The sequence below is a fragment of the Electrona antarctica genome (genome assembly GCF_951216825.1).
Source record: "Electrona antarctica genome assembly, chromosome: 15".
In the NCBI taxonomy this organism is placed as follows: domain Eukaryota; kingdom Metazoa; phylum Chordata; class Actinopteri; order Myctophiformes; family Myctophidae; genus Electrona; species Electrona antarctica.
In genome coordinates this window covers 17,664,401-17,789,588 of record NC_136796.1, presented here as the reverse complement: position 1 = coordinate 17,789,588, position 125,188 = coordinate 17,664,401, and the positions used below count along the sequence as shown (strand labels likewise).

The window sequence follows — 125,188 nt, the reverse complement described above, 5'->3', positions numbered from 1 at the left end:
CGCTCGGAGTGGGTGCATGGGGTGGGGTGGGCGAATGAGGGTATGTGGGCGAATGCGTTGGGGGGGGGGGGGGGGTGGGGGGGGGGGGTCAGGTCTGCAAACACACACTGCCCCGCCAGCGCACTGACAAGCTCCTCTTCAGACTTGGCTTGTTTTTGGCAACCCCCCCCCCCCCCCATCACCTCTCCCCCATCATCAATCACCCACCTAGAAGACATTGCTCTATGACTCATCGTCATAATCGTGATGTTTGCTCTGGTCGCTTGCTTCAAACCCCCCCCCCCCCCCCCACTCCCCCCCCCACTCCCCTCTCTCTCTCCTCTCTCTCCTGTTCCTAGAAACGGGGAGAATATATGGTACAGACGGTACGTCCAGATCGCACGCTGGAACGTGGTGTATCTTCATTCCATTTGATTTGGTTGGAACTGCTTAACCACTGGGGGGGTGGGTGGGTGGGTGGGGGGCAGTGGCATTGCATGGCAATAGGTGGTAAGGCGGCCGCTTGGGAATCGGGATGAGCATCTTCGTGCCTTGCATGGTTCCGTCCGCTGTGTGTGAATGGGTGTGTGAATGGGTGAATGTAACGCACATTGTAAAGCACTTTGGACAAAGGTGCTACATAAATGCACCATTTACTTAAACCCTAAAGGTAGTTGACTGCAGTCCCCCTGGGCTCTATAGGCCCCCTGGTGTATTCACTCTATACAATAAATATCATCACTTGCAGGTTGGCTATTTTCACAGAATGTTCCCCCCTTGAATAGGTACTCTCACACTGGGCAAGATAGACGCTGTAGAGTGCATTTGTACACGTAGTGTGGTTTTGGCGGAAGTACTACTCAAGGAAATTACGTTGACACATTACAAATCTGTTTACATTCTCCATGTATGAAACAAGTGAAAAATATTGTATCCGGGCTAAATACATCTGACGGATGTTCCGGCCAAACATTTCCGCACTCTCTGCCTTATATTGTGACCAGGCGTTTCTCTTCGCAGATGAGTGAGGCTGGGAACGAGGCTAAGGTACTCTAGGATTCATATTTTGTAAGCTCCACGAAGCAGCCATATCTCCTAATATGGGGGCTAAATGGGGAGAAATGTACACATGCTCCAAACAAGCTCATACTTACAACTTTCTCAAAGATGCAGCGTCACTATACAGATAACAGCTGTCAACAGGAAGTCAGTAACGACGATCAGGAAATGGAGCATCATCTGTGTTGTGATTGGCCACATATGTCTCCATGTTGAGCCAACCAAACGTTATCTCTGCACTTCTTGTTTGGAGTGCTTCGAAACCCGCCCTCCACACCTGGGTGCCGGACACACTCTGCGTATACGTGCATCTGGAACGAACACACACATGCGCACACACGCGTGCGCACACACACACACACACACACACACACACACACACACACACACACACACACACACACACACACACACACACACACACACACACACACACACACACACACACACACACACACACACACACACACACACACACACACACACACACACACACACACACACACCTGACACACACTTCCAGGGGAGGAGAAAGGGGGTTTGGCGCGCAAAGCCAGTCTCTCCACATGTCAATTAATGGGGATCAACAGTGGCTGCATGTCAAGGTGTGCGGATGGGCTCAGTGCTCCGGAGGGACAAAGGCTTCAGTCACACAGTGTCCACACAGCACGGGGGCCTCCCAGCCAGGGGTCCCACAGGGCCCGTCACTGAGACCTCCCTCCTCTCCCAGCAGGAGCCCCGTTTACCAGCCACCAGACTGAGCAAAGATCCTCAGCAAACATCCTCCCTGCTAAAGCCTGTGCTGTGCAATGCCCATAAACACTGTCACACACATGCCCATGTGCATATACACAACACACATGCACGCACGCATGCACGCACGCACGCACGCACACACGCACGCACGCACGCACGCACGCACGCACGCACGCACTCACACACACCACATTTTTCTCCTGGTATATCAACAGACACATGCAGTGAACAATCTCCTTCATGATGAAAATCCATCCTCTCTTATAATCATATTCACGCATTCCTATCTTTGGGCATGTTGTTAAAATAGCATATAAGCTCACTCCTGCAACATGTTGTGAGCTTGTCATTTTATATTATCTTTTGTTTGTTTGAGATTTTAGATTCCCATTTTAAGTTCTTATTTTTTCTTGTAAGATTTCAAAAAGAAATTGGTATAACATCCGCAGTTCAGCTGAAGGAAGCCATTTTGTTGTGGCCGTGTTGAGAAACATTTCTAAAGGGCTGCTCTCTCACTCTAATAACGTGGAGTTATTCTCAGCAGAGGAAAGCTCTGCTGGGCAAAGCGTTGCTCATCTTCCCTGCCAGGTGCGTGTCACATAGCTGCTTCATTACTGTTTGCCCGTGGCCCCTGGTGGCCCCATGGTGGCCCCGTGGCCCCGGAGCATTAATTTGCACCTGGGTGTGGACCACTCCATCACTGCACTGGGACCACCGCTCTGACATCACCCAAAGACCCCGGCAAACACACAGTCAGTCAATCTCTGCTCTGCCCCCGGCTGTTAAGACAGGTCCAGATTATTATTATAAACTGAATAGTTGAATTGATTTTGTTATTTAGAATTTAAAGCACTTAAAGCACTTAAACCCAAAGAAAAGTATTATGAAACAACATCCAGACAATATAGCACTTTAAACGGTAAGATCTCTATAGAGTAGAGAGGTTGCATGGCATGATGTAACTCCAAATGTGGACAAGAAATCAAACATAATTGCTCCAGTGATTCAAAATTGATAATTCAAAATATGCTCCTCCTCAATTTACAATGTATGCTGAAACAGTTCTCAAACTCACTATTGTAGTACACATAAAGTTGAAAACCCAGTAGGCCTGCAGGGTTTCTGTTGATTTTGCCAATTTTATTAGGCAGAAAACCCGGACTGGATCCGTGGATCCCGGATCTAGATTTTCAAATAGTAAAATCAACAGGAAGTTAAAAAAAAAAAAAAACAGTAGGCCTATTGGGTTTTGGTGATGCTCTATTCAGTCTATTGTCTAATGGTTTGTGTTCATGTGCTAAAAGAGTGACTTTGAGAGCTATTTCAGCGTAATGTAAGTCAATGAGGAGCATATTTTGAATGATCAATTTCTGGTCAATAGAGCAATTATTTTGTATTTCTTGTCCACCTTTGGAGTTACATCATGGCAAGGTATACATACACAACCCAAACCTCTACCAAAGTGGTCTTGCCCTTTAAAGAATGACAACCCTAATTTACAAGGTGAAGGTGGTCCTCGGTGGAATCGAACAATCGATATTGAAATATTTAATTCTGCACAGATTGGCCTCTGTTATGATTAAACAGTGAGACTACTCTAGTACTGTACTGATTCTGTAGGGAAATGTAGTTTATTTAACGTTTGTCGATCTCCTGGAATTATTAATGAATGGAATCTGACGTTATCACATGCATTTCTAAACATAGATTAGAATATTTTTGTTTTACCAAGATAATTTCTTGAAATTTCATCATTTTCATCAATGTCAATAAGTGCTTGGTTCCAAGGAAAATAAAAGTTTACATATTCAGTGTAGCATCTCTTCAAAACCAAATTTCGGTTAATTATTAAAACAATATTTAATCATTAAACAACACTTAAAACCTAGGCTCTCAGCACTGTTTTGTTTAAACAGTTTCACCATTTTCATGCATTTAATTTAATATTCGTTGGTTGTTTATGTTCTTTAATTAATTAATTAGTGTTTTCTCTTTTCGTGTGAGTCTTTAATGCAAAGCGCTTTCTTTTTCTAGTTTGCTTCCCTCTGTGCTTTTTCTACATGTCTAGTCTACTGTATATCTACATATTTAATGTAAAGCACTTTGACAATATACTGTACGAAAGGTGACAGACAGACCCACAGACAGATAGACAGACGCTTGTCTGCAGGCAGGCAGGCAGGCAGGCAGGCAGGCAGGCAGGCAGACAGACAGACAGACAGACAGACAGATCAGCATATGGAATGAATTCTGTACTGGCCATATATGGAGCGTCTTGAGTGTACAGGGTTTGATGAGGTCAGATCAACATATGGAATGTCAGAGCAGGTCAGCTCCATATATGGAGATCTAAGGATGGAAGCGGTGGCAGTGTCTTGAGTGAACAAGGTTTTATGAGGGCCCAGTGGGGCCGGGCCTTAATTTTTCGGGCCTGTTTTTGCCGGCTGCCGGGCACGGATGCACTAATAACTTTTGGGCGGGCCCGTCTAGAGTTTAAATGGACAGGTATCAGTCAAAAGGGAGACATCGATGAGGAAGTACGGGTGGAGAAGTATCATCATATGGAATGCTCCATATATGGAGATCTAAGGGTTTGAGGTTTGAGGTCAGATGTAGAGTTGCTGGCCGGCTCCATGATGATCCAGTCTTATCCATATATGGCAATCCAGGGTTTGATGAGGTCAGTGTTGTGATCTTCATATATGGAGATGGCCATATATGGAGCGTCAACCATATATGGTGGCGTGACACATCACGAGGCGTAACGGACTGACGACCATATATGGTGGCGTGACGAGTGACGAGGCGTGAGGGACTGACGGCCATATATGGTGGCGTGACATGTCACGAGGCATGAGGGACTGACGGCCATATATGGTGGTGTGACATGTCACGAGGCATGAGGGACTGACGGCCATATGGTGGCGTGACATGTCACGAGGCATGAGGGACTGACGGCCATATGGTGGCGTGACGGACGGGGCGACGGACGGAACGACGGACTGACAGGTTTTGAAGGTTTTCATAGTAATCTGCGACATACGGTCGCAACAAAACAGAATGTAACATTCAGACCAACACCGAAAAAAAGAAAAGAAAAAGAAACAGAATAAAGATTATTATTATTGTTACTATTATCGTCATATTATTTTGGGTTCCTTAAGCCACAGTGCATTGTGAAGGTGTTAGCCGTGTGTCACACTAGACCGTAGATTGTAGCGGCGGGGTGTCATGGATGGAGAGGGCCTCGTCTGGCTCCCTCCAACGGTTGCACCTCTCCCTCCGGCTCGTCATTTCAATTACATGTCAAAGAAGCCTCATTCACTTAGCACAGGTGTGCTGACGGTGGTGTCTTAACCACTTGAACCCCAGCGTCCAAATTCTGGGGTAGGAACGTTAGCCAAAAATAGCTCGATCTACAAGTTCACAATGTGTCACCTTCGCGACGCATTGTGAGCTTGTAGATCGAGCATTTTATGGGGCTATGAGATTCGCTGTGGACGGAAAAAGTGGTCAAAGTAACTCACGTCCAGTATTCTAAGACTACAGGAGTTCAAAACAAACAGTACCTACTGGTTTTTGCAATGTTCTATATTGTCCGAATCAGCTTTGTTTGTGTATGTTCACGTGCTAAAAGAGTGACAATGTAAGTGTATCGTTGTAATGTCAACAAGAAGCATGTTTAGAATTATCAATTTCTAATTAATGGAGGTTTTTTTTCGATGTCTTGTCCACCTTTGGAGTTACATCATAGTTAGCAAGGTAACTACACAACCCAAACCTCTACCAAAGTGTTCTGTTAAGAACGCTCATATCATTGAAGGCCAAAGGATCAAGGTTATTAAACTAAACACCTACTATATAATAGTGAACATTTGGCCAAAATAGTTCACGTTGCACACAATATAGGGCATATTGTCCCTGGAGTACTATATTGTAAAGTATATTGGTTGATTTAAAACAAGCATACATGCCAAAATATCTGCTGTTGTCCAAATATTATATACTTTTATAATGATATATACTATTCAGGAAATTAAAAGATGTTTTTAAACCACACAATACTGCCTCATTTGACATTGTGATACTTGCATGTGTCCTTACAGGTATATTATCATCACTTTACCCAAATCCAGTAGCTTAAGTGGAGGTTTTTGACCAGTGAATGTGGAGATAGTTACATCCATCATTGATTAGAATGACGAAGTCAGACGAGAATACAATTAAAACCTGAATGTAGTTGTTTAGTCAGAAGCGCTTTTAAATACTTTTCATTGGTTCAATATTTGTAAAACACACACACACAGATGTAAAGGGTGTTCAATAGTAGGCCTACTGATTTATAAATAAAAATGTTGAAAAAAAGAGATAGGAGGTTTGCACCCGACAGTGACGACATATTTGTACATTGGCCTAATGTGGCAAAAGGATACAGAAAAGAGATTATTTCCATTCCATTTATACACGTTGCCGTCAGGTGGAAAGTGCAGTTTATTTTATTATTTTTAGAAGGTTTGTTTAAATAGTGCAAATAGCAATATGTACAATCTAGTCTGCTATTTTCACTCCAAAATTGGTGCTGTATAAATGTTTAACTGTATTGTCATTTTCGGTAGTAAACTCTTGTATTTAATTCATTTTCTGTTTGTTGATCTCCTAAATTGAAAAGGCTTATAGTTTGCATTGACATGCTTCAAGTACAGTTTGATGATGAAATGTTCAGCGTGTCTTATGATCAGGTTAGTGTGAACAGAAACTGAAACAGAGAGCAAAACTTTTGTGATATCTTTTTTAATTTATTATTAAATGACATAAATAAACCTCACATTGAGTTCAAATACAAATAGATATGTACATGTGTTCAGCGACCGGAGAGATTCTGTGAATACACTTTGTCTTCCATTAAGACCATAGGAGGCATTCGTTTGTTCATTCATTCATATATTGCAAGCGAAAAGGCACATTTGAATGGAACAACAATGAACGTGAACATTAATTTATTCTATATACACACATAATATACAAGTTTATATGTTAGCACGTCCAATTACTTCATATTATATATTTTGAATAACAACAAAAAATAATCATAATAGTCAAACATAATGATTGGCCACTTGCCCACTTTACTGACTGGGAAGGGGTATTTACTAAATGTGTATCTGGTATAACAGTTGGTGAATATTTAGAGCAAGCAGTGTAGCAAAAACATGATGATCAGTTATTCATTGCAACTTTATCAGAATACATGTCCTTCATTATTAACCACTTAAACCCTATATATACTTGACCGGTGTCGCCCAGGTTTCTGTACTGGGTCCACTAGTATGTCCCTCTATCTCTTTGCTGACAATAGCCGAGCTACAATGGCCATTTTCATGTTAGCTTAATTGCACTTGCTCAGCAGCAGATTTCAACTGGAAACACCTGAGAGTGTTGTTTCCAGTTGCTGAGCCAATCAAAAGAAAACCCCGGACCCGGATCACCTTCTGGACAACTACAGTCATGCACAGAGACGATAGGGTGGCTAGGGTTCAAGTGGTTAACTTTACGGTTAATAGAATTTAAGAGTCTTGATTCTAATAATGGAACTGTCTCGTTCGCACATGAAGCCCGGAACTGATCTTCTAGACGTTGGTTCCAGTCCACCAACTGTGTCATCCGGGGCCAGGCTTTGTGTCCGTGCGGCTGTGTTGTCCTTCACACAGCCAAAGAGGAGTCGAGACTTGAGAAAAAAATCCACGGAGCGGAGGCTTCTTCCCAGCCATAGCTCAGTAGCTCTGAGCCACTGGTGCCCAGGACGCTGTCAGCCTGGCGATGGAGCTCTCGAACTGGGTCTCGGGGACGCCCACCTCAGCCAGGCTCGGGTCGTACATGGACGGCGAGGAGACGGGCAGCGAGGAGGTCAGGCCTGTGTAGGAGGAGCCTCGCAGGAACTGGGAGGTCAGACCGCCGGAAGCGGAGCCGGATGGGGTCAGGGTGGTACCGGCTACTGACCACAGGCTGGGGTACTGGCTGGAGTTGGATGTAGCGTTGGTGGTGTGCGACAGGGTCCCCATGCCCGTAGAGTTTTGGATTTGAAGAGCGGACCAGCTGTCGTGAGTGGGCAGAGATGCTGATGTGTTGTCCATGTAGTTATCTGAAAAAATCACAATGAAGAGCCATCGTTAATAATGTCACTTTCCCAATGCTTTATCAACCAATTTTCCCCAATGATTTGTCCTACTATTATTCTTCCTACTTCCGGGCCCCTTCCCTACTTTCTTCACAGGTGTTACCGATGATACAAATTAAGGCTCTGTTCTATTCTGTTCAAACAGAGTCAGGGTGCTGCTATTGTGCATGTTGGCTCACTGGAAACACTCTGCTACACCAGTGGCACTCAAAGTGTCCTTGAGTGGGTTCCAAATGGCCCTGAACGGGTGTGTAAAAATAAATTAAAAAAGTTTGAGAACCACGGTACACTAAATAGAACAGAGCCTTAATTAGTATCACCGGTAACACCTGTGACGGAAGTATAGGGAAGGGGCCCGGAAGTAGGAAGAGTTATTCTGTGTGCATAGAGCCCATTTAACACTGAGGCTGTGACTTACTGGTGCTGGCGGCACGGTGTGGGTAGTGACTGGGGTACGGCGAGGCTCTGTGGTTCCTCAGGCTGGAGTAGCGCTCGCAGTACGAGCCCGATGAGTGTCCCCCCGTCCCGTTGAACTGTGGGGGGCTGGTGCTGGGGCAGATGGGACTTTGACCTGGCAGGAACCATCCTCCCACTGATGAAGAAGAACAAGGGTAAACAGAGATAATGTTAATTTGTGAACCCTGTGAAAGCAGGTGGAGTGAAAATGCCACCGTATAGTTAGGTTTTGTTGTTGTCGTTTTGACAACTCACGTTGTGAATATCCAGACTGTTGGCTGTCTGTGCTGTGATGATCAGGAATGTCTTTATGGTCGCTTCTTTCTTTGGCGTCCAGGAATGCCTTAGCGAACGGGTTGTGTTTGATCTTCAGAGCCGTAATCTGTGGAAAAGAAAGGACGTCATTTCAAACACTCAAAGTGAAGAAAGTAAGTGTGTTTGTGTTTGTTTGTTTGTGTGTTTGTGTGTTTGTGTGTTTGTGTGTGTACGTACCTCTTCATTCTGGTAGGCTGTAACAGCGATGAACTGTGTCTCTGGGAAGGACTGGCTGCTGATCATTTTCTGGACGCCTCCCACCTTCACAATGTGTATCCTTGGCTCATATTTGTGCAAAGAGTTCAACATGATCTGTAAATGAAAATTAATTACCGTTAGTTCATTATACTAGACAAACCATTGCATCCTCTATAAATGACCTTGGTTTCTAATTAAAACAAAGTATATCCACCCTTTTAAACTGCCAATAAAATGTTGTCTCTGTCGGTTGGAACCCTCATATGTCCATAACTGACATTTTTCAGGATTCAAATTCAAATCTACAAGCTTGTGTACATGCTACTTTTGATGCTAAGTAGGGCATTAATTTACGAAAAAGCACAAAAAGTATGAGATAAGAGGTTTCTGCCCGACAGCAACAATATTCTATATTCAATCAATACAAATAAATGGCTTGTAGTTTACCTGTCCTCCTCCGTTGAGTTTGTTGGACAGTTTGACCTTGCTGAAGGACACGGGCGCCTTCATCCAGTGGGCTCCGAAGTTGGGCGAGTCGGGGTGGATGTACACACAGCTGGGGCTCTGGGGCTCGGGCTTGCCGCCAGGAACCCACTCCCCGTTCACGTACTTCCAGCGGTTGTTGTCGGCCGCCACAAAGTCCAGCAGCACCGAGTACATGGCGTTGGGGTCCAGGCCCGATACATTGGCCCTGAGCACTGGAAACATCCTCCTATTGAGCAGGACAGCAGATGGTTAAGTTACAATACTCCCCCAAGTATTCAAGTTACCATTTTCTCTAATTGTCAAAGCATCGATGTAGTGATATTTATGTTCTGTTAGGTTATATGTTCTAAAAAACATTGCAGAGACAAATAAATCAATTCAGAAGTAGAAATGATTAGAAATGTTCAAAAAATAATGAAACTAAGCAGATCTACAAGATCTGCTATGTAGATCTGCTATTTTCATTATACTTGAAATATGGCCTACATGGTTATCCTATATTCAATACAATTTAATTTGATTTATTGAATTGCTAGCAGTCATCACACAATAGAGGGTTTAAAAGACAATCAAGAATAGAAACACATAAGCCTTATTTCCACTGTGGTCCATCTTTTCACATAAAACAGAAAAGTAAAGGCTAGCAAATAATACATAGCCTAGTATAATAATCAACAGCAGGCCTAGCAATTTTTTACATGTACAAATATTGACGGCTTGCTTTAAAATATCAAAATATATAATTCTAAATATAGGCTACTCGTTTTTACACAACGAAATAGAATCTAAATTATAAAACATACATTTGGTGTGTTTGTTAGCCAAACTATAGCCAGTTATCAGTATGCTAGATATTTAATAGGCAGGCCCGCAGGTGTGCCAACGCAAACTACTGTTAGAAAATATCGCGATCATAATGTTTGTAACTCTGAGAGTGCATAATAATGTAATGTAGGCCGTTAACCGAACGCTCCGTGGGCATTCTTAATTAGCGAGAGAACGAAATTACAAAACTATTCAACAGAAAATAGTATCACGGACCATCTGGCAAGAAAACAGCCCAAATATCGTCATGTGCGTAATCACCGATAGCAACCAACAGCCTCGTTGTAAAACAGGCCTGTATGTAGGCCATAATAACGAGCGGGCCTCGCCGGGCGGGACCTTACCTTCCAGTCTTGGTGACAATCATCTCGTTGGTCAACTCTTTGAACTTGGTCCACAGCTCGGCGTCCTCCAGACCCAGTTTAATATCCCGCTCCGAGGCGTCGCCCTTCTCGCTGCCCTTCTGGAACTCGCTCTCTACGGCGCTGAGCAGATGATCCAACCGCTGGTCTGAGTTTGAAATTGAAGAAGACATGTTTTGTTGTGTTGTTGTGTTGTATTTCCAAGAGGGTATTTTCTGAACACAGACGGAGGCTGCTGGTGGATTCACGCAGGCTGGCTATTAGCTGCAGTAGTGCTGCTGCTGACAGTGGAAGGTAGGTAGGTAATGCCTGGAGGTTAGTCTACTGTGTTCTGTGTTTGAGACCTGCGGGCCCTTATCATTTAAGGGCCCCCAGGGACCTCATGGGGATCGTGGGCGTGGACTTCTGCGCGCAAACCACGCCCCCTCTCTCTTTCTCATCTCCGGGACCGGGACCTGTTTCCAATCCTACACACTGTGAAACAACTTAACAAGTGTTATTTTCTAACTCTGAGTGTACAAAATGGAACCAATTAATCTAGCCTACATTTAACTCTCTGTCTCTGTGTTACATAATTAGGATATCAATGTGTAGAGTAAACAGCCAAGCCCAATACAACACAACGAATCGGTCTCTCTCTTAAAATTATAACATTGTTTATAGGCTATGAATTCTAAAGAATTGTTTTCTTAAAACATAGGATGTAATAATCTATCATTGAACTGCATTGGACACACACACACACACACACACACACACACACACACACACACACACACACACACACACACACACACACACACACACACACACACACACACACACACGCACAAGTACACGCACACACACACACACACACACACACGCACACGCCCGCACACACACACACGCACACGCCCGCACACACACACACACACTCACACACACTCACACACACACACACACACACACACACACACACAAAGGCCAATGGGTTCCCGTTTGAAGTCTTGTTTGCTTGTTTGTGCAGTCATTAGAGAGATGCGCATGAATTCAACTTATATAACTTAAGGAGGAGATATTATAAAAGTGTATAACTTCAAGAGGGCATATCCTAATATTAAACTTGAGCTCTAATAAAGTTTATTGGCTGGCTAAAACGTTTACATACAGGGACAAAGTGGGCCTTCTGTATTGAAACTGTGCGTCTTGCGCGTAAAACCAGATGAGAGAGGAAGAGAGCGCACCCGGCGCGCTGCCTTTGAACTCAGTTGTATATTTGCAAATAATGTGGATCCATTGTTGTCTCAAATACACATGTGAGAAGCGGTGTGTTTACTGGGGGACGAAGGCCATTAGGCCGCGGCTATTGACGGCTCCATTTTCGTGTCCTGCCAAAGTGTGGATGGAGCTCAAGTGATGTTTGAATTTGCGTAATAGGGGACTGCATGTAGGCGGCAGGCCTACTCGCCGCGTTGAAACACTGCGCTCCACTTTGTCTCATCATTATTATTCACCCTGCATTCATTCACATTGTTAAATGTCTGCAAGGTTATTTGTTCCCTATATTCTATTAGGGATATCCACTTCATCATTGACAATGATGGACAATATAATGAAGGTACTGCACTTAAAGGGATAGTTCAGATTTTTTTTAACTTAAGCTGTATGAAATACTTGCCATTAATATTGTGGTTGCAACTGTATCAATTGCCTGAGTCCCGTGGGCCGTGGTGGGAGTTCTGCTCTAGTTTTGGTGAAATATGAAGTAGTTCCGGTCATTTTTGGGGGGCACTGGGGGCCACCCATTAAAAGTAAATTAATCCATTTGTATTGTTGACCTATAAATATGAGTGCAACTTTCGTTCATTTTTGACCCCTCTATGATCTATCACACAGAACTATGTTTTTTGTGTCCATATCACTACGCCCAAAAAATAGTTCCATGTGATAGGGGTCAAAGTTGAACGAAAGTTGTGCTAATATTTAGAAATAGGTAAACAATACAATTGACGTTAGTTTTGTGAATTAATTTACTTTTACTGCGTGGCCCCAGTGCCCCCCACAAAACTACTTCAATGACCAAAACCAGAGCAGAACTCCCACCACGGGTCTCGGGCAATCAATTAATACAGTTGCAACCACTATATTAATGGCACGTATTTCATACAGCTTAAGTTAAAAAAAATATGAACTATCCCTTTAAGTAAATAGCCTATAGGCCTACTTTACTTGAGTAATTGTATTTGTATTTCTGGAGTTTTACTTCCAATCCAAGACAAATATTGCACTCCACTATACATTTCTAGGAAGCTGAAAAGTACATTATGCCTAACGATGGTACTATTTCAAATATAAAAAAAATAAAAATAGCCGATCTACAATGCACACAAGGCATCACATTGCCATGCGTTGTGAGCTTGGCTCAGCTATTAAATGTCTGGATTTTATAAATGTATTTATTATTATTATTATTATTCTTTGGGGGCGGGGGGGGGGGGGGGGGGGGGTCTAAATGTTAATATACAGCATTGCTATATAAAATGTAGCCTAACTTTATAAATTGTGAATACTTACGTACGGTATGTCTAAAAGCATTTCTAATATTCAAGTATTTGTAATACACAAGCATACTGTCAAGTACAAATTTGACAGAGCAAACACTCACTTGTATCTGAGTAACATTCAGGAGTATATCTATATACTTTGACTTAAATACTGAAGTTTTCAGTTAGAGTATCTCTTGTCTTCTATCTACACCATGCTATGCCCAGTGTTGCCAACTCTTGGCGAGAGAAATTAGCCAACCCACCTCCAAAAACAAGCCCAAAACAAGCCAACTCTTGGCGAGAGAAATAAGCCAAATCTTCCCTCGGAAAACAAGCCCAATAATATCGCCATATAATACTAATAATACATATTTGATGTATGTCTTTGATGTATCCACGCCATGCTATAGGCCTACTGTATTTAATTATGACTTAAGCACCATTTGTACTCCATAAAGGCGTTGCTTGAGAAAGAGAACAGATGTAGGTTACTGTTGTAGATCTGTGCTTTTTGGAGGGGCAATCAACGCTCTCGCGAGATGGAGTCGATAAGATAAGCGTATACCCTATCCCTCACGATGTTATGCTTTTTTAGATGTGTGTGTGCGTGTGTCTGTAGTTTCATCCTGTCTGTCTGTCTGTCTGTCTGTCTGTCTGTCTGTCTGTCTGTCTGTCTGTCTGTCTGTCTGTCTGTCTGTCTGTCTGTCTGTCTGTCTGTCTGTCTGTCTGTCTGTCTGTCTGTCTGTCTGTCTGTCTGTGCGTGCGTGCGACATGTGTGTGTGTGTGTGTGTGTGTGTGTGTGTGTGTGTGTGTGTGTGTGTGTGTGTGTGTGTGTGTGTGTGTGTGTGTGTGTGTGTGTGTGTGTGTGTGTGTGATGTACTTGGAATTGAGTGAGGGGTATGTGGAGCGTGACTCTGGCTTGTTTACTGCATGGGGGCTACTTCCTCCATTTCCACTGGGGGTCATAAATGTAAAGAGTCCTCCTGACACCTATGCATCCCATCATAGCATTCAGACTCACTCTGCGTCTTATTTTTATTATTATTTTGGAGCCTGGGAGAAAGAGAGAGAGACAGAGACAGATAGAGTGTTATACTGCTACACCCCCCCCCCCCCACACACACACACACACACACACAGGAAGCTGAATCATACATATTCCATATCTAAATAGATACTCATGTTTATTAAGTGAGTCATGGCACAATATAGCATCGATAACAACACGGTTGCTAGGTCTCCTTCTGACCACCAATAATAACCAACACAAACAACCTTCAAGCACCTACAGCTCCGCTTATGAAATACAAGCAAGCTATACACTGTCAAATGTGTTAATGATAATGTAACTCTGAGAGCGCAGACATGTAACCAAATGGAACGATACAGGTCCATTTGGTTACATGTAACACTGATCATTTTGCTTGTGTACTGAATAATGGGATGGAGTCTTATTGAATGTGTGTCTGAAACATGCATGCTGGAATCTTTTCCAGGATTATTAGATTTGAACTAATATATTGTGGCTCATGAGCAGGTTGGTGGTGTGTTGCATGGTTTCCTCTGCTGTTGCTTATGGGTGAATGCGTGCTTGGATAAAGGGCCTATATAAATGAAGTGATGCTACGTGTTGTGAGTTTGTCTAGATCTGTTATTCTTTGAGGGGCGCTAGCCCTTCCTATGTCCAGCTTTGAGGGTTTGTGTAAACACAAGCGTTGAAGACAAAAGTTGCGTAAACACAAACAAAGACAAACAAACAAAGCTAAAAGTCAGGACGCAAGTTGTGATTGGCCGGAATGAGATGATGTATGATGATAAGAGCGCCCCTCACATCACACGGGTGTGATTTCTAATAAGTGTGAATAACAGATCTCTTTATGGTGGTGGTGGGGGGGGGGGGGGGGAGTCCCTGGTACAAAACATGTTCATATGGCGGGGGGAGGAGGGGGGGGGGGGGGCATGACCCACCTACAAGTTACAGCTGAGGATGTAGCAGTGTGTATGAAGATATGGTTGACATGCTTGATCTTAACCACTCGAACCCCCAAAGACAACTGGACTTGAGTTGCAAACCTTGACTACTTTTTCACGTCTACACAAAATCTCTTTGCAAAACTATAGCAGATCTACAGGCTATTTGGCTAATATTCCCCCCGGAACAACTGTCCTATATCTTTCTTGGATAAAGATGTATCTGACCTAACAACACTTTTAGGGTATATGGTTATTGTACTGATTGCACTGTGGACACTGTCACGTTTCTTTCCCATTGCACTGGTTGTTGCACGGTTGGTCACAGACAGGGAGCGGGATGCGGTGAGGACACAGTGATGTTGTTTTTCAGCATAGTGCAGAGAATAGTTGTGTACTTTGGTATACTGTTATTGATGGAGCTTCTTATTGTTATTTCCTGCCTTTGTATTGCTGTATAACCGACAATAATTCCCTACTCTGTATCTGTAACTTTCTAGCTATAACTGCTGTGCTGCCTCTGGGCGACCCCCAACGGGATCAATAAAGTTATCTATCGCGATTCTAGAAGATAAAATATGGACGATAAGTTACAACCGAGGATGCAGCAGTGTGTGCAGGCGCTCCCTGCACTGGGTGGGGACGCGGGGGTTAAGTGACTCTGTCTTCCACTGGCATCAGCACACACTCACCTAGGTGAGAAATATAACAGAGGCCTGGTGCTTGACAAAGAGGACACTTATAAGCAGAGCATATTTTCCAGAGGACTTTGCTGGCCTAAATAAGTAAACACGGAGAGGCGGATGAGTCGACCATGGGAAGAAAAAACACTCATACGCACTCACTCACGTATACCGTCCACTGGAGTACCTTTTGCACGCGTGCATGTGCGTGCACACACACAGGGTTCTTCACGTTCTTTTTCAGTGGTGCTCAAACCTTTTTTATGTCAAGGTCCGCCAAATAAATATGTATTTGTCTGTGGATCCCCATATCTGAACACATTTTGTGCCAGAGACACCCATAACACAAGACTATTTCAAGAATAACAGATCTACAAGCTCACAGCACGCACAGCGCACACGTTTGTAGACCTGCTATTTTTCAATAGCTGCGGTGGGGATGGAGGCGCGACAAATACCTTGACTGAACTTTCATTTCTGTGAACAGTGGTGTAAAGTAACTAAGTACATTCACTCAAGTACTACAATACCTATACAATTTTGAGGTACTCTTATTACTTGAGTATTTCAATTGTTTATAATCCACAACATATATCAGAGACAAATATTGTACTTTTTACTCCACGATAATGATTTGACAGTTTTTTAGGTCACTTTGCAGATTTAGATTATTATTAAGGGGCGGCGGTGGTTCAGGGGTAGAGTGGCTGGATGGCAACCACAAGGTTGCCAGTTCGAACCCGGGCTCCCCCAGAGTTGGTGTCGAAGTGTGCCTGAGCAAGACACTGAACCCCTAATTGCTCCTGATGTGCTGGTTGCATGGTTTCCGCCACCATCTGTGTTTGAGTGTGTGTGTGAATGTAATGCACAATCTCTAAAGCGCCTTGGATAAAGGCGCTATATAAATGCACCATTTACCATTTATTACATAACATACATTGACCACTTAAACCCTACGTCATACTTTAGGATATTCAAAGATAGCCGATCTACCGAGATTGTGGATCAACGATTCTGACACATCTAGGAAAAATGCAGTTTGGTAGCACATTTGTACTTTAACTCTACTTTGAATGCATGCCTTTTACTTGTACTTGTAACCACACTGTCTGTGAGTACAGACTCTTCTTTCCAGTCATACAGTCTCACCTAGGTGTTGTTGGCTCAGATCACTATACTCAATATAAAGAAATGTGTTTTCTTATGACAATCAGTACACTCACTGACTGACTGACTGACTGACTGACTGAACGTGAAGCAGAGAGCACACTGCATACAACAGCAGTTCTCAAACCTTTTCATGTCTAGGTCCCCCAAAAAGATATGTATTAGGCTGCGGACTCCCGAAATGATATGTATTAAGCCCAAACCACACCAAAGGGTCGGGTCAGGACGAGACGGTTTTAAGGTCAACCATCCACACCAATGCAACTCATTGAGTTGCAATGAGTTGCATTGGTGTGGTTCCCCCATCGGTTGCGGACACCCATCTCAAAACATATTTTGCGCTGGGGACTTCTAAACGAAGCAAAGGTATGAGTTAAAGCCCAGGCGGTGGCGTAACCGTCTGGGCACCCGACTGGTAATCCAGTCGCAGTGTGCCGCGGGTTCGACTCCCGAGCCCGACACGGCCTTTACTGCATGTCTTCCCCCATCTCTCTCCCGTTTCCTGTCAGCCTACTGAGTTAAAAAAAATAAGTTCGCTTTAAAAATGTGCATTATATTTTCGGAAGATTTGCACATATTTTTTTACCATCTTTGAATAGCCATGTATGCCAAAGTATGAAATATGGTGGTTCAAATGATTGCGACGCTATATTAACTACTTTTGCTGGGGACCCCCTGGACCCCCCCAAGGACCCTTGGGGGTCAAACTTTGAGAACCACTGGTGTACAACGTGTATATCTTTTCTACATCCGAGCATAGACATGGTAACGCCCCTGATTGGCCTACCGACACTGCCGGCCTTACCAGAGCTTCCTCCGAGGTGGAAGATACATGCTGGATAGTCTGCTGCGAGGTTACTCCATGGTGGGAAATAAATAAATAATACAGTACAATATAATACAAGAGAATGACAGCTTGGCACGCGTGACAGTAACTTTTATTTTTGTAGAAGAGCAAACTAATATTGTTTATGTTGTTGGCCTGTTTATTTGTATACATGTGTAAACTTGAAACATTATTGTACTGTAAAAAGGTCTCTTTTCCCTTGATCTTTATCTTTTTTAGTATAATAGTATTACTTTACTATAATTAGATTAATACACGATAATCAACACTAACACTTTAATTTAGAACACAGCCAAATGAAATCATAGTACATATGTGTTCAATCAATGATTCAATGTACCTGTGTGTGTGCGTGCGTGCGTGTTCTCAATTTGACGACTCATCAGGCTTGGATTGAAGAGTCAAAATAAAACACAGTCAGTGGATTGTATTTTAATGTGGGTTTACTGCTTGTAACTGCAGCACCACACTAAAACATGTCCAGGTGTTTCTGATGACACAGGACAACAAGTGAAGCAGCCCCACTTCCCTAACCCCCCCCCCCCACACACACACACACACACACACAACACACACACAACACACACACACTCTCTCGGATGTGGATTGAGAGCCCTATAGCATGGCGTTTTCGTCTGTCACGTTTGCATTTTTCCACTTCAAGTTCAGGAAATCTAAACTTTCCTCTCGCTAATCACCCGTCACTTTGAAAGGGATAAAAGGAATTAGTGCTGGAAGGTAATTGCCCCCCCGCCCCCTACCCCCCCCACACCCCTCATCTAGTGGCCCTAGAAGTGGACCTTGAGACCTTTGGCATGCTAATGAGAGAGGAGGCAGAGGCTTTGACACCGACGGCTGATCAACCTTTAAACCTGGCTGTGTGCAGAGATTGCTTTCAGTCTGCCTGCATTTATTTAATACAGTGGTTCTCGAAACGTTTCAAAATCCATAATTATTGCCGTATTTGACCTTTATTCATATACATGCACTCTCTTCTCACAGAATGGTACAAAGCAAGGAGTAAAGGGACAGATAGACAGATAGAGAACAGCTTAAATAGAACACATAAAGATGCATGTCCATATAAAGATCAGATCAGAACACAGTTATAGGCCTACATGATATTTAGAACATTAGCATCATATGCAGTCATATGCAGGTATTATGCAGGAGTGTACGTTATTATCATCATATGCAGAAACATTAGTATCATACACAGATGTGTGTCTTCTCTTATGTGGGCCCTTTGCGGACAAAATATTTTCAGATGGGGGGCCAAATACATAATTAATTTGGGGGATCTTGAGTATAGTAAAAATATTGTTGTTTTGTTCTGTTACTAATCTGTAAAGAACATGCCAAGTGAAGATACACTCCTTTCATAATGTGTCACTCATTGCGTACTGGTGTGAAGTGAATAGGTAATATATCAGTTCATAGTTTAATTAGTTTCCAAAGAACCAGACGATTACGGGAATATGTTTCTATTTGCAGGCTGGTATGTGATGGTTGTGGTCTCCTGTGTTGGCCTGGCAACGGATGGCAGACTAGGGTGGTCTCTCTCGCTCTGTGTGTGTGTGTGTGTGTGTGTGTGTGTGTGTGTGTGTGTGTGCGCGTGCACGCGCGTGCACATGGGTATGAGTTACAACTTGTTTCTATCTGAAAATGTCACATTTGGGGGTGAATTTGTTACATTTCCAAACTTTTTGAGCGCCTTTTGAGCACTAAAATCCTTCCCCAAATACTGTAGAGGAGAAAATCATGTCATGTTCTTTGACCTAAGGGAAAAAAAGAAACCCAGCAATGAGAGCATCGAGACAAATGTTGCCTTGGTGTACGTATATGTAATCAGATATAGGCTATCTTCAATAATATTCAGTTATGGCTTTCCTTGCTCTGAACGGTAACCAGAAAGGCTCACCCCAAAACACACTCGCCCCTATTTTTTTTCCCGCCGAATGGTTCAATATTTATAAAACTCAAAGCCAAATCCAGATTTATTCAAAAATAGTGTGGGAATAAACAATTTCCTTTTTTGTGACACTGTCATACGACAACGTATAGGACACTGTCATGGATTTACCCCCCAAAAAACATGGAAGTTGCGATGGAAGGTTTCTGTGGGATAGAAATGAAACAACTAAAACTAAAAACATTATTTTCTACTCCAGCAGGTCTTCACAATTCAGATCACTTCACATATCCGTTTAGAATATCGTCTCTGACGGGTGGGAATCAAAACTGTTACTTTTCAGGATTCAAATTCAGAAGCATCAAGAGTATAGCAGACCTACAAGCTCCAAAAGTGGTGCGAAGCGAGTTTGTGTGATGCTGTGTATAGTGTGAACAAGTATAGGGCATTCATTTACGATAAAACACAAAACGTTGATGTGGAGATAAAAGGTTTCTGCCTTTGGTTTCCTCACAGAATTACTATTTCTCCCTACAGTATGTATTCCTCTGATACTGTGGCTTCCAAATATGTGCAGCTGAGGTCAGCAGACACAGTGGTGTGAGAAAACACTGTTAAATTACCTCACTGCATGGGCTCCAGCTGAGTGCACGCACGTGCACGAACGTACACACACACACACACACACACACACACACACACACACACACACACACACACACACACACACACACACAGCTGAGTGCACACACTTTCACATATTGTACACACACAGGGTTGGATTAGCTGGGGAGGGGTTGGGGGATTCTTCTGCTTTTGATTTCCCCCTCCTCTCTGGTCATTCATTTTTCATTCGGTAGGGGAATATATTTTATGCCTAATTCTGGCCGTTCTCAATGAAATATTGGAAAATTACTGTCCGGGATGTTTGATAATATCACAATTTAAGTATTTATTTTCATAGGCAACTCCTCGCACGCACACCTAGTACTGATCCTGGCTATACCATTGCCACACTGATATAACAATATTTGCTTATTTATCTTTCTTTCTTTCTTTCTTTAAAATGATAAAATACTGTTTTACACCTGTAAATTTGAGATGATTTAAATAAAGCTGATTCTGAATAACATAGATATAAGATGCTACGCTATTTGTTTAACTGCTATCCTATTGTTTCAATGTACAGATTATAATTTTGTTAGCTATAGTTTAGCATAGACTGATGCTATAGGTTCTTGGTTTGCCTGCGCTTCTTAAGGCAGCACTGACTGTCTCTGTCCATTCTCATGTGTGTGGTTTCCTTACTTTATATTGTAAGTCGCTCTGCATAAAAGCATCTGCCAAAAGCCTATATTTTAAATTGTAATAATACATCACTATAATACAAATAATATTAATTATTCATGTGGTTGCATATTGTCGCTGTTGGGCGCAATATGTCGGGCATGATATCCTATCTCCGTAATTCAACCTTTAGATAATATTTTAATAAATCAGTGCTATTGAACACCCTTTACGTATGTGAAAAGGAATGTCCAACTCCATTGGACCCTCAAACTGTCGGTCAAACCACCTAAATCCAACTATTTTCCTGTCTGACTTTGTCATGTGTCGTTGTAATCAATGATGGACATAACAACGATCTCCACATTCAATGGTCAAAAACATCCCAACTCCACTTCACTAAAGTTGGTTTTGGGTAAAGTGATGATAATATAAGAAAGTTCATATTTTGGTTTCTGCCCGACATCAGAGTTATAGCTTGGCTTAAGTTTAGCTGTGTCGTGTGTGGGAGGGTTTGAATGGCCAGGCCAGAGATCAAAAGGAGAACAGAGAGAGGAACCATTTTCACTGACAAACAGTAAGTGTCAAAGTGATAGAGGATTAATGATGGCTGGAAGCTCCAGGAACGTTATTTACCCAGTCAGAGAGTCACGCAAAACGTGTGACAACGTCATTCTCTTCCTGTATCGTCACCTCCGGTCCCTCTATAAATATAAATGCATAATTAAAATGAGACGCAGAGTGTGACATCCTCCAAGCATGCTCTCTGAGCTTAATAAGCAGTGGTCGAAAAAGTGCTTTTTATTTTTTTTACTTAAGTAAAAACTAAAATTATCAATACCACAATGTTGAAATACTCGGTTAAAAGTAAAAGTCCTCCAATCCAAATCTGACTTGAGTAAAAGCATAAAAGTACAGTATATATCAAAATAGACTTTAAGTACCAAAGTAAAAGTACTAAAATATTTCAAAATATATCTCTAAATTATATATGCATGTATTTATATATAGTGCATGCTTGTGCCTTATTGAATATTCTATAAGCCACCTTCCTCCGTCATATATCATTGTTATTATGTTGCTTGAATCTCACATTACCACAGTTGCATTTCACTGCAGCTTCTACCTCTATGAATAGTGACACATACACCTTGTTTTTCTGTTACAGTGTAAAGAAACCTAAAGAAATTGTACTCTAGTGCGCTCATATACAAATACAGAATCTTGAATGTAAGGCGACTTGATAAAGGAGACTGGTATATTCTATATGTGTTTCTCTATAATATCCTTATTTGTTTCTGGTTATTTGTTGCCGCTACAATGTTGAGGAACCTAACCCAAATAATTATACTCTTGTGTATACTCATATTCGTATATGAGGTGCATCTTGAATCTTGAGTGCATGGTGACTTGATAATGGAGGCATATTATTCTCCAGTAGATATCACCTCCGTCGGTGGGAAACCTTGTGTCAAAAACTGTTAATTTTCAGGATGTCAAACGTGTCAAAAGTAGCAGATCAAGCTTTGTTTCGAGCTTGCAGATCTGCTACTGTTAATGCTTTTGTGGGGGGGGGGGGGGTAACACATGAAAATCTGGAGATAAGAGGGTTCTGCCCAAAGCACCAGTCATTTCCTGCCAGTCAGGCCCTCGGTGCATGTGGGTTTCCGGGGCCCTCAGAGAGAGGAACAGGGGACCCTAGCCAGCCAGCCAGCTAGCCAGCACCGTAAACGGGGGGCAAATAAAGGAGGCTGGTCTCTTTCTTTTACAGCCTTCCCACGCCAGGCCAGCCAGCCAGATGACTGGAAGTGTTATACCTGGATTACGCTGCTGCTGTAACACTGCCAATGTGAGGCTCTTACAGGAGCCCTCACAGGGGCCCAGGTGTACAAACAGTAAACAGTGGCTGGGGCCCACATCAAAGGCTCTCATTAAAAGACAATAGATACAGTCGTCCCCCCCCCACCTTCCCCCCTCCTCTAATCCAAGCAGGGCTTTTTTGTTGTTGTTGTTTTACCTAAGTTGCTCTCTCGCCGGTAGAGCGCCTCCTACTGTCCATTCTCCCTCATGGTTGTGACTGATAGGGATGATAAGGTGGACATGGGATTGATTTGATTTGGTTTGCGCTCTCCTCATGCTCCAATTTAAGGTTCCCAGCCTGTAGGAGCTTTAGCATTCGGTTCAGTAAAATTCTCAATGGCAATCATGCACCAGAATTATATAGCATTAAATCAATATGACGTCAACAATGTCATGTTGTCATTATAAGAATGTACAATTCCACAATTATTTCAGTCACTGGAAAACAAGCACCATCCATCCATCCATCCATCCCCCTCTCTCTCTCTCTCTCTCTCTCCCTCCCTCCCTGTAAAACACAAAACAATGTTTATAAAGGTGCGTGTTGTGTATTAGTGCATAGTGTAGTGAGGGTTGTTGTGAGTGTGGGCAGCCTGGGAAAGCAGTGAGCCTCTCTCTCAGACATAGCCTCGGCGTAGCTTTGATGGGGGGGTGGGTTGTGTGTCTCTTTGTAGTTGACGGTGGAGATGGCCTGTTAGCCTGTTAGTCAGTAAAAGTGAGGGCATAAATGGCTCCCTAACAGGAAGTGGTTTACACGCTGACGTCCACCATGCCTGTGGCCCTCCATTGTCCCTGTCCCCGCGTGCCACTTCATTACCATCTCCATAACAAAGGACAGTAATTGCCTCTTTTCTTTAGCTAGCCCTTCATCTTGGAGAGCTCTCTCCCTCTCCCTCTCCCTCTCTCCTCTATCTGCTCTCCCCCACCTCCCCTTGCCTCCCTCGCTCACTCCTTCCTATCTGTCCTCCCGCTCCTTCTATCCCAATCCTTCTCTCTCCCTCTCTCTTTCTCCCTCTCCCCACTCTCAATTCAATTCAATTTTATGATAGTGCCAAATCACAACAAGTTGTCTCAAGACTATTTACATATAGAGCACAGATTGAGACCCAACACATTCTCCACTTCAGACTCTCTCTCTCTCAATTCAAAGGGCTTCATTGGCATGAGAAAACATACGTTCAAATAAAAACAAAATTATTAAAAGGGAATAGAAATTTTGTGATACACAGCGCTGTTACCTCTCTCTCTCTCTCTCTGTCTCTCTCTGTCTCGCTTGAATTCAATTCAATTCAATTTAATTCAGTTCAAAGACGGTTTTATATTGGCATGGGAAATTTACATTTACTTGTGCAAGTGTGAATAAAAGGAAAGCAGACGTGTAGTGTATAGTTAAGGATGTAGCTCTACTGTAAGGAAATGTGTTAAACAGGGCTGTGCAACAATGCAACTCTCTAACTCTGTTTATGCAGTGTCAGCTGCACTCTGCTCCCTCATGGAAGGAATAATCACCACTGTACATCAGTCCAGGTCAGATGCAATATACAGTAGAACGTCATACTGTTGTCTCTTCTACTCCCCTTAGCAACACAGTGTATGTGTGGTGGTCCTGTGTGTGCGAGACCCCCTGACCTTTGACATGACCTTTGGCAGACAGGGCATTTACACACCAGTGCTTTGAAAAACACTGTTTTTATTTAGTTCAGAAAGTATAGCTGAAACAAATGTGCCTCGGTTCCTGAGCGGATCCTTACACACAAATGTTTGAATATTTTCAACTATATACTCTTGTCTCTCAGGGTTAAATGTGATGCATTGTAAAGAATGTACGAATGGAACCAAGACATTTTTTCACTACTCTTTCCTGTGACACTGAAGGCTTTAGGTCAAACGTTTTTTTTTTTAATACCATAGGACCCCATTTAATGGGGACATGTTTTGGAGACCCCCCACACACACGTTTATTAGTGCAACTCTAAAGTTGACCTATCTTGAGGTCCCGGCCCATAGTTTGAGAAACCTCTACTTTTGAGTTGTCAGTGTTTGTTTGCACAGTGTGTGCACTAACTTTAGTGTAGTCACTCTAGCCTAGGACCATTAACTTCAACTTGTCATGCAGTAAGAAAGACCAGGAAAATACAAGTGTACAACATAACTTAAAAGGAGTATTTCACCCCCAAAATAGAATTGGTTTTCTATCAATCACTCACCTCGTGAAGCCTTGAATTCATGGAGAATTGATTTGGTTCAGTTTCTAGGATTTGCACGTTTGGTTCAGCTTCATGAGCATTCACTGCACTGGTCAGTTTTGCGTTTCTTTGATTGATTGATTGATTGAATACTTTATTAACAGTTTGCAGAAAAAAATCACAGGAAATACAGTTCAATACAAGGTCTGCTAAGAGGATTAAAAACCCAATAAAGCGGGCCTGGGCCGTGGCTCAGTGGTCCAGGCACCTTGGCTGGGAATCCAGCATTGACATTTCCTGTCAGTCTCTCCCTCCATAGCGCAATCACATAAATCAGGCATAATTACAACCCCACACACACACACACACACACACACACACACACACACACACACACACACACACACACACACACACACACACACACACACACACACACACACACACACACACACACACACACACACACACACACACACACACACACACACACACACACACACACACGGGCCCACCGTCCAGCTCCCATTCCGCGTCCTCCCACTTTGAACTTCCGGAGGTGAGAACGGTCAATCCACAACCTCTGCCTGTGTGTGTACTGTATCTATATATCTGTGGGCCCATCAGGATCCCGGCATGAGGCCTCGCAAACACCTAAGCTTATACCTCAAACATATCAAACATATCCACTCTGTAGGACGTCCCACTGCATGCAGTCTGTCTGGATAAACACCCTTTCTCTTTGCTGTTGCACCTAATTAATGTAAACACCTTGAGACACACACACACAACCTGACCACACACAACCTGTGGTCAGGTTTTAGCTGTGAACGATCGCACCGCCGAGCAAAACGAACTATAGTCCTCAGTGTGGTAATACTTCAGCAGAGATGAAGTGGTGTAAGAAGTATATAAAAAAAAAAGAAGAAGAAAAGCTATACGACAAGGTAGAAATCAAATACTCCGTTACAAGTGAAAGTCTGTATAAAAAGTACAAAAATGATTGCCATCAAAATGTACTTTGGTACTAGCAAAGTTATTTCTGAATAGCTGAATTAGGCCTATAAAATAGTGCTTAGGTGGTTAATGTATATTTTACAATAAAAATCTAAATCTGCAATGTAACTTAACTAACTAAAGCTGTTAAAAATAAAACATTGCAGTGGAGTGGAAGTATAAAGATTAAACAATACGTAAACACCCCTTCTCTTTGCTATAGCACCCATTTAATATAAACACCTTTCTCTTTACCATAGCACCTTTTTAATGTAAGCGCCGTTCTCATTTATATAGAACCAATTTCATGTAAACACCTTTCTCTTTGCTGTAGCACCTTTTTAATGTTGGCACATGTAAGCGTTTTGATGTGAATGTTAATTCACCTGCATGGGGGCGGCGTGAGGATATTGAGAGTTACGTGCATTTGACATGTCAGACGCAATGATGTGCGCTAAAACGCAGTTTGGCCAGGAATATTGAGGCTTTTTTCACACTGAGGTTCCTCAAATCTGATGTTTAGGACTGACTGACCGTCCACACCGTTATCTGACTGTCCACACTAGGACTGACTGACTGACAGCGTTCATTTTGACAGCACATTTTCCATTAGTTTTAGTCATACTTTAGTCATCTGAAATGTTTTAGTGTAGTTTTGGTTGACCAAATACCACAAGACTTTTGTTGACTAAATTACATTTTGACAGGCTGTGATATGGCGTCGTAATGCCTCATTATAACTGCTGAAAGTAGATCAGCTATTTTCCGAGTGCACCCACACAAACAATGACGTGTATTAGTTCTACTGGATGTCTTCTCCACCAGTCCCTCAGAAACATTTAAGTGTAGTTTTTGATTTGTCGATACAATTGTCAACATATTTGGTAATAGTTTGAGTCATTATAGCGTAGTTTTTATTTCGTTTTTGTCAGGTAGTCGACGAACATTTTTCATAGTTTTAGTTGACTGCTGACTGTCCACACAATTTAATCTAGTGCCTGAGGGTCCCCGGTTGACTTCCCTAGCCCCAGTGTATGTGTCAAAGTGCCCTTGAGCAAGACTCTTTTAACCCCTAACTGCTCCCCAGGTGCTGTATTTATGACTCCCTCTGCTCCTAATAGACGTGGACGTGTGTGTCTCAGACATCAGCAACCTGCTTTGGTTGCTGTTGTAACAATGTAACGCCATAGACGTGAATTATGCTTACCGTACGCACAACACAACATGGCGACCCATTGTGAGCTCGTACATCTGCTATTTTCGGCAGCTAACACTGTCATTATGTAAAAATATAAATCAGCTTTGTGTTCAGACTGAAGCAAATCTTTATAAATCAGATTTGAATCTTCTTCAAACCCCCTAGGAAAATGGTTGAAATCTGCATTTGTTTGTTTGTTTCAGACTTGATAAAACCAATCTGATTCCAGTGTACATATGTAAAAAAATAAATAATACAAAACATACACACACACACACACAAAAAGCTATACGACAAGGTAGAAATCAAATACTCCGTTACAAGTGAAAGTACAATAAACACATTCAAAGTACAAAAACGATTGCCATCAAAATGTACTTTGGTACTAGCAAAGTACATTTTGACATTTCTGAATAGCTGAATTAGGCCTATAAAATAGTGCTTAGGTGGTTAATGTATATTTTACAATAAAAATCTAAATCTGCAATGTAACTTAACTAACTAAAGCTGTTAAAAATAAAACATTGCAGTGGAGTGGAAGTATAAAGATTAAACAATACGTAAACACCCTTTCTCTTTGCTATAGCACCCATTTAATATAAACACCTTTCTCTTTACCATAGCACCTTTTTAATGTAAGCGCCGTTCTCATTTATAAAGCACCCATTTAATATAAACACCTTTCTCTTTGCTGTAGCACCTTTTTAATGTTGGCACATGTAAGCGATTTGATGTGAATGTTAATTCACCTGCATGGGGGCGGCGTGAGGATATTGAGAGTTACGTGCATTTGACATGTCAGACGCAATGATGTGCGCTAAAACGCAGGTTGGCCGGGAATATTGAGGCATTTTCACACCGAGGTTCCTCAAATCTGATGTTTAGGACTGACTGACCGTCCACACCGTTATCTGACTGTCCACACTAGGACTGACTGACTAACAGCGTTCATTTTGACAGCACATTTTCCAGTTAGTTTTAGTCATACTTTAGTCATCTGAAATGTTTTAGTCTAGTTTTGGTTGACCAAATACCACAAGACTTTTGTTGACTAAATCTACATTTGATTTCGTCAACAGAAATACATTTTGACTTTGAGGCTGTGACATGGCGTCGTAAGTAGATCAGCTATTTTCCGAGTGCACCCACACAAACAATGACGTGTATTAGTTCTACTGGATGTCTTCTCCACCAGTCCCTCAGAAACATTTAAGTGTAGTTTTTGATTTGTCGATACAATTGTCAACATATTTGGTAATAGTTTGAGTCATTATAGCGTAGTTTTTATTTAGTTTTTTGTCAGTGAAGAAAGGTAGTCGACGAACATTTTTCATAGTTTTAGTTGATTGCTGACTGTCCACACAATTTAATCTAGTGTCTGAGGGTTCCCGGTTGACTTCCCTAGCCTATGTGTCAAAGTGCCCTTGAGCAAGACTCTTTTAACCCCTAACTGCTCCCCAGGTGCTGTATTTATGACTCCCTCTGCTCCTAATAGACGTGGACGTGTGTGTCTCAGACATCAGCAACCTGCTTTGGTTGCTGTTGTAACAATGTAACGCCATAGACGTGAATTATGCTTAGCGTACGCACAACACAACATGGCGACCCATTGTGAGCTCGTACATCTGCTATTTTCGGCAGCTAACACTGTCATTATGTAAAAATATAAATCAGCTTTGTGTTCAGACTGAAGCAAATCTTTCTAAATCAGATTTGAATCTTCTTCAAACCCCCTAGGAAAATGGTTGAAATCTGCATTTGTTTGTTTGTTTCAGACTTGATAAAACCAATCTGATTCCAGTGTACATATATGTAAAAAATAAATAAATACAAAACATAAAGATTTAGGCTGCCAGTCTAGGCTGCCCCATGGGCGTGTGTTTTTCCCGGGCAGGTTGCATGGAGGTTGTGCTCCTGTCAAGGAAAGGGGAAAGGGGAGGGGCCCACCCACAGACCCCCTGAGTGAGCTGAGCTGTTTTAACTGGTGGGCCCCATGTGGCCCCTGACAAAAGAGCTTGGTTGGAATCAGCGTCTGAGCTATTGTTGCCCTGGGAGCCACAGAGGCTGCTCTTTGGCTGGAGGTACGGTCCCTGGATCAATTAAATTCAATAAAGTTCAATTCAAAGGAGCTTTTTATTGGCATGAGAAAACATACGTTTACCTTGGCCAAAGCAAAGTGTCAAACGGAAACAATTAAAAGGAATACATGTATGTACAATTAAAGGGGAATACAGAAATGTGTAGAGAGAGCGGTGTCACATTTGGGATAAAACTGGCTTACAAAACCCACAAAAAAATGTTCATTTGCTGTTATATCATCTCTTCCCCGTTTTTTTACAGTGACTTGGTATAAAAAGCTTTTATTTTATGGGTCCCCGGGATCATCAGAACAGTAGGGAGGCAAGAGAGGGGCTGTGGTTTGGTTCAAGGTACAGTGACGGTCCCCAAGACTCCCCATGGGACCCTGGGAACGTCACCACAGCAGGTGACAGCGGCTCCTCAGGCTGATAAACTGTGCTGTTAACTCTTCATGCTATAGACCAGTGGTTCCCAAACGTTTTGGCCCGTGACCCAAAAGAGAAATTATATGTTTTCCCAGGACCCAAACTATTGAAAATAGCAGATTGGAAATTTTCACTACTTTTAAACATTTGTTTTCAGATGGAATTTCTTAGGTTTTTATTTTATTCATTCATGAAATTACTTTCATTCATTTTGAATTAATGACATTCTTTGCTTTTTTGGAATATATATTTTTTTTAACAAAATATAGGAAACGTATTTGTCCGACCCACTGTTTGGGAACCAGTGGCCTTTAGGGCTGTATGCAATCAATGCTGCGGTGTCACATTAAGCTATATAGTTGTTGTTGTTTTTTGGGGGGGACCCTGATCTATGTTGTAAAAACTGCAGTATTAATTGAACTCTGAGATACTCAAGATGCATGGGGGTCCTGATCTAGTAAAGGTTGAGAAAAACGGTTCTATAGCAATGATTACTATCACAATAGTTACTTTTTGTCTTAAAAAAACATAAAAACAAAAAACACGTACAATGACAAAAACTGTTCTATAGCAATGATTACTATATCACAATAGTTTAAACCTTTTGTATTAAAAAAACAAAAACCACGTACAATATCTTTAATAATATCACCCTGCACATGGAAATGTGTGGATAGGCTACACTTTCTGTATCAGAGGCAGTCACTATCTAGAGTCTAGACCCAGATATATACGTAAACTTCCGAAGTTGTTTTTTAAGCTACACATGAGCAATTTCACACACCAGGAGGACTCATGCTAGCCGGCATCAGCTAATGCATGTCACCTTACAGCCACCAAGGCAGTGACAGGCCTCTCACCAGCCTGACAGACCGAGTCAAGTCGAGCTGTGGACGATCGCACCGTGGAGCCAAACAAACTGAGTCCTCAGTGTAGTAACACACTTAGCAGAGACGCATGATGTGCAGTGTGCTGTATGCGTGTGAGAAACCCTGTCTTTCCCCTCATTGGTAAAAGCATGATGATGATTCCTAGTGCGTTCCCAATGAGCTGTCAATAGACGTCCGACGCTTGCACCTTAGTTTTAGGTGGCGTTTTTTTGTCACTATTCTGGTGGCAGTGGTTCTCAAAAAGTTTTTTGGGGCTCAGGTCACCTCTGTAAGTAACGTTTTAAACCACAGCACCCCTGAATTACACTACTGTGCCATGTGCTGTATACATTTCTGACTAATATTCAATCAAAACTTACATGTATGTGATACTACCATACGTTACGTACATGTGGAAATCTTCCTCCCTGAGATACAGTAAGCGGTCAGCGGTGGCCGAACGGTTTGCGGAGCGGTCTTGTTATCGGAAGGTCGCCAGTTCGAATCCCCAGACCGGCACGTTAAAATTACCACCACTGAAGTGCCCTTGAGCAAGGCATTGAACCCCTACCATGAAATGTTCTATGAGCAGGGTCTGGCTGTAAACAAGCATCTCGAGCTTAGTCCATTCACCCTGGGTAAACAAAGAACTTTGCTTTGCTTTGCCCCGTTCCACCAAAATAACTTTGGTTCTATAGAACTGGTTCTGTTCTACATTCTCGGAACACTGAACTGGTTCAATATTAGGCTGGGAAAATGAACTGAAACGGTTCAGCCCCAGTGGAAAAAGGGGCCTATATGTGATGAGAAGAACTTGAGAAGAGCTTCCATTAGGACAGATAGAAATTAACTTTATACTTGACATTTAATCACCCAAACCCCGACATCCCTAGTCTGGGGGATTCTGAGCTAGTAGATCTGCTATTTACGGTGAAGAGATTTGGTGTAGTAGATTAAAACAAAATGCACCAAGTACAGTGGCACTCAGTCTGTTTTAAGTATAGGGTCTAAGTTGTTAAACCGAGGTGATATAAATTAGATGAATTCCAAATAATAACAAAATACTATGCGGCACCCCTGGACTTCTGCACCCTGAGAAACCCATACTTATATACAGTGTTAATTGTGGCGACTAAAAAAAGTATAAATAAGGCATTAAGACACTATTAAGGCCTGCCAGAACACATTTTAGTCAACTAAATCAACTGTAGATTTAGTTGAGTAAAACTAGACTAAAACCTAAACATTTCAGATGACTAAAATGTGACTAAGTAGAATTTTATTCAAAAGACTGACTGCCTTTTCTGTCAAAATGAACACTGCAGTAGTGTGAAAATAAAAAAGCAGATACTATAATATTTATTTTCATTTCATTATGCACATTACTTATTTGAGGTGATCATGAAGAGAACTAATAACATAGTGTATTTTTCTTTTTCTATCTACAATGAAAATATATCCATTAAACAATAGGTCAGATATTACATGCCATGAGAATGGCAATGGTATTAGGCAGTTATAAAAAATAAAAATAATTAAGCAACGTATAATGACATATGTAACAGACCAATGAATGAAAGAATGGACCAACTATAAACCCCTGGGGACTCAGGTCAACTAAGTATTTAAGTGGTTAAATCAATTTAAAAACATGTTAACATTGCAGTAGAAAGATTCTGGACCTAAGCTGAATGTGGTTTACTTTAATGGTTGTTTCAATGGTTAATACAGAAGAGGCAAATTCATTGGAGATTTGAAAATAAATACTACAATGGAAACAAGTCCCCAGGACGTTTTCTGTGTTGTACTTTTAGCCTAAAAGTTTAACTGTACCTTGTGCTATCTATATTTCTCACTAATAAAGTATCCAGTCAACCAAAAAGAAGGGGATTTGGCCATTAACAAAATGGTCTGCATGTAATAGTGATGATAATAATAGTAGTAGCAATATAGCATGGTAACAAACAATAATATCTTTTAGATGAATCTCAGAACTGTGTCATTTTTCTCCTAATAACTCCAGTTAGGATATGAGATCCTATGATTACATAATAGGCAGGGTAGCCTAGTACTACAGTAAGTGACTTTCAAAGGGAGCGCTTGCTCAACTGACAACATTCTAAGTAGAACACTGCCCCCTTGAGGATTGAAATAAAACTACATTACAACTTTTGTTTTAGTCATTCAGGGATGTTTGAAAAGAACCTCCTTTAAAATGTCAAACAAGGCAGAACCTTTTTGAAGTGAAAATACCTAAAATAATTGTATTCAATACAGTACAACATGAGCAAAAATGTACACACTGTACACCACTGCCAAAAATGATGCTTGGCTGAGGTCACTAAGTCCTCGTAACTGTTGACTAGACTGCACTCTCACATTGCAGTGAATGTAATAGAGAACACCTTGATACCAGGGCCAAATTAGCCATTGGGCCAATGGGGCCGTGGCCCAGGGGCCCTTGGCTCTCAGGGGCCCTTCTGGGAAAATGTAAAGCCCTGTAATGGGTTTGAGGCCCTGAAAAAAGCTCCTGGGGATCTTCATTGGCCATTGATTTTGTTAAATTTAGGTAAAAAAAATGATAAAAACACAAAAAACCTCGAAAATTCTGCGCGCACGCGCACTAGGGGGGCCCCACAAAATGTACCGGCCCAGGGGCCCTTGTGGGGTTAATCCGTCCCTGCTTGATACTCTGCCCTCACATTTACAGTATTCCATGTATGACATTTCTTCTGTCGGGCGGAAATTTTGCACCTCCAAATCTCACCTTTTGTTTTTGTTTTGCAGAAATGAATGTCCTACTATAGAAGAACTAAAGCAGCAGCAGATGTACAAGCTCACAACAAGCCTCATCGCCATGCGTTAAGAGTGTGTAGCTCGGCAAATCTTTTTTAGATTTGTGAAAAACGTGTTCAAATGAAAATTAAAGTGGTTAACTGTGTCTGTGGGTTATATAAATTGGTTCTATACCAATGCAAAGTATTAACAAGAGCTTGTGGCCAAATAACTACATTGGAACACAGACTTTTCTGACAACAGCTTTGGACATGAAATGTTTCTACCCACCCGCAACAATTTGACAATTTAACATCTGCAGGTCCAATACTGTGGAACCCGGAATCGGTCCCATCACATTTGGAACCGTTTCCGGAACCGGTTTAATCACATTGTCAGAGCTGATATGTGTACTCTGCTTAGCTATACAATTACAATAACGGTGGTTCTCAAACTTTGTAATTACAAGGACCATATCAGACCTGTAAGGGTCTATTTGGAAGCCCCTGAAGGAATCATTAAAGGGAAATGTTAAAGGACCACTTCACCACTTTTCAACATCTCTTCATATAATTGGTCCTAACTAATGTTCATGATAAAATACCACAATTTTTTCCTACTCAGTCTGTGTCTCATAGGAGGGCTGTGGGCAGTTCAGAAACCCGTCCACCAGTGACATCATCGATGGTGAATCCAAGCTAATAGAAACGGCAGGCTTTCTTTTCCTGAAAAGTTGCAATGCAAAAGTTGAAGCCATCGTTCTCACGATAATAAAAATCTAAATATATTTTAAAACAAATCTTGTTTAAAAAAAGATCTGCCTAATGATGATGTCACTGGTGGACGGGTGTCCGAACTGCCCAAAGCCCTCCTATGAGACAGACTGAGTAGGAAAAAATGGTGGTGTTTTATCATGAACATTAGTGAGGACCAATTATATGAAAAGATATTGAAAAGTGGTGAAGTGGTCCTTTAAGACTGTTGAGAGGAAATCATTAAGGAACCAGAATTGTTAAAATCCTAAAGGATCTCAATCCATATACCGTCAGTAGAACAGAACAATACCCTCCAGAAAGTGACGCAAAACACATTACCAGCTTCCATATTCCATTTATTTTTACAAAACAAAAATGACACGCAAAGGTCCAACATGGCAAACACAGTAATAAAATATGTTAAAATGAGAGAAAAACAAAACAAAAAAAAACACAAGAACATGGATTCCAAACCTTGAGGTTACAAACAGAATTTCTAAAAGATATGAGAGAGATTCACACATTTTTCATTTCAAGGACACCTTAGTTCGATATACATACCCGAGCACAACAAAACCAAACTCCAAATCAACAGTAAGTTTTGGCAATAGATGATTGAATATTATATGAATATGCTTTGTTCAATGTTGTTCAGGACTGAATATTATATGAATATGCTTTGTTCAATGTTGTTCAGGACAAGGACCCCTTAGCTGAGAGCTGAAGCAAGGGTCCTCTACTACATATTGTATAAAATCGTGTTGGATACATTTTTACTTTTTCCACTGTCAGTAGATGCTTTATATCCATCCCGAGTAAAATCGCAGGGCTGATGTGTTTATTTTTGGAACAGTTCTTATATGATGCGATGAAAAGATGACTATGGGAGAGTCAATAACATTACTCAGTGATCCAGGGGGATAGCAGCCTCTAGTGGCAGTGATGTCAGACTTTGGTTCTCTATTGAGGGTCTGTGACTGGGGGTCCTTGAAATAATAAAAAAGAAAGAAAAAGGTTGAGAATGGCTGATGGCTAGGATGAGATGGAGGGAGGGAGGAAGGGCAAGTAGGGAGTTCTCAGCTGAATTTGGCTTTAGAGAAATCCATCTCTGGATGCTGAGACATGAACCTACAGAAACACAAAAGAGAGAAACAAATATTTACCATTACGAATTTGTCATTGAGAACTGGAACATAACATATCAATAGAAACTAAATACATTTGTTTTGATTTTAGGATTTGAAGTTGCACAGGGCAGATATGTCATTGCTCATTATCATACAGATTGGTTAAAATAAGCATTGTGAGCTTGTAGATCTGCCATTTTTGGCATTCCATGCATTTAGACTAGAGACAAATGGCAGCAGTCTGAATTTCCCTCAGAAAGCAAAGATGGGAACGTACTTTTTCAGAATGTCTTGTTTCTTCTGCTCTTCGGAGGTGGGCAGGCCCATGGACTTCTGCCTCTGGTCGTACATCATCTTCTCCACCATGCCTCGCGTTTCTCCGTCCAGGTCTGACAGCTGTAGGAAGCACAACACAGAAAACACCCAGGTTCATTTCGGCGACTAAAACTATGATGGAAAATGTTCGTCGACTAGGGCTGTCAGGATTACAAATTTAAGTTGACGATTAATTGTCACACTAATAATTACGATTAACTTGTGTTAACTTGTGTTTTTTTGTTCGTTTGTTTTTGGAACATGAATAAATACATTTACGTTTGCATCGTAAAAAAAGTTCTGACAAATGAAATATACAAAGAAATTTACCGACATTGATTAATGTTGTACTTTTAATTAAAAAAGCAACATCATCTTTTCTACCTTGGAGTTCTCAGGGCATATCTTCTTGGTGTTCAGCTCTGGATCTGTGGTCACCAGCTTGTTCCACCACTCCATCTGATTGATCTAGAATGGATCAAAAACAATGACTGTTTAGAACAAAACACCCCTGACTGCCAGTCCATACATACTTACTCATCTGCGAAGAGAAAAGCCTGGTCACAACCTAGGGCTATCGGCGGAAGTATCTGCGGAAGTTCGGACCGGAACATCCGTCAGATGTATTTAATTAAGATATGTTTTCGACCAATCGCAACACTTGTTTCATTCACGGATAATGTAAACAGATTTGTAAAGCGTCAACGTTATTTCCTTGAGCGGTAGTTCCACCTAAATCCTCCAACTTCCGCCCCCCAAAAATGATACCGTCTACAGCGTAGGACCGTAGGTCTTGCCCAGCGTGGAGAGCTATTGATTTAGAAGGAGTTTGTAGAATCGGCCTCAGATCTTAACTCATTAGGCGCAACAGCGCCATCTGGTGGACGGCTCTCGCCGCCACAAGTGCATTTTCAACAGTGAGCACCTTTAGATTGAAAGACAGTTTGGCCCGGATACCGCGAATCAGGAAGGAAACATCTGCTATTTAATGTCCCGCGATTGTTATTTAATCCACCCAAAACATACTTTTTGTAAGCGAGGATCATATTCTCATGTTTTGAGAAATGAGGCGCAAATCTAGCTTGTTTTTACACAAAAAGAATCCGAGAGATTAGTGTTCAAAAAGCTGCGTCTCCATAGACAGCATAAGCCTGCGAAATTTCCATTTTAGTTTTTTTTCTTCTTTTTTTCCCAACGGACCGCTACCGGAGTGTTATGAGGGCATACTGGACGCAGTTGATCACCGTATCAATTGATATTAAAAAAGGCATCAAAAGGCGCAATTGTCGACGGGTGAGTTAATGGGTTTAATATGTCAATTAGTTCCGCCTACCTTCTCCAGGTGAACGGTGACCATCTTGCCATCCTCGATGAGCCAGGAGCTCTCCTCCACCTTCACCTCGCTGTAGAGCTCCGTGTCGATGACGGGAGGATGGCCCTTCAGGCCCACCTTCAGCACCTTCCGCTGGATGTCCACCACCACGTCCTTCCCTTTGATGCGGAACTTCACGTCAAACGGCACCACCAGCTGTGTGGGGAGACGGAGCACTGTTCATTTTGTCCACCAAAACTCAGACACATTTTTGTTAGACTAGTGGAGACTAGCTTATAAAGTAGTAATGGTTTGATGTGGGGGGCTGGGCGATATGACTTCATTATATCACGATTTGCCAAAAATAGCCGATCGACAAGCTCACAACGCAGCACAGCGTCTCAAAAATAGCATTTTTATTTCAATCTATTTTGTTCCGTGTGGATCAATGAAACTCTTAAAGAGGGAGTGCCACAATTTTTGTATTTTTTCATGTGTCTATGAGGTGACAGTACTTCATTAGACACCCTGGAGTCGTTTTTATGTGCAATGTTGTATTAACTTTGTATTTAGGGTTTCTTCCTGGAGGCTGAACCCTTGACAGTCAAACGGGCCAATGAAAAAACAGTAATATAGTGGTGACATCACACTATGAGCCCCTCCCCTTTTATCATACAACTACAGCTGTGGGTGCGGCTTCAGTTCAGGTGGATCACCACCAATCACCACCCACCAGGCAAACCAGGCATACTTAATGAACTGGTGGGCATGCCCACATAAAAACAAAATTTTAACAAATACTAAACACTTTTTGGAAAAGATTATACCTCCTTATATAACAATAAGACCTGATGATCATGTTTTAGGGTAGAAAACAAATCACGACACTCCATCTTTAACATAGTATACTTTGTTCCCATTTATCGGTAGCACAATGGAACTCTTTTCCCCAAAGTTTTAAAGACAATTTTTTTTAAATGTTATGACACAATCTTGGCATTTAGCCAATTATTGGGGGCCCATTTGTAATATCCTCACAGCCCAGGTTGAGAATGGGTCAGGTGATAATTATATATATTTCTTTATAATTGGATCTTTAATTTATTTATTTTTAATGCACTTACATCAACTTCAGATAGGCTCTGTGTCCACTTATAGTTGGGCAGGTCAGCTCCGTTCCCAGCGTTAGGCTTCATCTTGTCTTTGTCCTTCTCATCTTCCTCTCCCTCCGACTCAGACTGGACCAAGTCAACAAATAGAAAAGACGTCAAAACGAGTCACGGTCTACAAAGGCTGGGAAATTAACCGGAAATATTTCGAAACTGATATTTAGAACCAATTAAACGACTTATAGCTGAATGATCGAGAAGCTTTCTTTTACCCTTACAGGTCCGTCTGGTTCCTTTTGTACACTTTCAGAGTTATACACCGTAAGGGTAATATGGAACCCACTCAAGGAAGCACGAGGGACCCTGGACCCCATTTTGAGACCCACTGGTGTAGCAGAGTGTGTCCAGTGAGCCAACATGCACGATATCAGCACACTGACTGTTTGACCAGAATGGAACAGAGTATATTTGGTAAGACCCGTGAAGAAAGTAAGTTTGTTTATAATATGGTACCACGTAATTCATCACAATGACGACATTTCATTTACAGCAATGTTTTGAATGCGTCAGATGATGTTTTCGTTTTAACTGTTTTATACTTGTGTACTGTACAATTCACATTACTAGGCTACAAACTTGTAGCTGCACTCAACAACTATATTGACATTTTTATTTATTCCTAGATTAGTGATTGCATTTTTTACATTTTTATTTCAAGATCCCCCATAACTCTAACAGTGTACAAATTGAACCAATGGTAAGGGTCTATTTGGTTCCATTTGTACACTCTCAAGAGTTACAGACACATAAGCCTAGATTATTTTAAATTACACACTGGGTAAATGGGTATTGGGAAGGAAAGAATGGTACGGGTACATCTCTACATTTCACGCCATCCTTAACACCCTGAGCGCACAGGTCGAAGTTCTCCGCCTTTTCAATTAGTAGCGCCCAGCGCCCAGGAAGAAGATTGATCAAAAGGACTGAGATTATTGATATCAAAACCGATCACATCGCCCCACAGGCTGGGAGCCGGCATCGAAAATGTTCCCCCCGTTTAGCCGACGAGACCGAAAATCTTAAAACGTGAATAACTGCGGTCCCGTCACTAGTCGCGCTAGAATTAATCATACCTCCCGTTGTTGGCGATCACATCTAGAGTGTTTTGGCTACATCTAGCTGCTTCAGCCACATCCGGGATAACATCGAGTCCGTCTGTAAAAGTTCTCCGCTGCTATAAATCGCTGGGCGCTATGATTTAATGGATTAAATAACCCCAGGTGTTCGGGGTGTTAATGATCTCACCCCCTTCTCTGCCTTCTCTGCCTTGTCCTCCTTCTCAGGCGTGCTGTCATTCGTCTTCACCTCCTCTTTTTTCGCCTTTTGTTGATTTTTCTGAAATGTTCAGTTAACAAAGTACAGACCAAAGTTATTATACGTTTGTGTTTTTACTTTAATTTGTTTATTTGGACGGGACATTGCATATTAATGGACATGACATATGAATGCAACATAAATACAACATTTGTTTTCAATTTCATTCTGTTTTTAAAGTGGGAACTCGAATGCTACACGAGTCTTGCTCAAATGTGAATCTCGATTGAGATCAAGATCCTCACACTTTCCATGAAAATATTTAAGAAAACAAAAGATTAACTAAAAGGAATTTAGACAGCCAACTAGTGCTGCACGATTCTTCACAAAAGAACTCTAGACTCTGTGGTGGTAAACACCTGTCCACGCACCACTGCAGAGTCTCGGGCATTGGGGTTCCCAAACTTTTTCATCTCGACACCCAAAATGTGGTGTCTCCCAGGGACCCAAAGTTACAAACACACATGAATGAACTACTTAAGCCAAAAATAGCCGATCTGCAAGTTCACAATGCTTTGCAATGCAATAGATATTTTAGAATGACAAATAGATTGCCAGATATAATGTATTATTCTGTATTTGTCCATTTCATTCAATGATAGTCTGCCACGTTTCACAGCATCAATATACCGGTACTAATTCTAACTCAAAGCATCTGTCAATCTAACAGCTGACCTGACTTCTCCATACTTACTATCACTATGCCAGCGAATGTGTACTTGTGAAACTATTTGTGTGTCGCCCTTATCATTAGAATATATCTGTATATGACCATTTAGTATAGCATGTCTGTTAAGAGTGCATTATAAGGACAGTCTAAGAATGGGGTTGGGGAAGCCTGAGCTCAGGGTGGCCATTTGGCTCCTGTGAGGGCTTGGAAAGAAGACTGGTCTGCTGTTAGATTGACAACAGCAGAGTGGTGAGTCTGGCGATGTGTCGTGAGCTTGAAGATCTGCTGCTTTTTTAAATAATTTTTTAGGTACATTTCTGAAATTCTTCAGAAAAATGTTAGATTTTTTTTTAACATTTCTGAAAACAAAAATAAAGAATTTCAATGTAACAATGGGGTATTTTGTTGTAGCGATTAGTGGGTTCAAGTGTTTACTTCCACTCACTCTTGTGACACCTGAGCGCCTCTGAAACACACTCATTTACCTGGTCGATTTCAGACTGGAGTTTCTCCGCCTCCTCATCGGTCAGCTCTAGGATCTGGGGGCCATCTTCGTTTTTCTTCTTCTTCTTCTCCTCTTCCTCTGCGATCTTAGCGGCTCTCTCTGCCTTCTCCTTCTTCTCCCTCTCCTGTCTGTCCTAAGATGAGAAAAGATAATTTGTCAGCAAAGTTTGATTTGGTTGTAGTCATAGTCTTTTGAATAAAATTCCATTTAGTTTTAGTCACCTGGAATGTTTTAGTTTCGTTCATCTAGTTTTAGTCAACTAAATCTACAGTTGATTTAGTCGACAAAAATGTATTTTGGCTGACCATTTGTTGACAAAATTATCAGTGTATTTAGTCATAGTTTCAGTCATCATAGCTTAGATTTTATTTTGTTTTTGTCAGTGAAAAAAAAATGTAGTCGACGAATATGTTTCGCCATAGTTTTAGTCGACAAAATTAACACTGGACTGAAGATGTCACAAAAGAATCACCATCAATAATGAATCAAATATATACAATATACCTGTTTGGCTTTGCGGTCTTTCAGTGCCAGTTTGCTGTGGTGGGCGAAGGATTCTTTCACCAGCTGAGAGAGAGAGAGAGAAGAGGAAACAGGGAAATGTTGAGCAGATCCGTTTGTCCATGTACAAAATTAAATATATATAATTTTATAATACCAAAGACTATAAAAATGGCCCCAATGCCTCCCTGCTTGGTATTCTCAGCATCAAAGGTTAGATTGGGGCTAAAACCCTGCGACATAGTAGCGTCATGTCCAGGGAGTCTACTTGTACATCAAGCTGCCTCACGCTATAGAAACAGATATTTGATGACGAGCGAAAGCAGAATTGACACTGTTTAAGGGACTCCACTTAACCATATATGGTATAAGAGGTTATGTGATTGAAACCAGGGAAAGAGAACACCTTTGCCATATGATATCACAATATGCTAAATCCCAGACATCATCTGGGGCGACTGTGGCTCAAGAGGTAGAGCAGGTCGTCCAATGATCCATGGGTCGGCGGTTCGAATCCCGGCTCCTCCTGTCTACATGTCGAAGTGTCCTTGGGCAAGACACTGAACCCCAAATTGCTCCCGATGTGCTGGTTGGTACCTTGCATGGCTTCCACCGCAATCGGTGTATGAATGTGTGTGTGAATGGGTCAATGTAAAGCGCCTTGGATAAAGGCGCTATATAAATGCACCATTTACCATTTTATCTGGCCTCATATCACAATCGCAGAAGGTCCAGATAATACGACCGGCATCAGACCCTCTGACTCACCTTCTCAGGGGCGCCGCTATCCCCACCCGTGAAGAAGTCAGTCTTGCGCCGGAGGAAGCTGAAAAATGTGTTGACTAGCTGTTGGGATAGGAAAACAGGTTGTAGGTGAGTCAGACGACAGAGACACTCACCCACTACTGACAAGGCAGGCATACAGTATCATTGCATACTTGTCACTACTACTGGGTCACCTGCCAGTGAGGAGACCCCCCAAATGTGTTCATATAGAGTAGACAGTCGGCCAAGCTGAATGTAACGCGGTGAATTAGAAGCCCTAGACTCTGGTGGACAGGTACTCTAGTCCCGAACACTTTGAATATACTGTGCACTGGGAATATATGTATATCTGTTAATACTAGAGCATACAAAACACTAATGTTAAGCGGTCTAAGTGCAGAGCAGTTTACCTAAATCTCCTTTGGTTAGTTCTGGTAGTTTATTCCCAATCCCTGTGTGTTACTACTGGCTTACTATTTTACTCCTAGCTGTGTTTAGTAGCTGTGGTATTGCCATGACAACTGACTGAGTTCCCCCAGAATGAAGGCCTATCTGCCTCTTACTCTCTTGTCTGATTTACATTTTTATTTCACAGTATGCAGAATGGGTACAAGTCAATACAAAACTGTTACTGTGGACGACCCCATGATTAAGCATTACACTTGTTTACAACAGGGTCTGTCTGCAATCAATCTATTCAGATATCAGGGTACTCGAGTCTAGTCTGTCTGTCTGTCTGTAGTATCCATCTATTCTATCCCATTCATTGAGATGCTCCCATAAGCTTCTATTTCATGTATTTTTTTTATTTTTCTTGTCATGAACAAAAACGACTAAGCTGCAAGTTTTACATCTCAGCAAATATCTCATTACATTACATCATATAATTTATATTACATGACATCTCAGCAATATTATTTATGTCTAAGGTCAGTTTCACATTGATATTCCATCTGTAGCTTGAAGGCTATAAATATGCACAGTGAAAACAGTAAACACACATACACGTCTTAATATAAAAGTCACCGTGACATTTTGTAAACTCAAGGTGCTCTAGTCTGGTGGTCAATATGGAATATTATATTACGTACTTTTATATTGATCATGAGGTAGATTTGAACCCTAATGTTAGCATTAAAGCTAGCATCGTGGCTACTATCAACTCATCCACATATTTACCTCCTGGACGCCTCCTTCGTGTTGCTGTGCCATAACCAGCAACATGCCGTCATACTTCTCGTCTTCTTCAGCCATGATGGTGTGAAATAAATTCACTGGTTAAAGAAAGCGGCAAAGGACGAGCAACAGTGTGAATGATCAGGCACAAATTGAAGTTAGCTACAAGGGAAGCAGCCAACAAACAACGTGAAAAGCAGTCACACTGCACTTGCACTGCACTTCCAAACTAGCACTTCCTGGTAACAAGCCCCGCCTACGCTTAGTTCGCCCAATCGGATCATAATGTGTTTTGAGTGACAGTCGATTGAGCCTTTGAGAGAAAACCCTACAGTCTCCGGAGGAAACGATTGGTAAGCCGCTGAAGAGACGAGACAGCAGTCACTGGCCTCAAGGAATGGAATATTCTAGATACTTGATTTAACTATTATCTTGGAATTTTAAAGCACAAACTTTACTGTCTATTCTATTGGATTCGGTTGTAAGAGAAACGTGTTTTTCTGTCTGTCTGTCTGTCTGTCTGTCTGTCTGTCTGTCTGTCCAGGGACGGATTAACCCCACAAGGGCCCCTGGGCCGGTACATTCTGGGACGTATCCTCAGTGACCTTAGGAAACATCACTGAGGATACGTCCCAGGTGCATCCATGTATGTATGTATTTATAGTGACTCATAGGAATAGACTACGTGACAACCAGGAATAGTCTGGTGACCACCGGAGAGACGGGTGGCAGCCGGAAATTAGACGGCACCCGGGAGCAGTATGGGTTGGCGCCCCAGCCTGTGTCTTCCGTGAGGAAGAAGCCCAACAAACCCATGGTGAGGCCTTTAGGAGGGCCATTCAAGCCTCAAGCAGAGCCTGCGGCACCACCAAGGGCAAGGTGGAGCCTGCGGAACTGTTGCGGCTCGAGAATCCACCATTCCTGAATAAAGTGCCTGGTGCTGGGAGTCTGGTGCAACGCACAGGGCCTGACCTGGTGAGAGCAGGAGTGGACCTGGTGAGACGTAGGAGGGGCCCGGACAGGAGTCAACCCACAGAGCCTAGTCCTTCCACGCGCCAGAATGGTACCTCCCAGTCCCGGCAGAGTAGTTCAGGAAGAACGGATTGTGTGGCCCTGGTTTTTCCCTAATGGGACTGATCGAGGGTAGCTACTGGGACGTAAGTCGGGACTTGATCACCCCGGCTGGGTCACCTGAGTGAGGGGTATGATGTTGCGAGACCCGAAACCCCGATGACCTTAGGAAACATCACTGAGGATACGTCCCAGGTGCATCCATGTATGTATGTATTTTGTTTAGTTTAGGGGCCCCCCTATCGCGCGTGCAAATTTTTGAGGTTTTTTGTGTTTCTATAAAAAAATGTACCTAAATTTAACAAAATCAATGGCCAATGAAGGTCCCCAGGAGCTTTTTTCAGGGCCTCAAACCCATTACAGGGCTTTACATTTTCCCAGAAGGGCCCCTGAGAGCCAAGGGCCCCTGGGCCACGGCCCCATTGGCCCAATGGCTAATTTGTCCCTGTGTCTGTCTGTCTGTCTGGTTGAACAAACTGCAGGTTGAAAAGGCCCTCAGCTCTGAACTCGGTAGAATTTGCACCTGGCTCGCTGATAACAAACTATCTTTACACCTGGGAAAAACTGAATCCATTCTCTTTGGATCTAATAGTAATCTCAGCAAGGCAAATGGCTTCTTGGTTAGAGTGGGTGACAATGTTATCACACGTAAAGATGAAATTACCTACCTAGGTTCCATCCTGGAGGCTAATCTTTCCGGTGATAAAATGGCCACCAACGTAATCAAAAAAGTCAACCAAAGAACAATATTCCTTTACAGGATCTCCTCACTGGTCAACAAAAACACCTTGAAGACCTTAACAGGAGCCCTCGTACAAGGTTTATTTGACTATGCATGCACTGGTACCTCAAAGGCCCTTAAAACTAGGCTCCAGACTTCCCAAAACAAACTGGTCAGGCTCCTACTTGGCCTCACCCCCCGAACCCACCTCACCCCTGCCCACTTTGACAGGCTGGAATGGCTTAGGGTCGACGACAGAGTACAGCATCTTGCAATGGGTCTGGTCCACAAGATTCGATACACCACCAAGATACCCATGTACCTGTCTAGATACTTCCTTAATGTTAACGAAGTCCACACCCACAACACCAGAAGAAGTGCAACGAACCATGTACAACCCAGATTCGGCACAAACAAGGGACTACATTATTTTCGCTCCTATGCCACCAAAATGTGGAACGCCCTACCAACAGTCATTAAGACATGCAAATCCCTTGACTCCTTCAAAACCGCTCTAAAAGGGCACCTACGGACGGCTGCAATTCGAAACTGGCCTCCCTAAAATCTGAATCCCCCTCCACCGCCCAGCCCCTTTTCCCCTCACTGTATATTTTTATTTTCCCTTTTTACCTCCATTATGATGAATTCCTGTTCTGTTCTTTGACTATATAGAAGTGTCTATTTGTACGTCTCTAAATGTTTTGATGAATTGAACAAGGTGGACCCTCTTGTAAACAAGTGTAATGCTTAATTGGGTCGTCCACTCACAGTTAACAGTCTTTGTATTGAGTTTGTGCTTCAAATGTACTGTAATTCTGCAAACTGTTAATAAATATATCAATGTCTGTCTGTCTGTCTGTCTGTCTGTCTGTCTGTCTGTCTGCCTGCCTGCCTGCCTGCCTGCCTGCCTGTCTGCCTGTCTGTCTGTCTGTTCGTCCATCCATCCATCCATCCATCCATCCATCTGCACCAGAACTTGTCAGGCCATATGGGGCCATTTATAAAACAAAGGGTGAACCAATTCCAGAGCCTGAACCTACGTGGAGGTCAGGGCAGGTCCGAGGATTAAACAGCTTCAAACTTTTACTTGCAAATAACATTTTCAACCTTTCAAAACTATTTTTTTCTCCAGATAAATATTGACATGAATCAGATAGTCACTGTCAGAAATTCATATAGACAATCCTACAATGTAGGCTACATACACATAACACACCAAACCATTATTTGTAGGGTTACTTTAAATAATGATGACAATAAAAGTTTATAAAATATAACATATTTCTCCCCACCATGAAGCCTCAGACCGTGGGACTCAAGCCCCTCTGGGCTCAATGGACAATCCAACTGTAGTTCACTACTTTTTTTTGTTTTAGTGAGTTAACCTGAAAAAGTCATCCTCTAACTGTCTTGTTCTGAGATTCTAGTAACTCTTTACAATCAGTCTGTTCCACTGTATTATCATGTGGAGAAGCGTTAGATGTACACAACATATGCACATGTATGTATACAATATATTTACAAGTTGTTAAAACAATGTAAGAACAAAGTGAGCTCACACCATTCAGAAAAAGCAGTGGCTGTGTTGTGTGTTCTTCAACATCCTGTTTAATTAATAATGACATCCTCCTCTATCTTCAGCAGCAACTCTGTGACCTGAGTGTCATCACCCCTGTTCTCATTGTTGAAGACATGCTACCTGTTCCCACATTTATCAACAAGCCTCTCTTGAGGGCCTCTCCTTCACTCTCATGTACTGCTCCTTTCAGGGACCTATTGTCCCCGAAAGTGAACAGTACTGTATTATAGTGTGACTCCACACTCTGACTGAGAAGCTGCATGTGATCCTCTATAGTATAGAGTCTATACCAGTGGTTCGCAAACTGTGGTGTCTGTTGTGTACTGTGTACCGTGTGTGTACCCCTTGTGTGTGTACCCCTTATGAGTGCCTATAGGGGGTGCGTGACATGAAAAGGCTAATGGTGGTGCTATGGTTTTATTTTAGACCCTGTACCAACCTTAGATCATTCAAGAGTCAATCACTGCAACTTTTACTATCAAACCTAAGTAATACATCTTAGCCACCCTGCTGTTCACAATTCATACAGCCTATTATTTTTTTAATTATTATTGCTGTTATTATATTATTATTATTATTATTAACATCATAATTGTTTGTTGTTATTATCACTAATAGTATTACTTACGTTGTTACTGCTATTACTATTATTAGTAGTAGTAGTAGTATCATTATTAATATCATCATTACTGTTTGATATATTTTGCTACTTTGTTGTGGTAGATATAGTCCCCATATACCTATATATTGACAGCTTAATTCATGCTTGATTGTAGCACTTACATTTGTATTAGTTTTTTGAACAAACTCCAATAGAAACAATAGCAAAAAAGAGAAAGAAAGCTAAACACATACAGTACAAACAAACGTGAAAAATAAAAAATAAAATAAAATCGACATTGCATATCAAAACTTGCATGTTACCTCACATATTCCTAGGCATTTTCTGTTGTTCCTCATTCCCCCAAACCCTTATTCTTTATATTCGGTCTTAAATATTGTCCATTTGAACCATTTGTCCTCCATTTGTTCTTCCTGCAGTGGGTATGGGCACCTCTAAGATTCCATGCGCGGACAGAAGAAGCTGGAGGAAGGCATTTACATCATCGGCAAAAAGCCCTATCTTGTGTTCGCTACCATTTACTGTCACACCTTGTATGCCAGAGAATACGCAGTGGCAGAATACCTGAGCACCGTGACCGACCCAAAACAAAGACAAATCCTAACTAGGTACAGACTCAGTGAGCACAGTCTTGCGATCGAGAAAGGCCGTCATAGGCAGACCTGTATCCCGAGAGAAGACAGACTATGCACCCACTGCACACAAAATGAAGTGGAAACCGAGCACTTCCTAACCATCTGTCCATTGTACCAAGACATCAGAGACACATACTTCCCACAGATTACAACCACACACGGAGATTTTGAAAACATGACCAATGACAAAAAACTCCCATATCTGCTGGGCGAAGTACAACAATGTGCAAACACAGCAGCAAGATTTGTGAGTTGCTGTGATAGGAGAAGGATATCAAACGGAACACAACCACCCTAAAGACTAATCATTGTGTATATTCCTGCACTATACCTGCATCCAGTGACCTTGGTACAATATAGAAATTGATCTATTGAAGATTCTGACGTTCAAATGTACATATTTTTTGTTTTGATTGTATTGCTGTATTGTTGTATTGTGCTTTCTGCTTTGGCAATGTAAACGTATGTTTTCTCATGCCAATAAAGCCCTTTGAATTGAATTGAATTGTATGTCTTCATTATCTCTCACCGCTTGTGCTAAAGGTTCAATAAAAAATGCAAATAACGTAGGTGAAAGACAGCATCGTTGTCTAGTCGACCGTTGTAGGTTGAATTTCTCAGACAGCTCCCATTTATTTTAATTCTAGCCGTAGGTTGTTCACACTGAGCTGATGGAGGTCATCACCTGAAATAAAAGAAAGAACAAATTCAGCATCACATCTGTCTGTGTACTAAATTATGCAATTAATAGTTTGTCTGATTCCTTTAATATCACTCACATGTTCATGAATGTATTTGCTGTGCTCCACCATTTTTCAATTTAGAAGCACATGTGGTCATTAGAAGAAAAATAAGTTATAGTACAGACCTGTCAGTGGCTTCTCCTGACCTCTGTAGGTTTAATGCAAATAACATTTGACTGAGTACAGACAGGCCTCTCAAACCTCAGGGCACTTATATTGAATTTAAAAACCTGGGCCTTAATTATTTTTAGATAATTTGGGACCACAAGTAAAGGGGTGTGTGTAAAATTGATTGTAATTGGTCCATGTGGTCTCTTGTTTTGCTCTTTTTTATTTCTTCTGCTTTTTTTTCTTTACACAGGAGAATGTTATTGACAACACTGCTTCATAACATTCATTATGAGGAATATTATTTTCAGACATAATATAAGCCTGTTACTGTATTTGGACGAAAGGCCAAACTAATGGATCAATTTAAAAAATATATTTTTTACACTCACAATTTGTTTGTTGTCCAAAAGGGTAAAATGGGCTGTTTTGGTAAGAGAGATGATATAAGTAAAAGAGGAAATTGCATTGAAAGCCAGGGGAGAAATGAGGCTGAGGATGATTCTTTATTGTCTGCTACTGTACATGTGTAATCAGTATCACCTTCAGGTGTTCAGACTTCAGGTGATATTGCACCAGTTTTCTGAGGTTACCTTTCTCCTGTAGAGCTGTGGATACATTCTTCAGGTCAGTCAGAGTGCTCCAGGTCCAGCTTGCTGATATATTGCATTACATATTCCTTTTCAGCATCCATCCATGCAACCTCCTGATGCTCTTCAGACTCATTAGCCACAAACGATTCCTTTAAGAATTATGATCACAGGCAGTTATGCATTTGATCTAAATTTGACAGAAAAAAAAAAATTGGTTCCTAAATGGTTCTTTAAAATATATGTGGTTCCACGAAGAACCGTCACCTCCTAAAGAAACATTTTATTTTGTGAATGGTTGGCATCGGACTAACGTGTGCCGGGGTGCATACGTTAGTAATAGTTAGACATACTAACAGTCGGACAGCCATTAGTCCGACAACACCGTCGTTCCCGACATACGTGGCCGGTTACAACTAACTCGTGGCAAGTTAAGTTAGGGTTAGGTTGGCATCGTCTGTAAGTTGCTTTTAGTATATTAGTGTGCATGAGTTTCATAGTTCATAGGTGCATCATTCTTATATGTGAGAAATGTTTATTTAATATGTTAACTGCTATAATGCAGCCATGTTAACAGAGCATGCTAATTCATGTTATAGCCTAGTTTGTTTTTATTTACATGCTTAAGATCTTTATGTGAAGTTGTAGACTTACATTCACTATCTGGAGTAGCAGCAAATTAGGATGTTTGTGTTGGTGAAATGTTAGGCCTTACTGCCTATACAATGCTTGTTAAGTGTTAACAGTGTAGTGATGCAACATGCATAGTATCATTTTATCATTTGTCATTTTCATATGTTGAATATTATTCTCATTTCTGTGTTCCTGTCATTTTGTCATTCTGCAGTTTCACACTTACTCCAGTGAAGCAGCAATGACAAGGTTTTCTCAACCAAGGTTCATTTTTTAGGTTGTTATTAGAGAAAGATGAGTGTTAGCTTTCTCATTTGCTGCTTTATTTTGGGCTAAATATCTTCTTATCGTCTTTTTTTAATCTAATTTTAATCTCTAATAACAACCAGAACATGAACCTTGGTTGAAAAAAAAACAAAGTTGTCCATTAACTCAACACGTCGGCCTATTCTTTGGAGCTTGATTAGGAGAGTGTTTAGCTGTCTGTCTAACTGAATATACGTTCACGGGGACAATGTTTAGCAAGGACAGTACTATGCCTGGTCCCTTGTTGCCTTCTCCCCCCCCCCCCCCCCCAACCCCACAGCCTGTGCCTGCTTTTGGGTCCTATTCTGTTTGGTGCAGAAGAATCATTCTCAGTTCCAGTTAGCACTTTAATTTTCTGTGTAGCTCTACTTTCTAACCATACTGTAGTTTCATAGGGTTCAAAGCAAAATAAAAGCTTTTTCCACAGTAGACATTAAAGCCATAATAACCACAGGTGTGTACAAACATTACTTTCACCTCTTTGATGTCCTCCATTCTCCCAGCGTTCTCCACCCACTGTGAGAGTCTTGTGTCTTCATTGACCTGGACCAGGTTGTGTTTCTGCAGTGCTGGGACGGTGTAGTGTTGCCTGACATGATTTTCACAGTAGGAGGCGCTACACGTCACACAGGTCTTGACAGCTCTGAGCTTGAGGCTGGAACAGATATCACAAGCTACATCTCCAGGTCCAGCATGTGGCAGAGTGGGACAGGCTGGACTAAAGCTGGTCTTCTGGAGAGCCTGCAGTGTCCAGTTCAAGGCTACGTTAACGGAGAGCACAGGACGGGTTGGGAAACCTTTCTTACACTGGGGACACACATAGTCTCCTGTTGGGTCTGGATGGGACCAGTAAATGGTGATGCAATGTTCACAGTAACTGTGTCCACAGTGAATGGAGACAGGATTCTTCAGAAAGAAAGAACACAAACTGCACCTGACGTAGACTGAGGTCAGTGGACTGGAGCTGAACTCTCTGAGAGAGGGGAGAGAAAGGGAGATAAGATACAAAATTCTTTGACTGCATGTTTTTTTGTAAAACATCTTTGTATGACTTTCTACCCAGAGTAACACCGTCCTCTAGTTGTCTATAATATTCATGTGCAAGAGGGGAATTGTAAATTGTAGAAAAGGTAAACAGGTGATGAGAATGGGCACATCTGACCGCCTGACCCTCAACACTGGAGCGTCCCAGGGATGCGTGCTGAGCCTCTCCTCTAATCTCTGTACACGTATGACTGCACAGCCACACATGACTCCAAAACCATCATAAAGTACGCAGACGACACGAGAGTGATAGGCCGTATCATCCACAATGACGAGTCCGACTACAGAGACGAGATCACACTGGCGAGAGTTTTCTTTGATAACAGCTTTAAGCTCATTTGTATTGTTGAATCTTCCCACACCTGAGATAGGATTTAAACATTTCACTTTATGCACAATGAATCTAGAATATATAAAAGTTTCACTTTTTGAATTATATTACGGAGGGTCATGTTTTCAGAAGGAGCTGTATTGCACAGTACACAGCGGCTGCACCTTATATTTATAGATATTTACTATCTCAGGTACAACGTGTAATTTTCTTTGTGGAAACAGAGACCCCCTTGGTTGTACGGCCGTACAGCCTGTAATAAATAAGATAAGAGAGACCCTACAGTTGTGACGTTTGTGAAACAAGCTTGTAAATATCTGGTATTGTAAATAACAGAAGAGAGACCTTATACGGCTGTGCCGTTCGTAAATAAGCTAAGAGAGAGCCTGCGAGTGTGCTGTTTGTTGAACAAGCTTCTAAATGTTCTATCCTGCCTTGATCTCCTTACCCACCCCCCTCTCTTCTTCTCTTTCTTTGTCTCTGGGAAAAATAATAATAATAAATAATCGGAACTATGCACAAAAACAAATTTCACCCACTTTTTATGTAAAACTACGATGTGACAATAAAGATGATTCTGATATTGAACAAACATGACATCTAAAATTAAGCCATCAATGTGAAAGTTTGATGTACAATATACACCCTGTGAATAGAAAATGACATGTAGTCCTTTAACAGAAACACAGTAATGGTGTCTTACTTTAGGTATTCTCTAAAGTTAATAGGTTGACCCATGGACGACGTGTCACTTTTCATAGATAGACTGCTAGGTACAGGGGACACTCTCACGCTGAAACAAAGCAGAAATGTATGCTGGTAACCAAAACATCAACAATAACAATAACAATGCTTATTATTATTATTATTATGTGATAAACATGTATATATAGTTGTGTAGGCAACCATCTAGTTTCTATAACTGAAAAGCATGTCGTTCATTCTCACCCTGAGTCTGAAGTAGTGGGTTCTCTTTTAAAAGTTAAAGGGTGTTCCATGGACCAGTCACTTTTCATGGACACAGCAGGAGACACCCCTTTACCCAGCTTCATCCTGATGCGCGCGCACACACACACACACACACACACACACACACACACACACACACACACACACACACACACACACACACACACACACACACACACACACACACACACACACACAGTGCTGTAGATTCAATATCTATAGAGTATAGAAAACCATAACACATAACATATCCCCAGTGAGCCGGATCTGTCCGATATTTCATATTCCATCCTAATTGGCTAACATTGGCTTTCAAAGTTTGCAGGATTGGCCCGTTTTCAACCTCAAATTATGAACGCAGCGTGCAATTTATGTGAAATATTTCACAGACTTTCCTACTAGGTTTAGGAATAATCCCACCCTTTTCACATTGGCCTGTTATAGCGCCACCAACAGGTGGATTTGTGCAACAAAAAAAGATTGAAACAAAATGCCTCAAATCATGAACGCAATGTGCAATGTACGTGAAATCTTTCACAGACTTTCCTACTAGGCTGAGGAATATATCCCAAACTTTTCACATTGGCCTGTTATAGCACCATCAACAGGTGGATCTTTGCAACACACATTTTTGGAACAAAATGCCTCAAATCATGAATGCAGCGTGCAATTTACGTGCAATCTTTCACTGACTTTCCTACTAGGCTGAAGAATATATCCCACCCTTTTCACATTGGCCTGTTATAGTGCCACCAACAGGTGGATTTTTGCACATCTTTTTGGAACAAAACGCCTCAAATCATCCAATTAGCTCTTCGCTAAGTCCCACCCAAGCCCGTTGTTGGCCAATACCACCTTAGCGACGGTTACTAAGGTAGGATACTGGTCACGCTTGCAATGCTGGTCAAAATGTTTAAGCAGTGTCAATAAATATATTTGCTGTACAGCATGTGTGGACCTCAGAAAGAGGGTTTGTTTTCTTACCTTGTTATGAGCAAACTAGTCCGTTCCATGAATTATTTTGCTCCGTTGTGCAGTTTAATAGTACATATTAGAAATAAAAATAGGCTCTCATTGACTTCCATTGTAACGGGGGAACAGCTCTCAAAGTCACTCTTTTAGAACACTAAGCTGATTCTGACCGTTTATGACATCAGGAAAACTCATGCGGGTTTATTTTTAATAAAAAATGTCAACGTTGTCGTGTTTTTGTTTTGACTTCAGTGTTGCCACATTGTGTGAGAGAAATAAGCCAACCCACCTCCAAAAACAAGCCAACTCTTAAAGCCAAATCAAGAAAAACAAGCCAAAACAAACACAATAATATGACCATATATAATCATAATAAAAAGATTGTATGCATTTATCATTATAAATACTATGTAGGCCTATGTATATGATAATTCATGTTTTGGGAATGTATTACATACACTAATTATTAGCCTTAAGCCAAAAGTAGCGGGAAATAAGCAGACCTGGCAACCCTGACAAGTTTGTGTGGAAAGAAGTTCCGGTTTGCCTACAAAACTATCTGATTGGTCCAAATCTGTACACACACTTCTGAAGTAGCCTCGGTCTCAGCCTTCCATCCAGGCCGTTGGATGTAAACAAATGTATTTGATCTCGTCCACACCATACACAATTTTGGACGCGTTTGAGGGAGACACTTTAGGAGAAATGTCTGGGACTGCAGCTGGGTGCATCTCAAACAGCATGGCGACTTGTTTACAAACGAGAGTTGGGAACACCAGAACCGCTTCACTGTATATCTCCAACCAAAATAGTTACTTTATAAATCTAGTTTTCCTGATGTCATAAACTTTTGTTGTGTTCTGTAACTGACTGACTTTGAGAGCTGTTTCCCCGTTACAATGGAAGTCTATGAGAGCCAGGTATTTGACCAGCATGCAAGCGTGACCAGTATCCTACCTTAGTAACCGTCGCTAACGTGGTATTGGCCAACAACGGGCTTGGGTGGGACTTAGCGAAGAGCTAATTGCCATCCAAGGCATAAGAAGAAATGGCACCCTTTTCACATTGGCCTATTATAGCGCCACCAGGAGGCCACAACCTGACCTGCCCTGGTGGAGACCTGTGCCCCGAGGGGCACTTTATCTAGTTATCTGTTATTTTTTTTATTTTTTGTATGATTTCTGTAACTGTCATTGCAACTAAAATGTCCTTGTAGGATCAATAAAGTAGTCTGTCTGTCTTGTTTTCTTTGGGCTGTACGATAGTCTGAACATGTTGTGGTCCAACCTGTTGTCTGGGATCCTGGCAACTGTATTGAAGTTATCATTTGGAGCCATAATTGGTTCACTCTTCACTCTTCTTCTTCCTCTCTGCCCTTCAGTCTCCTGGATGATGCTGTGAATACCATTGTTTATGTTTTCATTATCATTGTTTTATTATTATTCAACATTAAACTCAAAGACAATTATGATGCTGATGCCAGTGTTTATTAAAAATCACACCCGTGTGAACTGAGTGGTGTAAGGTTTTATATAGCATGATCAGCTGTGGTCTGACGTAATGTCTGACGTAATGAAATCACACAAAATATGTTAAGTAAAAAAAGCTATCATTTTTGAGTGGTGTAAACCACTCCTACAACTGGCTTTTGTGTGCAGAAAAAAATGAGCATGGTTGCTATGTTCAAAATAATTTCTGACGTAATTAAATCACACCCGGGTGAACTGGATGACCGTAGCAACCATGGTCATTTTTTCTGCACAAAAAAAGCCAGTTGTGAAATCACATCCGGGTGTGATTTCATTACGTCAGACATTACGTCAGACCACAGCTGATCATGCTATATAAAACCTTACACCACTCAGTTCACACAGGTGTGATTTTTGATAAATGTATGTATCACACCTGGATGTGATTTCACAACTGGCTTTTTTTGCGCAGAGAAAATGACCACGGTTGCTACGGTCATCCAGTTCACCCGGGTGTGATTTAATTACGTCAGAAATTATTTTGAACATAGCAACCACGGTCATTTTTTTATGCACACAAAAGCCAGTTGTAGGAGTGGTTTACACCACTCAACAAAAGCCAGTTGTAGGAGTGGTTTACACCACTCAAAAAATAGATTGTGACCAACCTGCCACTCTTGTCACCAGAATGGTCATGATCCATGACTTACTTCCAATAGACTTCAACAACTGAACCGTTCATATGACCTAAACACGCACACACACACACACACACACACACACACACACAGTCACACACACACACACACACACACACACACACACACACACACACACACACACACACAAACACACACACACACACACACACACACACACACACACACACACACACACACACACCTGTTCATTAAACATGTAACAATACAGTAACTGCATCAATGCATTAATTTTAATTTCAACGATCCAACTACAGTCAAGCTCTCCTGGACGACAGTTCCAGAGAGGCTGACATCACCACTCCTCGTCTTCTTGAGAAATTAATGTGATGAAATATGTGAAATGTCATGTTTTTATTTTCTATATGTGGACAGTGGACCCCAGGAAGACTAGCTGCTGTTATGGAGATCCTAATAAACTCTAAAGTCAGCAGATTATCATATTGTTTGACTTTGAATCATATCAAATCGTTTTGCAATGCAAATAATCGATTTCATCAAATCAATATAAGTACTTGTGCGTTGTATTTAGCAATTTAAAAAAGAAACGTGTCCATATCTGTTCCAGCTGCACTTGACACGCTGAACTCATTCAGTTTTATTTCAGGATACAAACTTAACCCTGGTAAAATCAAACTTTTCCCTCTGGATACAACAGCCCAAAGCTATCCTTTACATAAGGAATCAAGGATAGCTTTGGGCTACTTTAAAAAGAATCACACTTGTGTGAAGTGAGGGGCACTCTTATCATCACATTCCGTGCTCAGCCAATCAGCTGAGCACATTCCGTGCTCAAACGGACAGACAGACACACACACACACAAAGCTGTGCATAAGAGGAGCTAGCCCCTCAAAAACTATATACGTAATACTTCCTATACGGTAAATATGAGCATCAAAGCAACATTTTGAATACTTGTTATGTATACATTGTATTAGCACATTCCATAGGGCTGGACACACATGGACAAATGAAATCATCAACTTGCAACATGAGTTGTCCCTATTGAGTGAAAGATTAACTATAAAAGATTAGCGTGCAATCCAAAGTACAAGGCACGGGTATTACACGGACGCGTTTTGGCACCTAGCCTTCCTCAGCCCACCATCTCTTCTTGGCTGTGAACGTCATGTGGATGAAAGTGTTTGTTGTATGTCACATGTTGTTACCAGATCTTGAGAGGGTGTTGCTGGGACTGAGAAAGTTCGTTTTAGGCCAAGGCCACTTGGCCGATGGTTTATATATATCTATGGCTATTACAACCAACTTCTGGTATAGGCCTACATCACACAGATACCGCGCGCCCCCCCCCCCCCCCCCCCCCCACCCCTAATACTCTATGGCGGGGTACCCGGCTGCCGGCGCGTTCGGAAATAGCGCACTGACTGAGCGCACTCGCCGGAGTCGCCGCATGGTGCAAATTATAGGCGAGTGCGCTCCACAAGCTCTCCTTGGGGACTCACCACCTACGGAAACAATCAAACCGGTATTTCCGAACGATGATGTTGATAGCCTGCCTGTCTGTCTAGTAGTCACTATGCTTAGTATGCTATGACTGAGTCACGTGATTTCACGTTACTACAGTTTGGTTTAACACATTTTCTGTCGTCAATGTAACATCTGCGTTGGGGTTCTGCAGTCAAAAAGTTACAGAAATGAACTGTCTGTTCCATAACGCCAGCTAACTCGACGCATCGTATCGTGGGAGAAGAGGGAGGAGGAAGTATAGTCTTACATTATTAAAACATAGGCTAGCAAGTTGCCTCTAAACAATAAAGTCATGTTATACTGTAAGCTATAACTTACCAGAAAAAAGATGTCTTGTAAGTTATAACTTCTGCTGCGCAACAGTTTTATTTTTTGTCTTCAAAGGGAGAGGTTGACAGCCGTTTTACGCGCAACTACCCGTAGGCCTAGTAGTCCCGGAAATCAAAGCAACTTTATGATGCAATGTGATTTTATTCAAGGGGGAGTGGTTAAACCTGGCTACAGTTTATAACTCAATTGCTTTAAATAGGCTTTGTGCCCATAGGCTCTGGTTCAATTTCAATGTAAAGGGCATGAGAAAACGTTTACATTTCCAAAGCAAAAAGTGGAACAATACAATCTAAACAAAATGTAGGCCTATGTACAATTGAAAATCAGAATCTCCCATAGTGGGCTTTCCACCTCGGAGGAATGGAACACCTGTGCATTGCACAGTGTGCAATGAAACCCAGACAGTCTTTCCCTTTTGTTACATCACCGCTAGATGGCAGCCCTGCGCTTTTATCACTCAGAACAGCACACAAACTGAACTTGCATATCAGACAAAATGAATTATCCAGGTTGAAAACAGACTTGTGTAAGTGTAAGCTGTGTTCATACTGGCAAATACAAAGGATACAAAAGGCATATTTGTAGATTTGTATCTTTGCAGCTGAAGTTGAAACCAGCTCAACTTTCTTTTTGTAGCTGTTGTAACAGCATACAAACATTGGATGCACCTTGTATCTTCATGTCCCTGGCTTCCATTGAAAAGGACCCAAATGCATAAATCATCAAGTTCAGTTAATTAAACATCTACCGATGCATGAACTTGGACACATCATCAGTGTTGTAAACCTGGGATCATTGGGTGTTTCTGGGTTTTACACCCTATAGTCCCTACTAGGCAGCTCCTCCAGGCGACCCAAGGCTGATCAGAGATCAGACCCCGGCCTGTGTCCAAGTGGCATAGTGGCAAAAAAAAGGTAAAGATATATTATTGTTCAATTCTAACTTTATAGTATACTGATTTATACTCATTTATATTTTTCATTTCATTGTTTATGCTTTGTAATGAACAGTTTTGCAACATTACATGATTCTTATTGACATGACTCACATGCTGATTGGCAATTAGTATGTGGTTGCCCAAGGCAGAACTGACAAACACCAGCGACAAACACCGCCACTGGCGGCAAACTCCCTCAGTTTATAAAGACAGGGAATTCATGTCTTTATAAATGATTGTAAAACATAGATTGGTTACGTAACCAACAACAGCCAATTAGCTACTACAAACGTTAGGCAAAGCTCGGCCAATCACAGCAGAAGTTAGATTACTCCAGAATAGTCTGTTTGCCCAAAGGGCAACCAGACTATAAACGTTTGTAAAACATAAATTGGTTACATAACCAACAACACCAATTAGCTGCTACAAATGTTATGCAAAGCTCGGCCAATCACAGCGGAAGTTCGATTTGATTATCCGATTACTCCGGAGGGAAAGAAAGTGTCACAATAACAATAGTCTGGTTGCCACACTAATAATAAAATTGCAAAGTGTGGTTGCCGCAGTCTCTTACATAGGCCCCTCCCACTAATATTGTCAGCCAATTACAATGTCACGTTTTGTTATGGACAAAAGGGCCATTAAAATAAAAATTTGGACAGGTGTATTTAATACCTTTTCATACAAGGTTATTGATCCTAAGCCACCGATTGCATTGTATGGTGTAGGCCATTCACAAGATATCTCGTGTTTAGAGCTTTACCACAGTGTGCCAAACACAGGAAACACGAGATTCTATTATTTATTTTTATTTGTATGTCTTTATTGTAAAACATAGATTGGTTATGTAACCAACAACAGCCAATTAGCTGCTACAAACAAAGCTCGGCCAATCACAGCGGAAGTTTGATTACTCGATTACTCCGGAAGAAAAAAAAAGTGCCACAATAACAATAGTCTGGTTGCCCTCCAAAAATCGTCTAGTACAGTGAGTCCCCACTGTCTCCTGCAAGACTACGAGCAGCCTCTCGAGCTGCACCGAGGCTGATTTTAAACCCTCCTTGCAGGTTTTACTGCAGTCAGTCAATCAAGATTAGATAAATGTATTGTCACTGCACACTGCACAGAGTATACATGAAATACTTTGACAATTAAATGATGTGTGGCATCTATAGCCATAAGTGCAATAGGCTACAGGATTGAGAGATTTCTTTTAATGTACAGTATGTACAGTAATATATATTTATATAAAGACTCAGGAAACGATGAATAAACTAAAATTGTTCTTACTTGCTAAATGTAAGTCAAGGATTCTCCACTGCCGCAGGGATGCCCTCCAAACGCACAACTCTGTGTAATATGACTAGTGAGCTGTCGGACTTTTCGTTTCACAGCGGTCATGGGTCAACTCTTTTTCTAGTTTAATGATTGTTTCGTGGGTCGTTTGGATGTTATCCTCGTTAGTACTGACTCGTTGCTGCAATTCCTCCACCTGCTCAGAAAGTGACATCATGTGGAAAAGCCCTTCTCCCGTGTGGAAATGCTGGTGCTTCTGAAAACTCTTGCCACAGTCTTGGAAAACCTGTGAGACCTTGGTTTGTCCGTGTCCCCTTGTTTCTGACTGCTTATTTGCTGGTCTCGGCACTGGTCGGCACACTTGGTAGTATTCGTAGGTATTTTAGCGCTGGATGATTTGGCCTTATATTCTTTATTCATTATTTGGACCCCATTAGCTTCCGTGGTCACTATAGTCTCCCTGGGGTCCACCTAAAACATCACAACATAAAACATACAATATTAATACCAGTAAGACGCCCTGAGGGCGAGAAGCGACTGAAACAACAGAGCTTCTTAATGTGGCACAGTTAAGAAGCAGGAGTTCAACTATTAATCAGATGTAGAGTCCTGTGCTGTGAAGAGTTTTGAAGGTATAGTTGGAGATCTATCATTCTTGAGATCAATCGTTCTGTTGAGCTGGCCGAGTCATCATTGTGATGTCAGAACATCATTGTGATGTCAGAACACACCAGCTCCGTTTATGGAGATCTAGGGGTTTGATGAGGTCAGATCAACATATGGAATTAATTCTGTACTGGCCATATGTACATGTTTGATGAGGTCAGATCAACATATGGCATGTCAGAACAGGTCAGTTCCATATGTGGATATCTAAGGGTTTGATGAGGTCAGATCAACATATGGAATTAATTCCGTACTGGCTATATATGCGGAGTGTGTCTTGAGTGTACAGGGTTTGATGAGATCAGATCAACATATGGAATGAATTCTGTATTGGCCATATATGGAGCGTGTCACGAGGCGTGACTGATGGACTGACTGACAGGAGATCCAGGTTTTCATAGTAAACTGTGAACTACGGCCGCAACAAACAAGAACTGAATGTAAAACAAATTAATGTATCTAGTTGTCTAAAAGGCATCTTCTTAACACCTTTATAGTCTGACCTGGATCTCTGGTCTGATGTCACACAGCACACAAGCCGTTGCAATGCATGCTTAACAACGGCGAACTGCGCAGGCCAGGCACCACTGACGTTTGTCCATGCTGTCCATGGCCACGCCAACTGCTCAGTTACATCATGGCCAACGATCTGCAGGAGGTCAAAAGCGGAGATATACTGTAAGGACCAGCTCAAAACAGCACTGAAGAGGTGTGGAATTCAGCACACCCATAGCCACCTGGAAAGTTCTGCCTCAGAACACCCTTTATGGAGGCAGCTTTGCGATTCTGGACTTCAGCGTTTTGAAGAGGAGAGGGGTGAGGCAAGGGAAAAGAAATGCCAGAAGACGAAAGATGATCACTGCAGCCAAGGCCACTTGTAACTAATACTGACTTCATATGCCCTCACTGCAATAGACCATGTGGCTCTCGGATTGAACTTCACAGTCACCTCAAAACTCACCGGAAGAAGAATTCAATGTAGAAGTCATCATCGGATACAATGGACTATCATAAGTAAGGAAGCAGGTCTGTCAAATGTCGAGCCTGTCACAGTAATTCACATCGGAGAGCATCGTTCGGATCAGCGGTTCTGGACAACCGCCCGTCCGACCAACTCAATGCCTGGCACGCAGGGGTCATCAATATGTCTGTACACGGACAAATGTTTCTGTGGAAAATGTGCGCCGAGTTTGAAGTCTGTCGGTCGGACGGTTCTCGAGATTTGTAAACTCCAACAGACAGAGATCTCGCACACTTATTGTAAGTTGTGGATCAGTCAGCGGCAACATTCAACAGACAAATATTTCAGACAAATAGAAAAACTAGACGATCTACAAGCCGATCTACGAAGTGTCACTTGCATCGCAACATATTGTATGCTTGTAGATCTGCAATTTCTACTTTTTACGTTTTTGACAAAGACTAAAACTAAGGAAATTTTAGTTATAGTATTAGTTAGTTTTGTAAATACATCGCCCGACCCCCCCCCCCCCCCCCCAAATTGTAGTTCTAGTTGTTTCATTTAGTCAACTATAATAACCCTGGCTTCTGGTGCAACACCCCTGGGCCTAACCTGTGAGACCGCCTGGTCCGTCAACAGACCCTGGTCCCTGGAGCACATGCAGGCTTGGAAGCAACCTGGCAACCCAGGCGCAAAAACAAGCTATTTGGAGCTGGGACACATCACGGAGCCCCAGCAGTCTTCATTAAGCTGCTCTACAATGTGATGACATTAATCCTAAACTTACTTAAGGCTATAAGTGTCTGCACTATTCTCTGGATAAAGTAAGACCTTTATTGTTCCCTGTGGGGAGATTTAGGTGTTGTAGCAACAGCAGCAGCATGAATACATTAGGTACAGGTACTGTAGACTAGAGTTTAAGATTACATTTTTTAATTAATTAAATAGACCTAGAGTTTGACACTATACACATCTTCACTTGGTCTGACTGAGTTAAAGTGGGATGTTTTGGTTGAAACAAAACTTGTTTTTGTTGTTTCGTTTCTGTTAAAAAGTTACAGCTCAATATTCTGATAATCATTTCTAATTCTGTAACAGGGGTTTCCCCATCCTCCAGCTCCAGTTAACACGGCCGATGCCAACATTGGCTTGCAAAGATGCAGGATTGGCCTGTTTTGAACAAAAAGCCTCAAATCATGAATGCAGCATGGAATTTACGTGAAATCTTTCACAGACTTTCCTACTATAGGCTGAAATATATCCCACCCTTTTCACATTGGCCTGTTATAGCGCCACCAACAGGTGGTAAAAAAGGGTAGCTTTTTAATATATTAAATATTAAAAAGCTACCATTATCCTAAGGAAAAGGGTTATCATATATTCATTTACTTATATTGATCCTATAAACAGTTTAATGTATGGTATTGCCCACTCAATTCATAATGTTCCAATTTTGGAGGTCTGGCTCTTGGACTAAAAACTGATTCTGAACTGAACCGGTTCCTAACCGGTGGAAAAGGGGCCAGAGTAGCAGTGGTACCCAGACAGAGACCTATAGGAACTCAGAGCAGCAGTCGTACCCAGACAGCAGCAGAGAGCTTTAGGACTCAGAGCAGCAGTCGTACCCAGACAGCAGCAGAGAGCTTTAGGACTCAGAGCAGCAGTCGTATACCAGTGGTGAGCGCACCTCATGGCGCTCTGCTTGCACACATGTAGCCTAGTGTGCAAAGTGCAAGTTGGCAGCTCGACAGAGTGCATTCCTATAGTATTCCATTGCGATGGGCTATACAATTGCCTTCCAAATTTTGCAGGAGTGGCCCGTTTTGCACAGAATTGCACAAATATGTATATCCTACGATTGCAGTGAAACTTTGCAAGCACATTCCCAATAGGTCAGTCAAGGTCAAGGAATACTATGCCACCCATGTTTCAAATTGTCCAGGAAGCCCTGGGTAGGCAACCCTGCCTGGCAGGGATCTGCGCTCCGATAAGCGCACTTTATATATAGGCTATAGACTCTAGAGAGATGCATGGGGAGACCCTGAACAAACACTCTATCACAACATATATACGGTAGAGCTATTTAACACTTCAACAACAATTCAGGTATAGGTATAGCTAATTTTCACCCCTGAGAAATAGAATAGCCTAGGCCTAGGGCTATTTTGTTTTTCTTTCTCAATGCCACGCACTTATAGTGGCTGTTAGGGGGCGGGGTATCAGGGTGGGATTGGTGGTCAGTGCCAAGCGAGCAAGCAACGAGCACCCAGCCAGCGCGCTGCTCAATGTAGGCTATATGCGTGGATGGGAGCCAGCTGTGTGTGCATGCATGGCTCTCTATCCGCTCCACATACATCCTGCATACATCCACCCCAGCTGTGTGCGCGCGTGGTCTGTGTATTGCTGGTGGTGCGTGGGTCGACACCACACCACGCACGCAGAGCTGTTTTGCGTGGCGTGAAACTGCAGCATCAACTTTAACACGGAGGAGGAGATGAGGAGGAGAGAGCATCACTGGGACCAACTGACGGCTTTTAACGGCATATCACCTCAGAACAGCGGCAGACAGGCAACACAGCTACCGCTACCTATAGGCCCTGCACGGTATGTCGACTGGTAAGGCAGCGTTTTTATATTTCATATTTTGAGAAGCAGAGGTTTATTCTAAATGATATGATGCTGCCATCGTCACTTAATTATAGAATAAAGCTCTGCTTCTGTGTATAGCCTATATATATGTCAACGACAATAACGGAATTAATTCCGGTCAAGTTTAATGCACCCAATGTCAGCGGTGTTATTGTTGAAAATAATGTGAACCTTTATGATTTGGGCTGGCCTATAGGCTGCTGTTCTGATAGAGTAAATCTCTGTTTCTGTGGGCTATATTAGCCTATGTCGTGGGGAGATGCCGATAATAACCTGGATTCACACAGCCTGGCTATAATCCTTATTATTTCATGTTAACAAAAGTGGCATGTGCAATTGTTGAAAATAATATGAACCGTTTAATACTTTTCTGATTATTTGGGCTGGCCTATATAGGCTATTGCATTCGGCTGTTCGTTGGGTGTACAGAGATGATGTTTGCTTTCGTTTCGGGACGTTTAACTGCTGCTGCTGGCATGCTGCGCGTAGATCTGAAATAACGGTGAAACAAGGTAGCGTGCCTATAATTTAATACATCTGGTTCTAGATTATAGCCTATAGCTGCCTATAACTAAGCCCTGGGCAGAGCAGCAGATGTCGAGGCGATCTTACAAGTGTAGGCTATAGCCTACCGTATAGCCTTATTGGTCTAACTGTTGTTCTTCTGGTATCTATTCTGGACTGGACCCCGGCTGGGTTTCATTCATGCTCAGGTCCCGAGTCACAATTGAACGAATAACGGGTCCGACTCCGTCCGTTCCGTTTCGGATCGGATCGGATAGGCAGCGGGCGCCTGGTTGGACTGCACACTGTGGCCATGTGTGTGCTGTCGGTCAGTCAAATGTGTACAATGTGCGTGCGTTATTGTTGCTTAGAATGCGATCCATAATAAGAATCCCCCCCCGTATAGCCTACACATTCATGTTAATCCCTAAATAGCGTTTTTCTTTTTTCTTTTTCTTTTAATGCCGCCCATAAATGTGTTATTTCTGTCAGTCGTCGTGTTTTTTCCATGTCGTTAGAATAGGTTATAGGCTATAGCCTAAATTGAGATTATGGTTCCTCGTTGGGACTGTTCAGTGCGTGCAACGTTATTATGAATGACATGCATTAACGCTACAATATGCGAGCCGCGATGCTCGGAAACGTGACGATATGGTCTGCCTAGCCTGCAAGGGATTCATTCAAGGTGACATCATTGCATGAGCGAAAGTGCCTGTTTTTTGGGGCGTATATTTTTTCCATCCGACCGCAGGATCAAATTAGCCATGAAACCATGATGGTGATGATCAAATGACACGTAGCCATATACCGCCGAGCTTTTAATTGTGCATTGATTTGACTTGGCCGTACAGTATGTATACGGTGGCAGGTCAGTGGATTATTAGATCAGGTTATTATTTGTGGCCATATTATTTCCCCAATGGGAAAAGCAGATACACAAAAGAATAGCCTATACACACACCCCTTCCCCACCCTTCCTTAGTCCTATTCGATCAAGTGCGACTCAATAAATAAAGAAATAGATATTATGTCATTTTTAATTGCCTATAGTCATAGTGCAATCGAGGATGCTGCGATGTGGAGCATGCATCAGTGTGTAATATAGACCATTTCTGACTCCACCTATAAAACACCAACAATAATAATAATAAACAATAGCCTAAAAATGATAACATAACAATAATAATTTACTTGATGCTGGGGCACATTGTGATTGAAATGTAAATGACATACTGTCATATTGTAATGACAGCCAATGGGCAGCTGGAGCATGAGAGATCTCTTGTCCTTCTTCTTCGGTGGGTGTAATGAGGACAGTTGCTGGGTGAGAGGGCATTTGAGGACAGACAGCCCCTGGATGGGAGATCCACTTCTTTGTAGCAACAAGAAGTGATTGAGCTTTTAAGTGATGTTTGTGTGTTCAAATCACTGGTGGCAGTGGTGGATGAAGTAGCCTAGACCCAATAATACTGGTCAATCCCTGGTCAAATATAGCCTATATTTATTATAGTTGAAAATGGCTCTGTCAAATTTGTACTTGAGTTAAAGTAGCCTGGAGTAGCCTGCTTTTCAAGTATTCAAGAGTATAAAGATTTAAAACACGTATTACTTATATGTACTATGTAGGCTATTAACAAAAGTACAAATTTCTAAGTACATTTGTTATCAATGCATTGCTGTATTAACATTCCTGGAGTATGGCTGCATACAATATCACTTTATTCTCATTTATCACTCTGCTTAGCATAAAGCATTGGTTCTCAACCTGGGGTCCTGGGACCAGGGGTCCCAAATGGACCCATACAGGTCTGTAACTCTGAGAGTGTCCAAAATGGAACCACATACGGTTCGGCACCCTCAGAGCTAAATTAATGACCATATAGATGAATGGTATAGAGGCCACCTGGGAAATATAAGGTCTCAGGTTAGAGTCCCAGCCCTGGCAATAGGTGTCCCTGAGCAAGACACTTAACTCAATCAAGTCTGACCACTTGGACAAGAATGATGCTTAACACTGAATTGCCCCCGCTGTATTTGTACAGTAGATGATATATCTATTTATATTATTGCAGTGGCGTTTGAAGCACCCGGAAGAAAGCTCTACTTCCACATTTTCTTGATTTGGTGTGCTAACCCCCCTGAACATGCCTGAATCCATTCATGAATGAGCGCTCTAAATGAGCGTTAAACCCCAGCTGCACGCTCTTTTGCTCGTGCATGGACTTCGCCCGCCTGCAGTTCCAGCTTTGGCCAGTAGGGTGGGACGGCTTCACGGTTTCCCAGCAGCTCTGGGGGCTTGGTCTGTGGCCCTATAATGCATCATGGATATTGTAATATGAAGTAACCGCATGCATGCACAGGCATTGTAGTATGACGTAATGAGCATTGTGGTATGAAGTACAATGCATCATGGTTATTGTAGTATGGTGAAGTAACAATTCATCATGGGTAGGCTATTGCAGTATGAAGTACAATGCATCAAGGGTATTGTAGTATGAAGTATAAGAATGCCGCTATGCTACCTGTTATAAACATCATCATTACAGTAACAAGTAGGTCGGGAGAGGCTTATTGTCTGTATCAGCCAACACCCGGGAGTCTGTCCCTGTTACAATGCGCTAGACCCCCTGGGAGATGAATTGCTGAGGTGGAGCGCCACACCTACCATCAGCTCCCAGTACTTAGGCCGACCGCACGACTTGCCGCACCCAAGCCGTGCTACTCCCGGTGTCCGAGATCAAACTAAAAATCATGATCGTGACAAGTTTGACAACCCTATAAAGCTGCTGTCATTGTTGTTGTTTCTTGGATAGTGTTGTTATGTTGTTAGTGGAATGTTGACCCTATGAAGCCTCTAATCTAAGATGACACATACACACAAATACACACACACACACACACACACACACACACACACACACACACACACACACACACACACACACACACACACACACACACACACACACACACACACACACACACACACACACACACACACACACACACACGCACACCTTCAGGACCATGTTGACTCATCTTAATTTAATCAGTGTGTTCTGCCCATGTCAACAAACATAATAACATCATCCCAGTGCAATTCGTTAAAGGAGCACTTCACCCATTTTCAATTTTATAGATTATAGATTTCTTCATAGATAATGTTCATTATAAATGACACCATTTCCGTCTACTCACTATGCGTCTCATTGGTGAGCTGTGGACAGTTCAGGAACTTGCATACCAGTGACATCATTGATGTCACGTGTGTGTGTGTGTGTGTGTGTGTGTGTGTGTGTGTGTGTGTGTGTGTGTGTGTGTGTGTGTGTGTGCGTGCGTGCGTGCGTGCGTGCGTGCGTGCGTGCGTGCGTGCGTGCGTGCGTGCGTGCGTGCGTGCGTGCGTGCGTGCGTGCGTGCGTGCGTGCGTGCGTGCGTGCGTGCGTGCGTGCGTGCATGTGCTACCACTAACCTTTGAGCAGTGGTTCTCAACATGAGGAATGAGGACCCCTATGGGTCCTTGACAGGGACCTTTATGGGTCTATAAATGAGGGTGAATTACTCACTGCAGATTTTACGGTGTTAAAGGTTCTATCAGGAATATTGATTCCTCATTTCAGTTCCATAATGGTAAAAAAGAGATATTAGATAACAAAACATTTTGTCATTCGTTCTAGCGATAACTGAAGCAAATACTATTACTAGAACCAAAGCTGAAACCTTTTTCCCTGAAAATACTGGTGTTTAAATTAACCAAAAACAATAATTGTCTAATGTTACATCAATAATTGTAACATTAGACTAAATTGTCAACTACTGAATAATAACCTCTTATTCTTTGTATTCCATAACAACCCAATGGAAAGCTTTTTGTTCAAATGCTGCACACTCGAATACCCGGTGGTACCTTGCAATTTGGATTTTGTTCCTACTTGGAACCTAATTTCGATACCCAACCCTATATCATCAGTGTTGTGATAATTCTGGCACACAGCAAGTGCAGCTGAAATCCCGCTCCAGTTTGACGTGACGTGAATCAAGTTAAAATTAAGCTTTGTTGACCCTGGCAATTTGGGAGCATAATGGCCGTGTTGTGACACAGATAGATAGGCCCCGAGCCCATAACGCCTTTCACTCTGTTTGCTGTCGGATCCAGAATGGTGTGTGGTTTCTCCAGTAGGGTCTTCTCAACCCCAGTGAATGTATAAATACTACTGGTCAAATATTACTCAAGTACAAGTGAAAGTGGCCCAGTCAAATGATACTTGTTTAACTATGTAGTAAATAATAAGTAACTTTAGTCTTTACTTTACTCTCCTGCGCCGGACTTGAACCCTGAGCAAGCGATGATTATTCTTTACCATTGCTAACCTGCTTGCTCAAGGGATATAGACCATGACGTTGAATATAGACCATGACGTCAAAATTCGTGTCAGATTCAATAGAAGAGCAGGGAGACCAAATACAACAGCCCCAATTACGTTGTGTTGTATTAGCATACTCTACCAAAACTACATTTTATTTTACATTGTATATTAAGTTAAATAGTGCCACTTTAAGTATTCAAAGGCACATACTTTTTACAGTGCAAATTACAAAGTAGCCTAAATTAGTTTTGCACCACTGGTCTCTCACGGGGCAATCCACTCCAGTTCAGAACAGATCTAGTGGTGGTAGGGTAAACATTTACGCAGCACGGCAGCGCCTCAGAGTGGTCCCATAGAAAAGAATACCAGCGCCTCAGAGTGTCCTAAACTCCCATGGCATGTTGTTGCGTTAAGTTTCTGTCGGGCAAAAACTTTGTATCTCCATATTTCAACGTTTTAAAGATGGAGTGCCGTGATTGTTTTTCTCCCCTAAAGCATGATTATCAGGTAGCCTACTCAGGTAGCCTACTCAGGTAGCTTTTCCTCATCTGCGAAGAGAAAATCCTGCTACTTCCGCCGATACACTCTATGGCGTGTACTAGTGCCCACACCCACCAGTTAATCAAGTATAGCCTAGGCTACCCCCCCCCCCCCCCCAGTAATGTTAACTCTAAAAGTACAAACATCATGTTTTTCTTTTGGAATATAATACCCTACTTCGTCGTACTATAGTGTCACACAAAAGTAGCAAAATGATATTATCTAGAAGCTCACAGCACGTCACACATGGTGACCTTGTAGATCGGATATTTATGCTATTTTATTTTTCATTAAAAACACTTTAATATCATTTATTTTTTAAAAGTGATAGTGGAAATCTTTGTGTCCTTTTGGGTTTAATGAATATGGAAACAATTTCAAGTATTAACAATAATGGATCCATCGGAATATGTTCTTTTTTTTTCTCCCCTCCATTTCCTGAAAGGTCACAATTTTGGACATACATACAGGGTTTCCGCCCGACAGCGACGATTATGAAATGGCATGCACTCTCTTAGCCCCGTTGGCCCAGTCAAAGGTCTCTCTGTTCAGTCCACAGGACTGACCAGAGAGGACAGCACTGATATTCATGTTGCTTGACGCAGCATGGACAACATTTAACATTGAGCACTTCCGCATTTTGGACACCACATTTTGGTGTCCATTATAACTCTATGGGCTAAATAGGAAGTCATCATCAGCATGCAGTTCTAATTGATGGCCCAGCAGGTGTCGCTATGTCCCCGGCTCACACTGGGTGCAGAAGCATTTTTATTCCATTCAAGGGAATGAGGTTTTTGCCTGATCATGCTTGATTTTATTACCTTACCGTCGATCGGCTATTTTCACAATATTTGAAGTATGCCTAAGAGTAGACAGCTAAAGTGGTTAATTATTTTTCCTTCCCTAGAAATGTAGTGGAGTCAAACATACAATATCTGTCTTTGAAATGTAGTGGAGCGAAAAATACAAATAGGCTACGGTCCGCGAGAAGGGAATCCCAAGTATTCCCGACCGTGAATATAACCTTGCGTCACCAGCAGTGAAAAGTTATCGGTCGAATGGATACCAAGGATTCGTCAGCGACGCGTCACTGACTGTGGTTTATAAACAGCTTCGAGTCTGCGTTACTTCCATGTTGCATAGCATAATAGTGACATCACTGTCGAATACTTGGTATCTTTACACGTATGTTCAGAGAGCAGCTGCAGCATCGTAACAGCAACAAGATGTAGCCTATTTTGTCACGCTCGTGCTAATGAAACAAAACACTAAACGGTACAGGATTATTATTTCATGTCAAAACATTAAGTATCAGAAGATGATATAACCCATGCAGGTAAAGTAATGCGACACTCTGCATGTTTAACTAAAGTTTTCCACATGTCCAAAAGTCATTTCTGAAAAAGACATAGGACTAACCTTTGCATTAACCCATTCTAGACGGGAACCCCTTTTGGTGTTTTAACTAAGCATTATGTTATACTTTAGCTATTGAAAAATATCGTGAAAATGAGGCACAAATCTTTGAATACATATTCTTTCAGAAGACGTTTTTTTATTTCGATGTCAGGTCTACCCTTGTTGATATATGCCATTTAGGTCAATGATATAACATAATATATCAGCGGTTAGGCTACTTTGAGGTAAGTCAACTTCTGTGTTTTGGTCATGGTTTTGGTATGATGATGCGCGACCGCAATTCCAGTCTTTTACAGCGTATTTCTACATGGTGGTATTGATACTTTTACTCAAGTAAAACATTTGAGTACTTTTTCCAGGACTGGTTTGCTGACCACCACTGATGGGTCCAGTGCATAATGATATTCCTGCCGACGCGATATATCATCATGTGATTACACGTCAACACACCTTGAAAACACGGGCCGCTGAAGCGGAGTGGCGGGGCGATAAATCATGTATGCTTCCATAGCTTCCTGCTGCAATATGCTGCGCTGATGGTTTTACATTTGTCATGTCAACTGGATGCTATGTTTGGAACATAGTGTGTGCAAATATGTGCAGTGGTGGAAAAGGTACTCGCATATTTTACTTAAATAAAAGTATCAATACTGCAATGTAGAAGTAGCCTATACTTTGTTGTAAAAGTCAGGAATTCAAAATGTACTTGAGTAAAAGTACAAACGTATAGATTGTTTGACTCATTGAAGTGAGTTGCAAATTGAGTGGCAAAGTGAGTTTAACATTGATTAATGTTGTTTAATGCAATCAGATAGACTTTTCTGTTTGGACTCATATTCCCTCCCGCGTAACTTCCGGTTATGATGATGACGTCCGTGACGTCATGTCACGTACTGTACATACCCTCTATTGGCATCAAAATGTACTGAAAGTACCAAAAGTAGAAAGTACTCATTATGCAGAATGTCCGATTTCAAAAGCATTTTTTTCATAGGCACATTTGACTGTCAAGGTTTCATCATCCAGGAAGAAACCCTAAATAAGGGAAGACATCATTGCACATAACAACAAGAAGTACTGTCACCTCATAAACATATGAAAAACTGGAAAAAAATCACAGCACTCCATCTTTATGGAAAACATGTCAGTACTTTTCCCCACCACTGGCATTATGCATACATGTTGACCAGGTCTTTCCTTCACCACAGAGACAGCAGATGAAAGGTCCAAGCAGCACCCAGAGAGAGAACAGATTTCCTCTCTGCTGGCAACAGGCAGAGGATGGCAATCCTAATTAATGAAACACTATGCTACCTCGTGTGTGTGTGTGTGTGTGTGTGTGTGTGTGTGTGTGTGTGTGTGTGTGTGTGTGTGTGTGTGTGTGTGTGTGTGTGTGTGTCCGTGTGTGCGTGCGTGCGTGCGTCTATGCTTGTCCGTTGTGCACTCTCTGCTCGCCTACGCACTTGTGATGTAAAAAAAAGGCCTTTTGGAGGAATGCACGTGTGGGCATGTGCACGTGAGCCCCCCCCCGCCCAGAGGCCATACGTGTCTATGTTTGTGCCACCGTGTGCATGGGAATGAGAGCATGTGTGTGCACGCCGGGAGTTGTCGGGCCCTTGGCCGAAACTGCGGCCGTCCCCCTGCAAGGGGTTGGATGCCACTGTGACCGTTAGAGCCAGGCGTATGGTTGGATACGGTCGGATGCGGGGTTGGATGCCACTGTGACCCCAGAGCCAGGCGTATAGTTGGATGCGGTCCAACCATAGAAGTAAAAACAATGCCACCATGTAGAAATATTCTGTTACATGCAGGTAAAAGCCCTGCATTCAAAATCTTACTTAACCCATTAAGTGCTGAGGCCGATTCTACATAATGTCTTCCAAATCCTAACAGTTTTCTGAAAAATCTATTTTTCTATATCAGTGGTGCTCAGACTTTCTAACGTCAAGGACCGCCGACCACCATCTCGGAATATTTTGTTCAGGGGTCCCCAGAAGCAAAGATTTGAGTAAAAAAATAGAATAAAAAAAGAAAATAAATCTTTCTACACAGTCTACACGGTCGTATCGTGGCACGAAGTGTCGCGATACTGATTCTGATTCTGTCAGTAAATGCTGTTGACTATAGTCAACATCATTTACAACAACATAAGTACACGATTTTCCTCTCTGAGATGTAGTGGAGTAAAGTTGAGTTGAGTAAATATACTTGGTTACTTTCCACAGCACTGTCCAGTGCTCCTCAGAGCTCGTCCCTCCCCACAGAGAGAGCAGTCTGTCAGGCAGAAGGCTGGTCAGCTTGTGGGGCTCATTCACAAGTCCACTCTCTCTCACGCACGCATGCACGCACGCACGCACGCACGCATGCACTTTTAGTTTTCCTGGATATCTTCTCCAATAGTCCTTCCCTAACATTTTAGTCTAGTTTTTAATTTGTTGAAGGAATTGTCAGAATATTTAGTCATAGTTTTAGTCATCATAGCTTAGTTTTTAATTAGATTAAATTAAATTTTCATCAGTGATAAAAAAATCTCATCATCACATCATCACAGCATGTCAATGATGCTTACAGTAACTCTAGTCTAAAAGTCTACATTATCTATCAACCTGTCCCCCCCCTCCCCCTTTCTCTCTCTCTCTCTCTCTGTTTATCTCCATCTCTCTACGGTGGTCCTATATAGATCTGGACTTGGCGAGGGGGTTGGGTGGCAGTGGAGGTATGGGCTATGGGGCAGGCGGGTGGGGGTGGGTGGGAGTTAGTTGGCAGATTGCCTCATCCTTGTCTGTTGATTCAGTGTTGGTGAAACCGGAGCATGTGAGGCAGTTCCCTGTTGCATTACATCACCTTGAAAGCAGAGCGGCTTCGCCATCACCCACCCAAGGAAAGAAAGAGAGCTGTGGGCCTATATCTTTATTTATTTATCTTTATTCATGTTGCATGAATATCAGCCTATACCTCGGGTCTGAACACAGATGTGTAATCTGTGTTCCTACACCACATGAACCCTAGAGCACTAGGGGTCCTTGAGGGAGTTCCAGGGGGTCCCCAGCTAAATGATAGTTTGGAACCAAATGGGGGTCCTTGACATGAAAAGGTTTGGGAACCACTGCCCTAGAGACTAAAACAGCAGCTCTATTCAAGCTCACAGATGCATGTGCTTATAGATCGCCTGTTTTTGGCAAAGAGGTTTTAGTGAGGTATTGTGAGGCTACTTTTGCTTTTTTTTACAATTTACAATTTAAAATACTTTTACGTCTAATCCACTACATCTGAGAACTTTTACTATGGGAAAACGTTAGTTACTATAGGCTATAGTTATTTTGTAGATTTTGATTATTATTACAAAACATACATTAACCACTTCAGCCCTATATACATTTCGGCCATTTGAAAATAGCCGATCTACAAGCTCACAATGTGTCGCATCGCGACACATTGTGAGCTTGTATAGATCAGCCATTTCAAAATATTTTGTATACAGTTTATAACTTGAAATGGGACATTCTGCATGAGTACTTTTGGTACTTTAAGTACATTTTGATGCCAATACTAAAGTAGCCTATATACATTTAGAATTCCAGACATTTACTTGTAACAGCTAGTATTTCTACATGGCAGACATTGTACTTACTGTAAGTAAAACAATTGAGTACTCTTCCCACCACTGGCTTTAGGCTATTACAGTATTGAGAATCTCCGCCTATAATGACATGCCCAAAACATACCAGGCTGAAGCTGGTATAAAGTACAGTGGAAGTAAATGAAAGACTGGCCAGAACACATGCCGTTCCTTCCAACTGCTCTACCAGTGAGTCGTACATGCTGCTTAACCCGTGTCCGCATGGCAGCGATGCATGTGCATGGCTCCTGTGGGTTATCAACCCATCTGACTATCACATCATGTGGAGAGGAGAGGAGAGAGGAGAGGAGAGGAGAGGAGAGGAGAGGGGAGGGGAGGGGAGAGGAGAGGAGAGGAGAGGAGAGGAGAGGAGAGGAGAGGAGAGGAGAGGAGAGGAGAGGAGAGGAGAGGAGAGGAGAGGAGAGGAGAGGAGAGGAGAGGAGAGGAGAGGAGAGGAGAGGAGAGGAGAGGGGAGGGGAGGGGAGGAGACATGCGCTGCTGGATGCACACGGTTCAGCCTCACAATTAGTTAAAATGATCACAAGTGAGACGATGACAATTATTATAGATAATGAGAATCCTTTCCATTCACCTGTAAGAATTAATTCATTGAAAAATGTCCATAGATTTTCAAATATTTTCAAAAAAGTTCAGTCAGGAAACTCAGTGCAGTTGCTGCCGGCTGTTCATTGGGCCGCATCAGCATCACATGCTCATTCACATCATGATTCACTTCATCCAATCACACACTCATTCCCTCATTGTCAGTAATTTATTTGTATATTGAAGTTAATTTGTCACATCTGCTATACGCGTTTTGTTTACAAAGCCTAAAAGGCAAGCTGAAATGTAATTTCTATTTATAGTGTTCCGATGTTCAAAGTCAAAACCACAATTAAAGCGCAACGGTCGGCTATCAGACAGCTAATATAGTCACGTGACATTTTCTCCCTAATTTAGTCGTTATGTCAATTGATTCCTCTGCTGTTGTATCCCACTGGCTCACCTGCCAGTGAGGAGCCCCCACCGAGAGGACGTAGGATGAAGGCTCATCATACTCCGCCCGCCCAACACTCCCTGCTGACAGTTGCCGCCCCAGTCCGTATTAATTAATCAACCCTAGTTCTATGACATCACGCAGAGAGGACAGCAGGCTGCGCAGGTGCCCTCTTCCACAGGGACTTTGCATGTGGTCGTTATTGGCAGTAGTGGTGGAAAGTAACTAATTACATTTACTGAAGTACAGTGTACTTAAGTACAATTTTGAGGTACTTTTACTTTACTTTCCAATGTATGCAATACTTTTACTTCTCCACTGCATCTCAGAGGCGAACATTGTACATTCCACTACAACTATTTGAAAACGTTAGTACATTCCACTACAATTATTTGAAAACTTTAGTTAATTTTTGTAGATTTTGATTATTATTACAAAATATACATTAACCACTTCAGACCTATATACATTTCGGCCATATCGCGACGCATTGTGAGCTTGTAGATCTGCAATTTCCAAAAGATTTGTATGTTATTTGAAATCCTGGAATGGGAAATTCTGCATGAGTACTTTCTATTTTTGATGCTTTATAGTACATTTTGATACCAATACTTTTGTACTCAAGCAAATGTTGAATTTTGGACTTTTACTAGTAACAAGAGTATTTCTATATTGCAGTATTGCTACTTGTAGTTAAGTAAAACATGGGAGTAGGCTACTTATTATCAGCTGTGCACCGTTCTGTCTCTGGCTGTTCTGTAGCTTCCTGGTGTAGCCTCTGCTTTTACAGTACTGTATGTGTTGTTTTTTGGTATATTGTCCAATGACGTTATTATTCTCATAATGTTAACTGTATGGCAGCTCACTGGGTTGAGATATAAAAATTCGTCGGATGCCAAATACGAGATATCTTGTCTCTTTTTGCCAAGGCTATGGATGCCAAAGACGAGAAAGACGATATTTCGTGTTTTGTTATCTATATATACAAGTGAGAAGTTGTACCCAACCCAGGAAAAGGGACCCAAAGTCACACACTGCATACATCACTGACACGTCACTGACACACTGCAACACACTACACTCACACGGCAGTCACGTCACACACTTACCCTCCGCGTCGTTCGGCCGCTATCTCCTCATATCGCGCCGAACGCCGCCCCTCAACACCAACCGCGGAACATCACTCATTGCACTGACACCAACGTTGCCTCCCTTCCACACCCACGCCGGCATTGTATCTCTTCACAACAAACAATTTCTCCCCAAGCACCCACACCCCCGCACGCACACACTCACATGTTGCCAGGTCTATTAAAACAAGCCCAGAAAAAATGCCATTCAACACGCTACTTACAACTCGCTTACAATTCGCGGACCTGGCAACACTGCATCCCGTGATTCCCCTCTTTTCATTGGCTGCACCGCCAACATTGATGCCACTATGTAAACAACACCGCAAACCCTGACTTCCTACAGCCTACAGCCTATACTTACACACACTACCACTCGCTTACAATACGTGGACCTGGCAACACTACATCACCCCTTCCCAATGGCTCACAACCCCACCACGTGACCCAGTGGCGGCCGGTCCATAGGGGGCGCTGGTGCGCCGCACCACCATGCACAACCCCTGAATAAAACGTGAATAAGAATGACGGAGAAATGACATCTGCAGCCTGTAATTTATTTAAAATTAGCAATCCAGAAACGTCAATATTATATAATATAAGGAACCACTAACCAAAGGCAGTGATTACAAGTTGTATTATGCTGCCACGTTGTATTCTGCTGCCATGAAATGTCACATGTTGTTTACGTTGTGTGACGTTTCTGATTGGTTACTGAGTGTCACATGTTGCTGCGCGTTCATCTGGAGCATAGATATATACAAACACTAGATGGCTCAAGGCGGAGTTTCTGACGTCGTTCACCCGGCAGCCATCTTACTTCGGGGCTACAGTACAGTATGTTCAATGGCAGCTCAAACATAAACAGTCATAACTCGCTCAAATCTTGACGGATTTACAAACGGGTTGGTTTATTACAAACGTTGTCAACGTGGCTATGATTCAGACTTCAATACAAACGATAGAAAGCCACTGGGTCGAACAATGTGTGCGATCAATGTTATTCACACCACAAACCACTTGGGGGCAGCATAAACATCACAACACAGTTTGACATATAGTTTAACACACAGTCAACACAGACGCTAGAAAAACATGAATGATGAGCCACATGGAGCCAGGTAAAGATAATAATTCATTTTCATAATGGAACAACAAGACAATGACACAAAAAAAACTGTAGCCTCAATCTACATGGAAAATGCAGTGAAATTAGCCATGTTTGGCAATGCCATGTTTCTTTTGTATTTTTAAAAGCCTTCCATTGAATGTGATGATACCTATAGTGCATGTTTTCTTGATATTTTCATAGCGCCCTCTCTAGGACAAAAGTCACCAGCCGCCACTGACGTGACCCACGTGTTTTTCGTGATACCTTTCACACTTCCGGAAACACTACCGGAAGTTACACACTACACACACACACACACGCGTGCACACACACACAGTGTACAGCCTGCCGGAAACCAAACGTAGAAGAAGAACAACAACAACACAGGCTCTACACTGATTCTAACTTGGACGGAGAGCACCGCGATTACATACACAGTTACAATAATGCAAACACGACCGTGTCGACACCTGACGTCGTACAATCAGGACAAACCGAGGCGCATATATGGATAAGAACAACAACACTACACGCGTGCGCGCGCAAGCGCTGCAGCACAAAACAGCTACATACAACGCGTGTCACTGTGGACTTCTGTATCTGGGGACTTCTGTATCGCAACGCGGGGCAACGCAACTCTGGGATGAGCGGGCCGAAGGCCCGCGAAATTCTAGTTGATTACGTTTGATTATGCTCATCACCACCATCTGAATGACTCTCGGTTGCTAGGCGATCAGAGGATTTCTTTTCACAGATTGCGTTTTTTTTACAAGCTTTATTCACGGCCCATAACTAAAGCGTTGATGATCGTGGTTACAAAATGTATGTGTTTCGTGTGATTTAAAAGAAGATCGCGGGACACATCATCAGTGTTGTTATACCTTTTTTCCCATACTGTGTAGTGCAGCTTTAAATCTCTGGATGTTTGAATAAACGATCCATTCTCTATTCAAGACTTCATATTTGGATGCTATAGTTGGTTGGGTTTTGTAACAGAAAAGCTGTTTCTCTTCACATCACAGTGCTGTGATGTCAATTCTTAAACAAGGTACTATTTCTATTTGCAACAGCAACATGTACTGTACATGAGGCCTTTAGCAGGATGAGTGTGTGTAGGTGCATGTGTGTGTGTGTGTGTGTGTGTGTGTGTGTGTGTGTGTGTGTGTGTGTGTGTGTGTGCGCGTGTGTGTGTGTGTGTGTCTGTCCATTGTTTCACCACCTTCACCAAAAAAAACACATTCGCCCACTGACTGAGGCCACACCCACTTCCCAAAAAACAGCCTATAAGAATGATCCGCCTTCAAATATAGCAAATTACATGGCCAATCATTCTGACTAAATATAGCATTTCCTCTTTCTATTTCCAACAGTTTTCACAAAGCGCTCTATTCTGTAAGGCCCCGTTTCAGCCCTGTTGGTTACAACCATGATGTCTAAATTTATGCTTCTCTCGCTGTCTTTCTGTAATGTAAATGACTCTTTTGTTGGAGTGTTTCTATTCATAACAGAGCATGTTGACCAATGAGCTATTGGCCTCCACATTAGGACATGCTGTGTTCTGAGACATTTTGCAAATGCACGCACACACACACACACACACACACACACACACACACACACACACACACACACACACACACACACACACACACACACACACACACACACACACACACACACACACACACACACACACCTTGCATGCGTAACGAAAGAAAGAAAGAAAGAAAGAAAGAAAGAAAGAAAGAAAGAAAGAAAGAAAGAAAGAAAGAAAGAAAGAAAGAAAGAAGGAAAGAAAGAACATTGTGTGAGCTTATACAGATTGTCTATTTTCACTACTTGACATTAAAGTGGCATATGACATGAATTAAATATTAATAGTAATGAACTGATAATGTGTGGTCACTGTTCATCATAACGCATAAAATAAATGTACGGCTGGTCATTTGTCTTCATGTACCTATGTGCTTTTAAAAGCAAAAACAAAAAGCGAATGAAAAGGCCCTTTTAATAAACACACATGGCAGCACATACGTGTAATTGGCGTGTTATTGGAAGGCGTGTTGATGGGCAGTTCCCGGTAAGAGCTGCGGCTCGCCGCAGCACAGCGCTGGGTCAACACACGTCTGTCGTCAGCCGCCGCCACGACCAGCCTTCACATGGTCGTTTCAAAACACGTCGCCACGCCACACGCTGCCGCATCGCGGTCACACGCGCGCACGCATACACGCACGCACACACACATTTTACTGGGCTGGGCCGAGATGAGAGGAGCGTCTGTCTGGACTGTGGTATGGGGGTCTCTGTCTGTCTGTCTGTCTGTCTGTCTGTCTGTCTGTCTGTCTGTCTGTCTGTCTGTCTCTGTCTGTCTGTCTGTCTGTCTGTCTGTCTGTCTGTCTGTCTGTCTGTCTGTCTGTCTGTCTGTCTGTCTGTCTGTCTGTCTGTCTGTCTGTCTGTCTGTCTGTCTGTCTGTGTTTGTCTGGAGCAAGGAGAGGTCCCGACTTGGTTGTAGTTACTCGGGTGGGCTCGGGTAAATGTTTTTCCATCGCACACGCACGCACGCACGCACGCACGCACGCACGCACGCCATACGTGTCCTAATTCATAGCAAACTGGGTGTCCTTGAAATGAAAGCGACTGAGCGTCAGTGCATGAGGTCATGATGTCAGAGACAGAGTTAGTTTAAGGGGCCGTGTGTGTGTGTGTGTGTGTGTGTGTGTGTGTGTGTGTGTGTGTGTGTGTGTGTGTGTGTGTGTGTGTGTGTGTTTGCATCCCTGGAGCTGGGAGAGCCTGTGGAGAGACACAGGAGCTGCCTGGGCTGTCTCTCGTCTGGCAGGGTGGCACGCTGCCCAGAGTGGCCCTGTGTAGCCTATAGTGTGCGTGCGTGCGTGCTGTAGGATGGAGTCTGCTCCACCCTGATGCTGCGTTCACGCTGGCTGGCACAGAGCTATATGGTTTACCTTTCATTTTCAATGGAAGCTACAAAGACAAAAAGTGACAGCGCATCTGTCACTGTGTCACTGTGTCAAGTGTTGATCGACACGCTCGTTGTTCGTCAATTACGCGTCCGACGAGCGAGGGATATTTGAAGGAAAAAATATATATACTAATCACACCTGGGGGTCTATTAGAGTAATGTTAACTCCATAGACACATACAAAACTGAATTGTCAGCAATTCATTTCAATTAACAACTGCACCTCCTCCACTGCCCCAGTCATCCATGGTGTCTCCCAAGGCTCTGTGCTCGGCCCCCTGCTTTTCACCATCTACATCCTCCCCCTTGGTCAGATCCTCCGCCACCACAGCCTTCAATTCCATTGCTACGCAGACGACACACAGTTATACCTCTCCACCTCATCCATCACCGCAGCCACCCACTCCACCCTCACCACCTGCCTCACAGACATAAAAACTTGGATGCAACAAAACTTCCTAAAACTCAACTGTAGCAAATCTGAAATAATCATCATCGGCCCGACTCCCTCACCCGCTCCACCCAGGACTTCTCACTCACCATCGACGGCTCCCTTGTCACTACCTCCACACGCATCCGCAACATAGGTGTCATCTTCGACCCTACCCTCTCATTCCTCCCCCACGTAAACCACATCACAAAAACAGCATTCTTTCACCTCAGAAACATCGCCCGTCTCCGCCCCTCCCTGACACCCTCATCTGCCGAAACTCTAATTCACGCCTTCATCTCATCCCGACTGGACTACTGCAACAGCATCCTCTATGGCACCACCGCAAAAACCCTCAACAAACTACAGTACGTCCAAAACTCAGCCGTCCGCCTGCTCACCTCCACCCGCTCCAGAGACCACATCACTTCAGACCTCCGTGACCTCCACTGGCTCCCCATCAAACACAGAATTGAATTCAAACTACTCCTCACCACCTACAAGTCACTGAACAACCTGGATCCCCCCTACCTCTCCGCCCTCCTCGAGCCACATGCACCATCCCGTTTCCTCAGGTCCAGCAACGCCGGCCTCCTTGTGATCACCAAGAAGATCAGGCTCAAAACCTGGGGCGACAGGGCCTTCTTTGTGGCCGCCCCTACCCTCTGGAATGCCCTCCCCAAACACATCCGGGATGCCCCCTCACTCCCCACCGCACTGAAAACCCACCTGTTCAGAATAGCATTCGCTATAGCTGATGTGTTATTGTTTTTAACCTGTTGCATGTACTGTTTTTATTGGTTTTTACTCTTATTTTACTTGTTTTTCTAATAAAGTTGTCATTTTCTCATGTTCCCCCCCCAGCCCCCACACATGTAAAGCGTCTTTGGGTATTAGAAAAGCGCTATATAAGTCCCAGATATTATTATTATTATTATTATTAAAACAGAAAAAGTACAAAACTCACAGCACTCTTAAAACAACAATTTTGTAGCTTTGTAGCTACAGTTGAAGCCAGCTCAACTCAGCCTGTAGCTTTGTATGTTCATGTTGCTGACGTCCATTGGAAATTAATGGTAGCCTATATACTATAGCTTTGAATCTTCATGTCGCATGACTTCCATTGGAAATGGATGGTAGCCTGTAGCTTTGTATCTGGTTGTGAACGCAGCATATACTGTAAGCCCATTCGGACTGACAGCCAGCATGCGATCTGGAAACAAAATCACATGAGAAACTGTCCTGAAATGCAACGTATAGGCCATGGCATTGCGACATAGCCTGAACCAATCTATTTAAGTAGGCTACGGTTGTGACTATAGCTAACTGTATATAACTATTGAGAGGAGAGGAATGTCTGCACTTCCAAGCTGATGTCAGAGTTGGACCCCTGCCAAGACAGGGGATGCAGGAGGGAACAGTTGGGGCCTTGGGGTGTGTGGACATTCTCCAGAAACTGCCCCTTAAAAAACCCACTGGACCCCCCTGTGCCTCTTTTCCCACCTGGTCCTGGATCCTGAATTCTGAGAAATTCCCTTTCCAGGGAATTTCTCAGAATTCAGTTCGTCCGCCTGCCGGAAAGCCAGAACTGAATGGGGAAAGTGTGTTTAAAAATGATGAAGTAACCTCCCCTGAACAATTTTTTTAAAGCCCACCACGCACGTACGCACGCACGCACGCACGCACACATGCACGCACACACGCACACAGACAGACAGACAGACAGACACACACACACACACACATCTCCCCTCACCGCTTTGCCAGCTGTGCAGTCAGAGAATGCGGCCAAGAGAAACGCGTGCTGACGTCACCTTCCAAATACAGAGATGCCTAGTTGGCTTTACTACCTGTGACCTTAGAGAGAGAGAGAGAGAGAGAGAGAGAGAGAGAGAGAGAGATTCCTTCCCATTCAAATGTTTTGGTGATTAGAAGTGTTGCTGGATCATTGGATTGAGCATGCAAGTGGGGAGGGAGGGTGGTTGATGGAAACAGCTGTCGGGCAGAGACCTTGTATCGCCATTTTCTTTATAAAGATGTGCTGTGATTCCCACCCCCCGAAAAAACATCATCAGGTATTATGATTATGGGGATTTTTTTCAAAAGAGTGTACAGAAACTAGAAAGTGTTACAATTGTGTTTTTATGTGCCACACCCACCAGTTCATTAAGTATACCTGGTTTTCTTAGCACCACCCACCTGAACTTAACACCCACCTATGGCCGAGCCCACAGCTGTTGTTGTAGGATAATAAGGGGATGGGCTGATTTTACTAATATTAGTGTGTCACTGAAGCCATGTGTTTCGATTGGGCCTTTTGACTTCACTCACACCTTTCGATATATCATACAACATTGATGCATGCTAGATGTAAACAAAGGGTTTGTTTACATCTTGCCCCAATGCATTTCCAATGGAAGTCACATGGTTTGACACAACATTGGTGTTGTACGGCTTTCAGCTGTGTTTCGACTGCCCCCCTCCCCCTCATACAACACAAATGTTGTGTCAAACCATGTGACTCCCATTGGAAATGCATTGCGAGCTTGCATCAGTAAACAAGTCTCATGCATCAGCTATACATCAATCTGTTGCGAAGGTGTGAGTAAGGCCTAAGGCCCGACTCACACCTTCGCATCTAGCATACAACATTGATGCATGCTAGATGTATGAAAGGGTTTGTTTACATCTTGCCCCAATGCATTTCCAATGGAAGTCACATGGTTTGACACAACATTTGTGTTGTACGGCTTTCGGCTGTGTTTGGACTGCCCCCCACCCCCTCATACAACACAAATGTTGTGTCAAACCATGTGACTCCCATTGGAAATGCATTGCGAGCTTGCATCAGTAAACAAGTCTCATGCATCAGCTATACATCAATCTGTTGCGAAGGTGTGAGTAAGGCCTAAGGCCCGACTCACACCTTCGCATCTAGCATACAACATTGATGCATGCTAGATGTATGAAAGGGTTTGTTTACATCTTGCCCCAATGCATTTCCAATGGAAGTCACATGGTTTGACACAACATTTGTGTTGTATGGCTTTCGGCTGTGTTTCGACTGCCCCCCACCCCCTCATACAACACAAATGTTGTGTCAAACCATGTGACTCCCATTGGAAATGCATTGTGAGCATGCATTAGTCAATAAGTCTCATGCACCAGCTATACATCAATCTGTTGCGAAGGTGTGAGTAAGGCCTAAGGCCCGACTCACACCTTCGCATCTAGCATACAACATTGATGCATGCTAGATGTATGAAAGGGTTTGTTTACATCTTGCCCCAATGCATTTCCAATGGAAGTCACATGGTTTGACACAACATTTGTGTTGTACGGCTTTCGGCTGTGTTTCGACTGCCCCCCACCCCTCATACAACACAAATGTTGTGTCAAACCATGTGACTCCCATTGGAAATGCATTGTGAGCTTGCATCAGTCAATAAGTCTCATGCATCAGCTATACATCAATCTGTTGTGCACGTGTGAGTCAGGCCTTAGACTTTCAGCTTTCAGGAAGAAGCCAATAGGCCTAATATACAGGGAAGACATATTTGCATATTATAACCACACCTGGGTGTCCATTAGAGCGGCGGTTCCCAACCTTATTACCACGGACACACTGACAGTTTATAAAATGTTCTCGGGCCGACAAGGGGTGATATAATATGATATAATATCATAATTCCCACAGTTATTTTTCAATGCATTTCATTGGGGTGATGTCTCGAGATTCCGGCAGTGACAGCATTATTATGACTCGTCATTTTCCGAGGTGGATGCTTTGGGACATCCTTCTTCTTACAGCTCTGAACATAGACATAGACAGAGTATATATAGTTGCATTGGCATTTGCATTGGTTCTTATTGTCTCCACCAGGCCGAAGGCATGGGGAGAGAGTATGTTTTGCACTCCGTCCGTCCGTCCGTGTGTGTGTCCGTCCATCCGTCCGTCTGTAGATAGCTAATTTCCATCCTGATTTTCTAACATTACTCTTGTCTTGTGTTGTGTTGGCTTGTGTTGGCTTTTAACGCATGGCAAATGTTTTCACAATTACACAATTAAATTCAGAGTGGAGCAAATCCTGTTACCCTGCCTTTAAGTAAAACATTTGAGTACTTTTTCCACCACTGACCAGCACAAAATAACGAAGTGCTGCATGCTGTGCATTTTTTAAAGTGCAGTTAAGTGCATCTCACAGACGACTGACACAGATACTCTGTACTGTACTGTGCTATTCTTATAGTTATAGTGGTCAGTGTGAAGCTCAACGGCTGTACTGTAGCCCTTTAGGCTGCTCAACAGTGCCACTTTAGGTCACCCAGCGCCGCTGTATTGCAGCTGTCAGTACTGAAATGGACATACATACATTATACAGATACATGCATGCATGCATGCACGCACGCACGCACGCACGCACGCACGCACGCACGCACGCACGCACGCACGCACGCACGCACGTGGCCATAGGCACCGCTCAAAAAAATTAAATAAAAAGGAACAGATGTGCTCAGTAAGAATCCAAGACTTGCAGGTATTGATTTTTAGACATGTAACATATTCTATCACCCAAAAATCCTAGCTTTCTGGAAGAGAGGCACACCTCTCTCTCTCTCTCTCTCTCTCTCTCTCTCATAGATATATTTAGCAGTGTAGCTCTGCTTCTATCTGCTACCACATGGTTTAGGGCTGTTGCCATGGGAACCACTACCACAATGCAACATTATAGTGTGAGAGAAGGAAATTGACAAGAATGTTTAAAAGCCATTTATTCAGCTTTTGTTCATGTGTAGTCTCCGTATGCACGCACGCACACACACACACACACACACACACACACACACACACACACACACACACACACACACACACACACACACACACACACACACACACACACACACACACACACACGAACGACGAATTGAGCATGAATATGAACTGCTTCTGTGAATCAATGGTAGAGCAGACGGAAGTTCCATGCAGACCCACAGGAACGCACCCAGGGTGCCGGCCCGATTCCGGCGAGCCGCCCCACTCTTCGAAACGGTTGATAAATGACAGAGTTACCGTGTGGGGGTCCCTCTACTGTACCCTCTACTGTACTGTACTGTCACTGTACTGTACTGGCACACCCGAAATCACCATATATACAGTTAATATATGTGCGTGTGTGTTTGTGTGTGTGTTAGGTTGTGCACAGGTGGTGAAAAACAACCATGCTGTTTTCGTGCTCAGACGCACCCACCCAGCCACCCACCCACACACACATAGCTCCGTAAGGGAGTGGTTGCACCACTCAAAAATAAGACTATAATCAGCTACAGAGCTACAGACAGACAGACAGACAGACAGACAGACAGACAGACAGACAGACAGACAGACAGACAGACAGACAGACAGACAGACAGACAGACAGACAGACAGACAAGAGAAAACATGCGAGTGGAAGAAGATCAATAATTTCAAATGCATGAACATTCATTAACGCTGTAGATAAGTGTGATGTGAAGTGTGGCTGACACATCCGAGTGCAATGAATGTACTGTTAATGTTATACTCACATGATGTCGCTGTCAGGGGGAAACCTTGTATGTCCAAAATAGTATTTATTTTGTATTAATTAAAAATGGCAAAAATAGCACAACTTGTGAGCTTGTAGATCGGCTATTTTCACTACTTTTGTGTGACACTTCATATGACAGAGTAAGGCATTCATTTATGAAGAAAATACTAAAAAGTTTAAATATGGAGAATTCTTGGAGCTATTGCTGTGAAATCACTTCAGCTTCCGTCAGTCTAATCATCATCACTTCCACAACATGTCACTGTGAAATTACCAAGACATTTTCAGATGTTAAAAAAAAAGTGAGGGGCGCTCCTACTTTACTTTACTTACTAGGCCCATCGCTCCCAGTGGAGCATAGGCCATCTACGACTCTTCTCCATCCAACACGGTGTTGGGCTGTCCTTTCTGCCTCCCACCAGCTGATTCCCTGTGTCTTCAGCTCTGCCTCAGTGTCCCGCCTCTAGGTGTTTTTAGGTCGCCATCTCTTCCGCTTCCCCTGAAGATTCCAAGTCAGCGCCTATAGCGAGTGGTGCTGGTTACTGGTTTTCTCACAGTGTGTCCTATCCAACCCCACGCCTAGCGAGTGGTGCTGGTTACTGGTTTTCTCACAGTGTGTCCTAGTGATCTATTTTCACTATATTTGAAAAAGGGCTTGAATGTGTAGTGAAATGAAAAATACATTTTCACAAGTTTAGACCATATCCGTAGTCATCATATGGGCATATACCTAACAATGGATGCCAAAAAATGGGACAATTCACATTTGTGTGTGTTTTTATATGAAAAGTTAAAAGAGATACACATCAATAACCCATTTGATTCCCACTGCTGCACGTCCGTCCAAAAGGTGGTTTTGATTACAGAAATACTCTGTGATGACATCCAGACAGTGTATTACTCGTTTTAAACGTAATCATCACGCTAAAGTATGTATATAGGTTGTGTACAGGTTAGAAAAAAATCCCCTGGCTTTGCTGCCGTCTCTCTGTCACAAACCACTCTGCATATGCGTGCATGTGGTCGTGCATGAGACTGACCTACGTCCCATAGACTGGAGGGATGCGACGCTCTGATTGGTTCAGAAACTAGGATCCTGCTGTCTGAGGCTGAAACTTCAAAATAAAATGCCCCAAAAAGCCATTTCACTACACCTTTACAGCTTCACTATGTAACTTTCCTCGTCTACACCAGATTTGAACTGTGCAAGTGCTGAAATTCCTACCATTGAGGTAATAGAAATTGAGCCTGCCCACTTGCTCAGGGGACACATTGAATAGAATTAAAGAAAACGGTGTCATCTGTTTGTCATTTCCGTTCGCGGAAATGTATTTCAGAATATCTTTAAAACATTTCTCAAAAGCAGCAAGCCATATAGGCTTTGATTATTTGTGATTTATATTAGGACAAATATTGCGTCACATCTGCTCTAGTCTAGCCCCAGATCTTTTTTTTGTCTCTGAGCTTCCGTTGCTACAGACTGTATGACGGGAAGCATTTGAAAATTGTGGGAGGCAACAGTCTGCCCCCCGAGACAATACTACCTGCATGACCTACATTCAACACACATCATTCCTTCAGTACATTCATACTGTGCTGCTAACCGCATAAAAACACACTATGACTGTATGCTTTGGTTTCTGCTGTGATTAACTTTAACCATTCGGTTACTCAGAGAGGGTACAATTACATTTGTATAGCCTACTCTGAGAGTAAAAGTATAGCTGGAATCCAGGACTTAGTTATTTTAAACGAGCACATTTTCAATCTTATCTTCATATAATTGGTCCTCACTAATGCTCATTATAAGATTGTAAAAGTTTCGTCAACTCACTCTGTGAGTCTGCGTCTCATTGGTGCAGGCTGTGGACAGTTCAGAAACTTGCCTACCAGTGACATCATCGATGGGGATTCCAAGCGAATAGAAACTACAGCTTTTCTCTTCCTGGAAAGTTAGCATGCTGAACTAGACGTCATTAAGTAGGCTATAGACAGAAATTACACCATCGTGAACTGTTTAGTTACCATAGGCTATATATGAAGATATAGTCCAACAGCCGGGGGTGTGGAGTGGGAAATGTCTTTTTTTATTGGCCTATATACATACATTCATGAATCATGAATTGAGCAGTTTGTTTTATAGGGGTTAATTTGTGACCATACCATTAACAACATATGGCAAAAATGTCATTCATTGTCAACATTTCATTATGCTTTAAGTAGCATGTCAAACTAGGGGTTTTTGTGCATGTCAGCCTTTTGGTGTGTCAGATAAGCATGTGCACCCCAGAACCAAATGGACACTCACGGGTCCATTTGGTGCCATCTGTCCACTCTCAGAGTTAAAGTAAAGAAAGTGGTCCAGAAAGCAGCAGGCGGGCGCGTGGGTGGGATGTCTTGTTTACATACAACATGTTGGTACACAAAACAAACACTGAGGTGTGATAGTTTAGCTCAGTCGCAGTATACATTATACATACATATATATATATATATATATATATATATATATATATATATATATATATATATATATATACACACACAAAAAGAGGTCTCTTGCACATAAAAATTAAATAAAAGACACAGGAGGTGCAATTCTCTAGTTAGCAGGCATATAAACTGTCAAAAAGGGATGTACCTTCCATAAGAGAGGGACTGCACATTTCACAGAACAGCGATGGACAACTTAACTATTGCATAAAGTATTTATTAGAACTACACATTTTGCGTGCCATCCCTTTGTTACAGTATATAAACACACATATTTATATATGCCTAGGGTTCATGTGTTGTTTAATGAACTTTCAGTGGCTCTTGTGACAACAGTGAGCATGGAGGAACGCACACTGACTCAAATCATCATGAAAAGGTTTATTTGTTGTGCTGTGTTTCTGCAGGATGATGTAATTCCTTTCCAAATGAGGAAAACACTGATGTTTCCATACAAATGCATTTGCGGACGGCAACAGTTGTTTGCTCAATCGTGAGGAGTGTTGAGTGGAGGATAAGTGAGGCTAGTAGTGGCTATTCAAATCATAAGTTCCACTGTTGAGATGAAAATTGTGCCTCTCTCTTATATTGTTTTGTATAATGAAACATTTATTTGAGAGACAGGCTACAGGAATGGCTACAGGAATTTGGGGGAATGCGTGGCCAGGTCCTCCACTCCCTTACGGAGCTATGAGTGTGGGTGCCTGGGTGGGTCTGAGCACGAAAACAGCATGACTGTTTTTCACCACCTGTGCGCAACCTAACACACACACAAACACACACGCACATATTAACTGTATATATGATGATTTCGGGTGTGCCAGTACAGTACAGTGACAGTACAGTACAGTACGGTAGAGGGTACAGTAGGTACACGGTAGCACACGGTAACTCTGTCATTTCTCAACCGTTTTGGACGTGGGGCGGCTCGCCGGATTCGTCCCGGCCCCCTGGGCGCGTTCCTGGGGGTCTGGATGTTCTGGGGACCCCCCCCCAAGGACTCCCCGGGGATCCCTGGAGACCCCCACATGGTAACTCTCTCATTTCTCTACCGTTTCGGACGTGGGGCGGCTTGCTGGAACCGGGCCGGCACCCTGGCCGTGGTCCTGTGGGTCTGGAACTTACAGGGACCCCCGGGGACCCCCACACGGAGTTTCACCACTCACCACTCACTTCACACGGGTGTGATTCTACATTAATCACTTGAACCCTCGCATAATGAGTAGATCAAGAACGGAGCTAAAGGTGCAGTTTACTAATTATTGAGGGTCAAAGTCATTAAATGTCTGAAAACACACATTTAACATGAATTAAATATGTAGTGGGGGTCCCTGCTTCATCTTTCTCTCAGCTAAGGGGTCCTTGACCTGAAAAACGTTGAAGGTCCCCTGAGCTAGACATCTAGCAATTTAAACTCGTCGTAGTTGAATGTTTCATCTCATGAGTGTTGTCTCTTCTTGCAGGTTTTCAAGGTGAGCAGACAGAAGAATTAGACGTTCTCGGGAGGGCGGCAGCAGGACTGTCATAGTGCTGATGCATGATGGGATGTTTCAGCGCGGGACAGGGGGGGAGGACTCTCCGTGCTATGTGCCAAATCGCAGATGCCTTCTTCCACGTCGCTGGTCCCGGTTTGATGATGTCACTCACACCCATGGTCCCTGTTTGATGATGTCACTCACACTCCTGTCCCCATTTGACGATGTCACTCAAACCCCGGTGCCCTTTTGATGATGCCACTCATGCTGTCAAGCACCAAGATTTTGAAGAATGCAATAGCAAAACATGAACTATCTGAAGAGCATATACCGGTAATAATCGGAGAAGATTAAGTCTGGGTTGAACCCGTTTCTCATTTAATGAGACAGGCAGGAGCTTCCCAGGTAGGTAGCGATTCTTCTATTGATTGCTTTTTCAATTCATCAAATAATCGAGAAGCGCTTTTTTGGAATGTGTTTTTGATTGTTTTTATATATCAACAAATCGATTAACCATATAAGCGTCACACAAATCGCAGATGCGTTGCATTTTTGTTGTGCACTATTTGACTAGTAAGTATTTAAAAGGAAAAAGTTGCAGATGCGTTGTGAGCTTAGATCTCCTAGATTTTCACTTTCTATCTTTCTTTCTTTCTTTCTTTCTTTCTTTCTTTCTTTCGCCTATAATGTCCAAAATAGGGATGGATCATGAAATATTTTATGAAATTATCAATTATTGATTGTTTTTGTTGCGCCCTAACCCCAGGTGTCTACCTGAGACTTTCCTTCCATTTTATGGAGGCCTTGCATGGTGACCTGGCGCCCGGGGAGCAGACCGGAGCTCAACAACCTCGCCCACCGTCTCCTCCTCACCTCACAGACCCTCGGCCGACGTCACCCTCCCCCTCCCAGCAGCAACACCACCAGCCGCATCAAACGACCCACGAAACATCGCAGCAACCCAAACCGCCCGGCCGGAAGAAGCATGCCGAACGCAAGCGCCTCCGCCAACAGAGGCAGAGCGTCGATTCTGATGCGCCACCAGAGGTCAAGCATGTTGGCGGCGACGGTGCTGAGAAGTCGACCGATCAAGTCCCCGGGTCATCAGCGGAAGAGCCGGCGGCCACTACATCCGGTCCCGCCAAGTCCAAGCAGGAGCCTGGGCCCCAGGAGGGCGGTGGCACCCCAAAAGAGAAGCGGGAACGTAAGCCTCAGAGGCCCGGCAAATATGTGTGCACTTACTGCGGCCGGGCCTGTGCCAAGCCCAGCGTCCTGCAGAAACACATCCGCTCCCACACCGGGGAGCGCCCCTACCCCTGTGCCCCCTGCGGCTTCTCTTTTAAGACCAAGAGCAACCTGTACAAGCACCGCAAGTCGCACACCCACAGGTACAGTTAGGCCAGTCATAGTCATGACATGATGGTGTTATTACAATTATTGAAGATAATCGCAGTTATTTTGCATGATGGTCCATGCATTTGTTGCAAAAAAAAAAGATCTGCATTTTATGAAAGTATATACAATTATTCAATATGACCAAATTAGGCCATAGTATTATGAATGTATTATTGGTATGAACCATTTTCAGTAATTTCTTTGTATATTGCTTTGTCAGCCCTGTGCAACTTTTGTTTATACGAAGCCTAAAAGCCAAACAGAAATGTACTCTTGATTTATTTCCCAATGTTCACTGCCTAAAAACACAAATCATTAATTGCAATAGTTTGTATGACAATTAATCATCAGCTAAGCAACTCCTACCCCACAGGGTGAAGGCGGGCCTGGCACTGGGAGAGCCCAGGTCTTTAGACGAGGCGGTCACAGAGTCAGAGGATGAAAGCAAACAGCTCTCATCAGCATCTAGCAACATGGAGAAACAAGGCAGCGTCGCCACCGACAAGAGCCACGACACGGACACGCCTAAAGGTCCCTCGACAGCGACAGACGACTCTTACGCCGTGAAAAAAAGACTGGCCATGCGCTTGAGTCGGGGGAAACAGGGTCCTCTGGGCTCGTCTGACGAGAAGAGCTCGTCGTTGGTTCTGGGGAGCAGGGGAAGCACGGAGTCCGGTTATTTCTCTCGCTCCGAAAGCACAGAGCAGTCGGGGGACAGCCCCCCCAACACAAGTGCCAAAAGCTACGCAGAGATCATCCTGGGGAAGTACGGGCGTCTGGGACAGCTGCACGCGAGGTTGGCTCGCAACCAGGCCTCCTCGGGTCAGGATGACAAAGTCGTCCCGTTTATGGTGCCCAAAAAACAGGTGATCGACCACATAACCAAGTTGATCACCATCAACGAGGCGGTGGTGGACACCAGTAAAATAGACAGTGTGAAACCGAGGAGATTCTCCCTCACCAGGAAGAGCAGCAACGAGTCGCAAAAGGGTTCCTCTGCGAAAGAACAGCCCGTCATCCACAGCCCCAGACCCGCGGATCCCGGCTACAAAAACAGCGGTTCCATCACCATGGGGGTTCCGTGTGAAAAGTTCCATCATCATCATCATCAGTCTGTGAACGTAGAGCCACCAACCAGCCACACATCCACTGCCCCTCTCTTGAGAAGTCACTCTATGCCCTCAGCCGCTTGTACGTTTGACCCCTCCGGCGGCAGCCCTCTTAGATTCCGCCTTAGCCAGTCGTTCGACGAGCAGCAGCCGTCCGCGACGCAGACGTCCCGTCGCTACGGGATGCTGAGGCGCCAGCCGGCGGTCGAAATCCCACTTGAACTGCCGAAGGAGGACTATCCGAGTCCGTTGTACCACCATGATACCGTGCCAGACCACAAGCAGAGTAAACCGCAGCCTTATGAGTGTGAGGCCTGCGGTACCGGATGCAAAGACTGGGACGGTTATAAGGCTCACAAGCAAAGGCTGTGTATAGCACAGCATCCCTTAGCCACGAGTGAGGTAGCAATCAGCCAAACGGACCCACGCCTCCTGCTCGCGAACCATCCGTCCAGACCGGCAGCTCTGGCAATGCGCAAGAGGAGGAAAGAGGAGAGTTTTGAATTCGACGACCCGTCCGTTCCTGTCGCCTCATGCTCGCCTACATCTGCCTCGTCCTCGGCAGTACAATGTCGGGACGAGAGTGTCGTAGTTAATGAAAGCCCCAAAAGACCCGCGGTGGTGCAAACCTTTTCGGTTATTCAACACACCAGCTCGTTTGAGAAGCAGGAGACGCTGCTGTGCAGCGAGCATCAAGGCACAGAGCTGGTGAAGAACTCTCTGTGTCACGAGGACCACCAATCACTACATCACCAGAAACAAAGCCAGCAGCCCACCAAGCCGCCACCCCGCAAGCTGGTTCGCCAGCACAACGTGCAGGTAAGGCCTGTCACAATTATATTTGTTCGTTTTCATGTTGAAAATGTTTCACATCAACGCGTTGTAAAAACAATATTTTTAAACAAAAGGATGTTTGTTTAGTATACAATTATTTCTTATGGCATATTTTTGTGTAGCACATTATTTATTTTAATGATTGGTATCGGTCATTTATTTAATGTTTTTTAATGTTTCAGTCCAACAGAAAACCCAGATTAAAACAATCTTTCTTTGTCGGCTAGCAGTTAGCATTCCCACCATACGTGTTCACTTTAAGAGAATGAGTTTGCCCGCCCCCCCTCGCCCCACACACACACTCACTACACACACTTAAGTATCATTAGCACAAGCACACATGCACTGTTTACCTGTCGTCAGAAGCGTTTACATGTCGGGAGCGACGCAGTACAAAGTCACAAATTAGATCCGTATTTTGTATGGCTGAAGATCCACCAAGGACAGCTCTCCTGGATTCCGACTTATGGACGTTTTAAAATCCTCCTTTCAACTGCTTTAAACGGTGATCAGACTGGGGCATTACCATAGCAACCGGACCAATGTTAAAAGCTGCCGTGGGGCTCAACCATTATATACACGGAGTATACGTTGGGGTCCGTATATATACGGACCTGGCTAATAAGGTCCGCTAGCATCCCCTAGCGGTGGGTCCATATATATACAGACCTAGCAGAAAAATAATTAAGTGTGAATTATTTCTATGACAATTAATCGCCAAGTAAAATGTCATGCTGGTTACTGACTGTCCCACGACACAGGTTCCAGAAATCCTGGTGACAGAGGACTCAAACACCAACGCAGAGTCCGGTCTGTCGGAGCAACCGACCTCCACGTCCAAACCGCCTTTGGAGAAACCTGACGAGTTCCAGTGGCCTCAGAGGAGCCCGACCCTCTCCCAGGTGCCCATCGAAAAGCTTCCCCCTAAAAAGAAGCGCTTACGCCTGGTCGAACTGGCTCAGTCCTCCGGAGAGTCCAGCTTTGAGTCTGTGTCCCTGCCCCCCCGCAGCCCCAGCCAGGACAGCAGCGCGTCGTACGCCTCCAGCCGCTCCGCGTCCTTTGAAGATTCCAGCCGGGCAGACGCAGCGGTAGCCACCACGGCGATGGCGACAGCGACAGCGACAGCGTCATCAGCGACGCCGCTGAGGCGATCGAGGGCTCCGCACATGTTGACCGTCCCCGGGCTGCACCAACACAGAGAGATGAGGCGCTCCGCCTCGGAGCAGGCGCCGCACGACCCACCGCACGGCGGCACCCTCACCGCGGAGGGCCGCAGCAAATCCTTCGACTACAGGTAGTTTTTTTTGGTGACCACAATGTTAAGAATGTATAATTTAAAGTCCGGTCTCGACTCGAGTCCACATTTTCATTTACTCGGTCTCGTCTCGTTCTCGCACATAATTTGACTCAGTCTTCACTCGGTCTCCGACCAAGGGACTCCCCCCTAGGACTGATGCTAGGTTATTGGTTTACCTAGGACCCTAGTTTCTTGAGGTACGTAAACACTGTCTCTCTGCACTTTATGTATATGATTACCTTGCTAATTGCTTATAAGTCACTCTGGATAAGAGATCTTCTAAATTGTAAATGTATAGTCTATTTTATATATTTATAGTTTTTTAACATAAATGTTCTAAATTGTATTTGCAGCTGTCTGTCCCCTGAGCGCACCGCCGTGGGCTGGAGAGACAGGAGGAAATGCCTGCTGATGAGACACAGCGCGGTGAAAGACGCGGAAGAGGTGGAGGAGGAGCCAATCAAACTGCCCGTCAGTCCTTTTCCCGACCCCGTGGACCACCCCGGCACGCCATCCAGAGTGAGCTCCAGTTCCCGGCACTGTAGCACGTCCGCCAGCTCTCCGTTAACGGGCGATACGCTGCCGTATCATCCACACGCGTCGCCGTCGCGCCAAGAGCACTTCTCTCACTGGAAGATCGGTCAAAATATATTAGTGGGCAATACTCCCGTTCATGACCGGACTATCGGCCCTTCAAAAGAGGAGGCCCACGCGCCGGTCCCAGGCCCTTACCCTCCGCAGGGCCCGTCGGGAGCCGCCAGGGCTCACTACCTCACTGTGCCCACCGGACTGAAGCTGGAGATCCCCGCGCAAACGCAGACGTGCGTGAGCGAATATTCCGGAGTTCGAGCGAGAGCGGGCCCGTGTCAAGTCGCGCCGCCGCCGCCTCTCCCTCGCATCACGACCAGCCCGGAAGTGCTGCGACCTGCCCTGACGTCGCCGGTGGTGGCGGTGCGCCTCCATGCGGACACCCACACCCCGTCGTGTGCCATATACACCACCCTGTCGCAGCCGTCACCTCCCGGGCTGCAGGAACCTGTGTGCTCCTCCCTGACGCACCACCTATCCGTCCCCATGGACCAAGGTTATTATAGTTTGGAATTTTTGTTTCTATTTCATTCATTCATTCATTCATTCATTCATTCATTCATTCATTCATTCATTCATTCATTCATTCATTTTCGTCTTGACTTCATGGTTTCAATTTCAGTTTAGTTTTGAATTTGTTTTTAAAGTGGCTTTGCTAGTTTAGTTTTAGCTCTTTTTTGTGTGAAAAGGCTTCGTTTTAGTTTAGTTTGTATTAGTTTGAGCTGAGTTTTGACTCAGCTTGGGTAAAAAAAAAAAAAATAGATCTATCTATTTTTAAACCAATCCGTGCTTTCCTCGAGATCTCTCGTGGAAAGGTATTAAGGTCACCTAGCTGGGCTATCCACGAGAAACGCGAGATTTGATTACAAATTATTTAAAATTTGATTTACCTTTTTCTTTTAGCCTCGGTTATCTTCCCGGCTAGCCTCTCATTGTAGAAAAAGTGTACACGATAATCCGTGGTACACGTGCACAGGGTTATTAGTCTTATTTATGCTCAGAATTGCATAACATGCCATGTTTATATAGCCTATTCATTGTTAATCCAAGCCGCAGTGATCAACATCGCTGCTATGGGGATGATGGTCCGTCCGTTCCCTAGGCAGAAACAACACTACATCACTTCCGGCGCGGGCAGAAGTGACCCGTTTTCTAAGCTTATTTCGCAGATTTTGCTGGCACTGGCGCCACCCTCTGGCCTGGAAGGCTGGGCAGTAATGTGTTTGCTGAACTGTTCGTATTTCCGTGTACACCGGCAGGGTTTCAGGCGTGGTCCGAGGAGGGTCCCAGGTCGTCGGGCTCGGGGGGCAACAAGAGGATGTTGTCTCCGTCCAACAGCATTGAGCTACACCCCGAGACGCAGCAGCAGCAGAAACGGGTGAAGGAGGACGGGTAGGCCTTTTCTTTGTATATATATTTAAGTTATTTGCAGTGTTGGAAAAAGGTACTCAATTTTTTTTCCCAAAGTATCAATACTGCAATATAGAAATACTCTGTAAAAGTCCGGCATTCAAGATGTACTTGAGTAAAAGTACAAAAGTATTGGCTTTAAAATGTACCAACTACCAAAGGTAAAAGTATTCAAATGTTTTCAAATGTATAAAAATCTTTTGAAAATAGCAGATCTACAAGCTTACAATGTGTCGCAGCACAACACATTGTGAGCTTGTAAATCGGCTATACCCGAAATTATAGGGTTGAAGTGGTTAATGTATGTTTTGTAATTAAAATCAAAATCTACAAAGTAACTATAAACTAAAGTTTTTAGATAGTGGCGTAAAAGTAGAATATTTGGATCCAAGATGTAGTGGAGTAGAAGTAAAAGTACTGAAGATTTAAAATACTCAATTAAAGTAAAAACACCTCAAAATAGTACTTGAGTAAATGTACTTACTTGACACCATCTGTATATTTAAGTAATTTGTCACTGTGTAGTTTTTGTTTACAAAGCCTAAAAAGTCAAAGAGACATGTAATTAATGCATGTATTTTGTGAGGGTATACCTACCCGGGGAGAACATACCCGGCAAACTCCATACAGAAAGGAGGGGCGCTAGCGCTGTGTGTGTGTGTGCACCCCATAGCGATGATTTGAATGGCTGAGCACCCCATACAGGAACGGATTAACCCCCACGAGAGCCCCTGGGCCGGTAATTGTTTTGGGGGCCCCATAGCGCGCACGCTTGGAATTTTCGTGTTTTTATCAGTTTTTAGACCTAAATTTAACAAAATCAATGGCCACAGGAGCCCATTTCAGGGCCTCAAACCCAGGACCACATGGTCCAATTTCCCTGAAGGGTCCCTGAGAGCCAAGGGCCCCTGGGCCACGGCCCTACTGGCCCAATGGCTAATTTGGCCCTGACCCCATAGCGATGATTTGATTGGCTGAGCACCACATAGCGATGATTTGATTTGCTGCATGAGCACCCCATAGCGATGATTTGATTGGCTGAGCAATGTACGTATTGAGGATAAAAAGTGAGGACAGAAAATTAAGGACGCCACAAGTGATTAGCCCTTGGGGGTTTAAGAGCTAATATTGGACTTGAGGATAAAAAGTGAGGACAGAAAGGAATGTGATGATGTATGATGATAAGAGCGCCCCTCACTTCACACGGGTGTGATTTATTAACAAAGAACCTTAACCTACGTTTAAATACCTGTACCTAAAACACAATTTTCTATATGACAATTAACCGTCAACTGAAAATGTCCTGATGGTGACAGCCCTAAGGAAGGGGAGGATGGGGAGAGTGGTGAGGCGGCGGCAGATACATCCAAGAAGAAGGAGGACCCGGGTTCAGGCCACGTCCGTCCTCCTGCCACGTGCATGGGACCCCCGCTGCTGAGTCTACAGGCCAACACCTGTCACAGCTGGTGCTACCTGAACTACGCCAGGCCAAACCCTTCTGCTATGGACAAGTCTTCTGTTTATTCCTCCTGGTCCACTACCACCGGGTATGACTAGGGGCGTAACCATACATTTTAACAGCGACAATGATATGCATCAACATAATGGTTGACGATACGTTACGTGGACAATATTTGTTCTTTTGTAGCGATAGGATGGGCTAAGATAAGATTCAATGATTTGAAATGAATCCAGAGACTATTTAGTAAATACATGAATAAAATATTATATTTGTGTGAAAGATTCTTTTAAGGGAAAAACACAAATGGTTCACTGGCAAATGCACAGACAATGTATTTGACGACATAAAGACCTCGCCTTCACATGCATGCAGAGATGCAGAGAAGTGTAGCGATATGGAACACAGTGTTAAACTCCTTGTAACATTGCTGAATAAAAGGCACAAGTTGTTTGTGTCGATACAACCGCATGTGTGCATTGCAAAATAAACTTAGATTAGAAGTCACACTAGAAGTAGTAGTTGCCGTTTAAATATCGATGCAGTTGAATTGTTGGAAATTCACGATCAAGGACCGCACCACCAAATAAAGAAGTTTAACAACATTTATTAACGAAAAGAAGAATGCATGAAATGATTAACGAAACGAATAATGAACAGAAACGAAGATGTCCCACGACGGGTCATCTGGCCATCCAGCTGGTCATCAGGTCATTTTAGCCGAGGTGATGAGGCTTCTGGGATCCGCCGTGGCTCTCGGGCACGACGGACCCACCTTAGGGACCTGTAAAAAAGGAGAGGTTAGAGAGGGAGTAGGATGAGAATTAGGGTGGGGGTGATGAAAGTGAGAACAGAGGGAGAACCGTGGGTTGGATGGGCTCTTATATATACTTATATATCGGAGGTGGCTTGAGTTAGAGGTAGCTGGATTGGAGGTGTGGTCCTGCTCCTGAACTTCAGCTATGCAATAACTGCCTCTAGGTACGACCCCAACCCGCCCGGGCTCTCCAGCAAGATGGCGATGTCCCTCCTGCACAGCAAACAGAGGAGGCTCAGCCCTGCCATCTATACCATGTCACCCATGTCACCCACCACCGTTACCCAGCCAATGGAGCCAGAGGACAATCAACGGCCGAGCTCTACGGAGGTAATTATCGTGTAAATCAGTGGTTCTCAAACATTTTCATGTCCACTACCGACAAATGAAAGTGTATTTGGCCGCAGACCATCAAAATGTTCCAAATTACAAGCTTGTCAATGTGACACGGAGCAAAGCATTGTGAGCTTGTAGATCGATGTAAAAGCCAACGGTAACTATGAGACAACGCCTGTTTCACCTGACGCATTATCACTATGTGATCATTCCTTGTTTATGGATGACCTTGCATGTTCAATGAGAATCCCACTTCCCAATTTCTGTCTCCGCGCTGGAGCAGAGTTGGTGAATTTGTCTGTGTCTCTTTTGAGTGTAGATGCACGTCTGGTCCTGTGAGCGAGGCCATATGCCAAGTGACGAGGGCCAGCAGTCTGAGCATTGTGAGCAACACCATGCACCAACCGACGAGGGCCTGCAGTCTACAAGAGGCCACACACCAACCGACGAGGGCCTGCAGTCTATGAGAGGCCACACACCAACCGACGAGGGCCTGCAGTCTACAAGAGGCCACACACCAACCCGCGAGGGCCTGCAGTCTACAAGAGGCCACACACCAACCGACGAGGGCCTGCAGTCTACGAGAGGCCACACACCAACCGACGAGGGCCTGCAGTCTACGAGAGGCCACACACCAACCGACGAGGGCCTGCAGTCTACGAGAGGCCACACACCAACCGACGAGGGCCGACGGTCTACAAGAGGCCACACACCAACCGACGAAGGTTTGCAGTCTACAAGATGCCACACACCAACCGACGAGGGTTTGCAGTCTACAAGAGGCCACACACCAACTGACGAGGGTTTGCAGTCTACAAGAGGCCACACACCAACCGACGAGGGCCGACAGTCTGCAGGTAGTGGTGGAGTATTCAACCCCAGTTGCTCTGTCAAATCTGTAAACGTGAGTTAGCCCATTTAGACCAGGAACATTTGCTATACATTTCAAGCTGGGAACACCTCTGTGTGTAGTTGTTGCTATATACAGTAATAGCAACATAATACCTTACCTTCTGTCACTGAGCATCATGAAGCTACCCCATCATGAAGGGCCCATGCACCCACCTCAGACATCAGCAACATTATGAAAATCACATGATTGTCCGGGTGAAAATCACCTGGATTTAGTGTTCTATAGGATTAAATTAGAATCAGTGCTCCAGTAAATGTACTTTGTTACTGTAAACTACTGTCTGCAGGACAGAGCAGGTCAAACTCACATGAGAAGGAGGAGGAGGAGAAGAAGGAGGAATCTGGGGAGGAGGTGCAGACGTGGCCTAAACACCAGCCCCAGCCACCAGTTAGCAGCTATGCCAGACGGTAGGTACGGTAGGTGACTCAACCACTGGGTTAGCACTGTAAGAAACTTTTAGATCATTGCTGCCGGGCAGAAACCTCTCATTTCCATATTTTATGTTATTATTATTATTTATTACTATTTATTATTTATTCATTATGAATTATTAAGTATTACGTATTAATTATGTATTCATTTATTTATGTAATTTAATGCCCTGCCTCAGTGGTTTTCAACCAGTGGTCCGGGGACCACCAGTGGTCCTTGAAGGGGTTCCAGGTGGTGCTCAGCTAAATGGTGGAAAGTTGATAACAAAATTGACCCTTATAGATGTCTAAAGGGTCCATTTGGTTTCATTTTACGCTCTCAAGAGTAGAAAGAAAAGAAAAAGAAAGAAGAAGAATTGATATTTTGATTGTTTGCCTGTTGTCTCTCCTACGGTATGGTAGCCTACCACATCAATACAGCATTAATAAAATATTATCCAACGTCTTGGGTCTGAGAGGCTAAATCTCATCAAATGATGGTCTGTGGCTCAAATTCAGAATAAATAATGGATGGCTTGATATGAAAAGGGATAAAAAAAACACTGCCCTATTTGATCATACTACAGTGTCACACAAAAGCATCAAAAGTAGCAGATCTACAAGTTATACGCGCCACGCTTTTATCTGTTACTTTTGCCCTTTCTGAATTTGAATCCTAAATAGTAACAGTTTTGGACATTTGAGGAATCAGGATTCCCACCCGACAGAGAAGACGTGTATAATAGTCCATGTGTTGCAGAGCACCGAAGTCCTCCTGACGTCGAGCTGCGTATGTCCCCTGGGCCATAGAGACATTTACAGTATATTCCAAAATTCCATCGATTTTATTTTTCTCCTTTCTTTGTTATTATGACTTAATATAAGAACTGTGTTCCAAAATGTAGATACATTTATCCAAAGAGGCTTTAACCAATCCCTGCGTGGCTGACCGGAGTCTCCCAGGGCTCTATGCTAGATAAGAGTGTTCTTTCTCTGTTTTCTGTTATTTTGGGGAAAGTTTTACCTGGAAATAGCAGCACGCTGCGACGTGTTACGATGCTATTGTCTGTGAAAGCTTTCCCCACAATATATGGCTGCTGGGGTTTATGTGGTTAAAATGCAAGACCGCTTAGAAAATACAGACAGTATCGATTATAACAAAATATCATAAGAAATTGGAACAGAATGATACCTCTCTGAGAGCATGCCTTGATTTTCTTTTCTTTTCTGTTTGAGGATCACTACACCCGGCTGTAATGTATTGGGATACATGTTCGTTAAACATGAGTTTTGATAAGAGGGTTATTACATTTGGACCGTGCGTCCAAGAGGAGAATCCACAGCACTTCCTCTAATGTTTTCTTACATTATTAGATTAACTTTTTGCTGTCTATATGAATGTTGTTAAAATAAATACTGCCCCGTGAGGTATAAAACAATTTGCGATACAGCATATAGTCCAGAGCGTAGGGGAGTCCTTGTGCGTCTTGTCTACATGCGTCGGCAACGCATTTGGCGTCGAGCACAGCTTCGCAGCTTATGCATGCACGTACTGCATGTACCTCGTCGCCTATGGCGCTATAGTCCTGCGTCTGTTGTGGAAACTGTGCGCGGTTGAGGGCCAAGGGCCCGCCGTCTGAGCCAACAGAGGCCGTCTGTTGATGGGGGCCGCGAGCCAGGAAACTACCTGGCTTCCTCTGCCCCTGTGGACACCTGATTTACACAAGGCACTGTCCGCACACACACGTCTGGTTGAAACACATTCTATTCTACATCCAACATTGGGACGCAGTGAAGGAGCCCAGCATTTATATCATCTTTTCATTTGTTACATGTTTATGTGAGTCTTTATTGCGACCAAACGTCGCAGTTAACTATGGAATCGTGCATTTCCTGGTTGGTCGGGGTGAGAGAGCACGTGACATCACGTGACATCATCAGGGATGGAGCACGTGACATCATGTGACATCATCAGGGATGGAGCATGTGACATCACGTGACATCATCAGGGTCCATCCCTGATGTCATCAATATTAAGCCCATATGGAGATCCCTGATGTCATCAATATTGACCAGCAACTCTACATCTTACCTGACCTCAAACCTCAAACCCTTAGATCTCCATATATGGAGCTGACCTGTTCTGACATTCCATATGTAATTGATACTGCCTCATCAAAGTTAGTAAAATTGTGACTTTATATATTGTCAATTACTTGCATGAGACTGTGAGAGAGGTGGTGGAGTTAGCCATAAAGTAGTTTTTTGCCACTCGTAGGCGTAACTTCTGCATAACTTCTGGGTATGATGATGATGATGTCACACGTACTGTATACCCTCTATATTAGTCTCTAAATCCGGCTGTACATATAGGCCTACTGTATTGTTGCTTCACATTTTGCATTGAGACTCTGTAGCGGCCGTGTGGAATGTCCCTCATTGCTCCCTGTAGCCAGCGGTCTTCTACACACAGACGCAGCAGTCAGAAAATAAACAGCCCACTGGATGTTTTATTTGACCTTTCTTTATGCAGGAAAAATCCAATTGAGATGCAAGATATTTTTACCTGCTTTTTTTTACTCCATTCACTCACTTCTCCTTCCGGTCTGTGTCGAGCACTTACACTCCGAAATAGAACCAAGCTCTGAAAGACAAATTGGCAGGTTTTAAGCTTCCACTTGATGTCTCCAGTATGGCTACTACTACCACCTTTACAGACAACGGTTGCTTTTGATTGACGTGTGGTGCTTTCAGTTTGTCAGGGCCTTGATTCTTTCATCAAAACTTGTAACATGAGAAAATATGTCTCATCTCAGCAGCTCCATAGCAGCCCTGGCTGACTATAGCAGCTTGATTCCCACGGTCGACTCAAAGAGGGTGCTGATCTTTGCACCCAAAATGTGCTTATTTTTAGACCAGTCTGGAATCGGTGAATGTTCCAGTTGGCATACAAATTACGAAAAACATGAAACCCGCTGAAAAGAAAACGCCTCAAAAATACTAGAGGCGGGCTTTAATGTGGTTTCTTCTTGACACAACAGCTGATCCTGGAGTTTAGACGTGACGCTTGTTTGATAACGTTTCAAAACATTTGAGTGACCCTGTGTGCTGACTGTGATGCGCCATCTGTGCGCCGGATTTAGGTTGGGGAGCATGTCTGCGAACGAGTCCCCCGCCGAGAGTCCCGTCCGTCCGCGTTCGTCACAGCCGTCCTCTAACAGTGAGTCGATGTTCGTCACGCAGTGTCCCCAACAGCGAGTGAGTCATCTTCACGCCTCAGTTCTCACTTTCCGTCACCTTCTGTTCAATCTGTTCAGGGGACAATAAAGAGGCAACAAGGTGTTTCAACGCTGGCCTTTCATCATAGACCACGTGGCGCCAAAGATCACAGTACCAATACAGAATCTATTATTCTGTACATTTAACAAAGCTAACTAAATCATTTAGTGACTTTCAACCCGGCATCCCTATTTTGGGTGTGTCATTATATTATATTTTTTGTGACAACTGACAACAATGGCTTTCGTTATAGCATGCTAACTTTCCAGGAAAAGAAAGGTTTCTGAACTGTCCACAGCCCACCAATGAGACACAGACAGAGTAGATAAACCAGATTGTACCATAATTATTACAATGAGCATTAAATTCATACTCCAGTTTTAGGTGATAAGGTGACCACCGAAACGGTGGTTAGTAAAAACAGAGAGTAGGTGAGTAGTTCAGGTGAGTAGGTTGACCAGTCCAGATCCAAACTGTTCATTTGAGGTACAGAAGTATTGCTTGTGTGGGACAAGTGGGACGGGACGTGGTTAGCAACTTATTATTTACGTTAAAATGCCTCATGTCATATTCAACCATAGGCCTAATATTGCCTATGATTAAACCCCTCTGGCATCTCACATTTTGTTTTAAAATTACATTTTTGGTCATGGGTGGTATGGCCGACTTGGTACTGTAGCCTAGGGGATATTTCTCATGTTATTTTAACAGGCTTAAAAACACATCTTGCAGGAAAAGAGACAATGAGGGAGCTTTACAACAGAAAGTCAAGTATTAGGGGACTATTAGGGCATTTTAACACTGATGCCTGCCAATCACAATGTGGGACAGGGTTTCAATTTGTGGGAGGCCTGAAAAGTCTTGGAAATGAGGGACTGTGCCTGCACGCAAAGGGGGACATCTGGTACCCTTTGACTCACCGGGCGGTGAGTCGCTTACCACCTTATCATCTAAAACTAAAACTGGAGTGTGAATAGGCCTTTAGTGAGGACCAATTATATGGAGAGGTTGAAAATGGCTGAAGTGGTCGTTTAAATGGTTAAACTTTGTATTTTCTGTTAACAGTGTGATAAGAGTGATAACACGTGTTTTAGAGACTGTATTTGCACGCGCATGGCTACAGGTGTGCCTTGATGTTTTATCCTTTGGTGTACTTTAGGCACAAGAAAATAATGTGCAAAGCGCTGTCACAGAGCTCTGCGTGAAGGGCCCATTCATTCTCCCCCGGCACTTCTGATGATAAATCTACTGCGTGATTTGTGAATGGCTCTTGCATTAGAGGCCGTGTGACCACAGCTGTTCCTTGAATATATCATCGCTGTCGGGTTGAAACCATGTATGTCCAAAACTGATACGTTTCAGTAAAAGGAGAAAAAAAAGAAACCAGTGTTCCAATGGATGCCGTTATTAGTCACAAGCTCTTGTTGTTACAAAAAATAAAATAATAATAATAACCCATAGACACACTTAACAGCTGTCACTTTAACTTTAAAATATTTTCAAAAATAGCAGATCCAAAAGCTCATGTAGAACGGCTAATTTTGCTACCCAAAGTTGTATGACAAAGTGTGGCATTCATTTACGGGAAGAAAAAAAAAAACATAAAAAGTTATATGAAATATGGAGATACAAGGTTTCTGCTCGTCATCTTAATATGTCAGTAAAGTGTGTGCAAACATGTCAGCGGGGGGAACGTGTGTAACATTTCTCTTTGCTCAGCGCCCGCGTTAAAAAACATGAAAGAAGCCTTGCAAATAAATGCCACCGTTCATAAGATATTACCAACCTGCCCCTCGGTTTATTCAGCCCATAAAGCATGAAGTCAAAATAGAAAGGAAAAGCAACACATTATAATGGTAATGATTGTTTGCCGAAGGAATTTTGTTTTCATTTCCCGTGTTTTTCATGCTTAATTTGGACCAGCAGCTGCTGGCTTGCTCATGGGCACAGGCAGGGTTTCCCTCCGCTGTTTTTATTGGCCGGCTGCAGAGCCGCGGGCTCCCCTTGTTTGCAGTCGGTGGGAAAAAGTAACTGAAGTACTTTTTATCGAGTACTGTACTCACATACAATGTTGCGGTGCTATTACTTCAAAATTGCCGATCGACAAGCTCACAACACAGTTTTGACAATATGTTGTACTTGTACTACTTATGTTGATGCCAATACAGGCCTTTATAACTTGCAACAGAGTATTTCTATATTGTGGTATTGCTACTTTTACTTATATTCGGAGTAGCTCTATTTCTTTCACCACTCTTGTTTGGAATGGGTGGTGGATGTTAGTGGGGAAGGGGGGGCTGCAGGGTGGGGGTCTCTGGCTTTTTGGCTTATGAAAGCCCCTCTGTTGGAGCTGTGAAGTGAAGTGGGGGGCTTTTGCTCAGGGACCCTCGGTACACAACCCCAACACCTACGGGTGGAGCCCCTCCAACACCCCCGAACCTCCCCCCAACCCGGGCCGGCTGCCACAGTGTGAGCTCACTGTGTGTGTGTAGTAAAAAATAAAAAATCAATGTCGCTAGTCGGGGGGGAAACCACGTATGTCCGAAAGTGTTAATTTTCAGAAAATGGGAACCTGTGTTCCAATGGAGCTAATGGAGTTGTGATTTAGTCACAAGGTTCGATATTTATAAAACCTTAACCACTTTCACTTTCTCACTTAAGGAATGATTGCAAATAGCAGATCTACAACACATGCACCTGTATTATGAGCTTGTAGATCTGCTGTTTTTGCTACATTTGCGTGACACTGTGGTAATGAGAGTGACAAAGTAGAGCATTCATTTTACGAAAAGACATACAAAGTTGAAACGTGGAGATACGAGGTTACCGACTTTAAACTTTGGCAAACAGACAGTCGCTGGATGAAAGATGCTTAAAAGCCTCTCACAGGTGCCGCGGGGCCCGCTTGGCGTCGGATCACAGGTGCCGCGGGGCCCGCTTGGTGTCGGATCACAGGTGCCGCGGGGCCCGCTTGGCGTCGGATCGCGTTACACTCGTATCGATCGCAGCTATGGTTGCTTCGAGGGCCGGCATCAATAGACAGCTGTCGTTGAAACGTGCCAAGGCTGATAGCAAAGAGATGACGTGTGTTGTATGTGATATAAAGACTATAGGTCTTATAAGTCCACACCGTTCTTTTGCTGCACAGCCCATGCACTTCACCTGCTTTCAAATCTAATTTGCCTCATGGTGGTGCTATAAGAGGGTCCTTCACGTTTTGGCCTATCACTCTCTCCTGCAAATTATTTGACTTATGAAGGCAACCGGAGGAGTCCTGTGCTCTGAGAAGCACACCTTTCTAGATTAACATGCACCTTGTGTCTAATCTCATGTACAGCACACGTACACCTGCTGTTTTATGCCATGCGTAGGAATCTACATGTACATATCTTTGTTGACCTGTGTTCTCCTTCCTCTCCCCGTCTGTCCAGTTTATCCCCCTGCCAACCCGATCTCACCCAAACACAGTGAAATAACACGGATTGGCAATTCCGGTAAATGGTAAATGTATATAGCGCCTTTATCCAAGGCGCTTTACATAGATTGTGCATCATTACAGTCACCCATTCACATTCATACACCGATGGCGGCGGAAACCATGCAAGGCACCAACCAGCACATCAGGAGCATTTAGGGGTTCAGTGTCTTGCTCAAGGACACTTCGACACTAACTCTGGGGGAGCCCGGGTTCGAGCTGGCAACCTTGCGGTTGCCATCCAGCCACTCTACCCCTGAGCCACCGCCGCCCCCTACATACACTACTAGAAAACGCCAAAATCTGTCACAGTGTTTGGGTGAGATCGGGCTCGGCTTGCAAAAACAATATAGAAATATTCTGTTACAAGTAAAAGTCCGGAATTAAAAATGTACATACTTGAGTAAAAGTACAAAAGCATTGGCATCAAAATGTACTTAAAGTACCAAAAGTAAAAGTAGTCATTATGCAGATCAAATTATTGTAGAGGAGTAAAAGTACAATATAATATTTGCCTCTGAGATGTACTGTAGTGGAGTAGAAGTCAAAGTATTGTAAATCGGAAATACTCAAGTAAAAGTACAAATACCTCAACATTGTACTTAATAAGTACAGTACTTAAGCAAATGTATAGTTGATTCTGGTTTCCCTTCTCAACTGGCCACAGATCCAGTGAGAGCTATGGCTGCGTGTGCGGCCGCCGAGGGGGGAAGTCGTGCGAGTGTGAGGAGGACGAGTGTGGATCGTCGTTGGACCGCGAGTGCCCTGACGCGCTGCGCAAACACACCTGCCTGCCCGCTCCACACTCCACACCCTGCATCTGCAAGCTCTGCACTTTTGCAGTCAACACCCAAGGTAAGGAAGGAAGGAAGGAAGGACGGAAGCAGCAGCAGCAGCACACTGGGACACTGTGAGCCACTTTCAACCACTTAAACCTCCTGTAGTCCTACGAGAACTGGACTTGAGATACAGCTGTACTTTGTCCCCAATTTCTTCTGTCAAATTCTATTAGAAATCTGCAGATCTACAAGCTCACAATGTGTAGATCGGCTATTTTGTTTCTGCCCGGAATGTGGACGCTGGGGTTCAAGTGGTTATTGCCAGTAGTGATGTGTAATTCAAAACATTGAAACCCGATATTTATAACGTAACTTTGAGAATTAGCGCAGTTTTTTCTTAAATATCAACAAATTCGAATGTTGATCAGATTGAAAAACTGTGACAAACGAATGGGGGGGTGGAGGGAAAAAATATTGATTGATTTATGTTTTTATTGACAAAAATGCATACGTACAGTATATGACCATTTGTACATCTGTCAAATGTCCATTATGTTCCTTTGAGTGTAAATGTGAATATTTAAACATTATGCTAGGTTCATTGTATACCAGGTATCCTATAGTTTCAAATGCTCTGATTATTTTTTTTATTATATATTGTTGTAGACTGGTGCTAGGTTATTGTTTACCTGTGATCCTAGATTAAGGCACTACACTGTCTCTCTTTGATGTGTGTTTATTTTGCTCATTGTAAGTCGCTCTGGATAAGATCGTCTGCTAAATTCCTAAATTGTAAATTATAGCGGAGACGTATTGATGATCAGGTTCATCTGCTAGAAGCGGTCACTGATTCCAGACGTTGTTTATTTATTTTCCACGTCCCACAGGAGTGTGCGAAGAATGTTCAGCTTGTCCGGACGATCAAAGAGATCTTCCGCACCCGGAACCGCACGACAGCAGGCACCCTACTGGGGATGAGGAGAACACGCAGGGCGATGAGGAGGACAGGGGGCAGACCACCTCCTCTCCTCCTCAGCACCCAACCCATCCAGACTGTAACTCGCTCCAACTGGGGGCTCCGAAGTGCACGGTTGCCTCGGCCGGCTCCCGACGTGGCCTGTTTACCCGTCGACGATTCGACCCCTCTGCGTTGACGACCTCAAGGGGCTCCTCCACCTCTCCCTCTGCACCGTCCTCTCCCTCGACACCCTCCTTACCTTTCCACCAGCCCCTTGACGACCCCACGCCTCTGAGGGCGGAGCTGTCTCCTCCGCGCAACCTCCCATCTCCCGCACCGCACCCATCGCCCGATCGCTTGTCTCCGTCTTCTTGTCACGTCTCCTCCTCAACGGTGGGACGGGGGGTGTCCCCATTGACACAAGTGTCCCCTAGGCGTGACATCCAGTTCCAAGGAGCCCCCGCCGCCACCCTGGCAGTCTGTCAGTCCAGAGACGCACATGCGACCGAGCCTAGAGACAGACGTTCAGCTATACTGACGTCCAAGGCAAGGCTGGTGAGTGCTGCATTTTCCATAATTAATATTTGCACACATTAGCAGTTATAATCAGCATGAATGCTGGGAGAGATAAAGTATAACCTAGTGGGAGATGTATTAAGTAGGTTGGAGAGGCTTATTGTCAGCATCATCTGAGAACGCGAGGCGTCTATTCCCGTTACATTGTGCTAGACCTATTATCGTCTCTGCCGGGTGGGAACCTCATGGTGTCCAAAAGTTCAAATTCAAAAGAAGCAAGATTGAAACTTCAACATTTGAAGTAGAGCATTAATTTAGGAAAAAACACAAAACAGTTAAAATAAGGGGACAAGAGGTTTCTGCCCGAAAGCAACTATATGGTGAATGGTGCATTTCTATAGCATAAAAGCGCTTTACATAGATTGTGCATACATTCACCCATTCACACACACATTCATACACCTATGGCGGCGGAAACCATGCAAGGCACCAACCAGCACATCAGGAGCAATTAGGGGTTCAGTGTCTTGCTCAAGGACACTTTGACATTAACTCTGGAGGAGCCCGGGTTCGAACTGGCAACCTTGCGGTTACTATCCGGCGGCCACTCTACCCCTGAGACTGATATCTCATTGAGAACATACAGTGGTGTAAAGTAACTAAGTACATGGGCGGCAGTGGCTCAGGGGTAGAGGATGGGAAAACCGCATGGATCCGGGGATCTCCCAGTTAGAGTCGAAGTGTCCTTGAGCTAGACTCTGAACCCCTAATTGCTCTCGATGTGCAGGTTGGTGCCTTGCATGGTTTCCTCTGTGTATGAATGTGAATGGGTGAATGAAATGCACAATCTATGTAAAGCACTTTGGATAAAAGTGCTATATATATGTAAATGCACCATTAACCATTTACAGTAACATTTTGAGGTATTTGTACTTTACTTGAGAAAATCCAATTTCCAATAATTTACACTTCTATTGCACTACATCTCGGATCCAAACTTCAGTTACTAGTTGTTATTATTACAAAGCATACATATACCACTTAAGCCTTAAATACATTTTGGCCATTTGAAAACAGCAGATCTACAAGCTCACAATGTGTCGCAGTGGCTATTACAAGCAGGGGCTAGTTTTTATACAGTTGAAAACTTTAAATGAGATATTCTGCAGAATGACTACTTTTAGGTACTTTAAGTACATGTTGAATTCCAGACTTTTACTTGTAACAGAGTAGTTCTATAATGCAGTATTGATAGTTTTAAGTATAACCTTACTTACTCTATACTATATACCGTACTATTTCCGCCACTGGAGAACATACAGGCAGACAAAGTTGAAGTGGATGAAACCAAGTTCTGATTTTGTGCAACATGTCTTAAAATGTTGGAACTACCTCCAACCAAACAAGGCCCAGTGATCCGTGCACCCCAGCCCAATCCCCCAAGGGGGACCCAGACCCCTGATTGGGAAACACTGGTTCAAACCATAGCAGAACCCTCAAGCCACGAAAATACGTTTCTTTTTTTAAATAGGTAGGCCAAAGTGAGATATTCACCAACTTTGTTTTCGTCACACACATGTGGTTCCAATCGTTGCTATTTAACGATACTTCTGCCCCTCGTTTTATCACCCGGCTGCCCAGGAAAAACACACTGTGTCTATTTGAGATCGCTCGCACGTTTATTTTAAGACCTCCACGCTGAAGCGATATAAAAGTGGACGGGGTGGCTTTCCTTCCTTTTCCAATAAAGGTGTGACTTAAAAAAAAATAACCTCCCAGTCTACTGTAGGGTATCTATATTTGTTTTTTCAATGTTGACTTACTGGGATTTGACTTGTTCACCACACAAGATTAGCTTTGTGAGCCAAAAGCGAAACGTATTTAAAATGCCAGGACTTTAAACCGACAGGGTCACACATTGTGGCATGGTTAGCAAATGCCACAATGTAACCGCCATTAATTATACGCATAACAAATACTACATACGCACCATAACAGGCTCAGAGACCAAAATACATGTGAGAAATGATCTCTCCGTGACCGTGACAGCTTATGAAGAAAACATATTGTAGATGAAACTCCAGCACACTGACTCCTTACAAAATCCAAATATAATTCCTAGAATACATGTTGGTTATGGCCAGTTCAGGGAGGTGCATGCTCCCTGTAAAGTGTGGAGCAACTTAAGACAACTTAAGACATACGTGTGCAACAACCAGTGGTGTAAAGTAACTAAGTATTCAAGTAAAGTACTTAAGTACAATTTTGAGGTACTTCTACTTTACTATTTCCAATTCGTAATCATTTTACTTCTACTCCGCTGCATCCCTGATGAAAATATTGTACTTTACTGTAAACTTTAGTTACTAGTTACTTTTTAGATTTAGATTTGTATTACTAAACATATATTTAGATTTACCACTTCAGCCCTATATATTTCGGCCATTTGAAAATAGCCAATCTATGAACTTGTAGATCTGCTATTTTCAAAAGATATGTATGGGTTTCTTTCTTTTTTTGGGGGGGGTTTTTCGGCTAATGATTAAGACTAAAAGACTAAGCTTTTGATATTTAGTCGACTAAGACTAGACTAAGACTAAGATTTCAGATGACTAAAACAGGACTAAAACTTAAGTGTGTTATTCAAAAGACTAGAGTAACACTGTAGTGATGCACTTTAATTTGTGTATTTATGGTATGGTATTTGTGCAGGGTGTTTAGGTTTAGGTTTTTTACTTTAGTGGTTTTGTATATGTGATTGATAATGTATAATTGACAGAAAATAATATTTTTTGGGGGGTGAACTATCCCTTTAAACCCTATACTTCATTGACTGCATTGATTGATTGAATACTTTATTATCAGTACAAAGTACAGAGGCATACATTTATACAATCATGGCAGAAAAAGGCTGAGAATGAATCACAGTGATACGGTTTCAACGTATTATTATATATCTTTTTCTCTCCTATTTCTTCTAGCAGAGGGCCGCGCCCGTCCTCTCGCCCCGCGACTCGCCCCCCAAAGTCCTGAGCCACCTGCCTCTGCACTCCCAGCATCCCGCCCGCTCCCCCAGCCTCATGATCCCCATCGGGGGGATCCACATGGTCCAGTCCTGCTCCACCGCCCCTCTGTACACCCTGGTGACGAAAAGACCCCCGCCGACTCCCGTGCCAGTCCAGTCCAGTCCAGTTGTTGAGGAGGGGCCCTCAACAACTCCGCCACGCCAGGAGGGAGGGACGGAGGAGGGTTCCTGGAACGCCAGCAGGCACCCGAGCCCGGTGCCAGAGGGGGAGAGGAGGAAGAGGAGGAGGAGGAGGGGGCGGGGGCGGAAGGGGTCGGCTGCGTTGCTGCAGCAGCGAGAGCCGGTGGTGGAGGAGGAGGACGGCACACACAGCGGCTCCCACCACCATCACAGGGTGAGCAGGGAGGCTTCATTACGTATTATCTGGAAAAGTACAACAGTATTGGCTTTAAAGATGGAGTGCCGTGATTTTTTTCCACCCTAAAACATGATCATCAGGTATTATTATTATATAAGGAGGAAGATTTTTTTTTCTTTTTTTTTGTGTACAGTATTTGTTAAAATGTTTTTTTTATGTTGACACGCCTACCCGTTCATTAAGTATGCCTGGTTTGCCTGGTGGGTGTTGATGGGTGGTGATCCACCTGAACTGAAGCCGCACCCACAGCTGTTGTTGTATAAAGGGGGAGGGGTTAGAGGAGTGGATGATATTATGATGTCACCTATCTCTGTTTTCTTTTTCATTGGCATGTTTGAATGTGGTTTCAGCCTCCATGCAGAAAGACATTTTCAAATGGCTGAAATGTATAGGGCTGAAGTGGTTAATGTATGTTTCATAATAATAATCAAAATCAACAAAGTAACTATAGTAACTAAAGTTTTCAAATAAATGTAGTGGAGTAAAGGTATAATATGTGGATCTGAGATGGTGTAAAAGAGTAAGTATTGGAAATTGGAAATACTCAAGTAAAGTACAAATACCTCCAAATTGCAGTAAATGTATTTTTAGTTATACTTTCCAGTTTCCACCATGCACTGCAATGTGGTATGTCTACAACATTCTAAATTGTCATGTGATCTGTACCAGCCCTGCGAGGGGACGACGACGCCCTGCGAGGGGACGACGACGGATCGCTCCCAGGGGAAGAGGAACACCGGCGGCGGGCACAGCAGCCCAACATCATCAGGGCCAGCGGGCGAGGGCAGGAGGAGGCCGGCATCCGCTGCGCTCCGGTGCCAACGAGACCCTCTCAAAGGGCCAGCGGAGGACGGAGGCCCCCAAAGCTGCTCCTCCCGCCACCATCGCGGGGCAAGCAGCAGGGAAACGGCTGCGTGCCGCATTCGCTCTCCACCGCGCCTGCCCGGGAGGGAAGAAGAAGAAACCGCCTCGTCGTTGTTGTCGTTGTCATCACCAGAGCCGTCCGGAGGAGAGCCGAGGAACGAGAGCAAAACCACGCCGCCCGCCGGCTGCCACTGTCACCGCTCCTCCTCCTCGCCAGACCGCCACTGCTGCTCGCGGTCGGATGCCAAGGCGGGCACTCTGTGTCAAGCGGCTACAGATGCACACTTTACAAAGAGGGCCGTTCAGGCCCAGACTGGAGCAGCTGGCCCCAAGAAGGCTCCTTCCTCCCACTCGCACCGCTGACGGGAGAGGCAAGGAACGAAGGCCCTTATAGGGACGAGTGCAAGAAAAACGTCTTAAAAACGTCGAATCCGTTTTTTGTTTCGTTTTTTTCAACCGTGTCTTCGCATAATTGGTCCTCGCTATAGGCTGTTTGAGCCCATTAAGGCCTGAGGCCCATTCTGCAAATTCCTTACTAAATCAGTAGTTCTCACACTTTTAGATTTTTCAAAGACGTTCAAAAATAGCATATGTGCAAGTGACACGCTGCGAGCTTGTAGATCTGCTCTTTTTAAATAGCCTACGCAACAAGGCCAAATGACACAGAATGCTTTCACGGCTTTTATGGGTGAGGATGGCGCCACTTCTGTCCAGTCACTCTGTGTCTCAGAGGATGGTTGTTGTGGACAGTTCAGAGACCTGTCGACCAGTTTTTTGTTTTTGTTTGATTGAATCAAAGTCAAGTCAAAGGTTATGCTACACAGTCCATAAACACAAAAAGCCCCAGGGGCTTGTTTCCATTGTGTTCCATGCTACTTTAATTGGTAATACTAACTACAATACAATACAATACAATACAATACAATACAATACAATACAATACAATACAATACAATGCAATGCAATGCAATGCAATGCAATGCAATGCAACTTTGTCTTTCTGAAAGGTTTGCATGCTGAAATAGAAGCCCTTGCAATTCATACAAATGGAAATTTTTAAGTTTGAAATCTTTTTTGCAAATGGCCAAGCCTGCCTGCCGATGATGTCACTGGTAGGCAGGGTCCTGAAATGTCCACAGGCCTCTTCAGAGACACAGAGTGAGTGGACAGAATTGGCGGCATTGTATCATGACCATTAGTGAGGACCAATTATATGAAGATAAGGTTGAAAAATGGGTTGAACATGCTCCTTCAGGACTAGAGGCTTGGTTGGAAGACAAACATTGGTGTCTGGTTTTGGAGATAAAAGAAAAGAAACACTTCGGTACAGCTTAAAGAATGATGTGATTATGTAATTACATGAATAATATATATATATATAATATATATAGACACTGTTAGATATGCAGTATGTTTTGTAAAAAAATAATCTTTTTTTACCCTCTTGTTTGATGTCATTGGTGTTAATTTATTTATGTGCTATATTATGCAATTCTGTACTATAAGGCCACTGGTTTTCAACTTCAGGTCTGCGGTCCACCAGGGGTCCAAAATGGATCCTTAACAGGTCTGAGTGCAGAGTGTACAAATGGAACCAAATAAATGGACCCGTGATAGGGTCCATTTGGTTCTATTTGTACACAAAAACAATAAGGGGTCTTCGCCCCTTCAGGCTTGACCCCTAATACATATATTATATATACCGTATTATTTTAAATGTAGATATAAAATTAAAATTCAAAATTCAGATTTTGCAGTGTAGATTTAGGGTCCCGGAGTTGCAGATAATCGTCTCTGTCTGAAACCTCATATATTACCTTTCTCCTTCCATCAGGCACATGATCTCGACCATATATTTGGACCCCTGCTGGGGCCCCGGGCCAGACGTTGAGAAACAGTGTTATAAAGGGAAAGCAGGTGGAATGGAAATAAATGATACAGATTTGTTTTATCCACATCCTCTTTATGCCTAATAACCCCCCTTCCCCACCCCACCCCACCCCCCAGACAGCTAGAATATAACTATTGCTGTGTCGATGTACTGTAATGACCAAAATTGCTATAGAAAGGTACTACAAATATTTATTCTACACTCTGACCAGTATTTTGAAGTGCAATTTCTGTTAAGATTGTGGCTTGGAGAAAAAAAAAAGAAAACATTTTATTTTATTTTATTTTTGTTTTATTTTTTGGGGGTTCTATTATTTAGTTTCATTCTCTCATCCTTGTGTTTGAAGAAGCAGGGTTATATGCTCATCTCCTTTTGTAATAATCTTGAGAATGTTTTTTGATGAAGACATTTTGGAGTGCACTGACACATGATTTTGATATCAATATGCGTGCACGAGCACGCGAGTGCGTGTGTACACACACACACACACACACACACACATGCACACACGCACGCACGCATGCACGCACACACACACACACACACACACACACACACACACACACACACACACACACACACACACACACACACACACACACACACACACACACACACACACACACACACACACACGTTTGAATTACAATAGCTTACTTGTGAGGACATTAAAATTGTTCTACCATGCGTTCAGAGAAATTTGGTCCTCATAAGTAGTAATGCAAGCGCACACACGCATGCACGCACGCTCACGCTCTCTCTCTCTCATACACACACACACACACACACACACACACACACACACACACACACACACACACACACACACAGACACAAGCGTGGTAGCTATGGTCAAATTGTTTTCATAAACAGATACATGTATTTTTGTGTTGTTGGTTTTATAGACTGATACAATCACTCTGTCATTTTCATGTTTGCCATTAAACTTATCATTTTTACAGATTTATAATGAAACCGTGCTGGCACTTTGTCGTTTTCTTTTTTCCCCAAAACATGCTGGAACTTCCGCCCCCCACCCCCACACGGAGTTGCACCACTCACTTCACACGGGTGTGATTTTTAGTTTTACTATAGGTAAAATGTAGGTGAAATTCGTTTTTGTGCGTAATTCTGTAATTTTTCCAAGAAAAACAAAGAAAGGGAAGAAGAGAGAGGGGGGGGGGGGGGTGGTTAAAGAGATCAAGGCAGGGAAAAAAGAAAGAAAGTTTGAGCACTTTTTTTTCACAAAATGTACAGGTGAAATGAAATGAAATGAAATCTATATTTACCCAGGGTATCTGGGCTAAGCTCAAGAACTTGTTTCCAGCCAGGCCCTGCTCATAGAACACATTTCATCGTAGTGGTTGATGCCTTGTTCAAGGGCATTTCAGCGGTGGTAATTTTAACGTGTCGGACGGCTGGTTCGAACTGGGAACCTTCCGGTATCTAGAACCGCGCCGCTATCCGTTCGGCCACCGCTGCCACCGCTATAAAGGGGTAAAGGGGTTTTCTTCTGTATGGGTCTTAGATGTACAAGTTAGTCCAGAGTGTTAGCGATCACAATCAAAGATTCTCCGTCTAATTTGGTATAAAGTAACCAAGTAGACCTACAGTGGTACCACCCTGTGGCTGCAATCATGTTTAATAGAGTCAGGATGTGTTGAATTCGAGGTTTATTAAGTTCCACTGGCTTCAGTACCTTCCATTTAAAACCTAGTTTATGGACTGCCTAATTTGTTTGTTCACATATGGAATATTTAATTACAGTTTTTCATTGTCCTTTGATGCCTGCAAGGCAAAAAAGCTTTCCTTTGTTCCCAAGCAGCTGCAGGTGAGCAGTATCGCCAGTAGGTGGCAGTAGAACGCAGCCGTAGTAGTGGAAGGCTTGCCCTGCCTGAATGCAGTTTGTTGGAGGATTACATCATCTGCTAAAGGTATCGCTGCCCTGATTTCACACATGCAGCCTAACTGGTAGTAGGCTACCAATAGGCTAATAATACATTATCTTCCAATCATTTTAGACGAAATTGTATTTTAAAATGCAAGAGAGCCGACGTGGATATGGCAAATGAAAAGTTTATATTTTGCACATTTGGGCAATGGCTAATGGCAATGGCTAATTCCTTTGTAGGAGTCGGAAAAAGGCCCCTTCTGATTATTACTTTTCCTTGAATATATTATGCATAATGATGTTTGTATGTGCTTAGCCTGTACATTTAAACCTCAACAAATTGTTGTAGCCTACTCCACTCACCCACTAATTTGAAGGGAGGCTCAGGACATGGGGGGGGGGGGGGGGGGGGGATCACAATCACTTTTACCACTTATTTTATACTTTGTCCATTCAAAAATAAATAGCAGATCTACAAGCTCACAGCACGAGCACATCACTTGCTTGTATTATTGCTATTTTTTGAAAAATATTGAACATTTGTGCAACTCTTTCCTATTTTTTTTTCTTTTTTAAAGTGAAACTTTTAACTCAAATCTTTGCTTCTGGGGGTCCCTGGCACAACATATTTTCAGATGCAGCCAAATAGTCTACACTATATCATTTTTTTGGGTCCTTGACATGAAAAGATTTGAGAGACCATGTGATTTTCAAAAAATAAAAATAAAACACAAGCCTAGCCTAAATGTATTTGGCCACAGATCTTCGTCTGAAAGGGGACAAGGTAGGGAAGGAGGAGTGTTGTTTTGGGGACTAATTTCTAGTTCCAGGCCTTACATTTGAACTCCATTGTCTCCCTCTGCTGATGTAAAGGGGTTATTGCAACTATGTCTGAGCTACAAGTCTAATCTGGTGCACCAACATTAGCTGGTTCAATAACTTTATTGTTTTCAAAGAATAGGGAGACCACCACCTCCAACCATATCCCCTTTCGGGACCCGAAGGCGGCCTTCCCAAATACAGAAAAGGTAAACAAGGGTCTCGAAAGGGGCTAACACTGCACATCTACTATGGTTAAGATAGATAGGTGCATATCAATTCAGGTATTGGCCCGGTTTCCCAAAGGACACATGGTGTAAGAGGTATGGTGTTGCACATGCTCAGATGCCCTCTAGGCCACACACAGAAGCCTGTGAACATAGACATTTCGTGCATAGATGTGCCACACAATGGTAGGCCTGGTATGGTAGGCCTCAGGTCTACCATTCTGACATTTAATTTAATAATATTTGGACTGCTGGACAGCTGACAGTAGGCTCTCTTTAATCTTAAAAAAATATATATGTATATATTTATTTATATATAAAAAGAGCCTACTGTCAGCTGTCCAGCAGTCCAAATATTATTAAATTAAATTTCAGAATGGTAGACCTGAGGCCTATACCATACCATACCATTGCGTGGCACATCTATGCACGGAATGTCTATGTTCACACAGGCTTCTGTGTGCGGCCTAGAGGGCATCTGAGCATGTGCAGCACTACAAGTCTTACACCATATGCGTTTGGGAAACCCAGCCATTAACTGTTTATACATTTGACCCATCTACAAAGAGGAGAACCAGCTGGTGTAAATATAGGCCTATAGTGAAAGACCACCCTCACACCGGGCATCAGTCTCCATACCCTGGTGCCTGCCTCTGTTACACTCACAGTCTCACACCCGAGGATGGAATATAGTACCCAAAATGCAGAAAACAGCCACAGAAAACACAGAATGAACTTAAAAACTTAAGAACTCAGTTACACCTTCACAGGGAAAACGTCAAAACAATAGAAACCCAAGCAGCAAGAAAGCACAGGGAAGCAAACGATACAGAAGACAATAATACAACAATCTTAACTCATGAGTCATGACAGAACACTGCTTATATAAACGTACAAGTCCAACAATTACAAACAAAGTGTATACAGCAGGGTTGCCCATAGGTGGAACAGTCTCTAAATCAGGGCCACATGGGAGGAGGTGAGCAGGAACAGAATCACGAATCTGCAATGACAGTACAGGGGACACTCTGCAGCCAGAACAATAGGGCGAGATCATGACACTAACTTGGCTGTGTATAGCTGTTGTGAGCTTGTACTGCAGATCTATTTTTGAAGGAAAATAAATAAAAAAATGTTGACCAAATCTTCTCTTTTGGAAGTCTTTTCAAATGGGAGTCCAAAGAAAAGATGCATCGGTACGCTACATAATCACTAATCATTGGTGTATAGTCTAGAGGGGTACCTATGTTCCCCAGGTTCAAATATAATATAAATACTAATAGTCATATAGTCAGTCAGTAATAGTCATTCTTGTCAAAATTTACCATTCAAGTGTAGCCTTACTAGCCAGCTTCAACAAAATATCTAAGTCAGAGATGGTCGCTTGTAAAACAAGAAAAGATCACATGTGATTTAAATCGATCGATTTAAATTGATCGATTTAAAACAAACAATTTAAATCAAACAATTTACAAGAACGATTTAAAGGGAACGATTGAAATCGTCAAACGATTGAAATCGTCAAACGATTGAAAGGGAACGATTGAAATCGTCAAACGATTGAAATCACGATTGAAATCGTCAAACGATTGAAATCACGATTGAAATCGTCAAACGATTGAAACCACGATTGAAATCGTCAAACGATTGAAATCGTCAAACGATTGAAATCGATCAATTGAAATCGATCAATTGAAATCGATCAATTGAAATCGATCAATTGAAATCGATTTGAATCGTTGAACGATTTAAATTGTTCGATTTCAATCGTTCAATTTCAATCGTTCAACAATTTAAATCGTTTAAAATCGATTTGGGGGGCACGGTGGCACAGTTGGTAGTGCTGTCGCCTCACAGCTATAGAAGGTCCTGGGTTCGATTCCCGCTCGGGACGCTGTGGGTGCTGGCGGCGTGTTGCCTCCTCCGTGTCATCAGTGCCCATACCCGAGGCGGGGTTGGCGAAAGGGCCTTTCTGTGTGGAGTTTGCATGTTCTCCCCGTGTCCCCTTGGGTAGGTACCCTCACAAAAAACATGCAGTAATCCTGGTCTCTAAACTGCCTCCCCCTGGCCAGCTGGGGCGCCTGATGGAGGGGAAAGGAACTGGTTGGAATAACGTGTTCCTTCCACGTGCTACGTCCAACCAGGGAAACTCCCCCCTGTCAGGTGCAAAGGAGCAACTTGGACACTCAGGCATGAAGGAAGCATGAGTTCAAGTCCGTTGCTCTCCCCATGTCCCCCATATATGGGGACTAGGTTGGCGGAGGGTGTGTAGAGCCCAGGATCACATTGGAATAGATAATTGACACAGGGGTGAAAAATGGGTTACAAAATCGTGGGATAAAAACAATTATAATAAAAATTAAATCGAATCTGGCTATGTTTCTAAACGTTTGCCCCTTTCTTATAATTATTTGACAAGTTGGCCAAGTTTTTAATCTATCTGGTTGATTATCAAATCAATTATTATTATTAAAAAAAAACTATGTTCTTTGGTATTCAAAATCCTTAAACTACAGTCACTGATGCAATAATGTTGCAATCATTTTCTACGTGGGAGCCAGCTTAAGCTTGTAAGAATAAGACAAAATAGTAGTCACATTACTAAAATGTAAATAACGTCACATGCAGGTAGAGATGTTATCGGGGGGGGGGGGGGGGGGGTGGGGGGGGGGGGGTCAATTTGTCTCTGTCTCATGAATGAGTTTGACCCACATGACAATGACAATGTTGACATTCTTTACCCTGTGTCATCCCCGCTCACTCACTTCCTGGGAATGGAGTGTACGTGTGCACGTGCCATGTGCGTGTGGTTGTGGTTGTGTCGGTTTGTTGGTAGGCGAGTGTATACTGTACATGCACGTGTGTGTTTGTGGCTGAGCCCATGGTTCTCTGTGTCTGCGTGCGTGCGTGCGTGCGTGCATGCGTGCGTTCAGTGGTGTGTGTCCCTCTGACCCCTAAACAGAAACTCGTACAATTATTTTTTTCCAGTGACATCATTCAATAAGCATTACCCTGCATTCCACCAAGCGCAGACATTTCTCATTAACATAGTATGTCATTCTTCACTGTTTTGTAAAAGTTTATCTCTAAACCGCGATAAGCATAATGTCCTGTTGTTGATCACCACAGAAAAGCTCTCAGAGAAAACAACACAATTCTTTCAGTTGATGGAGACATTATATAAAGTGTGTTAAACACAGGTGAAAATTCACCAGGTTTGATGAATAAAACCATCCACGTATATAGACTAGATCGTTAGAGCATTTAAAGCTGCATGTAACTTTCCTCTTCTACCCCGGATCTGAACATGGTAACCGGTGCAATTATGTGATGGAAATGATTTACCATTGAGCTAATAGAGCCTGGTTGCTTGCTCAGGAGATAAATTGAATCTTGACCATTAGGTCAGAATACGTGTCAAATCCTGTGTCTAAGTGAGACGTGGCCTTTGACACAATCTAAATGTCTCAATGGTCAAGATTACATTTATCCCCTGAGCAAGCAGGCAGGCTCTATTAGCTCAATGGTAAAAATGTCACCACTGCCAACAACAGAACAAAAAACATGGCGTGCATAAAATATAATAGTGCACAATGTGTGCAGAACAACAATAAACATTGCGGGAATTTGCAGCGCTCTTATTAATGTCACTTTCCCTTTCCCCGAGCGTAGGGCAGCTAGGCCTTATTATTACGGAGTGTCATTGTTTTTGGGTTCAGACGATTAGATTGCCCTTTGTTTCAAGGAATGCCAAAGGAATCCTGCACTTGGCTCCATGCTCTTGTTTTGAATCTGTGCCGTCCTGCATTCCTCTGTCACCCTGTGCTGCACCGGCCGGACGTGGTGGCTGGATAAGGGCACATATTTACACCGCAGAGTCATCCTGCACTGGTTCCTACTCTGTAATGTTCCTGGTTTTCTATCCTACCGGGTTGACAGTTACAGTTACAATGTTGTTAATATACACTGTCGATCCAGGCCTGGATAGTTTTTTTTTCCTCTCTCTCCTGATGACATAAAGTTTACCGCTCTGACCGGATCAGATTTCCGAAAATGGTATTGATCCCAGGCTACAGGTTAGGCATAGGAATGGGGTATTGGGGGTACTTGTAGACTAGACCCATCTCATCCCGACTGTCCGTCTCTGACATTGGACAAATATTTGCTTAAGTGGTGCTTTTTTTTCTGTCATTGGAACAAATAGTGAAATGTTTTGGTGACATTGTGACATGGCTCTGGCATTTCCTCTGCGGTCCCTTATCCCCTCCAAAACATCCCTACACTGTTGTTTCCTTCGCTGGTTTGAGAAATGCCTTTCTTCCTGCCCTAGGTGTCCCCAGACTCACTGAGCCTTTGATGGACTACCTTATTGTGAGGAACAGAGGCATTATGTGGAAAGTAACTTTACTCATACTGTACTTCAGTACGTTTGAGAGACTTTTACTTTACCTGACTATATATACATTGTTGGATACTTCATACGTTTTATTCCATACATCTCAAAGTCCAACTTTTTACTCCACATATGGTAGCTTTAGTTACAGTTACTTTGCAGATTTACACTATCATTACATTACATTATATTATATCAAACCACGTAATATCCACCTATGGCTATTCAAACATTTGGACACATTTTGAGAACTACAAGTTTGTACTTTTACTCAAATCTATATAAATGTTTTAATATTTATATATTGTGGTATTGATACTTTTACAATGTAAAAAATAAATCTACTTCTTCCACCAATTGCCTTTCTTCCTGTCTTTGATGGACTACCTTATTGTGAGGAAGCGTGGCACAGGGTTTTCCTCGCAGGGCTTTCCTCAACAACATAATGCGTTTCCCTGTAAAAGCTCACATTAGGATTAAACATGGTCATGAATGATGCGCACTCGAGGAAGCAGTTAGGGGTTTCCACTTAAAGCCTGTATACAGTACATCATTGAGCGGAGTCCCTCAGGGCACTGTACTCACGTGTTTTATGCTTTCGTTCTGCATTAAATATCTTCACAGAAAATAGCCGCTATACCAGCTCACAACGTTCCTCACTGTGCTGTGTTGTGACTGAGCTTATATACATCTGCTATTTTATGCAAGAGTTGTCCCTCATAATTCAAATGCTGGGGTTTAAGTGGTAGGAGAATGTCTGGGATAATTTTCATAGTTATTCTGGCTTTTGCGTGCAGTGCAATATTTAGATATTTGATACCCCCCAAACCTATATAAGCCTATTCAACTAAACAAAAACTTAAAATTAATTTTAAACCATGATAGACTCATTGAAAACACACGTCCCTGCTTCTGTTCTGGTGACTGATATTGTGTGTGTTTACAATGAGTCTAACATGACATGGAGACTGAAATTGAATGAGCGGAGGGTGGTGTGATCGTGATGTGATCTCCTCTCTGATCACATCTCTGTGTGTTTATAATATAATATATGAATATGATAATCTCTCATGATGTTCTTCAGAATGTACTTTTTCCTAGAATGTAACTTATGCAAGGTCATCAGCGATGTCTTCATATTCATATTTCATACTGTATATGAGAGCCTTCTGCTGATGTTGTTTTACTCTTATCACTGTACGTGAGCTGTTGCCCCTGCGCCCCGACTCTGGATAAGCGGTTGAAGATGGATGGACTGTACATACACTCAGACTGTCATGCCGCTAAGGTGCTAACCTCAGATTATGTTTGACAGGAAGACTGCATCACAGCTACTGTATACAGTCTAACCCAACTGTAAGAATGCAGAAATGAGTTGTCAGTCACTACACTCAGTGGTCCCCATGTTAAATGATTAATAGTTAGGAAGTAGGAACCAAATGGACCCTTACAGGCCTGTATAGTATAGCATGCGTCCGTGTGTGCGTGTGTGTGGTGGAGAGAGCCTGCAGGCTGTGATCCACTGGCTGTACTACCCACTGAGGAATATCCATCTATCCACAACTGGAATGAACTATGCAAACTATGGAGATTGTGTGTGTGTGTGTGTG

The 125,188-nt window shown here is 43.1% G+C and overlaps 4 protein-coding genes across 5 annotated transcripts; 1 reads left to right on the top strand and 3 right to left on the bottom strand.

The window, feature by feature from the left end:
• Positions 1-6,621: 6,621 nt before the first annotated feature.
• On the bottom strand, positions 6,622-10,925 carry LOC306938457 (T-box transcription factor T-A). Of its 2 annotated transcripts, none has more exons than XM_079522645.1 (6): positions 10,594-10,925; positions 9,386-9,650; positions 8,918-9,052; positions 8,681-8,807; positions 8,388-8,561; positions 6,622-7,933 (listed from the first exon to the last, which is right to left on the bottom strand). In XM_079522645.1, exons 1-6 carry the CDS (start codon positions 10,782-10,784, stop codon positions 7,566-7,568), a joined length of 1,260 nt encoding a protein of 419 aa, XP_079378771.1. In that variant the 5' UTR covers positions 10,785-10,925; the 3' UTR covers positions 6,622-7,565. The 2 variants fall into 2 exon arrangements, with proteins under 2 accessions (XP_079378771.1, XP_079378772.1); XM_079522646.1 differs by lacking the exon at positions 10,594-10,925 and adding an exon at positions 10,466-10,524.
• Positions 10,926-34,488: 23,563 nt separating this feature from the next.
• Positions 34,489-43,254, bottom strand: nudc (nudC nuclear distribution protein). Its single transcript, XM_079522649.1, has 10 exons — positions 43,007-43,254; positions 41,831-41,908; positions 41,066-41,128; positions 40,542-40,694; positions 39,318-39,407; positions 38,028-38,141; positions 36,925-37,119; positions 35,976-36,059; positions 35,554-35,672; positions 34,489-35,277 (listed from the first exon to the last, which is right to left on the bottom strand). The coding sequence occupies exons 1-10, from the start codon at positions 43,079-43,081 to the stop codon at positions 35,226-35,228; spliced, it is 1,023 nt and encodes a 340-aa protein (XP_079378775.1). The 5' UTR covers positions 43,082-43,254; the 3' UTR covers positions 34,489-35,225.
• Positions 43,255-47,140: 3,886 nt separating this feature from the next.
• On the bottom strand, positions 47,141-57,433 carry LOC306938460 (uncharacterized protein). The gene is made up of 8 exons (XM_079522650.1): positions 57,323-57,433; positions 55,465-55,543; positions 54,615-54,722; positions 52,335-52,439; positions 52,090-52,179; positions 50,489-50,984; positions 49,076-49,224; positions 47,141-48,316 (listed from the first exon to the last, which is right to left on the bottom strand). The coding sequence occupies exons 2-7, from the start codon at positions 55,497-55,499 to the stop codon at positions 49,111-49,113; spliced, it is 948 nt and encodes a 315-aa protein (XP_079378776.1). The 5' UTR covers positions 55,500-55,543; positions 57,323-57,433; the 3' UTR covers positions 47,141-48,316; positions 49,076-49,110.
• Positions 57,434-80,753: 23,320 nt separating this feature from the next.
• On the top strand, positions 80,754-114,720 carry hivep3a (HIVEP zinc finger 3a; the record flags this gene model as incomplete). Its single annotated transcript, XM_079521994.1, has 14 exons — positions 80,754-80,816; positions 81,034-81,376; positions 90,464-90,472; positions 91,242-91,863; positions 92,244-93,798; positions 94,575-95,107; positions 95,464-96,194; positions 96,958-97,090; positions 98,425-98,655; positions 99,549-99,714; positions 100,040-100,445; positions 109,629-110,089; positions 113,032-113,469; positions 114,163-114,720. The coding sequence occupies 14 exons, from the start codon at positions 80,754-80,756 to the stop codon at positions 114,718-114,720; spliced, it is 6,249 nt and encodes a 2,082-aa protein (XP_079378120.1).
• Positions 114,721-125,188: the final 10,468 nt, after the last annotated feature.

What these genes read in the sequence shown, in the direction of transcription:
- nudc (XM_079522649.1), bottom strand. Translation starts at nt 43,081, where the DNA reads ATGGCTGAAGAAGACGAGAAGTATGACGGCATGTTGCTGGTTATGGCA. An exon ending in ATAGCGGCGCCCCTGAGAAG is followed by an intron (nt 41,129 to 41,830) that starts GTGAGTCAGAGG and finishes TCTCTCTCTCAG; the next exon opens with CTGGTGAAAGAATCCTTCGC. An exon ending in CAGAGAAGGCAGAGAAGGGG is followed by an intron (nt 38,142 to 39,317) that starts GTGAGATCATTA and finishes GACTTGGTCCAG; the next exon opens with TCTGAGTCGGAGGGAGAGGA.
- LOC306938457 (XM_079522645.1), bottom strand. Translation starts at nt 10,784, where the DNA reads ATGTCTTCTTCAATTTCAAACTCAGACCAGCGGTTGGATCATCTGCTC. An exon ending in ATTGTCACCAAGACTGGAAG is followed by an intron (nt 9,651 to 10,593) that starts GTAAGGTCCCGC and finishes CCTGCTCAATAG; the next exon opens with GAGGATGTTTCCAGTGCTCA. An exon ending in CAGCCTACCAGAATGAAGAG is followed by an intron (nt 8,808 to 8,917) that starts GTACGTACACAC and finishes TCTTTTCCACAG; the next exon opens with ATTACGGCTCTGAAGATCAA.
- LOC306938460 (XM_079522650.1), bottom strand. Translation starts at nt 55,499, where the DNA reads ATGGATCATGACCATTCTGGTGACAAGAGTGGCAG. An exon ending in GCCAGGATCCCAGACAACAG is followed by an intron (nt 52,440 to 54,614) that starts GTTGGACCACAA and finishes CGCGCGCATCAG; the next exon opens with GATGAAGCTGGGTAAAGGGG. An exon ending in CCCACTACTTCAGACTCAGG is followed by an intron (nt 52,180 to 52,334) that starts GTGAGAATGAAC and finishes GCTTTGTTTCAG; the next exon opens with CGTGAGAGTGTCCCCTGTAC.